At 28.5% G+C, this 144,179-nt stretch overlaps 9 protein-coding genes, 1 long non-coding RNA gene and 1 pseudogene across 23 annotated transcripts; 3 read left to right on the top strand and 8 right to left on the bottom strand.

Annotated features, from left to right (window-relative positions):
- Window positions 1–15,566: 15,566 nt before the first annotated feature.
- On the bottom strand, window positions 15,567–24,749 carry LOC111297082 (uncharacterized). Of its 8 annotated transcripts, none has more exons than XM_089741217.1 (7): window positions 24,290–24,749; window positions 19,615–20,323; window positions 17,947–18,316; window positions 16,557–16,913; window positions 16,356–16,433; window positions 16,011–16,227; window positions 15,567–15,920 (listed from the first exon to the last, which is right to left on the bottom strand). In XM_089741217.1, the coding sequence occupies exons 1-4, from the start codon at window positions 24,528–24,530 to the stop codon at window positions 16,863–16,865; spliced, it is 1,371 nt and encodes a 456-aa protein (XP_089597343.1). In that variant the 5' UTR covers window positions 24,531–24,749; the 3' UTR covers window positions 15,567–15,920; window positions 16,011–16,227; window positions 16,356–16,433; window positions 16,557–16,862. The 8 variants fall into 8 exon arrangements, with proteins under 8 accessions (XP_089597343.1, XP_022747416.2, XP_022747414.2 ...); XM_022891681.2 differs by having other exon boundaries at window positions 16,198–16,227; XM_022891679.2 differs by having other exon boundaries at window positions 16,011–16,433.
- A 14,496-nt stretch (window positions 24,750–39,245) lies between these two features.
- LOC111296506 (uncharacterized) lies at window positions 39,246–43,309 on the bottom strand (annotated as a pseudogene). Its single transcript, XR_016326108.1, has 5 exons — window positions 43,198–43,309; window positions 42,787–42,915; window positions 41,563–42,415; window positions 40,766–40,843; window positions 39,246–40,554 (listed from the first exon to the last, which is right to left on the bottom strand). The product of XR_016326108.1 is annotated as an uncharacterized LOC111296506 (transcript).
- Window positions 43,310–53,139: 9,830 nt separating this feature from the next.
- Window positions 53,140–58,926, bottom strand: LOC111296640 (uncharacterized). Of its 2 annotated transcripts, XM_022891037.2 has the most exons (7): window positions 58,372–58,926; window positions 57,117–57,479; window positions 56,848–56,991; window positions 54,371–56,224; window positions 53,781–54,121; window positions 53,641–53,687; window positions 53,140–53,539 (listed from the first exon to the last, which is right to left on the bottom strand). In XM_022891037.2, exons 1-6 carry the CDS (start codon window positions 58,847–58,849, stop codon window positions 53,667–53,669), a joined length of 3,201 nt encoding a protein of 1,066 aa, XP_022746772.2. In that variant the 5' UTR covers window positions 58,850–58,926; the 3' UTR covers window positions 53,140–53,539; window positions 53,641–53,666. The 2 variants fall into 2 exon arrangements, with proteins under 2 accessions (XP_022746772.2, XP_089597340.1); XM_089741214.1 differs by lacking the exon at window positions 53,641–53,687 and having other exon boundaries at window positions 53,329–53,539.
- Window positions 58,927–69,928: 11,002 nt separating this feature from the next.
- LOC149515885 (uncharacterized) lies at window positions 69,929–71,552 on the bottom strand. Its single transcript, XM_089741213.1, has 3 exons — window positions 71,331–71,552; window positions 71,002–71,115; window positions 69,929–70,908 (listed from the first exon to the last, which is right to left on the bottom strand). The coding sequence occupies exons 1-3, from the start codon at window positions 71,535–71,537 to the stop codon at window positions 70,066–70,068; spliced, it is 1,164 nt and encodes a 387-aa protein (XP_089597339.1). The 5' UTR covers window positions 71,538–71,552; the 3' UTR covers window positions 69,929–70,065.
- Window positions 71,553–75,233: 3,681 nt separating this feature from the next.
- Window positions 75,234–77,346, bottom strand: LOC111296269 (uncharacterized). The gene is made up of 5 exons (XM_022890476.2): window positions 77,097–77,346; window positions 76,895–76,998; window positions 76,636–76,807; window positions 76,307–76,420; window positions 75,234–76,213 (listed from the first exon to the last, which is right to left on the bottom strand). The coding sequence occupies exons 1-5, from the start codon at window positions 77,280–77,282 to the stop codon at window positions 75,371–75,373; spliced, it is 1,419 nt and encodes a 472-aa protein (XP_022746211.2). The 5' UTR covers window positions 77,283–77,346; the 3' UTR covers window positions 75,234–75,370.
- Window positions 77,347–81,647: 4,301 nt separating this feature from the next.
- LOC111296969 (Pentatricopeptide repeat (PPR) superfamily protein) lies at window positions 81,648–84,066 on the top strand. The gene has a single exon (XM_022891475.2). It carries the CDS (start codon window positions 81,818–81,820, stop codon window positions 83,888–83,890), a length of 2,073 nt encoding a protein of 690 aa, XP_022747210.2. The 5' UTR covers window positions 81,648–81,817; the 3' UTR covers window positions 83,891–84,066.
- Window positions 84,067–91,785: 7,719 nt separating this feature from the next.
- On the top strand, window positions 91,786–100,009 carry LOC111295944 (vesicle-associated membrane protein 727-like). 2 transcript variants are annotated; one of them, XM_022889815.2, is made up of 6 exons: window positions 91,786–91,934; window positions 92,399–92,595; window positions 92,679–92,877; window positions 93,010–93,130; window positions 99,473–99,535; window positions 99,634–100,009. In XM_022889815.2, the coding sequence occupies exons 2-6, from the start codon at window positions 92,406–92,408 to the stop codon at window positions 99,775–99,777; spliced, it is 717 nt and encodes a 238-aa protein (XP_022745550.1). In that variant the 5' UTR covers window positions 91,786–91,934; window positions 92,399–92,405; the 3' UTR covers window positions 99,778–100,009. The 2 variants fall into 2 exon arrangements, with proteins under 2 accessions (XP_022745550.1, XP_022745549.1); XM_022889814.2 differs by having other exon boundaries at window positions 91,858–91,989.
- A 1,683-nt stretch (window positions 100,010–101,692) lies between these two features.
- On the bottom strand, window positions 101,693–103,424 carry LOC111296875 (uncharacterized). Its single transcript, XR_002691013.2, has 3 exons — window positions 102,723–103,424; window positions 102,617–102,639; window positions 101,693–102,536 (listed from the first exon to the last, which is right to left on the bottom strand). It is a non-coding gene; the product is annotated as an uncharacterized LOC111296875 (long non-coding RNA).
- A 3,120-nt stretch (window positions 103,425–106,544) lies between these two features.
- LOC111296893 (cationic amino acid transporter 6, chloroplastic-like) lies at window positions 106,545–110,220 on the top strand. The gene is made up of 3 exons (XM_022891368.2): window positions 106,545–107,667; window positions 107,751–107,985; window positions 109,442–110,220. The coding sequence occupies exons 1-3, from the start codon at window positions 106,717–106,719 to the stop codon at window positions 110,008–110,010; spliced, it is 1,755 nt and encodes a 584-aa protein (XP_022747103.2). The 5' UTR covers window positions 106,545–106,716; the 3' UTR covers window positions 110,011–110,220.
- A 7,886-nt stretch (window positions 110,221–118,106) lies between these two features.
- LOC111296226 (F1F0-ATPase inhibitor protein) lies at window positions 118,107–120,430 on the bottom strand. The gene is made up of 3 exons (XM_022890405.2): window positions 120,159–120,430; window positions 119,562–119,645; window positions 118,107–118,353 (listed from the first exon to the last, which is right to left on the bottom strand). The coding sequence occupies exons 1-3, from the start codon at window positions 120,306–120,308 to the stop codon at window positions 118,327–118,329; spliced, it is 261 nt and encodes an 86-aa protein (XP_022746140.2). The 5' UTR covers window positions 120,309–120,430; the 3' UTR covers window positions 118,107–118,326.
- Window positions 120,431–122,867: 2,437 nt separating this feature from the next.
- On the bottom strand, window positions 122,868–129,962 carry LOC111296898 (Nuclear transport factor 2 (NTF2) family protein). 4 transcript variants are annotated; one of them, XR_002691015.2, is made up of 8 exons: window positions 129,223–129,918; window positions 129,002–129,113; window positions 127,527–127,610; window positions 125,702–125,741; window positions 124,997–125,065; window positions 124,776–124,885; window positions 123,423–123,615; window positions 122,868–123,278 (listed from the first exon to the last, which is right to left on the bottom strand). XR_002691015.2 is itself a non-coding variant. In XM_022891375.2 (8 exons), exons 1-7 carry the CDS (start codon window positions 129,353–129,355, stop codon window positions 123,480–123,482), a joined length of 684 nt encoding a protein of 227 aa, XP_022747110.2. In that variant the 5' UTR covers window positions 129,356–129,919; the 3' UTR covers window positions 122,868–123,278; window positions 123,442–123,479. The 4 variants fall into 4 exon arrangements, 3 of the variants coding, with proteins under 3 accessions (XP_022747110.2, XP_089597338.1, XP_022747113.2); XM_022891375.2 differs by having other exon boundaries at window positions 123,442–123,615; window positions 129,223–129,919; XM_089741212.1 differs by having other exon boundaries at window positions 123,235–123,615; window positions 129,223–129,615; window positions 129,819–129,962.
- Between the last annotated feature and the right edge of the window lie 14,217 nt (window positions 129,963–144,179).

Here is a 144,179-nt window from a genome sequence, read left to right as displayed (position 1 = left end):
AAGGATTTAGACAGAATAAATTTTTAGTGATCAAAATTATCAATTATTAATATTTATATAATTTAAATAATTAATATAATTTTTATAAATATAATAAGATATATAAGTTTAATTTTATAAATTAAAAATAATTTTTTTTATTTTGAAAAGATTGAATCATCTTATGTGATTAATCATCTTTGCATATTTTATATTTTTATTTAGATGTAAATTAAACATAATATAAAATTATTATTTTAGTCTATTCATTATTTTATGCAATAACATGGCCCGAAGGTTTTGATATTGGTTTAAATAAATGGTTTATTGAAAATTGGGGATGAAACAAGGTTTTAACTTAAATAAGTTACTTAAAAGTATTTTGAGTTTAAATTAATCAATTTATATAATTAATTTTAAAATGTGATATTTTAGTTAATTTGAATTTAAATTTTAGAATTTATAAATTTTTTTTATCATTTGTGACTTTTTTTATTAAAAAAAATCAATTGTTTAGAAATGACAAAGATCATCTTGAAAGCTCATTGACTGTCTTAGATTATGCTAAAACTTTAAGTCGTTATAAAGTACACGTAAAAATGATTTAAAAATAGGAAGATGCTTAAGAGATAAGTTGAGGTATTATACTCAGATAGTGATTGTGATATACATGCATTGTGGTTCATGCGATGGCTATCTGAATCCTATTTTTTTATTGAAAAATTCTAAATGCTCCTAAAAATTTATGCTGTACTAGAATTCCACTCGCGTTTAGTCTTGAGAATTTGTTAGTTTATGTTTCAAAATTGAAAAAATTTATGGCAAATTTAACAGAGAACTACACATTTTTTTTTTTTTATGAAAAACAAAAAATAAGAATATTTTTAAAATGCGAATCACATAAGCAAAGCAAGACAAATTTAAATGTATAAAAACAATGATTCAAATTGCAAATTCATTCGTTCAAATAACTAAAATTTTTAATAACCCAACCTCAATCAATCAATCAATCATGAATATTATAAAGGGACACATTTATAAAAAAAATTACAATATAATATCTTTTAAAAAAAAATTTAAAATAATGAAGTGACGCAAAAATAAAGATATAAATGAAGTAATATGATAAGGACAACATATTTTTTTAAATGCATTAAATAAAATATATAAATTATATTATAAAAACATTAAATAAAATATATAATTATTTGAATAAGAATTGCAATAATAAGTGGTATGGAAAGTATTACTTAGTAATTATTGTCGAAATTAAACCACCAATTGGGTATAAATTGTAAACCATCCATTACTCTACTCTACGGGAATTGAGAGAAAAGCAAAAGTTTTTCTTTTAAATTACTAAATATTTTATTATTAAATTATTTTAAGTGGACATGCCCAACTCATTTTGAGATTATTGTTCAAATTTTTTTAGTAAAAATTAAATGGGTTTACAGAATATCTATTTTCTCTCAACTTTTTTTTTAATTGTTTAAAATCTTACTATTTTTATTAAAATTTATTATTATATTTTATAATTATTAAAAAAGTATTATATTATATTATATTATATTATATTTTTATTTTTATTTTTATTAATGATTCATTTATCTAACAAATTAATAATATTGTATTTTATTTTTATGATCATTTGAAATTACTTTTCATTTTAAGAACTTTCTTATACTTTAGTAAATTTGATTATATGATTCTTCAACTTAAGAAACTATTTTGAAATTTATTATTTCAAAGTCCAAAATAATTTTCATCATTGTATTTTTTTCAAATGTTCATTTTATTATTAATTTTATGTTGTTTACTATTAAAGTAACACGTAAAACATATATATGTTAATAAAAGTTAAAAAAAAAAATCCATGGAGTGAAAGTGTTTGTAAAAATTGAATAAAATTAAACTATTTATATTTTGAAATGAGGTCGTTTACGCTTTACATAAATTGGATTGAGGTTATTTATTTAAAATGGGCCAAACCTTACCAACATTTTTTCTTGAGGGATTTGTTTTGATCTAATAAATAAAATCTTAACTCATTTATCTCTCAAAAACCAAATCTTAATCCATTTATCTCCCTTGAAACCAACAAAAATTAATCCCAACGTTGATACAGACATTCAATAGATAAACTATAAATGCATAGCCCATTTGATATATAGCCCACTGCTGATAACATTCAGTCCATATATTATACCTAAAACCTAACAAAAAAAAAATGGACAAATGTTATCTCTTTATCCCCTTAGGGATTCTTTTAATACAAAGTACAAGTAATTAGTGCTGAGAGCCAGTTTCACCTGATTTGTTATAATAATTTTCAATTTATTATAATAATTTTAATATTTTATTGAATTGATATTTGTTTGAATTATAATTTGTATAAATTTGATATAAAAATTTTACTTTTCTTATAACCATTTCTAGGAATGTAAAAAAGATAAATGCATATATTGGATGCTGGTAATTTGCAGTTAAATGTCAGAATAAGCATGGTCAATTCTACTTTCAAAGTGAGTAAAATTAAAAAAAAAAAATAAACATAGGTTATTCCAACAAAACCTAAAAAATAACAATGAAACACTGAAAGTGAAGGAGATACCTTAGTTCTGTTTTATAATGTGCTACATCAGATTGAATGGAAACATTAGGAATTGTGATCAACTGGCTCTCATCTACGCTATATATTGCATGACCACATATATGTCCAATTTGCCCCCGCTTTGTAACCAGAACCAAGTATGACTCCAAAAACTTGATGCAACCTAAAAAAGACAAGAAAAAAAATTACAAGATGTTAATAAAAGAAAACAATCTGTAAATACCTTGTATAGGAGTTTAAATTGTCACTAACCCACAATTCCGAAAACCTTTGCCACAAAGTTTAAGCCCCCAATAACTCGATTTCCTTCAGCAATCCAGTGAAACAAGTTTTTGATCTCTTACGGAGAATAAACCATTGGGTCTTCACTGATATTAAGATTAAATGGTTCATATCATGCCTCAATCGTACATTTGTAAATTGTATTTTTTTTTAAAAAATTTTACACATTAAAAGGATTTTGTAAAAACAAAAGTGGTTTTAAGTTCTACTAATTTTTTTTTTAGGTCATGAAAAAAAAAACTCCTTTTGTCGTGGCATGAGTAAATAAATGAAACTAGAGCCTAATTTTGAAATTATAGTAATAAAAAGTTCAAGGATAGCTCAACCATCCAAGGTTTCAAATCAATTTGTCCACTATTTGCATAATACTCGAGCTAGGATTACGAAAGAAGAATGGACTAATAAGATGGATGAGATCGAGAAAGCACAAGATGAAATAAAGGAACAGCTCAATATAATGATGAAAATGATGAGGAAAATGGATAAAGGAAAGGAAATAGTGAGAGAAAAGGCTACCTAAATGGGACACCAATGGCAAGATTATGATAATGACCCCCCATGTCTACCAAGTTTTGCCCCATGTCAAGCCCAGACTTCTTGAGTGGTATAGACACAATCTATGCCCTTAATTGGAGAATGTCCATTCACCTACATTGCCATGACGACAACATAAAGACCTATTCAATTTTTGAGGCATGTTGCTTTGGTCACAAGAATGAAGTCATCAGATGCAATTCATGTCCCATATTTGGATGATCGAAAGAAATAAGAAAAGCTTAAAACAAGTATGGTAGAAATAGGAGATGGCTTGAAGTGCCAGTACAAAATGAAACTTATAGAAGAAAGATTATAGGCCATCGAGGAGATGGATATTTATGGATCAATGGATGCAACTGAATTATCTTAATGCCTAATGTGGTCATTCCACCAAAATTCAAAGTTTTAAAATTACGATGAAAATAAATGCTTAGTGACACATGTCACTATTTACTATCGGAAGATGACTGCTCATGCTCATGATGATAAACTATTGATCCATGTCTTCTAAGATAGCCTTACGGGATCTGCCATAAAATGGTACATTCAACTAGATAGAAGTCGTGTTCGTTCGTGGAAAGAGCTGACTAAGGCTTTTATCACACAATACAAGCATATTATAGATTTGGTGTCAGATCATCTATCTTTGCAAAATATAGAGAAAAAAGCTACCAAGAGCTTTAAAGAATATGCTTAAAGATGGATAGATGCAGTTGCCTAAGTTCAAGTGCCCCTTATAGAGAAAAAAATCACTGTCTTGTTCATTAACACTATTATGATAAGATGATTGGGAATGCCATGAAAAATTTTATAGATATGGCAATTTTTGAGAAGATAATAAAGAATGTAATTAAGAGTGGAAAGCTCGATGCCTTAGAGGTGAAGAAAAATAAGGCATCTAAGAAAGAAAAAGATGTACAAAGTGTAATCCATAAGGGGCAACAAGGTGATGGTTTTATCTTATACCATCCTTACCCAGTTTATCACCCTTACTACCTTGTTAAAAACAATGTCTCACCAGATCCTTACTCAAGCCAATTAAGATTTTAACCAAGCTTTCACTTTCAAACACCTGGTTATGCACCTACACCCAACCAATCAATAAGCTAAATGCCTTTAAGAATAAAAAAAAAAGCAGTAAAATAACAAAAAAAAGAATCATGTCAACCTTATACCCATATATTACACCAAATTGCTACCCCAACGTATCCCAAATTAACTTTTAGAGCGTGTACGTCTAGAACCCCTTTAACCCTCTTACCCAAAATGGTACCACCCTAATGCATGATGTGATTACCACAATGGTAATCAGGGTCACTCGACAAATAATTTTTCTTCATTAAAATACAAGGTTAGAGATCTTATTAAAGCTGGACAAATAAAGTTTGGAACGAAAAAAGATTTTTGTGCCACTGAAAACTCTTTACCCTGATATATTGAAACAAAGATGAATTAAGGGTGTTAAGGCATCGATAGGAATGGTTTTTGATCCAATGGTCAGAGGATAGATTGGAGAATGGTCTTGTATGCTTTTATGGGGAAATAGGACACTTTATTTAGTTTTGCAAACAAGTTGATTGATTCAGGGGTCCTTTGTTTCCTTTTCAATTTTTTGCTTTTGTATTAGACATGCATATGAACTTTATGACTTATGTGGAAGCTTTGGATCTGAATAATTAAAACAATGTTTTGAATTTCTATTTCTTTTATGTCTCAAGGTTTTTTTTAAAATATTAAAAAAAAAAAACAAAATTCATTATTTTCATAATAAAAATCTCAAAAAAATTGAAGGCTATTATGCTTTTTCATGTCCCAAACCACTTTAAAAAAAAAATTTAATGTTCCAAGTTTGAATTTTGTGATACCTTTTGTCAGGGCAACAAAAATGATGGTTTTTTTAATCTAGATGTTGGCAACTTGATATGTGTCAAGACTATGCTTCAAATTGGCCAAACACAAGATCGTTTCGATGACCATAAACACACAAATGCATCATCATCTAAGGGCATATCGACAAAATGCATGATTTTTTATTGCCTTAAAATGACTTATTTCGTACCACTATCTAATTTGGTGATGATGTGTAAAATCAAGAATAAAAAAACCCTTTCAAACATGATTTTCGTTGTCATATGAACCTTATCTACTTTTCAAGATAGGGCAAAATTTGGTTGTTATATGAGTTGTAAAAATATGAAAAAAAAAAAAAAGAAAAAATATCAATGGTTACATTAGGCACGTTGAATATTAAAATGATTCCAAAAAAAAAAGAGAAAGAAAATTTACAAAAACAAAAGCTAGAAAAAAAACCATGAAATCCAATTTTTTTTTTAAAAAAGTGATAAAAAATAAACTCTAATTTTTTTCAACTCTTTAGCACAAGTGACCATACTTGAGATGACAAATGATAATTTTTTTTTATCCTTTCATAAGCAAAAAATTATCCATTTACTATCCTTTTGAGTTTAATGAATTCTTTCTATATAAACCTTGGCTGAGAATCACCCTTTATATTAGAGGGCAAACCAAAAAAATGATCTATTTAATGAGGTCATGTTCGATGACAAAAAAAAAAATGCCTTATGTTGTGGGGGCAAATGTAAGATAAATTAAGTTTTGAACACATTTGAGCAAAAGTTGAAATGTGCAAGAAAGAGCAAAAAATGAAAACAATGCAAAAAGTAAAAAGAAGATGAAAGAAATGGGAAAGAAGAAATGAGATGATGGAATGTTAAAATTGAAAGAATAAAAGGACAAATGCCCCAAAGAGATTCTTTCACATACTATGAAATGATCCTTGGTCTGATCACCTTTAAACACATGTTTTAGGCCTATTCATCTATTCTTTTAGAACCTTGAATCTTGGCCTACATTATGTGCCTCGAAAAGTTCATTTTGATCAAGTATAGATACTTAAACTAAAGAGTTTGTTCCTTACAAAATCCTCAAATCCAACTTTGCTTTTACCCTTTTTTTATTTATAAAAATTTCCCTTTCGAAAAAATACTTGAATGCATGATGAAATCATCCAAAAAGAAAAAAAAAAAGGAAAAATGAAAGAATGAAGTTTTAGAGTGAAAACCCAAAAAATGGATAGTCCTGAACAAAAATGAGATTGCAACATGAAAACTCATTGCAGCCAATGGTGGAGATTTATGCAAAGGCTACCAAAGAAAATTTTGGCCTTTTCCAAAATGATCTTCCAAGATTTTAAACCTACTACAACTAGTCTTGACATTTATTAAAATACAACATATTGATACTAAAAAGGGTGTCAAACTTTATTGTACCTCAAAAGAACCTTTTAAAAGAATTCATTGTTGAGCCTAGATAAACAAAATTCATTTCTTCCCATTGATTGGTGAAGCCTCTTTAATATCCAAGACCTTGATTTGATAACCGAGCCCATTCGAAACAATAGAGTTGCCATTCCGTCTAGAGATGTTTGCAATAATGATCACCATTTTTTTAAAAGACTCAAAAGTTGCATGTTTCATAAAGGTTAACTAAGGATTTTTTTTTTTTTAATTTTGTCATTAGGATACAAGTTTCAATTCATGGAATAAAATGTTTTTCATTAAAAGAAAATTCAATGTGGGGAAGGAAAATAAAATTTTGATTAAAAAAATTAATTTTGAGGAAAATAAATGGCACCATAGGAAGCACATTTCTTTTTTATACAAAGTTGTGTTTAATTGGTTAAGATTCACCAAGATCCATTAGATTTCTTTTCATGCATACATCAAATTCAAGTTGATCATATGCATGTTTGATCTAAAAATGGGAATAAAATGAAAAAAAAAAGTCAAAAAATCCAAGTTGTAAAAAAAGAAAGCAAAAATTAATGAAAATGAGCCGTAAATAGAGGATTTGGAATTGAATTAAAGTGATGGAAGAAAAAGAATTTGGAAAATTTAAGAAAAGAAGATTTTGAGCATTTACATATTTTGACTTGGCTTTTTTTGAAAGATTTAAGAAATGAAGATTTTGAGCATTTGCTTCTTTTGACTTTGCTTTTACATCATTAACATGTTCATCATTGGTAAAGAAGTACACATTTGCATATTTGTAAAAGGAATTTGCATTTTTGTAAGAGACATTTGTATCATAAAAAGGCATTCATTTTTGGATTATTTGTAAATATCATTGGCTTTGCATATAAGCATGTGCATTTGCATCATCATTTTAATAATAGACATTTGCATTGTAATGGCATTTGCCAATTTTGGAGACATTAAAGAAAAAAGAGAGTAAAAAAAAAAGATAAAAACATCCAAGAAAACAAGAAAAAAGATTAAGAACTTTTAAAAATTTCAATGAGATTTTAAGCCTAAGATAAGAGCTTTAAGCCCAATCTAGCTGGCATAAAAGTTGTAAACTAGGTGAAATCGGCATCATTCAAGAAAAATATTGTAATAAATTATTTTTAAATGTTTTGATGGTAATATTCAAGCTTCATTTTCAAATTTTAGTAGCAATACCTAAATTTTTTTTTGTTTTTTTTGGTGGCGATATTCGAAGTCATCTATATTTTCTTGATGGTTATATCCAAATTTTTTTCAGTGGTAATATCCGAAATCATTTGTATTTTCTTTGTGGCAATATCCGAGTTCTTTTTGGTGGTGATATCTGAAGTCATCTATATTTTCTTGGTGGTTATATCTGAATTTTTTTCAATAGTGATATCCGAAATCATTTGTATTTTCTCGATGACAATATCCGAGTTCTCTTCGATGGTGATATCCGAAGTCATTTGTATTTTTTTGATGGCGATATTCAAGTTTCTTTCAATGGTGATATTGAAGTCATTTGCATCCACTTAATAGTGATATTTGAGTTTTTTTTTTGTGGTGATATCCAAAGACATCTATATATCTTTACTTAGTGATGATATCTAAGTTCTTTTTTATAGTGATATTGAAAGTCATTTACATCTTTACTCGATGGTGATATCGACTATTCATGTTTGCATATCATTAAAGTTTTTTTAGTGGTGATATATAAGTAGTTATATTTGAATATCATTCGTATATTTACTTGATGGTGATATCCGAATTCCTTTTAGTGGTGATATTCAAAGGTCAAGAAATCTTAAAAATTGAATGTTTCTTTTTTTACAAACAAATTTTCAAAATTGATTTATAAGACCTTCGAGCATAATCTCTAAGTTATCGCAATCTATCTTGAAGTTGTGGAGCCTCTAGTGAGAGAAATTTTTATTTTAATTTATTTTCAAAAGTTATAGAGCCTTTAATGAGATTAGATTTTCAAGAAAAATTAAAAAAAAAATAAAAATTCCAAAATTCCAAAAAAAAAACAAATTTTCAAAAAAAAAAGTTTGAGGTCAATGGCCCAAACAAAATTATTACCTATATATTTGCCTTACTCCTAATTCTCATAAATGTGTAAAAAGAGATAGTTGTAGACAAAATTTTTTGTTTAAGTTAACAATTTTGTGTTCTAAATTATTTTGACTTTCGAGCTTATTTTTATATTTTTTATCATATTGATTTAATATTGATTAATTTTAAAAAATAATAATAAAAAAATAAGACAAAAACCTTCAGTTTTGTGCTATGCATGGTACCAATCTCCCTCTACCTTACCAAGCCACCCTACCCAACCCAACCACCATTGTAGCTGAAATTGAGTTACCAATAACCCTCCCATTTATCTTTTAGCTTTCCATCTATATTCACTAGGTTTTTCATGAAACCAATTTTTGAATAATGCCTATATATTAAACCAAACATCAAGTACTAAGGAGGCCATTTTTTTTTTTTTTGAATATTATGCACCAAAATAAAAATCCCACACAAACACCCATTCAACTAAATCCACCAACATCAGCATCTATCACTAGAAATCATTTGCACTAAACTACCCATTTTTTTCACAACCAATCGTAACCCACCACCATAAGAGCAACAAAATACCAATTCCCAAAACCCCACTGTAGGCCGAACCATAACCCCAAACACTAAGTCTTTAAATTGTCGGCCTTTAGTACCCAAAACCCATTCAATTGAAACCCATCCCACAACCACAAAAACCTTAAAAAAAATCCTAAAACCAACAAATCCAAAAACAACAAAATCCCAAAAAAAAAAAAATCATCATAGCATTTAGAACAAGGCCTCAGTGCCAGTATAAAAAAAACCAAAAATAAAAAAAAAAAGTCTGGTCGAAACTTTGAAGGCCGATCTTAGGACCTTGGGATAGTTTTTGATGAAAATGAGGCCAAAACGAGGATAAATGGGTTGAGAGGCATAGTTAGGTGTTTTCTGTGCCTTTTTTGGTTACTAGCAATGGTGGTCGACGACCATTGATGGTGGTAGGCGTGGTGGACTAATAACGAAAAACTAGGCTCTGTTTTTTCAAAGTTGAAAGGAAGTTTGGAATTTTTTTTATAAGAGTTTAAAATGAATTTGAAAAAAAAAACTTCATAATTTATAGTTAAAAACTAGATCAAACCCAAACCTAGTGAACTGATGTATGAACTGCCAATCCGACTGGTTTCACTTCTTTTCAGTAACCCTGTGATAGTCCAGTCAGACCATTAGTGAACTGATTTGACCTCTCGAACCAATTGTTGAGCTGTTGAAAAAATAAGATGAAGGCTCTCAAACCATCAGTCAAACTAGAAAAAATCGCTCAAGCAACGAACCGACCGATCGAATGGTTGAAACTAACATATTGACTAGCCTTGACAGGTCTTTTGGGGTTTTTTTATAATTTACTTATTTATTTTATTTTTTTAATATATTTTTTTAAGTTATCTATTTGCTCATGTATGCATTTTAATTTTTGAAAATAAAAAATAGTATATGTAAAAAAAGTGCTAAGAAATATATTTAAAAAAAATAACAAAAAATTTAAAATTAAAATTTTTTTATGATAAGATATTAAAGAATTTCAAGTAATAATTCTTTAAAAATCTTTAAGTAAGAATATTTTTTTAAAATATTATCAAAATACTGAAGTCCTTATAAATATATTCAATACAAAAAAAGTTTTGATTACCTATTTTTCTTAAATAAAAAATAGAAAAATTATAAGAAATAAAAAAAGCATTTTTTTGGAATAAAATTATAATAGTATATGAATATTACTTACATAAATTTACTTTTGAAAATTTTGAGAATAAGATTCTTAAAATGTCCGAATAGTAAGTTTTAAGAAAACCCTATATAAGAAAATTTCTTCAAATATTACCAGTTATTGGAATATTTTTTGAAACTTTTTAATAACTAGGTTTTAGTTTATTTTTACCAAGTTAAATGATAAAAAAAAAAGAGCCAAATTTGTGATAAATAAAATAAATCAAGAAAATTATTGATAAATACCAAATTTAGGACCATTTCTGTCAAAATTTAAAGGATAATATATAATTAATTGGTATCGTTTTAAATGGACGGTGTAAAAATGTCCGAATAGTAAGTTTTAAGAAAACCTTATATTAGAAATTTTCTTCAAATATTACTAGTTATTGGAATATTTTTTGAAACTTTTTTATAACTAGGTTTTAGTTTTTTTTTACCAAGTTAAATGATAAAAAAAAAGAGAGCCAAATTTGTGATGAATAAAATAAATCAAGGAAATTATTGGTAAATATCAAATTTATGACCATTTTTGTCAAAATTTAAAAGATAATATATAATTAATTGATATTGTTTTAAATGGGCGGTATAGGGTTACTAATCTATCCCCATACATAACCAATTCCTAAATTTAAATTGTTCTGTAGATTTTAAAATTATTTTTTAATAAATTTTAATTAATTTTAAGATTTTATTTTTAAAAAAAATTTAATAAGTGATCAATTACACTTAATCAAAAAAGATTAGTAGCGACTCTTTTTATTTTTAAATTCATCTAATAACTCCAAAACCGTTATGACATAGATGTTTTGTTGCAAGGAACAAAATGAGAAATCTTGGAGAACCTGTCAACAACAACAAGAATTGAATCCTTGTTCCCTTTTGTCCATGCCAACCCAAAACAAAATCCATGCTAGTATCTTCTTTTGGTGCAATTAGTATTGGTAGTTGACTGTAAAGTCCAGTATTTTACTTATGTGTCTTGGCTATGCGACATATTGCACAACAATTCACAAGCCTTGCTATATCATGATTCATTTTGGGCCAAAAGACATTTTCTTGAACAAGAGCAAAAAATTTATCTTAGCCAAAGTGTCCAGCAAGACCTCTGTGCTTCTTAATTATGGCTTCCTTAATGGAACATTGAGGAATGCATAATATGTAATTTTTAAAGAGAAAGCCATATTTGTCAAAAAAAAATGGTCATTTGCACTTTCAAAACTAGCCTCCCAAATATAACCAAAATATGACTAATCTTGGTAATGGCTATTGATCATATCAAAACCTAACACGTTTTATTTTATCGTGTTGAACAATGAATACCTTCTTCTCAATGCATCTGCCACTTCATTGAGCCTCCTAATTTTGTACTTAATAAAAAAAGAATAAGGCTGTACAACTTTAACCCACTTTGCACATCGACTATTAAGGTTATGTTGACTATTCAAGTACTTCATAACTTCATGATAAAAAAAAACAGAATAAACTCTTTGAGAAGTAAATAATGACTCATTGATCTAGAGCTCTAATGATGGCATAGAATTCACTGTCGTATGTAGAATATCGCCTTCACGCTTTATTTAGTTTCTCACAATAGGACATCCTTCTTTGCTAAGAGCTACAACAATTCCTACATTGAAGTATCACAATAAACTTCAAACATTTTATTAAAATATGAAAAAGAAAGAATTAGACCTTCTATCATATTTTCCTTTATGAGTTCAAAGTTTGTTATGCATAATCATACCATGTAAATGTTCCACCCTTCAAACATTCAGTGATAGGTGTAATGAAATTGCTAATGAATTGGCTGTGGAAAAAGATCAACCCGTGGAAGCTACGAATGTCATGAAATGACTTAGAAACATCTAGCTTAGAATTGATTCAACTTTACTAGGATCCATCTTGATGCCTTGGCAAAAACAATATACCCCAGAACACAACAATATTAGTGAAGTCATTAGGCGCATAAAAGTGCTAGGTGCATTAGTTATCTTAGTGGCATGAACAACGACTTATGGAGCCCATTTTTGGTTTTAAAGGTTGTTTTTCACTCATCTCTAGGCCTCATTCTGATTTGGTGATATCTGCGACTGAAGATCAATTTTGGAAAATACTATTGCACCATGCAATTGATCAAAAAGATCATTAAGTCTAGCAATGGGAAATCTATACTAGACGGTGATTTTATTGATGGCACAACTATCAACAAACATACACTAAGAACCATTCTTCTTTAGCACTAGTACGGCTAGAGCAACTCGAGAACTCATACTTTCCTTCACCAAACCTTTAGCAAGAAGTTCATATACTAGCCTCTGCAATTCTTCATGCTCATTTGGATTCATTCTATATGTTGCCTTTTGGGAAGAATGGACCCAAGAATGACTTTTATACAATGTTATATGTCCCTTATTGATGGAAGACCAAATGAAATATGATTGAGAACATCTTTAGATTCCTTCAAAAATGGTTGATCTGAGAGATTAACATAATCTAATTCACTTGTTGCACCTTTTGTCATCACAAGTGCATAAAACATTTTACCAGCGACTATTGCTATGTGCATTTGTATTTTGGACAACAATCTTCCACTTTAGTATGCTTGCTAGTAGATTCTGGTTTCAAATAAGCTAAAACAATTCTAACCTTACCTTTTACAAATGTGTATGTGTTTTATGGCCCCTTCTATTATATTGGCTCCTTAACAAGATGTAACAAACATCTATAAGTATAACATCACACCAAACAAAATCTTGATAGTGCTTTCCAATTGAAAATTTAATTAAACACTTTCTGTTAATTAATTTCTTTTTCTCAGCTAGTGAATCTTGTATATGGATGTTCATTGGGTTTTAATGGCAACTTCTATACCACTGTTTTTGCCACCATAATTTTGCAGTTTCATCAATAGTGACATCACACACCTTTTCATGAGATGTGTGCATCTAGTATGGAAGATATTTTCATGCCATCGACCATCTTCTTTTATAGCAACAATTTTAAGTCTCTTTCGAATGACGAGCTTGACCTTAATTTTGCATGTACCACAAAATTTTCATATTCTGGTTCAGCTTGCTCAATTATATCATCGAAGGTTTCTTCGTTTTTTTTTTTCTTTCATTAAGGTGATAATTTTAAAGTTAAAACATTCAAATGTAATACATCCAAAACCTTCACATTTTAAACATTTACTCGAATTTGAGTTAGAAGAATTAGATTGTTTAGAGTTGGATTCTATCTTAACCTTGTATGAAAACTTTGACAATGAAATCTTTACTGAAGTGTTTGAAAAAGAGTTAGAAGCACCATTATGATTAGTAGGATTTGGACAAATGACTAGTTTGAAACTATTCTTTCGACTCTTATTGTTGCCTCTCTATGTTCACAGCAAGCTTCCTCACATCATTAAAACTTTGATAAAGCTATAAACAAATTGTATTGCCAATTTCTTCCTTTAAACCACCCAAATAACGAGCTATTTTTAGCTCTTCAAGTTCTTTCGCATCACATATAAGCATAAGATGTTTAAACTTCATGGTATATTCTTCCATGCACAACTCCTTTTACTTGAGATTATGAAATTTGAGGAAGTTATTATACCTCTAATTTACGTAAGAATGCTCTTTTTAGCTCCCTCTTCATCTTTTCCCAAGTCTTGATTTTGCTTCTCCCATCATGACCTCGCTATCTTTTCAAGTTTTCCCACCAGAAGAAAGCATTTTTTTCTAACTTGACAGCTACATGTTTCACCTTGCATTTTTCTAAATATTCTTTGAATTCAAAAACTCTTTCAACTATATAAAGGCAATAAAGGAACTCATGTTTATGCATTTTTGCCTTCAAATTTTGGAATATCAAGTTTGACATCACAATGGTAGTCACGATTTCTATGATTTTGTTGATGATGGTTAGAATCATCCCTAGACTCTCCCCTTTCATTTTGATAAAAAAGGGTATACTCATCTCCTTCTGGATGCATCACTATCAACTTTTTATTAGTTGAATAATCGTAGATTACATAATGGTCGACATGTGTTGGAGTCGCTGAATCCTTCTTCTCATTTAATCCCTTCGCATATTAAAAGCTCCTCTCGCCTACTTATTCATCAAGTCTTCTTCCATGAACAACCGTGATAATAGAAGTGAAACCGATTATAATGCTTTGAACACAAAGTTTAACACATTCCAAAACTCTTATACCAAGTTGATACTAGATGAAAATTAAATGATTATATCCCCATAATTACACTCACAAAACATTAATAATTTCAACACCTTGAGAATATATGTTCACTAACCCAAAGACGTAAATGAAAAGCTCACCTTTAAGAGGAAAAAAAGGAGCTTAAAAAGCTCACCACTTCAATTAAACCTACACAAAAGATGCAAAACTTATATTAGAAAAAGAAAATAAAAGATTTATTAGCTTCAAATCACACTTTACTCATTATATTACAATATAAGGTTATTTGTAGATGATCTTAGAATAACTTTCAAAGAATTAAAAGGTTGAAAGACAAAATACATCAAGTTGTCAATTAAAGAAAATAAAACAAAATAATGATCAAAGCATAAGGACCGGAAGAAGAGTCCCATATGGTAGAAATTGAAGCTGAAAATAAGGCTCTTATTTGTCAAATGACTGAAAGAAAAAAACCCGTGATACAAATATCTGAAAATTGCCAGATATGGAGACAGAAAATCTTCCCAAATGACAAAAATGGAATTGAAATTCACTTATCAATTATTATGATTAAAATATTTAACAAATTTGGTGATTGTAATATTTATATTAATTACGGCAGTAATTTCAAATGTATTGGCTGAAATACTATCCAAAGAGCCACAATTGGTTACAACAGGTTGCTCCAAAATTTTATTAACTAATAATTAGACTTGGAATCTTATCTTGGGCTCGAGTAACCCTTAATTAATTTGAGCTTTTTATGTGAATAATTTCAATAGAGTATGATTGAGCGCTTACTCTTGCCTCGACACAAGTATTTACAAAACACCACCATAATTTAAACACATGAAAATGCATAAACTAATGAAATAAAAGGCAAAATGCAGTCAGGTGATTTCATTATCCAGTTGATAGTTTTCACTCCGAATACGCATCGAATACATGAATGTCAGCAACCTGACAAACCAAGAAAAACATGCACATGACCTGATCCTCTGTAAATTTCAATATGTTGAGGCTGCAGTAAAAAGACTGATGACCCATTTCACTTGCTGCTCCCAAATTATGCTCTGAAAGAGAGGCTATAGCATTCTGTAATATAACTGGTTTAAATATGCCAGTCATTGCTTCCGCGAAGTCACGAGCAGAAAAAACTACTCGTTTTCCTATTCCGCCCAGACAGCTCAGCACTCAGAATATTCAGAAAACAAGTGTATGCCTGTAAATCAAGATTACAAATACTCAGCTTGCTGAAATATTAATAAACGCTAGATACTCGAATGTACAGCTCATCCAGTTGGAAAACAACCGGGACTCTAGGTAAGGAGTCCTATCGATATAGGTATTGGTTTCCAATGCGAAATGGCTACATGCAGCTCAATCCGGCTCAAAGCCTTGAATCTTCCATTAGTCCTTTGGGATGCTTGATTCTTCCGACTTATGCCTTTGGAACCAACCCTTGGGAGAAAGAGATGAAACACAGAAACTGCTCTTACCTTCTGCTACGACCAAGCTTTCTCCTCTTTCTAGCAATCAAAAGGTTCAAAATAGGCCTCGATCAAATGCTTATATGGTACATAATCTGGTTTTGCTTTATTATTTCAGCAAAGAACTTTTCCAGTAAAGGCATATTATTTCTCGGTAAAAGCTTTACCATTAGGCGATGCTGCAAATTGAAAAGCCCCTACCAGAGAAAACGTGGTGTCCCAATTCCCATTGGCTCCTCATGTAGCTGTAAGATAATAGATGACATATTTATATGGATAATAATCTAAAAAGCTACAAAAGAACATAAATGCAATTTTGTAATATAATATTTGCTTTTGTAAAGGGGCATGATGGAGGTAAGCCATACCTTCATCATTGATGAGCAATTACACACCGATAATTCTGATCTGTTTTTCATCATCATCAACGGCAGTAAATATACGATAACCAAAAGAGCTCCTCCAACCTTGGACAAAGATACAAGAAGCTCCAAGATAAAACCGAGGGTGGTGGAATGGATCAATGCATGTATCCATCAATATAATGTAGAAATCCAGTTCACCCCGGTTCCCTATGCCTGCACTCCTGCCAGTTTAGATAACTCGTTGCTGCATTGACCCGCATATTTCACATCAATTTTTAGCTGGCAGGGTGCAGGCATGGCCCAAGCCCCTCACCGGGGCCGGGCTAATCCAAAACTAGTATCAGGCTGCTGTTGATGATACTGTATAAATTCAATGATTAAAAGACCAAAATCAGAAATGCAAACTAAAGAGACAAACTTTGTTTTTAATTTTTGCTCCTTTTTATTACCCCCCCCCCCCCCTCCCGCCCTTGTTTCTTCCAAGACATGATGCACAAACTCAGTCTACCTAAATAAAAATTAAGTCCTTCTAGTCTTCAGGGTCAACATGTAAATTCTGCTTTTAATCTGAAACAAGTTTTATTCATTTCTTTTTTCTCTTTTCTTTTGGTGTGCTTCTAGTCTTTCACTGCTTTTTCAATGGTGCTTGCTGTTTTTGCAGTTGATTATTTAAATGCAGAGATTTGCAGGCATCTTCAAGCCTGGGTAGCAAAAGAAACCTTGGGATACATCTAAGTACCTCATAATATCTGATACTCCCTCTGACACTGGTTTTGCTTGACAGGAAAGATGAAAAGGGGTAAAGATGAAAAACTTGTTAATTTAATGGTTAAGCTACAAAGTAGGAAAGTCGTTATGAATCTAAAGTATTAAATTAACAAGTTTTCCATCCCTTTCCCTTTCCATCCTTCCTACCAAGCAAAGCCACTATCTATAAATTTTATAGGAAAGCATCTGATTTATAACAGATTTTATTGTTTGCCCTCATAGATATGTCTTTTATCTTTGAGTGAACAATGGAAATGTACAATTAAGATCGAGAAAGAGAATGGAAATGAAGAGTGGAAGGGGGTAAGAAAGAGGGTATTTAGGAGAGAGAATGGTTAAAAAGCATAATTAACCATGATTATAAATTTATATAGACGGGTGTACCGTCGATCCTAAGCTTTAAAATTTTCAAGATTCAGCTTAAAACCTAGCAGATCTTTTCTTGTTTTCTTAACTTGCTGCAAGTGGTGATGAAAAAACTGAAATTTTGTTTAAAGATGGAATCCCACCCCTTAAAATGGTTAAGTGCTTACTAAAAAAAGGTGACTAAAAATGCATCAGAAGAAGGAACAAAAAAGAGGTGTATTTACCAACATAAGGAAGGAGAGTTGTTTAGTTGCCATACCTGTGAAAAAGGCTGGTGGACATGCTCATGAGGGTGGATGAAAGGCATTCCAGGATGCTGACAAGGATACTGAGATGAATGTAAATATATGGCAGAGGTGGAGCGTGCACCAACATGATTTGGATTAAAAGGTGGCATCATTGTTTCAGGATGACCATAACTGATTCCTGTAGCAGTTGAAGGTGCAACCCAGGGTCCAGGTATATGTTGTGGCAGAGGCAGAGGTTGGTGTTCAGTAGATATCTGAGGCCTATGAGTAGATCCAAGTTGTGGAAATTCAGTGTTGTAGTTAATTGTAGGGGTGTACATAGGCTGCATTGTGTATGGTCCACTATTGAACCCAAATCCAGGATCAGATCTTTGCATGTACCTGAAGGGAAAAAAAAACCATATAAACTAAAAATGGCTTTGCATACCTAAGTAGCATATATAACATGAAATAAAAAAAAATACAATTGCAACAGGTCAATCCAGCATCGATCTTAACAGCATGTGGTATTGAAAATATATTTGAAATTGTTAAGATTTTTATCAAATTTTCTCTCTTTTCCGCAATTTGCAATCAAATAAAATATTCCTACCATGTAAGACAGTGAAAAATAATGAACACAGACCTCTTTATTGTTAGTAGACTTATTAAGGTCCAAAATTATTAGCTAATAGCTCTATCATAATGATTAATTTTGTTCTGAAAAGTCGTAAAATACTGGCTGACATTGATGAGTCAGGTGTTAATAGGTTCCACCCTGTTAACTGAAACCTCTTCATTGCCTTGTTTACACTTCCCATCCAAGATTTTGAATATGTTATCCTAAAATTAGTATTGAGGCCTTGCAGTTGCAGGCATTCGTCTCTTCTCAATAAATTTCCTATTGAAGCAAATTAAGAAATTAAAAAGATATATAGATAGGTGGATTAGTGCATTTTCAATCACTGTCAAGCGCTATAAGAATCATACATCCATTAAATTTCTATTCAGGATAAGCTTAAATGTGGTAGTTAACCTCATAATTTACTGTTTTCCCTTGAACAAAACATATTTGAAAAGTTGAGTGATTTGATGGTGGAAGCCAGAACACGGGACTTAATTTAATATACTGCCAAAGACAATTTGATGGTGGAGGTAAATTTTTGTCCGTTCTTTATGCTAATGTGAAGTTTATCTTCTACCAATTATCTCTCAGTTTTCTAATTAATGGATATATAAGTTTTATTTAAATGGTAAATTACTCTTTCCCATTCATATACTAAAAAGGTATCAGCAAAGAAAAGGATGATAATGTAACAAAATAGGGTTGAAATGAAACAAATATGATAGTTGATGAAAAGATAAAGAAAATTAAGATATTTGAACCATACAGATCAATATCAACAACATAGATCATACAGAACAAAACAATATGAATGGTTATTTATATATGATATGGATGAGACTCATCATCCTGAAAACAATCAGACTCATCCACTCTTATTGAAACAGTAAAGAAATAAAAATTGTTCTAAAGCCTCGTTCTATGAGACTAAAACAGTTATTCCCTTCCAAGTTCCAAATTAACTATATAACTTTCAATATTAACTTCAAAGAATCTTGCAAAGTTCGAAACCCCAGAAATAAATCAGAAAATCTAATAAACTGAAGGAAACAAAAAATTAAAACAGAGGGCATACCTGTCATAATTCCTGTCATAATCAGGGTCCTTGCGGTCAGTCTCACGATCCCGAAAGATGGCCACCCTATTATTTGGTTTGCTCCTACCACTTGGCTCCTTTTCTGTCCTACTTCTAGCTGACCTATTACTACTCGTTGAGGATTCAATCAAACCCCTACCAGAATTTACATCAGAAACCACTGAAACAGGTTTCTCTTCCATCTTTGGCATCCCTGAGGAACCATAGTAGGAAGCATCCTGCAACCTCAGCTCACTTTCTGGTTTTCCACCAGAGCCACTGCTAGAACTATTAGAGTTAAATATCCTTGCTCGAGCTCGGTTATACTCCTCTTTTCTTTCTTCCACACTTTTGGAGTTGTTTGACTTCAAAGAATTTGAATTTGAATTGCTGGCAAGCTGAGACCTTTTCTGTGGCCTCTGTTTAATTGCCACCTTAACAACACCAGGGTCTTCTGATGGTAAATTTACAGGGATGTCTGCCAGGCGTACAGGAGGAAGCCTGCATTCAGAAGTCTTGCAGACAATGATTCTAAAACCAGAACCATCAGGTAAATTATTGTCTAATAAAACCATTGACTGCAATGAATAATGCTGCGCAACACGATGTGCAGCCAACCTTAAATATGATGTAGGCAGCTGTTGGAACTCCAATTGCTGCTGAGTAGGATCACGGATAAATTTTTCAACATCTTGCTCCATCCTCAGGACTGAACAAAAGAAATTAAGAATTTTCATTTTACGAGTAGAGAAGCTCAAATATTGAAAGATGCAGACTACTCATTCTTTGAAGATACAATAGTACCCAAATAAATAAGTGCCAGTATATATGCTAAAATAAAAAGAATAACAACCACACCAATAAAATAATATTACTGTTTTGTCATACATGAAAAAATTGCAAAATGATAATTATCACTTCACAAGTAAGTGAACATTAAAAACAAAAGGGCATACTTCTTAAAATGTTAGAATCACATAACAGAAACAAAACAGCTTCATTTGTATCAATAAGATATTCAGCAGATTAAAATGTTAGAATCACATAACAGAAACAAAACACCTTCATTTGTATCAATAAGATATTCAGCAGACTACTTGAGCAACTTACAGCTTATCAAGGAATGAAAAACCAAAAAACCTTATCAAGGAATGAATAACCAAGAAACTAGCTCTTACTGTGACTACAAGGTCCTTATTACTTTTATCTGATGTTAACTACCTAATGCAAGAAGCCAGTTGTTCTTTAAGACTCCTTTATCCCCCAGTAATATAAAAACTAGCTAGTTTTAAAGTGCTTGGAAGGCTTAAAATCTACATGTTTCCTTCTGCAGTTTCAATCTAATTGTTGTAAACAAAACTCTTTAATAATCTCAAGATAATTTCTTCAATCATCAAGCTGATTTCATTTGAAACTAAACATTGGAAAAAAATCAATTACTTAACAAAAAGTGAAAGAAATGACAAGAAAATATGATTGAACAATAGTTATATTAAATCCTTTTCTTTTGTTAATCTTTTTTTCAATAAAAATTTACCACTATATAAAGTGTTATACAAAAGACCTATATGCGTTATCACTTTGTTGATCGTGATACTCTAAACATATATAATAATGGATAAATAGACTCTTCTGCTAAATTAAAAAGAAGCCCTACAAGAAATTAACTTATTTTCCCATTAAAATTATGTTCAGCACATATTCTCTTCACAATGGCAGGAATCTAAACAAAGAAATTATTGGTATTTCTTATGAGTAACTGTTTACCAACTCATTCAATCCATGCCAGCTGTCCCACAGAGTAGAAGATGGTGCAACACAGATAGCAACCTTAAACAATTAACCATAAGCACTGAAAATGAAATTATACCTAGCTGATGGACCAATAGGTTTGATATGCTAGTTCAAATCAGATACAAAACTAAAGACCGAGCATTTATAGCAGACATCATGTATTTGAGAAACAAGTTAAATGTTGGAGAAGCAGACTCCTCAAAGTCACATAGCAAAAGTAATTATACTATCAAAACAGATACGTAAACAAAGCATCCATAGCATACATCATATGTTATATTGCACATGGAAAAAATAATCAATACTGCAAAATATTATGTATCATAAAGAAACCATCCATTAAACATCATCTTCATGACAATATTTAACTAAGGTGCAAGTATTGGAACATACAAAATATTGTACATGCACAAAAACTGTAATCTGAGGAAATTGAATACAAGACAAGAAGCATAAATCAAAATAGACCAAACAACTTTAGTCTAATAGCTGACCTTAAAACGACTCCACAAAAACAAAATATAACATAGAAGGGTACGTGGCCCAGCTACGTTCACTGCAGAAATGTCTGGCACCTCATGTGGCCAGCAAATTTGTAAGTACCATGAAATAAATTTATTGATCCCAGAGGGATGCTTTACGCAAAATAAAAATCACAATCCCATGAAAAGGTTAACTATGGAAACAACATTAGTGTAGAGACTAAATACTTGGTTTCTATAGATTTAAAATTGGGACAATGTGAGCACATTAATAGTGTTAAAGTCACTTGTTCTTCAAAGAAATCCTCTCTTTCCACTGAATTTGTTGCAACAGCTTTAAACTTTCAATAAGTTGAGCTTTGTGATACTAAAGGATCTAAACTTAGAAATTACTACTATTATTTTCTTCCAGATTTCTTTAGCTAAAAGGATTTTGCTCACAACACAATATACACAATTCCCACTACTGCAACACAAGCAAAATCCTCTTCTTACAGCTCAGACACTATAAATTTGAACCAAATAACTCTAGCAAACATATACGCAAAATCATCCTTTCACTGCAATCAAGAGTTTCCAGAAAACTATTTTCTTCAGTTACTATACTGATCTCAACCCCAATCAATCATATTCAAACTTACCATAGACTCTTTCTTGCAAATGATACCCTAATGTATCTCTCTTATTAGTCAACCAAAAAAGCAACACCTATCCTACCTAAAATGATGAATCTTGCAAAAAGTTTCAGCAAGAGAAGCCATTTGAAGGAAAATTTGCCAGCATCCTTGCTCATGAAAATACTCTTGAAACAAACAGCATCAGTTGGTTCAAAAGAAAAAGATATTATTGAAGGCTGCAGTAATAAGATATTTTTTGTAGGTTTTTATCTATCAACTTTACAATTTTTGCCCTTTCTGGCAGGTCCCCCAAGACAGGTTCGTAATGGAGTTAGGTCAATCGACCAGAATCTAGTCTTTCAATTTTATTTTATTTTTTTGTCTTTTCAAGTGTGGATATGTTCTAACTGGTCTTACGAACTGAAACAAAAAAACATAAGTTTTTAAACAAAAGCCATGTGTTTTTAAACAAAAATAATAATTTATAGCTGCTTCATTAGTGTAAGCAGTAAAACTCTTTGAGATTTATCACTATAAAACATACCTGGATCTTGCAACCATGACAATTTAATGATAAAATAAGTAATTTAGTAATGTCTCGACAATGCAATTATAGAAAAGTTTGAACTAGAACATATTATCACTATTTTTCCTAGAAAAGTGGAAAACGAACTCAGAAAGATTTTCGCTTATCTATACATAAGGTGTACTTCCCAATTACCTATAAAGCCTTCGTTTCAAGAATGATGTCCAACACTTACAGCCCTCAAATCTTAATTAAAACAAATTCTGGATCAAAAACTGTAGTTCATAATCTAGAAAAAAAGGGGAAGCAAATCCCACCCCTGCTGCACTTTACTGTTGTCATCTGAACTTCCTAGAAATCATTTTTTCTATCCAACCAATAATATAAAAAAAATCATGCGCCTTTGCTGTCTATCTGTCTATCTTCTAACAAAATTAATCCCTCCTTTTGAAAGTGTTTTAAACCACAATCACTCTAATAAACTTAGGCCTATTATTCCAGCTAATGCTATTTCAATACCCTTAAACCACATCCATTAGAAACCTTCCAAATTAATCTGACTGAATTTTTTGTATCATAATGGTGAACTAACTTTGCATCCCAACTTTCTTTTTTGATCATTCAATTTCAGATACGATCCACATTCAACCTGTTCCATCCATGTATAGTTTATTACCCCTCCCACATGCTTCATTAAATGCCCAACTTTTAAAAGAGAGTCAGTTCATTATGCCATCATACAATGCTGACACTCTTCTAAAAATCCCTTAACAGTAACTGATCAAATCTCTCACAATATCCTCACAAAGTTCACGAACTTCATTCTGGTCATTGCAACATAATGTGTTATGACAAGGTCACTGGCAATGTTCTCATATCAAATGCACCATTACAAAGTAAAACAGTCCACAATAAGTTCACATAATAAATAAAGCTGGATTAGCATGTTGCTATTTAGGATATTAATTATTAAATAACAGATAAGCACGCACCAAAAACATGATTAGTTCCAAGAAAATAAAACTTTTTTCTTTCCTATTTTTGCTTTTTCATCACCGTACAGTAGAATAAGGCCAACTGAAGCAACAAGTGGTTCAGATAGAGGCCGAGACCATGGCAAAAGTTAGGTCAAGAAGAAACCCTAAACAAGCAGCAGGATTATGATTAAACGCCGGCGTCTAAATATCTTGTACCAAACAACAATCCGTAAATCCAAGAACCCTAATGAATTATTAGAAACAGAGAGGGAGACATACTGGAAAGGCGCTCGCGGGGGTTTTGGATAGCCTCACGGAGAAACTGATCAACCTGGTTAATGACATCCTCCGCAACCACCTTCTCAGCGGAAGAAACAGAAGATGAAGAAGAAGTAGCATCAGGAAATTCTGGTTTGGGTTCCTTGTTTGAAGAGAGCATCAAGCGGCTCATGGTGGCGTCCAAATCGGCCACCTCCCAAGACTCCGGCGCCCCAAGATCCTCCACCACAGACCCTTCCATGGTGGAACGAATACCCGAATTTGCCTTTCGTGGGCTCTATATCGAATAAAAGGAAGAAGAAAACAGAAGCTAGGGTTTCTGGAGAGAAGAATGAGATAACCTAAAATCTGAAAATTTCATGAGAAATTATTTGGTTTTTTAATAGGGTTAGGGTTAGGAGATTTGGGATCAGAGAAAATACGCTCGAGAGAATGAGGGAGATGATCATCCATTATCAATACATTAATTTCCAACTACTTTTATATTTATATTTTTTATTTTTACTATTAAAAAAAAAAAGAAAAGGGAGATAAGGTTTGGGATTCGACGATTGATAGGTTGCCTCAAGCGTGTGAAATACTCTCTCTCGTGTATGCTTTTTATACAAGTGTACATTACAGTTGCAGATTCAATATATCAGTATAACACAAAAACATATAAAAATACATAAAAGTAATATATTTTAAAATTTTAATAAAAATTATAATATAGATTTAATAAAAATAAAAAATATATATTTTATGTTAAGCATGTCAACAATTAATTATAATATAATAATTTTTATATTTTATATGTATTTAATATAAAATAAGCATGATACAAATTATCAGAATATTATATATTTAAAATTTAGTTATAATTATTGATTTTTTTTTTTTAAAAAAAATATTTTATTTGTCTATATAACTACAAGCCGTATGTCTAATTTTTACTAAATTATTTATTTTATAGTTTATGCATATTTTAAATTTTAAATTTTTTAAATAAATATCTAATATCATTTTTAGAAAATAAAACAATGTTCATAATGATAAATTTTAGGTTTCAAAAACAATAAATTTAACTTATTTATACTTTATCAAAAAAGGAATGTTTCCTAAATAAATAAATAAATAAATAAGAGAAGATTTTGTTTATAATGAGATTGTTAAGAAGTTTAAATAGTAATTTTTAAGAATTCTCTAAATGCTAAGATTTTTTAATAACACTAGCATATTAAAATATTTATAAAAATGTACAATTTCAATATAAAAAACAAGTTCAGTTTTCTTCTACTCGTAAATAGGATTTTAAAATGAAAAAAAAAAAAACATAAAAAGTCAACAAGAAATATTTTTTAAAAAATAAAAATGAATAAATAAACAAATAAAAATTTGAATATTTACGCATCAATATTATATTTCGTTATTTGCATCTCATGTGTATTACTTTATTATGAAAAAATAAACATAAATTTTTAATGATGAAATTTTAAAAAAATTCAAAGCAATGATTTTAAAGAAATTTTTATGTAAGAAATTTTTTTTTAATATTATCAACATATTGAAATATTTTGAAAATTCTTCAATAATAAGATTCTAGTTTATTTTCCAAATAAAAATGACTATAATACCTTTTAAAAAAAAATTGTGAAAAAAATATGAATGAAATAAATTGTGACAATAAAAAGGAGTTGAAGAAATTATTTTTAAACATCAAAATTAAGATTTTTTTGTCTAGATTAAAGCATAACACATGAATAATTGATATCATTTCTAAAAAAGCACTGATTGGATGCTAATCTTTTTTCACATAAACCGTATTCATGAACACAAACTATTTTCAAGAACTAAAATTTTTTTTAATAAGTTTTAATTAATTTTAAGATTTTATTAAAAAGATAAATTTTATTAAGCGATCAATCGCACTTAATAAAAAAAGATTAGTAGCAACTCCTTCTATTTTATCTAGCGATCCCAAAACCGTTATGATGGCTTGATGACTCCACTAGAGACTAATTTTTTTAGAGTTAAGCCAAAACTTAATTATGTATAATCTTTAATCTTAATTTATATTTAGTTTTAATTTCCTTAATTTTATTTTGTTTAAAAATAAAAAATTTTAAAAATAACTTACATTTCATTTTAATTATGTCATTTATTCAATGTTATTTTTATATTTTATATATATTATTTTCAATAAATTATGCAACATTTAGGAAAGGGAATGTGGTTTTATATTCCTTTATACACACAATGACACATTTTATGTCATACATAAATTCTATATCAAGCTCTATCCCTTTTAGAAGAGGACAAAATACCTATACTCTCGTGAGGTAATATATTTAGATTGACAAGTGAAATACTCCCATTTAAATTAAACCATTTACATTCATAACCTGTAATTGATAAATATCGAGATGCCTTACTAATTTAACGTGGACAGTAATGAAAAATAATTTGAAATCTTTTAGATGCGTACGAATCCAAACCAAGCATATAGTATACTATAAGAAGACAACTTTAGTGGAGTTATGCCTATCCTTTTTTGGTGAAATCACTAAAAATTATGACACATTAGGGAATAATTTTTAGGGAATAAATTTTCGGATAATATTCTTTTTTTATATTGATAGTAAAATAATTATATTTAGATACTCGTTATAAAAAAAAAAGAAAAAAAATTTTGTTTCTTTTGTTTTGAGTGAAAATTTCTTATGTAGTATTCTTAAATTTAAGTTTTCTTATGATTTTTTAGAATTTTTGGTTTCAAAATTTTTGAAAAATGTTGCATTTCCAAAAAAAGAGATTTTTTCTAAGATATTTTGATTTCCAAAAAAAAAAAAAAAAAAAGTTATTTCATAATTCTTTTCTTTTTCTTTGAACAAATGTTGTTTTTCTTTCATTTCTTCAACATCATAATGATATAAAAAAATGATAAAAAAAACTATTATTTTAGCTATTTTTTTTTAAAAAGATAGTTTTTTGTTTTTCTAAAAAAATAGAGCTTTTTATTTTTCTAAAAGAAGCATATAAAAGAGAAAAAAATAGATATTTTTTCCAAATTATTTTTAAAAAAGGGAAAAAAGTAGTCATATTTTCGAATGAATGAACGTCAATTGCTTAAATAGTCAATGGAAATTTTGAGAAGAAATGATTTGTTGAAAGAAAAAATAAGGAGATTTTGAATTACTAAAATTTTTTAGACCATGTAGATATGAACATTAATTGTCTTGAGCATTTCTCTATCTCGTGTCGCTTTACATTTTTCATTCATTAATCATCATTGCATTCATGCATATCATACATCAATTGTGCATTTGTACATAGTATTTTTTAAAGGTTACTATATGAAAAGGATTCGTAAATCAAAAAGAAAATATTGTAAGTTCTAGCAAATACTTACTTTTTTGTTGTGAAAAATGAATAAATAACTCTTTTTGTCATGACAAAAGCAAATAAATGATAGAAGATCCTAACTTTGAAATTATGGCAATAAAAGGTTTAAGAATAGCTCGATCAATGAAGGTTTCAAACTAACTTGTCCACTAATTGTACAATGCTCAAGCAGGGTTATGGAAGAAGAATGAACTAGCAAGAAGGATAAGATAAAAAAAACACATAAAGAAATAAAAGAACAATTAACCATAATTATAGCAATGTTGAAAAAATGAACAAAGGAAAAAAAGTGGTAAGGTAAAAAGCTACCTAAGAGGAACATTTACAACAAAATGGTAATGGCCCCTCATATCAACTAGGTTTCATTACAAACCAGGCTTTGACCTTTTCAGGGAGTAAAACCATAACCTGTGCCTCTAATTGGAGGATATTCATTTACCTAACCCATTATGCCAATAATAAAGGGACCTACTCAATTAAAGGGCACACTACTTCTACCACAGGGATGAAATTGCCAAACCTAATTCATGCCTTCAATTTAGATGATCCAAGAAAGCAGGAAAAGCTAAGGACTAACATGTCAAAAGTGAAAGAAGACGTAAAATTTCAAAGCAAGATGGATCTTCTAAAAGAAAGGTTACAAGCCATTGAGGGGATGGATATTTATGGTTCTATGGATGCAATTGAACAATGCCTAATGCCTAATGTTGTCATTCTATCGAAGTTCAAAGTCTTAGAGTTTGAAAGATATGATGGTACTAAATGTCAAGTGACCCATGTCATCATGTATTATCGAAAGATGGCTTTTCATATCCATAATGATAAGTTATTGATTCATGTCCTTCAAAATAGCCTCATAGGATTCACTGCTAAATGGTATGTTCAACTAGATATAAGCCATATATGTACGTGGAATGAGCCAGCTAAAGCATTCATTGCATTACATAGACATATCGTAGATATGGCCCTAGATTATCTATCATTGCAAAATATGAAGAAAAAAACTATTGAGAACTTTAAAAAACATGCATAGAGATGGAAAAATATGACCATTCAGGTTGAACTACCTCTTAATGAGAAAGAGACCATCGTTTTATTTGTTAATTTTTTTTAGCACCATATTATAATAAGATGATTAGAATGCTATAAAGAATTTTATGGATATAATGATTTTTAAAGAAATAATATATAATGCAATCAAAAGCAAAAAATTCGATAGAAGAGATGTAAAAAAAGAAAAGACATACAAAAAAGAATGAAAGAGATGTGTAAGCTATGAATTATAGGGGGTAATAGGTTAGAGATTTTGACCCATATCATACTCATCCAATCTAGCATCCTTACTACCTTGCATAAACAATGTTTCAGTAAATCTTTACCCACATCAACTAATCCACAAACACCTATTCATGCACATTCACCCTTCACTCAGTTTAACAACCTTGTGACTAATTAGAATCGACCATGGAATAACTAAGATAAAACTCGTATTGATCCAATTTTTATGTCTTACACTAAGCTATTTCTTCAATTTGTTGAGAATCACCTTATCACACTTGTCCATCTAAATATGATAAAACCTCATACCTTAAATGTTACAATGCCAATGCCCAATGTGATTATTATTGTGAAAATATAGGTAATTCAATAAAAAGTTGTCTTGCTTGCAAGCATAAGGTGTAAAGTTTAATCAAGGCTAGTTTGTTGAATTTCGATAAAGAAGCGATGTCAAGTGTTTATGGAGAATCTTCTACCCCATCTTATTAGGGCATGATGATAAGAAAGGATAGAGTTGCTTATCTTTTTGGACTTCTTTGAAAATGATGTTATTTCTCAAATGTTTATGCTTGTAAGCATCAAAGGACTTTTTGGATTTTCATTTTGTCTTTATCATTTCAATAAAGTGGCAATGATGCATTTCCATTTCCTCTTTCATTCGAATTGTCATTTTATGCTTCTTTTTATCCATTATAAATTCTCAAGTAATGAATGTTCAAACAATGATGATAATAATTTAGGGCTTAATTTTGAAAGCTCATTCATATTGATAAACCTAATTAGATGAAATTGATGAAGCAAAAGGATTTATTGTTTATAAAAAAAGAGTTATTTTGGAAAGGTGTAATCATTCGTCAACATTTGTTTACAAGTTTGTCCTTTATCAATAAATATTCTTCAACAAGGGTATTTATGTCTAATATGAGAAATGATCATCTTTCTTTTACCTTTCATACATTAATAAAATTATTCGTTTGTCACTCCTTTTAAGCCTATTATGATTTCTTTAAAAAAAATCCAACTAAAGATCACCATTTACATTAGGGAGCATGATTTCTTTGAAAAAAATTCAACCAAAGATCACCCTTTATATTAGGGAGCAAATTTTGGAAAAAGACTTACTTACAAAAGAAAAAAAGTCACAAAAGATCTTAAAACAAAAAAATAATAATAAGCCTTTTATACTTGATTCCTTTTTAAAAAATAAAATTGTCAGAAATAAAAAAGAATGAAAAGGATAAAAAGTGCAAAAAAGAAAAATGAAAATAGAAATGCTTAATGGGGCAAAATGTCAAAATTTTTCACATTACAAAAAATGATCATTTGGTCCACAACCTTTTAAACATACATCTGGGCCTATCTTATCCATTTTTTTATTACCTTTCACGTTAGCCTACATTACATGCCTAAAAAGTCTATTTTGATTAAATGTGATTATTTAAATTAAAGAAACATATGCTTGAATAATAAGATTGTGATCTTTTCTAATGTTTGAGTTTGATTTGAAAAGTTGTGATAAGAAAGGAAAATAATGAGAAAAAAAAAAAGAAAGACTTAAATTAAAAACCCGAAGGTACTATTTAAGCAAAAAAAAAAAGATGTCTAAGTTGAAAACATGAAAAGACAACCTAAGCATATGAAGATAATGTCATTTGAAGATCTCATGAAACGAGGTCAAAGTTTTGAAATGATTAGGAATATTAATGGAATGAGTTTTGAGAAAGGATTCTGGATTAGTATTCAAAATTATCTAAATATTCATTATCTAGATGATGTTATCCCACTCAAACATTCATTTTAATGGTTTGTTTATTTGTTTGTTGTCAGATTAATTTGATTGTTTCAGCAATAAATATTCTCTCATTCTATCTATATTGTATTTCACCATTAATTTTACATAAAAGGAAATGTAAATGCATTGCCTTTGTCATAAAATTGAAATGATGTTAAATGATAATGTTCATAAAAGACCTATGCAAGGTTTTGGAAAGAGATTTGAGAATGGCAAGGGATAACAAAAAAAAGAGCAACGAAGCATGAAAAGATATTCAAGGCTTTTAAATAGAAAAGATTTATTTTGGAAAAATAGAAATATTATGATCAAATGATGAATATAAAGAAAAATCAATGTGGTTTGTAATATAGATTGATGGAACTTGTAAGTTAGCTCTAATTTTATAAAGATAAAATGGCATATTAGAGAGTCATAAAAACCCTTTTTACCACATTTAAGAGGGATGATATTGACTTTCATTAATACTTGCATTAATGACATTAATGGAAATTTTGATCTTTAGCTTAGGACTTTTCTTGAAATTAACATTTTGAAGTCAATAATCCTCAATTAAAAAAAAAAACTTTTTAAAAAAAGTATTGACATTTTAACCCCTCAAATTAAGAAAACTTTTCAAGATGAAAATTTTTATCTTAAAATGAAGAAAATTTTAAGGATAAGATTTTTAATTTTTGTTGAAAGATAAAAAGTTGGCATTCCAAGTAAGAAGAATTTTCAAAACATGTTAAACCATGGTTAAGGGAAGGTAATGATTGTAAACACTTAATTTTCTTTAGGTTGTCGAAATAGATTCCGAATTGCATTAACGATTTTAATACGTCCAATTCAAACTTATTTAGGCATTTTGAACATGTTCAAAATTTTTAAAAAATATGTACATTGTATTATTATTAATAAATTAAAAAATAAAAAAGCAAAGATAAAAGAAGTCAAAAACAATTTTCAACTCAATAAGAGACTAGCAATTGAAATCAAGTTACCAACCATCTACCAAATCCTTAAAAGTCTTTTTCAAATCTTAGATTTTTTTGGATTTGAACTTGGGATCGGTTCTATAAATGAGCCAATTCACATATGAAAATCGAGGGAGTTTTTGAAAAATTTTAGAGATAAAAGGGCGAATGGAACTGAAAGTAGGCTCGATCGAATCTTCCTTTCTGCCATAGCTAAATCCCTAAAGCATCTAAGCAAACCCCACTGCTAAGCCAAAAACCACCACCATCCACTAATTGGCCAATACGAAAAAGCAATAGTAAAGGTAAAACCGTTCAAATCCCCACTCACATCCCAAACCCCAATCAAACCCATCTCAATGAAATCACCTAAAAAAACCACTCATGAGCTACCCGTAAACCATGACCCATAAGCAACAAGAAACAAAAAAAAAAATCCCATGGAAAGAGGAACCATAGTGTTTAAAGCAAAGAAAAAAAAAGTCAAAAAATAAAAAATAATAAAAAAAAGATATGCTTGGTTGAATATTTGATGTTCAATCTAGACTTTTAAGAGGTATTTTTGAAAAAAACAAAGGTTGGAACAGTGTTCAGGGGTTGAGATTAGCCTAGGTTAAAGTTTTGATGCTAAACGGTACTAGCTGGTGATTGGATTCTAAGTTAGAATGGCTGTATGGAAAAAAGTGTATAAAGAGAGAATGGAAGAAAAAATGAAAAAAAAAACACCTTTTATAGCCTAAAAAAATTGGGAAGACCTGCGCTTGGATCTGACTTGACCTGGAGTTCGTATGTTCATGCCTGACTTTATTGATGTTGCCTCCTCTCTATTGATCTAATTGAGCCATGGCTGAACCAGTCAAACCACCCATGAACTGTTCTAAATCGCTTGAATTGCAGCTGAACCCTTTTTGAATCGGTCTTAACCAAATCAAAAAACTTGAACTACCTTGAACAACTCTAGATTGCTTTGAACCACCTTAAACCAATTGAATCGTACTGAACCAACTAGACTACCTTTGGACCTTTGATCAGCATTGATCATGAGCATTTTTTATATTTTTTTCATAATTTTTTATTTTTTTATTTTGTCACATAATTTTTTATATATTTTATTTTTTATATATATTTTTAATTTTTTTGTGTGAACTTTGATAAAAAAATAAAATAAAAGGTGAAAAATATTTAGGAAAAATAAAATATTTTTAGTGAAGATTTATTTAAAATAAGTAGAAAGAATAAACTAAAAAAAAATTGAAACGATAATTTTCTCTTAAAAACTTTTCAATAAAAGACAAAATAAAATTTTAATAAACAATAATAAATTTTAAAATATAAATAAAATGATGAAATAAAAATAAAGTCACAAGTGGTGATTTTTATTCATGATATCAAATTAAGGAATTTACTCAAAAATTTATCAAAGGTATTAGGAATATGTATGAGAATTTTTCTAATAAAATTTTCGTAAAATATTTTTTTAGTAAAAATGAAATCTTTTTTAACTATAAAAATTAAAATAAAATCATAAGTGATGATTTTATTGAAAATATATATGCAAGAAATTTTTTTAAAATATTCTAAAAATGTTAAAAATATTTTAGAATAATAATAATAATAATAATAATAATAATAATAATAATAATAATAATAATAATAATAAAGTGAAGTTTCTCAATGATGGAATTAACATAAAATTACAAGTAATGAATTTAATAATAGTTCCTAGGAAAGGTATTTTTTAAAATTTTGCCAAAAGTGCTGGTTAGATTTTAGAAACCTTTTCAATAAAATATAAAAAAATAATAAAAATATAAAATGATAAAAAATGCATAAAATATTTAATAATAAATTGTAAGGTAAGTAAAAATTTCTTATTATAAGGTCAAAAGTAAAGTCACCAATGGAGATTTTATTGAAACTCTTATGTGGGAAATTTTTCTGAGATTTTTCCCAACGTATTGGAAATATTTTGAGAACTAGACTAATAGAATTTTTACTTACATTCACAATAATATGAAAAATAAATAAATATTTCAAAACAAATTAAAATTCCCATCAATGATGAAATTAAGAGGAAAATCACAAGTGATAATTTTTCCAAGATTTTAGATAAGAAATTTCTTTAAAACATACCAAAAGTGTTGATAGGATTTTCAGAAATGCTATGACAAGAGAATTATAATTTGTTTTGTTTCTAAAATATTAAAATAAATTTAATGATATAGCCTTTTAAAGGAAAAAAATATATTTTTTTGAATGTTCTTGAGGTGAAAATTTTTTTAAAATTATATTAAAAATGTTAAGGATAACTGAAAAAGTTTTCAATATTTAATAATAAATAAAAAATGATAAAATAATAATTAAAGAATTATTTGAACAAGATCATTTTTAGAATCATATAAAATTAATTGGTACCATCTTCAGATGGATGTTGTATGAATGTTATAACATTTCTTACATGTAATCGTGCTTTCAAACCTAATTTCGATTTCGTAGGCCATACGATAAAATTGGTGGCCAATGGCACCTCAACAAAAAAATTTGATGGTGACTTTTAATTTTTTTGTCTAGTGATTGAATCTCTAAAGCGATACGTTATGACAACAATTTTTAAAGTCATTAAACCTTAGATTAAAGAAGCTATTTTCAAGATTAGATTTTGAAAGAATGACTTTTTATGTGAGATTTTGAGATAATGGCACCTTAATGAAAAGAAATTGGGAGCGACTTTTAATTTTTTTTGTTTAGTGATTGAATCTCTGAAGTAATACGTTATGAGAATGATTTTTAAAATTGTTAAGTCTTAAATTAAATAAGCTATTTGCAAGATTAGATTTTGAGAGAATGACCTTTTATTTGAGAAGTTTTAGATCTATCCATGAATTTTTTATGAATTTTTAAACTTTTGCAAAAGCCTCGATATGAATCTTGAAACCTTCAATATAAATCTCGAAAACCTTCGATTTAAATCTAAAAACCCTCGATGGGAATCTCAAAACCTCTTATGTGAATCTTTGATTTTTATTTGTAAATCTCTTCAACTGCGAATCTTTAATTTGTAAGATGTGAATCTCTTAAAATTTTCAAATAAAATTTTTACTTTTAAGATTTAAATCTCTTCAATGTAAATCTTTGGTTTTTAAAATACGAATCTCTTAAAACTTTTAAATGTGAATTTTTCCAAATGCAAATCATATGAATCTCTTCAAATATAAATTTTTAATTTTTAAGGTGTAAATCTTTAAAATTTTGTAAATGTGAATTTTTTATATTTAAGATACGAATCTCTTCAAATGTGAAATTTTGACGTTTAATTTGTAAATGCCTAAACTTTTTCAAATGAATTTTTTATTTTTAAGATATAAATGTTTTAAAGTTTTTGAATTTGAATCTTTGATTTCTTAGATGTGAATCTTTAAAGATTTTTTCGAATGCAAATTTTTTATTTTTAAATGTGAATCTCAATTCTTTTAGCTTTTGTATTTTTAGATGCAAATATCTAAATAGTTATTTTCTTCATATGAAAATTTTATAAAAAAATAAAAATAAAAAATAAAAAACAACAAAAATTGTAAAAAAAATCAACAAAAAAATAGAAAACATTGAGTTTGAATTGTTGATTCATACAAAATTATTATCTTTGTCTTTATCTATTTTTATTCTCAAAAATATGGAAAAAAAAGACAAATATAGATAATTTTGTTGGGACAAATTTTAAATATATCCAATTTAAATCCATTTGAACATTTTAATTCGGCTCATTTGCACTTTATTTTAAATTAATCCAATTCAAACCAAGTTGGGTCATAAAGGCTTGATAGCCCAAAGTCCGATGCTGTAGGCCATGTCCAATTTTAAGATCCAAAGTCATTTTGTTAACCATAAACTAAGCACCCAAATAAAAAATGGTAATTAATAAAATTAAAATGAAAAATCCACAAAAAAAGAAAGAAAATGCAAAAAAAATTGGGATAGTGTCATGCGCGGCACCTTTGACGAGGGCGGCGGGGCAACTTTTTTCATGCTACCTTCCTACTGTTTCCCTTTCCCCAGAAAAAAAGCTTCTTCGTGACCACCTTCTCAACTAATGGAGTTAATCTTTCCCTGCAAGTAATTAAGTCAAAACTAAAATGGGAAAGATAAAGAACTCCTAACAACCATAAATCTAACAAAATTTTTTTTTTTGAAACACAACACGACAGGATCCTGTAAAACCGTCCCTGGTAGCAGGAAATTCGATAGGCTTTTTGGTTGCCATTGATGCCTATAATCCATGAAATTTCTATCATGACGTGTTAATTCAAAAACTTAATTATTAAATATAAAAATTTAAAATTATAAAAATATAAAATGTAATCATCAATTTTTAAAAAAAAGTATAATTGATAAGTTTAGAATTTATTAAAAAATAATTTTAGTTTATGAAAATAATATTAAATTGGAAAGTAAGTTATGTGTAAAATAAGATTAATATCTCATAATACTCATAAAATTTAGTATTAATTAATCATGTATTATATATAATTTTAGATAAAAATGATTTTATTTAAGATTTAATAATAATTTTTATTTTTAGGAAAGAAAATTAATTTAAAAATCTTTATTTAAGAATATTATAAAAATATTTAGATTAAAGAAATATTTTATAATTTTCTAACATTTAAGTAAAATTTAAAAATAACTCTTTTGGTTGAAATTCATCACAAAATTTTTTTTTAAGTAAAAATAATATTTTTTACAAATAATAATTATCGGTGATTTTCGAATATTTAGATAGAGTATCAAAAATTATCTTTTTCAAAATATTATTTTAATTTTATTTTTTATTTGAAATTAATTTTTTGAAAAGTCCCTTTTTATGCAGAAAACAAAGAATGCTATGATTAATCATAAATTTAAACATAGAATTTTATCTGAAATAATCTAATATCATTAAATCTGATTTTATGAAATGATAAAATAAAGATCAAAATTGATAATTTAAAATGAATCTATTGTTAGGCTTGAAAAAACCCAATGAAACGCTCAACTGAAGGCCTGTATACAACTCGAAAAAGCCTAGTGAATAGCTCATCTTTAAGGCTTGTTTACAAACCAAAAAAATGCCCGATAGATGGCCCTTTAAAAAAAAAAAAGGCCAAAGCAAAGCTCAATGGATGACGCGTTTTAAAGTCCCATTTAGAAGTCTAAATAGGACCCATCATGGGACTTATTTTTAGGCCCAATTTAAAAAAAAAAATCCTGGTACAAGCATAAAAACTTGCAGAGGAGAAGACAAAAGTTGGTGGTTTTTTGGTACAGGTAGTGGAGGGGAGAGGTTACTGGTTTGGGGTTTAAGTACGCGGGGGTAGAAAAAAATGAAGAAAAAAAGGAAGAAAAAAATAAGAAGGAAAGAGGAAGGTCCGAGAGCTAAGAAAAAGGCGAAAAGAAAAGGCTTTAGGAGGGAGTAGCTGAAAGAGAGTGCTGAAGGAGAGTGCTGAAGGAGGGTGCCAAAGGAGGGCGCTGCTGGTTTTTTTTTTTTTATTGGGAAAAAAGAGAGGCCAAAAAGAAAACGCAAAAAAAAGAGGGGCTTGAAAAAGGGAGCTGATAGTCAAGAAGAGAGCTTGGAGAAGAAAGAAGATCTAAAATTATTAATAAGTATATACTTTGACAAATCTGCTCTTTTTTTCAATAAGAACACCAGTGCAGAACATAGGGCAGAGATTCAAGGCATTTTTGGTATTGATGCCACAACCAGCCTTGAAAAATATTTGGGTTTGCCGACTATGGTGGGGAAAGCCAGATTTAGTGCTTTTCGAGAAATCAAGAACAAAGTTAGAGCAAAGATTAATGCATGGGGTAATAAGTGCCTGTCTACTTACGGAGGCAAGGCTATCTTTGTCAACGCAGTGCTTTTCCCTGTTATGCGATGAACTGCTTTATGTTGCCAAAAGATGTGTGTAGAGGAATCAACAGCATAATTGGTGGGTTTTGGTGGAAACAAGGAGGTGGAACGAAGGGAATCTTTTGGTTAAAATGGGGCGACCTATGTCAATCTAGTAATGCTGGGTAAGTAGAGCTGGAGACTCCAAACCCAGTTGACAAAGATGGTAACACAGGTTCTGGAAGCCAAATATTTCCCTGAGTGTGACTACGTGCATGCAAAATTAGGTACTTCTCCATCTGTTACCTAGAGAAGTCTATGGGTCGCAAGAGAGTTGGTGGACAAGGGACTTAGGTGGCATGTGGGAAATGGGAAAAAAATCAGAATCTAGTAGGACAAATGGATCCCAACTTCCCCAAATTTCAAACCACGAGAGACTGAAGGAGAAGTAGACTTTGATAGTAGAGTGGCAAAACTCATAAACCTTGGGTTAAGAACCTGGAAACAAGATATCATCTCCAACATGTTCAGTGATGAGGACGCACAGGCCATAAGTGCATTACCTATTAATAGTGTAGGTTCCGGTGACACACATGTTTGGCACTATGACTACTCGGAACTATATGGTAAGGAGAAGTTACAAACTCTTATGTGCTAAGGAGGAAACTGAGACTTCGAACTCAGGCCCACGTGATAATGAAAAATGGTGGTTTGTAGTGAAAAATATGGGATGCAAAAGTGCCAAATAAAATTAAAGTGATGGCCTGGCGTAGTTTCAACGGAATTCTACCTACTAAGTTGAATCTCTCTAAGAGAGGATTGGACTTGGAAATTAAGCATGTTTTCGGTACGGGACAGGGGAAGAAACGATTTTTCATGCACTTAGAACCTGCCCAAAGGTAGCCAGAAATTTGGGAAGCAAAACAACTGGGGCAATATGAGGGAAAACAACTGGTCTGATGTGAAGGAATGGTTTAAACACAACTTCGAGGAGAAAACATAGGACCTATTACAGCTTTTCATGGTTACAGTTTGGGGTATATGGGGAGAGAGGAATAACGTACTGCATGGGAAGAAGGATAGACGTACACACGAGCTGGTGTTTTTTATTAAAAAATACGTTGAGGAGTGTAATGCAGCTCAGTTACGAACGAATAGAACCAGTGTTGTTCCTCGTAGCTGGACAACACCAAGCATAGGTTGGGTAAAAGTAAACTTCGATGGAGCCCATGACTGCTAGCAAAACAAAGGTGGGGCGGGAGCTGTGATAAAAGACTCCACGGGTGCGGTTCTGGGGGCTTTATCCACATGCATTTTATCTGTTATGGATCCTTTTCAAGTGAAGGAAGGGGGCAGTAACAAAACTGAAGCTTGTTTCAGAGATGGGGTATAGTCGTTTGATACTGGAGGGCGATAACCTGACTGTAATTAGGAAGCTGAAGGCCAGGCAGCCAGACCTCTCACCGATTGGCTTATTAATAAAGAAGGAAGTACTGCTGTGAATGTTCATAAAGATGAGAATAAGATGGCACACAACCTAGCAAGATATGGCCTCTACTTAACAGAAGAACGAACTTGGACGAACGATTATCCCAGTTTTATTGTACCCTACCTTCGGTCAGAGTGTAATGATTTCCTTGATCACTCGACTGTATTGAAATAGTTTAAACGAAGTAGACCGCTTTATTTAAAAAAAAAAAAAACTCTTATATTGCCGCAATAAATTGCAATCATTCAACAATAAATTACACAAAATATAGTTTGCATAAAATCTAGCAACTCTTGAAGGTCCAAGTCTCCACTCAATCTAATCTACAATTCACTAGGATTGCTGATGACCTTTTCCGCGAGTAAAAGGACCGCGACCTCTATGATATGGTTTTTTTCCACGACTTGATGATGCACCCATGCTAAAATTCTGGGATGTTTCAGGGTTGCCTTGAACACCTTTAGGTTGCAAATTACAGTTCCCATCTATTCTTGGTCCATTTGTCAAGATACCTTGCAATGCATTGAGTAACTGTTGGCCCTGCATGCCCGTTCCAAATGTGGTTTGGCTAATACCATTTTGACCTGCAATCCCCAGCCAAGGTGCACAGGTTGGTCTAGCAAATAAACTTGATTGGCCACCAGGTAAGATCGTATTAGGAAGTGTACTCAAACTAGGATCAAACTGCTGCTGCTGATATGGCATCATGGTGGGCATAGACATTGCTGGGGTTGGCAAAGGAATTGGCTGCTGTTGATAATTCTGTGAGAGCAATGGCAAACCTTCTGCAGAAAACTTGTTGGGAAAAATAGCATTTTGTTGCTGCTGGCCTGGCATCCCATTAGTCCAAGCTCCATTGGAATATGTAATAATACCAGAAGACTGTGGCATGACTGAAAATGGAGAAACAAAGCCAGATCCACCAATAAAATTTTGTTCTCCTACAGAAGATGAAAAATTTTGATTACCCAAAGATGCTGAAACTGTGGAGAAGTTATGTTGATTCTTATTAGGTGGAAGCTGACCCCCTAATGTTGATGTTTGCTGGGCTGAGTTCCTATCATTTTTCCACACCCTATTCCTACTTTTAACTTTCTTTTTATTGCTTTTCCAGTTCCCCACTTTCTGGTCATTCATGCCTCTCTTTGTCATCTTTTGCATCCTCTTGTACTCAGCCTCCTTTTCATCATCTGAAAACTCAGCATCATCTGACAACTCCTCATCATTCTCACCAGATGCATCATATCCTTTCTTATGAAGATTCTTGTCATTAAGAACATGACTAGCAAATTCTGGGACAAAAGAGATCGAAGTGCCTTCATGGATACCAGCAGGGACCTCACTCTCTGAATTGTATCGTACTATATAGTAGGGGTTTTTTACAGGTCCAAAGATTTCGTCCACAAATCCCAGTGGTGATCCGTCTATGGTTATCCAGAGAATAGAACCTTCATTCAGAGGGTTGTGCTGCTTTCTTCCTTCAACAACAACTTTGGTTCCAATCATCTGTAATAGTGTAAGGAACATTATTAGACTGACCTAGCTAGTATCATTTACATCTTTAAGTCAATATACAGCTGATAAAAAATCACCAATCTTTATCCAAAAAAAAAATACCAAGCTCCGAAAACATGGGTTTATAAGTGTAACAAAATTTGAGCAAAACTTTAAGGCTTGGCCTTTGTATTTTCTAATAGAGGCTCTGATTTGAGCTTACCGACAAAACGATTCCAACAGGTAGCATCTGGTGATGGGGTTGCAGTGTAACATCCAATGGTGGAACAGGGGGGAGAACCTGCCAAATTTAGCAACTTTTATTCAGAACTACTATTCAATAACAATAACTCCAGCATTATAACATGCCAATAGTTTAACTTCAGCGATGCCTATTTTAGTCATGCTGTTCAAAACTACAGAGAGCATACAAAAGAAGTCTAGATATAGACTTCCATGGTCAACAAGTGAGGATTAGAGTGTGATAGAGAAATGCCTGATCTCTATCAAGCAAGGATCAAAATGGAATAAAGTTCAATGGTTATACACAACTACTATTTTTCCAGTTTTGATGAATTAAGAATATACCGCCAGAGTTAACTAAACAAGGCCCCAAAGGTACACAACGCCAATGTAAGATTACCACATGAAAATCTTTCAGTCAAAACATGCCAAAAGATCTTTGAACAAGAAAAAGAGTTCAATCAGAAAAAATAAAAGGAAATGGTTTAAAAAGAAAATGAGACTACAAAATAATTACCTCTCATCATAGTCTACCCAACAAACAAATTGCAGATTGCAGCTAAGAAATATAAAACAGAACAAACAGTGGAGAAAATGCAGGCAACAAAACACATTCAGCAGAATTAAGAATAATTGAATTGAAAGTGGAGAATATCTGAGTTAACATGTTATTGAGATGCAACAAAACCTACAAATTTGCTTTCCTGAAACATTAGAAAATATAGTAGCACAAAAAGGACTTCTAAAAAAAAAATCATCAAAGGCACAGTTTGTTACCTCAAGTTCATTCTTAGACCTGATAGGACCTCTCACAGCACCAACATCCTCCTCATCATCATCTACCTCATCAAATTCAATACCATATGCACTGAGGATTTCCTCCGTTTCATCCTCCTCTTCATCATCACTAATTCCACCAACAATTATCTCTCCATCAATACCTCCTATCTCACCTTCTTCAAGTTCATCTGCACCATACACCTCCCTTTCGATCTCCAACTTAAGTTTTTCTTTATTCTCTTCCTCTTGCTCCTCCTCCTCCTCCTCCTCCTCCTCATCATCATCATCATCATCATCATCATCATCATCATCATCATCATTGCTACTACTAGAAGGTGACAATGAAGATGAACTTTCACTCTCAGACTCCTCTGAACTACTACTCCCGCTCTCTAATCCATCAACCAAACTAACCTTCCCAATCTCTTCCTCAATAGATGAACTCAGTTTGCCTTCAGGTTTTGATTCCTCTTCTTCCACCTTCACTATACTTCCTGACTCACCTCCAACCAGTGCAGACCCACAAACAATTGGCTTGAAACAATCAACATTTAGCTCAGAACTACCAACACTTGGGTCACCAAGATGGGTTTTCTCAAATTTATCTTCTTTACCAATCTCCATACTGTTCTCAATGCTCCCAAATTCACTCTTCTAAACCAATCCTATCTAAATTTGGGTTATCTTCAAACCACTCTTTTATAGAATCAAAATCAAGAAAGAAATCGAGAACGGTTAAATCGCTGGTTTTAGGGTCAATAAAGTTGATAGGGTCTTTTAAAATTTGGTTCACCATAATCCAATCTAAGCCACAAGAATCATGAGAGCAACATCACGATCATTAGAGTGCCTGAAATTTGGTACAAAATTCACTACTTTAGTTTAAAATGAAAAAGGAAATGACAGCAAGAACTGTAAAATGCAATGAGGCCAAGTCTCTAAGCAAGAATTTAAATCAATGCATCCAAAATCTCTACTTCCTTATTTTATTTAGCTGAAATGGCAGCACTGTCCTTCAACTTAGCATTATTTTTAATTTTTTCATGGAGTATCTTTGTTATTTTAGCTGCCATTGAGAAATTATTTATCCAATTCATGCAACAAACTAGCGCTACCATCTCTAGCATTAGTTGTTGCTTTAATCTTAGCAAGAGTTATTCAGTTTAACTAATCAGAGTCTTTGGGCATAATAAATCAAACAAATTAAGCTTTTCCTAAAACCTTAGCGAATCAAAGGCTTTTGCTGCTTCGATTTCTTCATCTACAGCTGAGCATCCAGGAGCATGTTCGTTCGTTGAAACTCCAATTGCAATTTCTTTACCTCCAAAAAAGAGAAATCAAATAAATTTCCTGCAAAAAATAGTATGTTATTTTCCATGAAAAATATAAGAGAATTATTTTTAACATAAAACTAAAAAAATTTTAACAGATCCTATACCCATGATTTTCTGTATTTGAATGGCGAATGGAGAGAGACAGAAGAATGAATAGAGGAAAAGGGAGAAAGAGGGGAGAGTTTCAAGTTTCCGCCGGCAACGACCAAACAGGAAAGAGAAAAGAGGGAGCAGATAGAAAAGTAAGAAAAGAATCAATAAACGAACGAAGAAAACGGAAAATAAGAGGGAAGGGAACCAGAACTGCCGGCAATAGCGTGACCGGGCTGGGAGACAGGGAGAACAAAGAGCAGATAATAGGCGGCCTTTTTTTTTTTTTTTTTAAGACAGAATAAATGAAAAACAGGGGTGGGGTTAGGGTTTAGTTTAGGATAGTCTATTTGACCAAAATTACATAGCTTCGACATTGAGGAAAATTTTAAATAAAAAATAAGAAGTGTTTGGCTGCATATGTTTGGTGTATATCGAGTGTAAACGAGTTTTGGACGTGTGAATATATTTGATTTTTGTTTTTTTATATTTATTTATTAAATTTAATAAATAATAATATTTTTATATTTATTTATTAAACAAATAGAATATAAATAGATATTTGTTTGTTTTGTTTATATTCAAGAATAATATTTTTATTATCTATTAGATACTAAATAATTAATTTTTATATTTTTTAATGTGTGTTTGATAAAAATTAGATTTTTTTAAAATAATTAAAAACATAAAAATCAATTATATTTATTTACCCACCTCATCACCTTACCAAATATTTTAATTTTATGGTTAGATTTATTTTTTTAAGAAAATCCTATTTTGTATGAACATTTTTGTCTCTTTCCTAAGTCAATTTTATGTTAAAAACATCATTTCATGCTTTTTTTTTTATTTTCTTATAATATTGCTCCATGAATTTCAAGAATAATGTTTGGTTTGATTTCTTTATAGTGAAATTCTTTTAAATTTGGCATTGATATTTTGAATATTTTATTAAATTAATATTTTATAAAAATATATTTGAAAATGATAAGAGTATTTTATAGTTTAAAAGATAAAATTATTTTTTTTTATTATAGAGAGTGATTTAGTAGACTGAATAAGTATTTTTTGTCATTTGAATCAAGTTGATGTAACAAGTCGATATGATTTTTTGAAGCTTATCTCGATTTAGCCAACATAAACAGCTCACCTGACATCATGTGAAAAATAGGATGTGTTACTCGAATATTAAGAGTCAATATGTCAAGTCAACTTGGGTTGTGCCACATTAACCAAAAATTTAACTTTGTAGGTCAAGTCATTTAGGTATAAATACCTTTTCTCACTCTAGGTAAAGTTAATCATCGATTTTTCTCATTCTCCCATTTTTCTTTTTTGTTTATTTGTTTTCTTTATTTTTTTTTCAATCATTGACTTGGGTATCAGAACACAAATATTAAAGACTATTCTAGTCTTTTACATCTAATTGATTTTTGACCTTATGATTTCAAGTTGTTACCTTTTAGTTTGGATGCAGCACAAATATTTTAATGTGCCAGGCAAGAGGATTTTTTGCTAAGTTCAAAATGACACAATTATAGAAAGTAATAGAAGAAGGGGATAATCTTCTGGCAGTTAAAATCTCAAACATTCAGTATAGTTAACCCAACCAAAACCCACACTGAGCTATTAGAGCAGTTAAAAGCTTTAAATCAACAAGTTCAAAATTTGAAGGAGCTCATCCAAAACTTGGCTTTGTCTTAACCGTAAAAAAAACTAACAACAACCCAAAGAAATCGCATAACCCAAAAAACAATAATCTACAAACATAACGAGGTTGAATTCTTGGTTCCTGAAAAATAGGAAACCCATAAAAGCTACCAACCAACAAACAGCCTCCAAAATCCATATATCCCAAAAGACCAAGCCAATTTTTCTTAAACTAGTAGTCACCAAGAAACTAGAAGATCTAATGAAAAAAATGAAAAGAGAAATGAAAAGTAAAACTTTCATGTTCACAGGAGAGTTTAAATTCCTAAAAACTTTTCCTTTCACTAAAAAGATTAACCAAGCCCTACCTCCACCTAATTCAAGATGCCAACCATTGAAGCTTGTGATGGTACATCTAACATTTTTTATCACCTAGAATTGTTTAAGATTAACATAATGATATAGGAAGTAGATGCTCAAAAGTGCAGCCCAAGCTTAGTATTCTAACCTTGAACCAAAGCTAATAAGCTCTTTCAAAAAGGCCAATCACGTATTTCTCAATCATTTGATCAGTAGGCAACACATTAAGAAAACCACTACAAGTTGAATGATTGTCAAGCAATAACTAAGAGAAAACTCTTCAAAAGCATGTAGTGCGTTTTAACATAGATGCTCTTTAAGTTAAAGATTTAAAGAAGACATTGGTTATGATTTCCCTAACAAAAGGGCTAGATCATAAAAAGTTTTACTTAAAATTTTTCACTTCGATAAAATCTTTTAAAATTCTCACCAAACTACTCCAAATAGCAGAAAATATATAAATGCTAAGTAAACGATGAAGATTTGAAATGATAAAGGTGAAGGAGGAAGTTCACCTTATCCCAATAGAAAAAAGGGTAGAAAGGTCGAGCATCCCCTAAGAATGAAGTAATTTTACATTGTTGGGTACTCTAATGCCAAGAACGTAAATAAAAAATATGATAATTATACTGTACTAAATACCTTTTGAGAAAAGATTATGATGTACATTAAAAAAGACCCTCAATTGAGGTAATCGAAGCATACGAAGCTAAACATTAAAAGAGTCAAAAACAAGATGTGTGCCTTCCATCGTGATCACATCTATACGACTGAAAAATACATTAATTTGATGAATGAGATTAAAAACCTAATAAAAAAAGGTTGGTTAAACAATATTGTTGAGAATAAAAAATATGGCTAGAATAAAAGAAACTTTTAAAGATGAGAAAAAAGAGAGCCACAAAGAAAAAACTACAAACAATTACCAAATTGGCTAAAAAAAAAGACTACAACAACTGCCAACTTGGCTATGGTAAAGGTAAAACCATTGACAGGCTCGACCAGAGAGATGAACAGAGAAATAAGATTGATAATTGACCTACTATCGAACTATAAGTGTGATAACTAGTGGGATCTTAGCTACAACCAAGAAAAAATTTGATCAAAGAACTGTAATGTCAATATAACCAACAACTAAAAAGCTAAAATACTAAAAAGATAAACAGATATTTTTTAGCTCAGAGGACCTGAAGGATATCCAATTCATATATGACGTTACAATCATGATTACCATGCTAGTGTACAACCATATAGTAAAAAAGATACTCTTTGACAACGAAAACTTAATTGTCGTCTTGTACTATTTCACTATGAAAAGGATGGGAAGGTTATCCCAAAAGGAGACATGTTCTTTAGAAAAGTTGAAGTCTTAAGAATAAATAATTAAGGTGAAAAACTGGCACTATATTTTGAGATCGGTTGCTTGCTTCATAAATAAAAGCATAACCATGTAATGCTCTCAACAATTTTATCAATATCCTATTTGGATAAAACATTAACTAAGAACAATTTAGAAATAATGCTTTGATGCAATTATGATTTCATAATTATAATCTCATTGTAATTTGATTGTGAAGCATATTTATTCCTATGACTTTATCTATAAAAAGTAAGTAATATTAAATATATGTTTATACAAACTCATAGATAAAGAATGCCTTAAATAATAATAGTAGTATTTAATATGATATGTATCTCATATACAATTCGATTGGTCATAAGGCATACATCAACACAAATGTTTTCTAACTTATTCTATTTACAAAAAATTGATTCGATGGTTATTCTTCTTAAATTATGTTGTTTCAATCAACAAGCGTATCATTTCATTAAGAACACACTTTGTTGAATGATGATAGTTGCCATTTGCAACTTTTAACTAGTGAAAGATTGTTCTTGAATCATTATAATTCAAAAAATAAAAACTAGAACTTTTTAGCATAAAACATGATTTTTCATGCTAGGATAGTAAACTTCTTTACCAAGATAGTCTACTTCTTTTTTTGTATTTCAACCTCCAAAATGCTTTGTAATATAGGGTAATCGACTACTTTTTTTTAGGCATTTGAATGCATTAATTTCTATAATAGAATGCAACTTAGCTCAAGGTAGTCGACTTTCTTATGTATTTTTGTAATAAAATGCTTTTAACACAGCATTCGACTACCTATGATAGAGTGTTCGAATTACACTTGATAAAAAGTCTTTTAAATAATTTCTTTCATGTTTTAAATTATCCCTATGCTAAATTTATGCTTTTAGAGTTAAATTTAAACATTATTAATTTTCATTTCTCAATTATCTTTCACTATTTTAAAAAAAATTTCAACGAATACTACTTGTTTTGCTTCAAGGTACGTATATGTTGTTGACGGGGAGTTTATGTCTCAAAATTTCAAACCTTTATTCATATGCATTAGGCTAATATAGCTTTATTAACCTATTTTTTTTGCAATATTTGGTTTAAAAATACATTTACTTACGATTGTTTTGAGCATACTCTTAAGGATTTCAACTATTGAACCAATATATCAAGTGAGTGCTTGAATTAGGCTAGTATCTCATCTCTATAATTAATAGAAGCACTTCAATTACCTGATGAAAAACTTCTAAGCTCATCAATTATTTAAGTAAAAACTAATTAGACGGTTTTGTTACCAAAATAGCAATGGATAACAGAAAAGGTAACGGTTTTAAGAAAAAATAATAAATCAAATCTTAGGGTAGTTAAGTATTAGATTTTAAACCTCGTGAGTCCCTCAAACTACATGATATCTCTATAATCAATCCAACGACATTGAACCAATATAGCTAGTGAGTGCTTGAATTAGGCTAGTATCTCATCTCTATAATTAGAAGAAGCACTTCAATTACCTGATGAAAAACTTCTAAGCTCATCAATTATTTAAGAAAGAACTAATCAGATGGTTTGTTACCAAAATAGCAATTAACAACAGTAAAGGTAACAATTTTAAGAAAAAATAATAAATCAAATCTCAAGGTAGTTAAGTGTTAAATTTTAAACCTCGTGAGTCCCTCAAACTACATGATGTTTTTGCTGTAATTTACTTAAAATAAAATCTTATTTTATTTAACTCTAACTTTAAAAACTTATTTTAAAATATTTTTCTTTTTCACGTTATTAGTAATATTTATATTTTTTTACAAATTTAATGATATTTATATGACATCAAATTTTTGTAGTCATAATTTCATTTATAATTAATTTAATATATGTCACTTCAAATTTTATAGTTAAAATTTCTTTCTAAAAATATTTATCAAAATGATACATTTATGGGTTTCTTAATCCAATTTTTATGTTTTTGTTAAGTTTTTTTTTTTTTTTGTTTTGTTTTTCTATTTTTATGTTTTTTGTTTTTTTGTGTCATAACTTTTTGGTAAAAAAATCTATCCATTAGACAAAAAAAATATAGAGTTACCACTAATCTTTTTTATCGATGTACGATTATCTACCTATACAAATCTATCATTTTTAAGATTATCCTAGATCTTAACTAAGGGTTTTTAAAAAGAATAAGTTTTGGTTTATATTAATAGAACTAAATTTGGATCTATATCAATAAAACTAGGTTCGAGAATTGATTACATATAAGAAATGTTTTAGCATCCCATAACGCTTAAAATTGGTATCAAACTAATCACATGTTATTTTGTCTAAGCCTTAATTCAAATAGTTATATTTCTTATTTTTATTAATTTTAATAGTTAAATATCGAAAAAAAGTCTTTAAGCTTTCACCAAAATTTTTTTTTCTCACCTTAAGAATAATCAAGATAAACTTGTTGTTCACTTGAAAAGGCTCTGTCTTCTGATTCATTAAGTATTTTATGAAAAATCAAATCTTAATTCCTTTTATTTATTTACAACATAAAATCATGCAAAATACTATCAACATATCATAGAAGAATCATAAATGTCATGTAGTAACATCATAATTAAAATAGGAAAAAAATAAAAAAAATCATGCAAATAAATAAATAATTCATGTCAAATATCATAAGAAATTATGCAAATAAATAAAATTTATGCAAAATATCATGCAAATAAATAAACTATAACTATAAAAATTCATGTCAAAGGTTTTTTTTCCTTTCATTATTTTCAATTCAATCACAATTGGTAAAATAAAAATAAAAACCAAAAATAAAATTAATACAAAATTAGAAAATAAAAATAAAACACAGCTAAAGTAATGAAGTATTTAGAAAAAAAATTCAACATAAAGGTTTTCATAAAAATAATAATAAATAAAATAATAAAAAGGTAAATATAAAAATGAACTTTTTTTGAATATTTTTGCAATAATCAATATTTAAAAAAATAAAAAATAAAAAAAAGAGAATTTTTATCCAATAATGAGATTTTAAGATAATCCAAGTGGTGATATATAAGAAATCTTTAGGTGAAATGAGTTTTTAAATACTATTGTATATTGGAGTATTTATAAAAAGTTTTCAATATAATAAAAAGATTCTTTTTCTTCTTAAAACAATGCAAAAATCAAAATCAAAATAAAAAAAACATTAATAAAAAAAAAGATAAATAAGATTTGCGTTTTAATATTTCATTATTCGCATTGCATGCATGTCTTTAATTTTTGAAAAATAAACACGAGTCTCTGAGTATGAGTGTAAACGAATAAAGCTTTCGACGAACTATTCATGAAAATATTCAATTTTTGCTCATTTATGTTCGTTTATTAAGCTTAACAAATGATCGTGAACAATATTTTTATTTTCATTTATTAAACAAATTGAATACAAATAGAGGTTTATTTGGTTCATTTATGTTCATGAACAAGTTCGTTCATTTGTTGTTCATTTGTTATTCTTTTGCTGTTCATTTATAATAATACTAATAAAATTACATTTTTATCCTTTATCTTAATCCTATTTTAAGGTTTGTTTATGTTTGTTTGGGTTCATTGATATTTGTTTAAGGTTTGTTTATTTGTTTAAATTTGTTTGGTTATGATTTGTTTATTGTTCATGAACATATCTGTTTGTATATGTTCGAGAACATGTTCATTTAAAGTTCATGTAATGTTCATGAATGAGCTCATTTAACTTAATTAAATGAATATGAATCGAATGTGAATAACATATTATTTAAATGAACAAATAAAGCAATTTTCTTAACAAACATGAATCAAACATGAACACCTCTAAAAATAAATAAACAAACCACAGACATACGTTCATTCATTCTTGTTTGGTTTGTTTATAGCCTTACCTCTGATGATAAGATTCTAAGGTATTCTAAGTAGTGATGCCTAAAAAATCTTTATGTGAAAAAAATTCTTTCAATATTACCAATGTAATGAAACATTTTGAGGATTTTTCAATATCAAGGTTCCAATTTATTTTTTTTCAAAAAAAATAAAATAGTAATTTTTGTATAAAAAAAGAATGTTTTGTGAAGAAAACAAAAATAAAAATAAACCAAAATTGTGATAAAAGAAGTCAAGAAAATTATTTTTAAATATCAAACTTAAGTCTTTTATGTCAAAAGTAAAGGATAATAAACAATTAATTGGTATCATTTTAAAAAAGTGTTGTGAGGGTGCTAATCTTTCCCTACAAGTAACTGATTCTCAAACCCAAACTGTTTTACAAACTCTAAAATTATTTTTTTAATAAATTTTTATTAATTTTAAGATTTTATTAAAATGATAAATTTTAATAGGTGACCAATCACATCTAACCAAAAAAGATTAGTAATGATTGATATTGTTTTTAAATTCATCTAGCAACTTCAAAATTATTATAACATACAAGGATAAGCCATACAATTTGAAAAAGTTGACATGAAAAAAATGTTTATATGGAAAAAAAATAAAATGCGACGAACTTTTTGCCATGTCATCATTTTTTTTTGTGTGAATAAAAAAATTTTGACATGTCAATAAAGACAACAATCATTTAAGCAAAAAGTCAAAATACCACATCATTAATTTAAACGAAAAGGGTTAAATATATATATATATATATATTTAACCTTTAAACTTTGTAATTTTTGTCACATTGGTACCTAAAATTTTTTTGTCACATTAATACTTGAACTTTCAAATCGTTATCATATCAGAACCTTTGACTAATGTTATTAGTCATTTTGTTGACATAGTATGAATATTCAATATGATGCTGATACGTGTTTAAAAAATCAAGTCAGCGCTACATCATTAATACCACGTGATGAGCAAATCATATTTAAAAGAAAAATTCAGAAAAAATTTAATAAAAAATTTTACAAATTCTAAAAAATTCTAAAAATTTTAAACACTTCTAAAAAGATTTTCAATTTTTTAAAAAATTATAAAAATTTCAAAAAATATTTAAAAAATTTTCAAAAAATATTGAAAATTTTATAAAAATAAATTCTAAATTTATTTTAAAAATTTAAAAATTTTCAAAAATATTTTTAAAAAGTTAAAAAATTTTAAAAACTATTAAAATTCTAAATAATTCTAAATTTTTTTAAAAAAAATTCTACAAAAAATTCAAATTATTTAAAATTATTTTAATTTAAAAAAATTTTAATTTAAAAATTATAAAAAATACAAAAAAATTTAACCTTTTAAGATATTTTTTAGCATGCAAAATTGTTTTAAAATTTCTTGAAAATTTTTTAAAATTCTAAACAATTCTAAAAAATTAAAAATATGAAATATTTTTATAAATTATAAAAATTATCATAATTTGGAAAATTTTAAAAATTCTAAAAATTTTTTTAAAAATAAAAAAATTCAAAAAAATTTAAAATTTGTAAAAATTAAATTTTCTTAAAGTTTAAAAAATAGAAAAACTTAACCAAACTGAAAATAAGAAAAAATTTAAAAACTCTTAAAAGTTTTTAAAAAATTAAGAAATTTCAAAATTTTGAAACATTCTTTAAAATTTAAAAAATCTAAAAAAAATTATTTTTTATTTTTTTTTTTAAATTTGGAAGTTATTTGAAAAATTTTAAGTTTCCTTAATTCTTTTCGAATTTTTTGAAAATTTTGAAAATTTTTTAAATTTTTAATAAGTTTTTTAAAATTTGTAAAAGTTTGTAGAATTTGTTTTATATTTTATTTTAAAAAAAATTTGAAAGTTTTTTGAATTTTTTAAAATTTTTTTTGAAATTATTTAGAATTTTTAAAAATGCTCATAGTTTTTTTTTGAAAATTTTTATAATTTTTTAGTTTATTTCAAATTTTATAATTTTCAAAAAAATTTTAAAAATTTATTTTAAAATTTTTCAAAATGTTTTAGAATTTTTTAGAATTCCTTTTTTTAAAAAAAAATTTTAAAAAATTTTTTTTGGACTTTTGAAATTTTTTTGAATGTTTTATAATTTCTAAAATTTGTTTAAGTTTTTTAAAAACCTTTTAAGAATTTTTTTAGAATTTTATTTGAAAGTTTCTTTTAAAATTGAGGTGGGCATAACGTAGCATGATGTGACAATGATGATGTAGCGTTGACTGAACTTTTAACACGTATCAACATATTATTAGATATTTATGCTACGTTAATAAAATTAACTAAGGATATTAATGAAAAATAGTAATGTGATAACAATTTAATAGTTTAGGTATAAATGTGACAAAAAAATTCTTTAGATACCAATGTTACCAAAATTACAAAGTTTAGAGGTCAAATATGTATTTAATTTAAACGAAAAAAATTTGAATCATTAACAATTTGACTAAATTTAACAATTAATTAATGTATAAAGATTTAATTTGAACATATTAAGATAAATAAATTAATTTTACTATTTTATTAAAATACAAAAATGTATTGTACTATTTAACCTATTATTACGAACAAAAATTTTCATCTTGGACGAAATACTTGTAACGACTTTAAACATTTTTTATGAAAATTTATTGAAAAAAATTTCGTTGATAATGTAATTTAGGGACAGAATAAAAGTTAATTTTCTTACAGTAGTAAGAATTTTTTAGAATTGTTGGGAAACTTTGAAATCTTTTTTGGGAAGATAGACTGGTTTAAATAGTTGACTTTCTCGGAGTTTGTTGACTTGCCATTGCACCGACACAAGTTTATTACTTATTCTCTCTCTCAATTAAGCTTCATGTAATTAGAATTAGAGCAGAAACCTCACTGCTTTTAACATGATCAAAAGAGTCAAGTCCATGTCGGATTCATATGTCATATTCATAACAACACTACCACACCATTAACAATTACAAGAAACTAAATTACATGAAACCTGCATTAGTCTAAGTTCTTACTTGGGAACAAATTTCAAACCAGAATTACATGAAACATTAAACTCACCAAACTTTCCTATACCACTATCTTCTCTCATCATTCCATCTAAAATTTGCTGGTTTATCAACATAAACAAGAAGAACAAGTAAAAAGACATATCTTGTACATAGTTGATAAAATTAGAACATCAGATACCATGGAACTATGGAAGAATTCAATTTGCTAAATGAAGAGAGGTGATGGAAATTCTAAACTTGGATGGACATCTTTGACGAATTCAACGGCTTTTTCCATAACCTGACATTGTGAAGCAAGAATAAAATTAATCCACCAAAATTAAAGAACTCTATTTTGTGCATATTCTATGGAAAATTTATAATTAAAAATTATTAAAGTACCTTGAAAAGGATACAAATTTTCTACTTCAACAATTCTTACCTTGAATCTGCAAGAAAATTATAAAGTTTTAAAGAAATCAATCTTTGAGGAAAGTTTTATAAACGATATATCAATAACAATAAACAAATTAATTACTTACCACGTTTAGATACTCTAATTTGATTCTCTTAAGTATAAAACCAACATCCTTCATATCTTTTCTTTCTTCAGGTAACTCAGCTGAACATTTTAAAGCTAACCTCATTATAGATGATATACAATTAGCTTTAGCCGTAAAATGTTCTTCCTCATTTCCCAACAAGCTAGAATCCGCAGCAGCAATTGTTCCATTAGATAGTGATTCTTCCACCCAATTCTTCATATTTATTTCTTCAACAAAAATTTCATTTGTGGGCTTCTTTCTTGTGAAAATTTCCATTAATAAGATACCATAGCTATATACATCACTTTTTGTAGAAATAATTCCTGCAGATCCATATTCTGCGCATTTTTAAAACATAATGGAATCATTAAACTGATGTCACATGACTTTTTTTTATAAAGGCAAAGTGGTATGTTGAGTAAGAAAAGAAGATAAAAAAACTTGCAGAGACAAAACTAAAACTTAGAGTATTAATTAGAAGCAAAATTAGAAACAAGATATCATAATGTCATTAATCATAAATAAGATGAACGCTGAGGCATACATACACCTAGCAATAAAATTGAATAGGGGAATGAAATTATCACCTGGTGCCATATATCCAATAGTGGCCAGTGTCACGGTTTGTTTCATGGAATTTGCCTCTCCCAACAGTTTGGCAATGCCAAAATCTCCCACATGTGCAACCATATCTCCATCTAGTAGGATATTACTTGGTTTTAGGTCACAATGGATTATAGGATTTGGATGTCCCAAATGGAGGTATTCTAATGCTGATGCAACATCTATCATTATGTTGATCCTTTGTAGTATATCCAAGAAATAATGGCCAGAATATAACCATTTTTCAAGGCTTCCGTTAGGCATGAATTCAAGCACTAATGCTTTGAAATCCATACAAGAGCAATAACTAATGATCTTGACAAGATTGCGATGAAGTATATTTTGCATAACTTCAAATTCAGCATTAAAACTCTTAAATCCTCCTTCTACCTGCAAGTTAAAAACTTTTATTGCAACAGCCGTCCCATCTGACAGTGTTCCTTTGTATACCGAGCCAAAGCTTCCAGAACCAAGCAAGTTGGCATCACTAAATCTATTAGTCGCTTCTATAAGTCTATTGTGCAAATTTGCTGTCAATATTTCCATAGTTGATAAATTTCCTTCAATTGACAGATTTGTGCTCCTTTTCCTGCACCTTTTTAAGACAAAGATGAAAGCAACTATCCATATTATGGAAGCAATTGTTACTATACCATATGTCATAACATGAACAATGTGGGTCTTGAATAGTCCATGGCTGGAATTTTTGCAAGGAGGGACTTGTAATTTAGGTGAGCCACAAAGTGCATAATTCTTCATAAATGATTTAGCTGTGAAGTTTCTAAAGCATCCTTGAGTGGGAATCTCTCCTTCTAATATGTTGAAAGCCACATTAAAGTACTTGAGATAGGTCAGTCTTTCCAAAGACTTAGGAATTATCCCAGAGAAATTGTTATCAGATAAATCTAAGGTTTCCAAACTTGTCAAGTCACCCAATGATGTAGGAATCGAACCTTGTAATCTATTACTAGACACGGACAAAGTTTGTAAATCATTTAGACCTCCAATTGTGGCTGGAATATCACTTGAAAATAGATTCCTTGACAAATTCAAATATGTTAGTACTCTCAGATTTCCAATATCCCTTGGAATTGAACCATTCAAATAATTTGATGACAAGTCTACCTTCAAAATATAATTAAGGCTCCAAAAGGTGAAGGGTATTGTCGAATACAACTTGTTGGATGACAAATTTAGAGTCCTTAAAGAAGTCAAAATACCCAAACATGTAGGTATTGATCCTTGAAGCATATTACCACTCAATGATAAATAGCTCAGTTTCTTCAAATGACAAATATTGTATGGAATGGAGCCTTGTAACTTATTATCATCAAGAAACAAACCTTGCACTTTTTGGAGCATTCCTATTGTAGCTGGAATAGACCCATTTAATTCATTTCGAAAAAGCTCCACAGCTATAATGTTGCTTAGGCTACCAATTTCCGTTGGAATGGCGCCTTTGATTTTGCAATCATGAGCACGCAAAGTTTCCAGTGATGCTGAGAGATTAGAGATAGAAGCTGGAAGGGTGACATTCAATGGATTCGATGCTATGTCCAAAACTCTTAGATTCTTACAATTTCCCAAGGAAGAAAGAAAGCTCGACATATGACTCGAAGTTTCTATGGTCAATTGGTTCATCGAAAAGCACAACACCTCAAGGAATTTTAGATTGCCAAAGGAAAGTGGAATATGGCCAGAGAAAGAGTTTTCATTCAAAGTTACAACTCTGAGTCTAGAAGCATTAGAGATGGAGTCGGGAATATTTCCACTCAGATTATTATTCCTTAGGTAAAGCCCTTCAAGATTTGAAACCAATCCCATGTTTGGTAATTTACCTGAAAAGAATGCATGTTTTAATTATAAATTAATATTTGATACACTATGTGATTGCATGATTTAGTGATCATATATAATATTTATACACTAATATTATATCAAATAAAAATTCATATAAAAAATAATTTTTTAAAATGCATATGAGATAGGTTCCAAGCCTAATACATAGGAAGGTGAACTACTAATATTTTCTTATTTTTAAATTAGTATTTAATTAAATTTTATGGTTTTATATTAGTTCAAAGTTAATTAAGTCTCTAACTCAACAATTCACATTATATGTATAAGTATAGATTCCATTTTTTTAATTTTTCATCTCTTATAAATAGCTTCACAATAAATTTTGTCCTTTTTTATAACATTCCCATTGAAATTGTAACTTTTTTATTTCTTTGTTTATGAAATTCATCTAAACAGTCAACGTTATTATAATTTTCACAAACAAAAATGCCCTTTTTTAATATATGCGATTATAAAAAATTAAATTTTGATCATTAAAATTAAGAATTTGATTAGCACTTTATCAATAGTGTATACGATGTTCATAGTCTATATAGTAATTATACCTATTTTATACTTCTAAATTAAAACAAATAAAAAAGATGTTTTACGAGGAGCTTACCGGATAGAAAATTGTTATTGAGAGAAATTTGTTTTAATGAAGAGATGTTGAAGATAGATGGTGGAATCGGTCCACTTAGGCTCATATTTTTTGCATAAAATACCTCCAGTTCGATAAGATTCCCAATCTCCCATGGGATTTCACCTGCAAAAATGATAATTGCAAAAACAAAATTTGAACTAAAAAGAGGGAACAAAAAAAAAATCAAATGAAATAATTATAAAAGTGGAGAAAGAAAGAAAAAATCGTAAGTAATATATATAGCTTACCTTTTAAAAAATTTCCACTCAAATACACATTTTTGAGCTTGGTTAAATTTCCGATGCTTCTAGGAATGAGCCCATTGAGTTGATTAAGAGACAATAACAGAGTTTGAAGATTTGTGCATTCTCCTATATTTGAAGGAATGTAGCCAGAAAATTTGTTGTTGGATATGTCAAACACTTGAAGTTGGTGAAGATGGTAACACATATCATCTGGAATATTACCAGATAAATTATTATTGGACAAATAAATTTCCTTCAAAGATGAAATTTTGAACATGGAAGCTGGGATTGGACCAACTAGGCTCATATTTTCTGCAGCAAATATCTCCAATGCATTAAGATTACCGATTTCTCGAGGGATTTCACCTATAAACACCATGAAAGCAAAGTTTTAATGCCTTTTGTATCATAATTTAAAAATAATAATAATGATAATAAACATTCAACATTTCACCTTTAAATTTTTTTTTTTTTTGGAATGGATGAAAGTAAAATATCTTTTAAAACTTTCTAGGTCCAAAAAATAAATTTTAAAGATGCGCACATGAAAATAAAATATTATACAAAAGTCATAGATGATTGATACATTTAACTAAGCCAATTATGTATACCAAATTTATCTTGAAAGTAAAAAGTTTTTTAGTAACAATAAGAATTAAAATAATATCACCTAATAGGAATTTTAGTCAATAATGAAAATATTAAGTAGAAAATAATACCAGCTGACAAGATTTAAATCCTAATTATTAGAACGAAGTATTTAACACAATATTAATTGACCACCCAATTGTTGGCAACATTAAAAATAAAGCAATTATTTCCAAAGTTCAGCTTAGAGGATGAAAAACAATATATAGAGAGAGAGGAATCAACTTACGCCTAAAATTAAAACGTTATATATTTTTTTAATTATTAATTTCAATAAATTCAAAAAATAAGAAAGATATATAAAAAAGAGAACCAAAAATTATTTAATTTCATCTCTTTGATCTATTAAAATAATAGCTAAAAAAAGTAGTGTAAAATTTTTTTGTACAAGTTGGTTCCTCTCTTATATATAGAGGAAAATATCAATTTATATCAGTGTAACCAAAAAGTTTTACACTTTTTTTAATCATTATAGATCAAAGGGTTAAGTGAAAAAGAGAAAAAAAATGGGTTAATCTTATCTCTTACATCCATCAAAATCAATGATTTAAAAAATGTAATTTTTTTTTTTGTAAAAGTTAATCCTTTCTATATATATGTAGCATCGTACCTTGGAAACTATTTCCACCCAGTTGTATTTCTTCAAGTGTAGTTAAACTTTCAAACCATGAAGGAATCTCCCCACTAAAAGCATTGCAACTCAAATCAATGAGTTTCAAGCGACGCAACTTGGCCAACTCATTGGGTAGATTGCCATGGAAATTGTTGCCAGTCAAGTTAAGTGAGACTAGGAACGACAGATTTCCTAGGTGTGGAACAAGACTTCCCCCAAGACCCAGGCCTGAAAGATGCAAGACAGTGACTCTTCCATGGCGGGCACTGCAAGAAATGCCAACCCAATGGCAGACTGTGCTAGAAGTGGTCCAATTACTAGCCAAAACATTGTGATGATCAACGATTTGGCCTTTGAATTCGAGAAGTGTGGACTGATCTGTGGTGAGATTAGTCACAGTCATACTCATAGCAAAGCCAACCATAAAACATTTTATCACAAAGATTGAAAGAAACTGGATGTTGATGTTGTCCATGAGTGAAAGCAAAGAGCAGGAGAAATGAAAAGAAACTTGAATCGATGGAATCAATGATTAAAAAAACCTTGATTGAGCATTGCTTAAATAATTATTGAGTTCAACTTTTACAGATTTCAGGGACCACTCAAGATTATTCAATAGACTACCAGTTTTCCACTTGTCTGATTAACAAATAATGTTAAAGGTATAGTCAGTCAAGCCTATAACACACTTTGTTCTGGCAAATAACGCGGTTGTTAAAGGTGAAGATGCAAAGTTTAACTTGATTCCCACCCTAGCATGCATCCTGCAGCTATGCAGTTTAAATTCATGGCTTTTGTAATCCCTTTTTCTACTTTTATTGGCGATAACCTTGGGTCGGGCAGGACGAAATTTTGTCCGCTCCAACTCAGACCTAACATTTTAAAAATCATATCTGATTCGGACTCAATGTAAATTATTTATTTTTTATATTCAATTTTGATCTGTGTATAATTCATATCTGATTTGAAATTAATTTAATGATTTTAATTTATAATTATATTCATAAAATATTATTTTTAATATAAATTATGTCTTTATTATATATAAATATAATATTTTTATTAAATTAATATTTTAAATTAAAATATTAAAAATAATTTTATTAATATATATACATTATTTATAAAATTAATTAACTAATATCAGGAGAATCGAGGTAAAATATCCTAAAACTTGCTACTGACCAAATCTCATTAAAAGAAAAATTGATTCACTTTCTAACTTAAAAAAATTTATCAAATTGAGATGAATCAAAATTTATTGAATATAAATTATTTTATCATTCATAATTTTTAAAAGTACAAATTTTTTTATTAAAAAAAAAGTTTAACGTGATTCGTGAAAAAGATTCGGAGATGCTTTTTCTTCTATAAAATAAAAAACGGATTAAAAAAATAAGTCAAGGAAGACTTATTAGTAATATTGAGTCAAGAATCACAAGTCTTCGATTTTTTTTTTTTTTTGACTTGTACCGACCACGTTATTGCTTTTAGCAAAGTTATTTGGCTTAACTTTGATCAGATTCCTTTTTTTTTTCTTCTATCGAATCCTTTCATATTACTTTTAAATGTACATGCTTCTGAATTACATGTTTGCACAATGTTTTGTGATCCTTAGCTCTCTTCTCATAATTCAAATATAAAATTTAAAATAAAAAAATTTGAATTATAACCATTAAGATTTAGTCTTCTAAATGAAACGTTTTACAATATTTGTTTGACCTATCAAGAATTGTTAAAACATAGGTAGAATTTTATCAATTACATTGCATTAGTCATAGCTATCAGAAATTGTATGAAATGATTATTTCATGTTGACATATATTTTTTTCATTCAAACCATATAATTACATTATAAAAAAAGTTCACAATTCACTACACATAACATGTGATAATTAAATGTGAATATTTATTTTAATAAATTTATTAATTATTTTATAATAAATCATTAACTTTTTTAAATAACATGATTATGTGAATATTATATATATATATATATATATATATTAACGTGGAGTAATGGTTTAATACAATGTTTCTTTTTATCTTTAGGGTTGCAGGTGTAGTTTAGTAATAAATCTTTAGTACCAAATGAATCCAATTTTAACTTTATAATTATCTCTCAAATTCATGCATATTTTTTTGTCAAAAATAATATTTATATAGAGAATAAAATAAATTAATTTAAAGGAGTTAAAAAGATAAAGAATAATTATTTTTCTTCTCTCCTAGGGTCCCCTGGATCTCGCTGGTGTCCCTTACATCATTATTTTTCTCCTGTGGGGTTCTGTCTTGCCGTTATCTTTTCGTCTCCTGCTTCTTCTTTTTTTTTTTTTTTTCACTTTTTCTTGTCTGACACTTTTGATAAGTGTTGCGTACGTCAATCCTTTTTAATTTACCATATATCAACGGCCGATGATTTGGAGGAGCTGTGGCCCAAACTAGCATTGATTGAAGAGGACCAGAATAAAGTAGTCATCCAAAAGGAATGGTAGGAAGCAACGTTGGTGAAGGGAAGAAATTGTCTTGTGGAACAAGCATTGACCAAGAAGGTCGTAAACGTTGAAGTTACGAACACGTTTTCTCTAAAATCTATAGACTCTTAAAAGGGAATTGTTGGAGTATGGTCTAAAGACTAATTAGATTTTTTAAAAATACTCATGCTATATTAGAGATTTTATATCTGAGAATTATGTTTAAACTTTCAATTATATTATTAATGTTTAATGATAAATTTCTTACATTAAACAAGTTTTACAAGTGACTTACAAATAATTATAATTATGAGATCATTATTACAGTAAAATTATATATTTTAAATATTTTAATTAATGCTTTGCTACGAAAGGATGTCTATAAAAGTTGTTGAGATTGATATGTATTTATACTTTTACTTATGAATGTAGGCATCGAATTTTGTTTATGTTTATTCGATAAAATCTTATTTTTAGTTCTTATTTATTAATATTAAAATTATTAAATAATTATAATGGTAAATAATCATAATAGTAACATTAATAATAATATTAATAAAATAAGAATAAAACAAAAAAATAAAAATAATAAAGACGTATTTACTGAAAGGTTGAGTTTTTAGCTTTATATATCTTGTTAAAAAGATGTCATTTTGGCATCAGTAAATCCAAAGGATCTGCGCGTTTCTGTTTGAACTGACCCGACCCGAGCACTAACCCTTTTTGACCCGAGTGCCAGTCGACCGCCTGGACCTGAGCCACTTCCAGTCGAGCCATACATTCGAGCCGTTTTTCTTCCTGGAGCCGAACCGATTCCAATTGCTGAGCCGAGCCACATTAATGTTTATTGATTTATTTATTAAATTAAAATTATTTGGTATTCCTTAATTTATTTTATTTTATTTTATTTTTTTCTTAAATGATTTTCTTAAAATAAAATTTTCAAAAAAATTTTTTGAGAAAAAGTTAAAAATATCAATTTTTCTTGAAAATATATTTTTAAGGGAAAGTTGAAAGTATCAATTTTTTTTAAAAATAAAAAAGGTTTAAAAAAATATATTTTTAAGGAAAAGTTGAAAGTATTAATTTTTCTTAAAAATAAAGTTTTTAAAATAAAAAATTTTCAAAAACATTTTGGGGAAAAAAGTTGAAAGTATCAATTTTTTAGGAAATAAAAAGTTTTAAAAAATATTTTTAGGAAAAAGCTAAAGGTATCAATTTTTCTTAAAAATAAAATTTTTAAAATAAAAATTTCCAATTGCTTTAAAGAAAAATTGAAAGTATCAATTTTTTTTTGTATAAAAGCAATAAAATTTTTTAAAATGAAAAGAAAAATATTTATATTAAAAGGTGAATCATTATTCTTTTTTATTATTTTATTTTATTTCTTTTATTCTTTCTTTTTTGTAATTTTTTTTAATGTTAAATAATCCAACGATGGAGTATCTGTAAGTGAAACAATAGTTTTTTTACATACTCTTGAGGTGAGAGGATTTTTCTTAATTTTTTGTCAAAAGTATTGGAGTCAATTAAGAATAATTTTCAATAATTAATTACTTGGTAAATTTTTTAGGTTTAATGGTAACACGAAATCAAGTTGATACCATCCTTCGATGGGCGTTGTGAATGTGCTATAACCTTCCTCACTCATAACCGAACTTCCAAATCCCGTTCTGATTGATAGACCCAAACTTATTCTTTTAGGAACCCTTAGTTAAGCTTAGATGTTTCATGAAAGGATAAATTCCTTAGGTGGTCAATCGCACCTAAACAAAAAAGATTAGTGACGATTCTTAAAGTCAATGTCTAGCGATAAATTCACAGATCTAGACGTTATGACAATAATAATAATAATATAACATGATTATAAAATTAATTACTAATAAAAGAAAAAAAGTTTTCCTACCTAGATGTTAAAGGGAATACAATCATACTTTAAATAATTTCGTCTAGATATTGAAGAATTATTGTAAAAAAATAAAAATTAAATAAATTAATATTAACTTTTCATAAAAAATTTTATTTTTTTTAAATCACAAAAATTGAACTTGTTCCAAAAGTCCTCATAGATGTTGAAATTTTTTAAATATGTTCACGTTTTTTTAAAATTAAAAAATCTAAACCTCGAAATTGAAACCCTAAATCCTTCAAACCCTAAAACTAAATCCTAAAATCTTTAAACCCTAAAATTGAAACCTTAAAACTAAAACCCTAAAATCGAAATCCAAAATCCAAAACCCCAAACCCTAAAATTCAAAACCTTAAAATTCAAATTTTTAAAAATCCTAAATTTAGCACACAATCCCGAATCATCACCCAAAAAAACCATGCAAGTCTTAAAACCCCAACCTAAACCTATACTCAAAACCATTTCAAAACTCTAAGGATATGTGTGAAAATCTCAAATAGAGTAATTTGTTCCCGAATGCCACCTAAATGATGGAGTATTTAGAAAATTTTATTCCATTAAGTTTTTCAAACGGGTCCTTAATTCGCTTTAACAATATGGTTAATAACTAATTAATAATAAAAGTATATTAAAAAAATGAGATTTTAAATATAAATAGTCATACCTAAATTCTGCCTAGATGTTGGAGAGTCAATATGGTCTCATTATACTTAAGAATTCATTTTTAAATTGCATTTCATCATCTTACGTAATATTGGCATCATGATATTATTGTTGGTGCTCATTTTGTATTTCTTTATCTTTAATTTTTGTTCGTTACCTGATAATGCCATTGTTTAATTTCTCATATAAAATGTTTTACAAAACAAAACAAAAATACATATTTTAAAATTGTGATATAATAGAATAAAACAAAAATAACAATCCAAAAAAAATAATTCTTGGTACTCTGCCTAAATGTTGGAGAGTCACCAACAATTATCTTCTACAAAAAGTGTTATTTTTATTTTAAGGAGTATTCTGTTAAATCTTAAGCAAAAAGAGTTATTTTAAATTCTGTCTAAATGTTGAAGAATTTTAAGATAATTCTTTAACTTAAAAATTTTCTCAATATTCATAAATAAAGAGTTTTAACAAAAATTTATTTTTAAATAAAGGGGATTATTATTAAATTTCAAATCAAAACCATTTCATCTAATACCGAGAATAGTGCATGATTAAATGGTATTAATTTATGAGTGTTGTGGGAATGCTAATCCTTTCCCATACGTAACCGATTCCTGAGCCCAACCTGATTTTTTGTATACCGAAAATTATTTTTTTGATAAACTTTAAACATGCTTTTATAGTTCTATTAAAAAGATAAATATTTAGGTGGCCAATCACACCCTAAAAAAAGATTTGTGACAACTCCTCTCATTTTTCTGAATTTTTAAAACTTTTTATGTCTGGCGATCCTAAAACTGTTAAGACAATGAAACAAGTAATTAATCTCGTAAGATTTTTTTGGTTGAAGAAAAAAAGTGGGAGTAGCACAAAGACTTATCAAGAGGTCACTTATTCTTGTATTACTCTCTCTCAAGTATGCTTAACTATAAAGTTCATATGGGATCCAATATATTAGTGCTAGTGTGATTACACCCACATAAGTTGAAGTTTATATAAACTTGGCAAATCACTTTAGTATTTATGGCAACATTCTCATTGGTTGTTGTATAACTGATTCTCTTACTTGAAATTACTAATAATCTTACATAAGGAATGTTATATTTAGATATTATCTTACTTATGATCACAACCATGGATGCCCTAATAAGACAATGTTAAATATAACATAAGACATATTAAGATGCATACTGTAATTAATAAAGGATTCATCATCACCTTAAAAGATCGAGAGAATATCTTATTAGTCTTGATAAGAATAAGTCAAACCTCGTTTATTTTTCTTTAATAATTAGGGATCATAAGTTATTACTATATTACAATAATGATCTATAAATATAAAATTGATTAATTGGAGAATTAATGATGAGGTCAAAAGGGTTTGATTGATCTAATTACAAATCTTATATTTGTTGCCAATATATTAAAGAACCTAATGAATCACACACATATAAATGTATTATAATATATATATCTATAAATCTATTATTTGACACAACTTTAAAAGCCATGACCAATATTTTTTATTTTGGTACAATTGACCATCTAACTGAACCTGCGTCATTTTAAAGCGAAATCTTAAGCTTAACTCAAATATCTTTAAAGGAATAGATTCTAATCTATGAAACCAAAATTAGATTCGATAGTATGATTACGTGTAGTGAAGGTTATGAGACTCCTACAACACCCATCCAAAGGATGTTACTAACTGATTTCATATTATCCAAAGTCTTAAAATATTTTTAAAATTTACCAAATAATTTATTGCTTTAAAATCAACAAAATCTTTCAATAGTTTGGTAAAATTTTTATTTTGAGATTTAAATCCTTCAATAGTTTAGTAAGATTAAAAAATTATAATTTAATATTTTTTTTAAAATATAATTAAACATTTTCATAGTTTGGTAAATTTTAATTTGAGATTTAAATGCTACAATAGTTTGGTAGGATTTTTAATTCAAAAGTTATTTATGAATTTGTTTAAAATATTATTAAATCTTTCAATTGTTTGATAAGATTCAATTTGAGATTTAAATCCTCCAATAATTTGATAAAATTGATTTTATTTAAAACTTAACCTTTCTAAAAAATAATTAAACATTCCAATAGTTTGGTAAGATTTTATTTAAGATTTAAATTTTTTACTAAGTTGATAGAATTAAAAAATATTTTTAATATAATATTTATATCTAAATAAAATTAATTTAAATACCTAAAACTAGAAAAAAAAATTACTAAAGGAATCTTGGCTCAACAAAGGCATAGCTTGGCATAGGACTTGTGAGATGCAGCTTGCTGTATCTTAACACTATGGGTAGGGTCCCTAATCAAGTTGATGCTTGAAGAAGTTAGGAATCATCATCAAAATCCGGAAATATCCTCAGAATCTTCGTCAAGAACTTCAAAGCTCGTTGGAAAATGTCATCGGAGTTTGGGAATCTCGTAAAAAAATCATCAGAAACTTAAAAAAGCTTAAATTTTGAACTTGCATTGTCTAAAACTTTTTTACCCTCAAATTCTTCTCCATGATTGTGGTATCATTTGGGTTAATTTAAATACGGATTTAATCCTAACATTAATAGGAGTTCAAATTTGAAAACAATTACATTAACTTTTTTTTTACTTAATTTCAATCTCAAAAATCCAAATAAAACACACCTTTAAGGATTTCAGTTCAACTCTTTTCTTTTTTAGAACAATCAAAATTAAATAAATAAATAAAATAAAATTTTAACTCTAACTAAAACCCAAACTAAATGAGGTGTGTATAAAATATAGCTTGTGAAAGATTAAATTATGAAAAATTAAGTTAAATTTAATTTAAAAAATTGAAAAATTCAATGACTAAATAAAATAAATTACAAGTCTAAGGGGAATAGTAAAAGACATTACTAGGAGGAGCACAGTGCTTGTTTCTCCTCTATTTAAAGAAGCCTTCGTCGTCCCTCTCATTATACAATTTCCTAGTCTCATGTGTTGAGAAAACACTAGAGAAAATTATACAGGTAGTCGCATGCCTTTGTTTTCGTGTACACCAAATATCAGCGGGATAAAGCTTCAATTCTAAATGATGCAATTAACTATTTTGATCTTACAGTAATATTTAATACTTCCTTTTGTCAATGTTTATTTCTACCTGTGCTAATCTGCTTCAGATGATGTCCATCGGAAGAGAAGCATAGTTCCAAGTTCCATACATGTCAGCAGTTGGTATTCAAAGTGGACAAGTAACACAATTTTTCTTGCTGCTTCGGTTAAAGTTTTTCCATGGAAATAGCAAAACGTTTTAAAAAAAAAAAAAAACTAAGTAATGAAGCCAGATTACAAAATTGGAATGAATTTATTGACCATTAAAATGATACTAGCATGAATTGTATTCCTTGGGAAGTTGGGATCAATTTATTGTAAATATGCACATTATTAATATTGGATTTATTTGAGACTTTATGTTTGGGATTTGGCTCTTTTACTTTTTCAATATTAAATGGAGAGTCATGTTAATGATTAGATTTAAAACCACATCAGAATTAATAAAATATCTATGGTTACTTTTTACAGTAAAAAATTCTTTTTTTTTGTTTTTTTTTTTTTACAATTTTGACAAGACATTGTTTAAATCATTAATTTTTTTTTATATTTATATTTGTATCTTTTATCTAACCATCAACATAACTTTTCATTTAACATTGAAAAAAAAGAGAGGAGCCAAAGTGTTTAGGATTTAAAATGGTTAATTTTTTATTGATAGGGCTTTAGATTGCATTTTTTTTTTTTCACATATTTTGGTTATTGGGAATGTTAGGATACTAAGGTGTTCGCATGTTTTTATCTTAATTTTCATATTGTCTTATATTAGTGTCTTTTCAATAACCTTTATGGCTATTTGACTTTCCTTTTTTTATTTTTATTTCCCTTAAACTGAATATTTTAGTTTCTTAAAAGAAAAAGAAAAAAATGTGTTAGATTATAAAAATAGATAAAAAAAAAAAAAAAAAAGAAGGCAGTAAAAGGGGCAACACTTAGATAAGATGATGAACCAATATAATTTACAATCTACATTATACTAAAAAGGTACCCGCATGTTGTCACATATAAACCTAATCATTCATGTATTCATGTTGTATAAAATAATAAGAATTCATGTATTTGTATTATATCAATATAAAAACATAAAACATACTTTTTATTTATATTAAATTTATATATAATTTTTGCTAAATTATTAACCTGTGTCATATTTTGAATTGTTTGATCTAGTTGTAAGTAATTTTTTTTTGTTTTATCTATTCATTGTTTTTATTGTAAAATTTATCAAATTAAAAAAATGAAAGAAAAGCAAAAACAAACAAGGATTAAATGTGTAAACCTTAATTGACCCACTTTTTCTCATAAAATTAATCTAAAAAAAAAAAACAAAAAGCGTAAAAAGTGGGAAAAGGGTAAACAAAAAAATTTTAGAAAAAACCTAAAAGAGTTAAAAAAACAAAAAAAGGAAAAACATGCAAATAGAAGATGCTATATTGTCATCTAATATTGAACTTAAAATAAAAAAAATTTAATTAAGATCAAAAGAATTACTTTATTAATATAATGCATATATATGTATATAACTAAATAAATAATAAAATATATATTTTTATATACACTTAAAAATAGGTAAGAACAAAGCACTGTAAACACTCTTATAACTCGATCTCACCTTTTTTTTTTCAAAAATTCATAATTAAATTTTGATCTTTAAAAATCACTTCTTTATCATATTAAAATCGATCAAAATCCATAAAATATGAATTGTTTTGACATTTTTATCAATCTATATCTCATATTACAAAATTTATCTAATTAAAAAAAAACATAAAAGAAACCAAAGGTAAAAAAACTTAAATTGAATACCATGTGGACATATCTATAGTTTTTTTTTTTTAATTTTTATTAAAAAGAAAAAAATAGAAAAGGAAACAATTGAGAAAAAAGTAAAAATAAAAAAATAAAAAAAGAAAGCTCATTAGGATATTATGTGAACACCCAAATTGAGTGTGGATTTATTGAATGAATAGTTTCCCCGTTGCAATGAATCAATTCCTTCAATTATAAAATTTATTTAATAAAAAAAATTAAAAGGGAAAAACAAATTGGGGTCTCACGTTGACACCTATATTATTTTTATTACAAAATTTATATAAAACAAAAAAAATATAAAAAATCTATAAAAAATTAAAATAAAAAAATAAAAAAATGAAAAAGAAAGATAAGATGATACGTTAAGACTTCAAATAAGTGTAAAAAAATTAAAATGAATTAAATTTATATAATAGATGGACTAATATTAAAGAAAATTTAATATTATTTTTTAAAAATATTGAATATATAAAAAAAAATAGATAGCAAAAATAATAAAAGGCAAAAGCGAAAAAAGAAGAAAATGACTTAACATGTGTCATAATTTTAATATCAAGTGGGACTAAAAAATAAAATTTAAAAAAATATTAAATATATAAAAAGAAAAGAAAAAATAGAAAAAGGGAAAAAAAGTGACATACCATTAGTATCAAGTTGGTTTAAAAAAAAATTTAAAGAAAGTTTTTATTAAATATTTTTTCAAAAAAATAAAAAGTTAAAAATTAAAAAGGAAAAGCAAAAAAAATTTATATAAGTAGGTTCTACACATGAAAAATAAAATCTGTAAAAATATTTTTTATAATTTAAAAATATTATTAAGTATTTTCTAAAAAAAGAAAAAGATGAAAAGGGTAAAAAAAAGAAAAAAAAAAAGAAAGTTGATATAAGTGGTTCCGCACATAAAATTAAAATCTTTGAAAATATATTTTTAAAAATTTTAGAAAATATTTATTAAAGTTTTTTAGAAAAAGAAAAACAATAAAAAAAATAAAAAAGCAAAAGCAATAAAGAAATTTTGGTGTAAATAGATTCCACACATAAAAATATTTTTTATAATTTTTTAAAATTTCAAGAAAATCTTTATTAAATATTTTTTAAAAAGAGAAAATTTTAAAAAGGTAAAAAAATTGATATAAGTGAATTCCACACATGAAAAAAATCTTTAAAAATATATTTTTTTAATATTTAAAAAATATTATTTAATATTTTTAAAAAAGGAAAAAGGTAAAACCAGTAAAAAAAAAAGGCAAAACAAGAAAGTTTAATATAAGTGGATCCACACAAAAAAATAAAACCTTTAAAATATATTTTTTATAATTATAAAATGTTTATTAATTTTTTTTAAAAAGAAAAAGTTAAAAAGGATAAAAAAGAAAAAAAAAAGTTTAATATAAGTGAATCTCACACATGAAAAATAATATCTTTTAAAAGAAAAAACAAAAAAGAAATAAGAAAATGACATGTGGCGTCATAGGCATTAAGAACTGTATACAATACATTTGCAAAATTTATTATTTAGATGAATTTTTTTTTTTACTTTTTAATTATGAATGTAAAAGAAATTATAGTCATTTTAAAAAAGAAAAAGCACAACAATAACAACTAATTATCCAAATTCTTTGATATTTATTTACAGTATGAAATAATAATTTAATTAAAATTTAATACCATAAAAAATTTATTTGGGAAAAAAATAAAGAGATTAGCATGAAGAAGCAAAATTTCACAACTAATTAAAAAAAATCAAATCCTATGCTGTCTTCTAGTCCTCATTGACACCCACTTTTTGTTTAGATGTGAATGCTGTGCATGTAGTTGCTGTTCAAAATTTAGGCTCTGAGTGTTTGAAAGCTTTGACGATTGATAGGCAAACTTGCTTTCGTCCTCATTGATTACTTCATTCTGTCCAATGTATTGGTCTTCGGTTGTAGTTAAGCTCAAACCAATATCAGAGCTCAAGTGATCATGGGGCTTTGGCCATTGTGTCTCCTCCTTTTCCTTCTTCCTACCAGTATTAACTATGTCAATGGCTAATTCATCACCCAAAGCTTGATTCTGTCTCAATATATCCAAAGACAGTTTCTTCTCAGCTGAAATGGATACATCAGAATCTGAACTACAAGTAGAAAATGTCCTTGCCATGCCTTCATCTTCTGATTCTGAGGTAAAGTTGTCAATGGGATGGATCTTTTCAAATCCCAAGGCATTCTTTGAGTAATCAATTCCCTCTGAAGCTGCATGTCCTGGCTTTGAAAAATCAGGTATTGCATCAGAATCATCAAATTCTCCTTTTTTATGGCTCGAACCAATTTCGTCATCTGGATCAAAGTCTTGGGATTCAGCTCTTGAGAGTTTAACCGCTGCTCTTGCAGCTGCTGCTGCATAAGCTGCTGATTCAAAAGCCTCTAGAGCAGCTGCAGCTACATCTCTGTACTTTTTCCTTGCTTTTATTGACTCAGACAAATTTTCATCTAGGTTTGTTGCTATTGGCAAATCATTGGCTGTATCTTTGTGCTCAGGATCATCCAGTTTTGCAGATTTATCAGCAACGTGTTCATCCTGCTTCTCATTGACATCCAGTTTCTCCTACAACCATCAAATATTGTCATTTCAGAATCAAATTTTAAACCTTTTGTTTGTTGGTGATTGTTGTTTTTCATTCGATTGCAAGTTTCTCACCTCTACAACCACTGCCTCCAAATGCAAGGTGATACCCCTCTTGTTGACAATCTCCTTAAGCACTTTCAATTTGTTTTCCAAGCTTGGTCGTTGTGTCGAAAGCTTCTGTATTATCTGTCAAACAGCCAGAGGCAGTTAACTGTAAGGATAACTGTACGTTCTAATAAAGTCGTTTTCTTAACAAAGGGTCGGCCACATTCTCAGATATAAGAAGGGTTTACAGATGTTGGGATTTGAATCCCAAACCTGTTAGACTCAACCAAATGAGCTAAGCTTCAGGGTTCCTAAAAAGGTCTTTTAATTTCAAGCATTGACTGAACTATCCTTACATTAGGATGCACACTGCAATTGTTGCGCAATTCAACAGCACGAGCAACAAATTCTTTCCCAAAAGTCGATGATACGACCCCACGAATGTGAAGAAGCTCTGGGAATTCTCCACATCTTGATGATGCAAACATCAAGCTTGATGTTGCCTCCTTCAGTTCATCAGGACATTCCCTATTGTAGAAAGAGGCAAATTTAAAAATGTCCATTGTTTGAAAATATATCCATTAAATCTATAACCAATAGTTTAATCAATCTTACTTGGTCTTTTGAATGAGCGTGACTCTCTCTATCAACAGATGACAATAGCTTTTCATTATGGTGAATGCATCCACGATATTTTGTCCTTTGATCATATGCTCTACCTGTCCAAAAATGCCCCACCAGATTCAACTTTAATTTCCCAAGAAATTAAGAGAACAATCCAACCAAATTAAGGGAAAGAAAGAGGTGAAAAAATTACCCGAAGAAGGGCTCGTTCATGGTGACCAAGGTTGAGGAGTTCAATCACATATTTTGGTTATTGGGAATGTTAGGATACTAAGGTGTTCGCATGTTTTTATCTTAATTTTCATACTGCCTTAGATTGGTGTCTTTTCAATAACCTTTATAGCTATTTGACTTTCCTTTTTTATTTTTATTTCCCTTAAACTGAATATTTTAGTTTCTTTAATATTTAATATCAATTCCTATGTTTTAGAGATGCATTGCTTATATGTTTTATTCATGTTTTCATAGAAAATTTTAACCGCTGCCTACTTTACTCCACACATCCAAAATACCTCTTAGCATGTTTGAATTTAGTGTTAATTTATATTTTGATTAATATTATTGAGTTCTAAAATATATTTATCTAAACCAAGATATCTCTTGGTACATGCATTTTGTTAGTGATGTCCGCTAATCAAGCATTGAATATTAAGTCACTCTAAACCACGTCATACATTTTTTTTTTTTTGTGAAACACTCTAACCACTATAGAGCGATATAAAAGTTCCATATTTCTAGGTACAAACATTCTTTTCTTTTCTTTTTTCGAATGAAAGAGGGGAAAAAAAAAGAGAAAGAAGGTAATTGAATTGTTGTCACATGATCTCCAAAGTTTATGAAATTTATAATACAGCTAAAAATAATAATTAAAAAAAAAAACAAAAAAGAAAGAAAGAAAGGAAAAGCCGGATGCACACGTGCACCCAACTTTCTTCTAAACTTCTTCGCCTCCTTTCTTTTGTCACTTTTCCCCATTAATCTTAATTCCATATCATCGTCTCTTTTTTTTTTATCTTTTTGTTTCATGTGCAAAAGTAAAAAACAAAGAAAAAAAGTGTTAGATTATAAAAATAGATAAAAAAGAAGGCAGTAAAAGTGGCAAAACTTAGATAAGATGAGGAACCAACATAATTTACAATTTATATTGTTCTAAAAAGATATTCATGTGTTGTCATGCATAAATATAATAATTCGTATATTTATATTATGTAAATTAATAAAAATTCATATATTTATATTATGTCAATATAAATATACAAAATATATTTTTTGTTTATATTAAGCTCATATTTTTTACTAAATTATAAACTTGTGCTGTATTTTGAATTGTTTGATCTAATTGTAAGTAAAATTTTTTTTGTTTTATCTATTCATTGTTTTTATTGCAAAATTTAACAAATTCAAAAATAAAAGAAAAGCTAAAACAAACGAGGATTAAATGTGTAAACCTTAATTGACACGCTTTTCTCATAAAATTAATCTAAAAAAATAACAAAAAGTGTAAAAAGTGGGAAAGGAGTAAACAAAAAAATTTTGGAAAAAACCTATAAGAGTTTAAAGAAAAAAGGGGGGGGGGATGCAAATAAAAGATGCTTTATTGGCATCTAATATCGAACTTAAAATTAAAAAAAAAAAAAACTTAAATTAAGGTTAAAAGAATTACTTTATTAATATAATGCATATATACGTATATAACTAAATAAATAATAAAATATATATTTTTATATACACTTAAAAATAAGTCAAGACAAAGAACTGTAAACACTCTTATAACTCAATTGCATCTTTTTTTTTTCAAAAATTCATAATTAAATCTTGATCTTTAAAAATCACTTCTTTATCATATTAAGATCGATCAAAATCCATAAAATATGAACTGTTTTGACATTTTTATTAATCGGTATCTCACATTGCAAAATTTATTTAATTAAAAAACACATAAAAGAAACCAAAGGTAAAAAAACTTAAATTGAATACCATGTGGACATATTCATATATATATATATATATTTATAAAATTATCTTTATTAAAGAGAAAAAAATAAAAAAGGAAACGATTGAGAAAAAAGTAAAAATCAAAAAATGAGAAAAGAAAATGAAAAGAAAAAAAAAGTTCATTGAGATATTACGTTGACACCTCAATTGAGTGTGGATTTATTGGATAAATAGTTCCACCGTTGCAATGAATCAACTCTTTTTATTATAAAATTTATTTAATAAAAAATTAAAAAAGAAAAACAAATTGGGGTGTCACATGAACATCTATATTGTTTTTATTACAAAATTTATATAAAACAAAAACTAAAAAATCTATAAAAAGTTAAAAGAAAAAATAAAAAAAAGAAAAATAAGATGGTACGCTAACACTTCTAATAAGTGTAAAAAAAATTAAAATGAATTAAATTTATATAATAGATGGACTACGATTAAAGAAATTTTAATATTATTTTTTTAAAATATTGAATATATATATAAAAAAAAAAAGAAAAATAGATAGCAAAAAATAATAAAAAGAAAAAGCGAAAAAAAAAAAAGAAAAGAAAATGACTTAACATGCATCATAATTTTAATATCAAGAGGGACTAAAAAATAAAATTTTAAAAAATTATGAAATATATAAAAAGAAAAAATATAGAAAAAAAAAAGGTGACATACCATTAGTATCAAGTTGGTTTAAAAAATAAAATTTGAAGAAAATTTTTATTAAATATTTTTTCAAAAAAATAAAAAGTTGAAAATTAAAAACGAAAAGCAAAAAAAAAAGTGATATAAATAGGTTCTACACATGAAAAATAAAATCTGTAAAAATATTTTTTTATAATTTAAAAACATTATTAAATATTTTCTAAAAAAAGAAAAAGTTCAAAAAAAAGAAAAAAAAAAGAAAATTGATATAAGTGGTTCCGCAAGTAAAATAAAATCTTTAAAAATATATTTTTTAAAATTTTAGAAAATATTTATTAATTTTTAAAAAAGGAAAACATTAAAAAAAATAAAAAAGCAAAAGCAATAAAGAAATTTTGGTATAAATAGGTTCCACACATAAAAATATTTTTTATAATTTTTTAGAATTTCAAGAAAATTTTTATTAAATATTTTTTAAAAAGAGAAAATTTTAGAAAGGTAAAAAAATTGATATAAGTGAATTCTACACATGAAAAAAATCTTTAAAAAAATATATTTTTTAATATTTTAAAAATATTATTTAATATTTTTTAAAAAAAGAAAAAGGTAAAACCAGTAAAAAAAAAAGGCAAAACAAGAAAGTTTAATATAAGTGGATCCACACAAAAAAAAAATCTTTAAAATATATTTTTTATAATTATAAAATGTTTATTAATTTTTTAAAAAAGAAAAAGTTAAAAAGGATAAAAAAGACAAAAAAAAAAGTTTAATATAAGTGAATCTCACACATGAAAAATAAAATCTTTTAAAAATATTTGTTAAATCTTTTAAAAGAAAAAACAAAAAAGAAATAAGAAAATGACGTGTGGCGTCATAGGCATTAAGAACTGTATACAATACATTTGCAAAATTTATTATTTAGATGAATTTTTTTTTTACTTTTTAATTATGAATGTAAAAGAAATTATATAGTCATTTTAAAAAAGAAAAAGCACAACAATAACAACTAATTATCCAAATTCTTTGATATTTATTTCCAGTATGAAATAATAATTTAATTAAAATTTAATATCATAAAAAATTTATTTGGGAAAAAAATAAAGAGATTAGCATGGAGAAGCAAAATTTCACAACTAATTAAAAAAAATCAAATCCTATGCTGTCTTCTAGTCCTCATTGACACCCACTTTTTGTTTAGATGTGAATGCTGTGCATGTAATTGCTGTTCAAAATTTAGGCTCTGAGTGTTTGAAAGCTTTGACGATTGATAGGCAAACTTGCTTTCGTCCTCATTGATTACTTCATTCTGTCCAATGTATTGGTCTTCGGTTGTAGTTAAGCTCAAACCAATATCAGAGCTCAAGTGATCATGGGGCTTTGGCCATTGTGTCTCCTCCTTTTCCTTCTTCCTACCAGTATTAACTATGTCAATGGCTAATTCATCACCCAAAGCTTGATTCTGTCTCAATATATCCAAAGACAGTTTCTTCTCAGCTGAAATGGATACATCAGAATCTGAACTACAAGTAGAAAATGTCCTTGCCATGCCTTCACCTTCTGATTCTGAGGTAAAGTTGTCAATGGGATGGATCTTTTCAAATCCCAAGGCATTCCTTGAGTAATCAATTCCCTCTGAAGCTGCATGTCCTGGCTTTGAAAAATCAGGTATTGCATCAGAATCATCAAATTCTCCTTTTTTATGGCTCGAACCAATTTCGTCATCTGGATCAAAGTCTTGGGATTCAGCTCTTGATAGTTCAACCGCTGCTCTTGCAGCTGCTGCTGCATAAGCTGCTGATTCAAAAGCCTCTAGAGCAGCTGCAGCTACATCTCTGTACTTTTTCCTTGCTTTTATTGACTCAGACAAATTTTCATCTAGGTTTGTTGCTATTGGCAAATCATTGGCTGTATCTTTGTGCTCAGGATCATCCAGTTTTGCAGATTTATCAGCAACGTGTTCATCCTGCTTCTCATTGACATCCAGTTTCTCCTACAACCATCAAATATTGTCATTTCAGAATCAAGTTTTAAACCTTTTGTCTGTTGGTGATTGTTGTTTTTCATTCGATTGCAAGTTTCTCACCTCTACAACCACTGCCTCCAAATGCAAGGTGATATCCCTCTCGAAGGCAATCTCCTTGAGCATTTTCAATTTGTTTTCCAAGCTTGGTCGTTGTGTCGAAAGCTTCTGTATTATCTGTCAAACAGCCAGAGGCAGTTAACTGTAAGGATAACTGTACGTTCTAATAAAGTCGTTTTTTTAACAAAGGGTCGGCCACAGTCCCAGATATAAGAAGGGTTTACAGATGTTGGGATTTGAATCCCAAACCTGTTAGACTCAACCAAATGAGCTAAGCTTCAGGGTTCCTAAAAAGGTCTTTTAATTTCAAGCATTGACTGAACTATCCTTACATTAGGATGCACACTGCAATTGTTGCGCAATTCAACAGCACGAGCAACAAATTCTTTCCCAAAAGTCGATGATACGACCCCACGAATGTGAAGAAGCTCTGGGAATTCTCCACATCTTGATGATGCAAACATCAAGCTTGATGTTGCCTCCTTCAGTTCATCAGGACATTCCCTATTGTAGAAAGAGGCAAATTTAAAAATGTCCATTGTTTGAAAATATATCCATTAAATCTATAACCAATAGTTTAATCAATCTTACTTGTTCTTTTGAATGAGCGTGACTCTCTCTATCAACAGATGACAGTAGCTTTCCATTATGGTGAATGCATCCACCATATTTTGTCCTTTGATCACATGCTCTACCTGTCCAAAAATGCCCCACCAGATTCAACTTTAATTTCCCAAGAAATTAAGAGAACAATCCAACCAAATTAAGGGAAAGAAAGAGGTGAAAAAATTACCCGAAGAAGGGCTCGTTCATGGTGACCAAGGTTGAGGAGTTCAATCACATCAGACCTGGCATGGGAATACCGGACTTGATGCTGGTTCTTCAGGATACTAATCCTAGAGATGGCAAGTTTGGCGAGAGTTTTAAACTTGGAGGTGTTGAAGTTTCTTCCAAGCAAAGCATCTAATTTCCTACCCATGTTTATGCCTTTCCCTGCCTTCTGTTTCTTCTAAATATTCCTGAAGAACCCTCACAACAAAAAATTTTGGCAGCAGAACATTAGCTTATAAATGAGAGCTTGGTGGATTTCTATGATGTTTTGCAATAACAGTAAGTCAAGCACGTGTCACCCGTAGGATTGTTTAGTCCACAATTTTATATGCGATGACATCGTAGGAAAAAAAATAGTAAAAATTATATAAATATATTTTATACTTTGTATTTGATATAGCAACTTAAATTAAAATATAATAATTTTTTATTTTATACGTTTTAAATATGACATAAACAAATATGAATACAGAAATGAAAATATCTACGGTTGTTAAAATACTATGTGGTACAGGAATTGTGCCTCAGCACACAAATCTCATTGGAATTTCTTAGTTTTGAATGAGACAAAAGAGTTTGGTCAAATTGTGGGGGCTTCTTTTTCTTCTTTTCTCTAGAAATATTCCGGAAGATTTGACGAGTTCTTCCCCCCGTAGGTATGTGTAAAATACAACTCCAGGGCCTGGAAGGCGCCAACCACGCGGAACATTCAGCCATGTCCACATTTTCATTCCAATTGACTTTTTTTTTTCTTCTGATAATAACTTCTAATTTCTAACACCCATTTTGGCAAAATGGTTTCTGGTAGAAAAAATAAAATTTCCTTTTAATTTTGTTGGATTAGGTAGAGAAATTATATTCATCAAAGAGCCACCAAAATTTTCTTTCCAAATTTGTTCATTACGAGAGATAAATTAAATCTAATAATTTTAAATTTAAAATAATGATATTATATAAAAATGACATAAAAAAAAGTTATGAAAGTAATTTAAAATTTTAATAAAAATTATATATAAATTTGATAAAAATAAAAAAATTATTTTTGATATGTCGATATAAATTTGATTCGATAATTATTATATTATTTTATATATTTGATATAAAATAAATAAATAAATTATTAAATCTAATATAAATTGATTTCAAATTCTAATAGTGTCTCATTCATGACTGGCTATAAGTCTCTTAACTTTGCAATTTAATATTTACAACGGTTTGGATATTACATTTGATTTTCCAAGAGGCAGCCATCACAATCCTAAATAACATTTTTGCTCAATCAATTCAGACCAATGAACAGACAAAAATTTGCCGACAAGAAAAAAATTACCTAAAGTCATGCTTTCTTCCATTTTTAATAGTTTGGCATGCATATTAAAGGCATGACTTCTATTAGTCATTTTTTAATAATTATAAAGGAAATGTAAATGAAAAGGAATTTATTGAATATTTTATTGTAAACTGACTTGTTTGCTTTTTTTTTTTCTAAAATTTACCCACATGATAATGAAGACAAATCTCACCTGGTAGGAGGCGATTTCACATTTCCAAGCAACCTCAACAGTAGTCTCCAAGAATGTTTCAAAGTTTGTTTTAAAGATAAATAATAAAAAAAATTCTTAAATTTTATCATTTTATATATATTAATCTATATTTTTATTATACCTAAATAAATTTTTTGAATTTTACGTTGCACCTAGATAAATTTTTAAAATTTAATTTTGTATCTAAATAAATCTTTAATTTTTAATTTATACTGAAATAAACTCTTAACATAAACTAATTTTTTATTTAAAATAAAGACTTTTTTATACAAATCAAAGAATAATGATTTATTGAGATAAACTAAAAGTACAATGACTTATTTAATAAAAGTAAAATAATTCAACAAATTTTTAAATGTTTTAACCTTGTTTTTAATATGAATTAATTTCATGAATGATCTCTGAACTATAATAAAATATTTAATATTATACTTAAAATTTAAAAATTTTTAATATGATAACTAAATTATGTATCTGTTAATTAATATGATACTTAAAAAGTTGCTTGTCCATCATGCATCATTATTTTAAATTACTCACATTATAAGTGAGTACCACATTTATTAATAAATTCATGATTAAAATATCACATTAATTTTTTTAAAAATTAAATATCACATTAAATATTTTATTATAATTTAGGTATCATAACTTCAATCCTTTTTAATATTCATACTAAAACATTTGTATAATAAATTAAAGGTTAAATTATGCAATTAATTTCTATACTTATATAAAATTTAAACTTTAGTCCTTATACAATAATTTACAAAAATTTGATCTTCATACTAGTTTAATTTAACAATGTTAGTCCAATTGATAACAATATTACTTAATTTTCGTTAAATAGTTGACGAGGCCATTGACCATGCTAACATGGCAATTAGGATTGATGAAATCAATTATTAAATTATACAATGATCTTTATATTCATACGAAATTTGAAATTTAGTCTTTATACTTGCATAAAAATTGAAATTTAATTAATACACTCATACGAAATTTAAAATTTAATTCCTCTAATATCAAAAATATTTTAAATTTTTTTTAGTTTTTTCAAAATTTTAAATTTTAAAAATATTTTAGTTCCTCTATTTTAGTTCCTCTAATATATTAGTTTTTATTATATATAATTACTTATTACTAATATCATATTAATAATATTATTATCATTTATATTAGTCAATTATAATATTAATAATTTAAATGAATATATCAAAGTTAATTTTATTTTAATTAGTATAAATATATCATAATGAGAATTTTCAATTTTTTTGATCTTCACAAAAAAAAAAACTTATTTAAATAATTAAGTTTGAATCTAACTTAATAGTCTTTAGTAAGACTAACTATTTTAATTATTTTAAAAAATTATTTTCAACAAATATTTGATATTTTTAGTTATAAATTATATAAATTATAGTTATATTATTTTTAATATTTTTTACTTATTTTAATATATTTTTACTGTATTAATTTTATGTTAATAGTTTTGTTAAAAACACTATTAAGTTAGATTCCAACTTAATTATTTAAATAATTTTTTTTGTGAAGACCAAAAAAATTGAAAGTTCTCGGTTTGATATATTTATACTAATTAAAATAATATTAACTTTGATATATTAATTTAAATTATTAGTATTATAATTAATTAATATAAATAATAATAATATTATTAATATGATATTATTAATAATTAATTATATGTAACAAAAACTAATATATTTAAGGAACTAAAATATTTTTAAAATTTAAATTCTGAAAAAATAAAAAAATTCAAAATATTTCAAAATATTTTTTATATTAAAATGATTAAATTTTAAATTTTGTGTGAATACAGAAACTAAATTACAAATTTATGCGAGTATAAGAATTAAATTTTAAATTTCTTATGAGTATAAGGATCATTTATATAATTTAACAACTAATTTTATTAATCCTAATTGTCATGTGAATAACTCAATTCCATGTTAGCATAATCAACGACTAAGTTAGTATGGTCAAAGGCTAGGAAAGCCACAGTTGTTCTTATAGCTTCTAAGACATAGGGATAGTTACGGTTGATGGTAGATTTGATAATTTAAAATATAATATAATATAAATATAATATAAAAATAATATGATTTTAATTTTAATAATAATTATATATGAATTTATTAAAATAAAAAACATATTTTATTTTTTAGGTCAACATGAATTAAGAAATATAATTTTCATATAAAATACAATATGAATATATAAATTTTAATGTTATACATGGTATAAATACATCAATCATAAAGTCTAATAGATGGTTTGCTCCATGTACAAATATACCAATCATAAATTCTAATACATGGTCCGCTCTATCATAAAAAGTCTTCCTTGCCAAATCCATGGTAAGGAGATTAGTCTAAAGCCTTTGGTCAATTGGATTGTTGGATTAAACTTTCATATGCACCATTTGTTCATATTAAAAAGATTAATTATATTTTTAAGACAATCTAAAGTTAGAATGACAAAATAATTCATCAAACTAATTTAACATGATTTAATATTAAATATAATGTCAAATATAGGTCATATTAACATGATTTTTGGCTCGACTATATTATGAGTCATGTTATATTTGGTCTAACTAGTAATGAGTTGATTTAAATTAAATTACATTGAGTTTTGATTAAAATCAAAATTGTCATATACTAAGAATTAATATTGAATTTTTTTATTGTAATTTAATTTCATTAAATGGTTTGTTTATACTTTTAATTTTAATGATTTGTGAATAAAAAAATTAAATTGATGGAAATTAACTATTTATCTAAAAAAATATTTTAATACCATTATTTTAGTTTAAAAAATAATATAAATTGAAAATTTAGTAAAAAATTAAATAAAATTAAAATATAATAACAAATTTTAATAGTATTAAACTAAAGTACAATAACAAATTTGATCTCAATCATAATGTCATTTTTTTACACTTTTTAATTTAGTTTTTTTTCCCTTTAATTATAGATAGTTTAAGTAAAGTTGAAAATAAAATCTTAGGTATTATCCCCTCATAATATATGACTCAAGTTCCTATCTTAGATTTACATTGGGCAGGAATGAATCAGTGTGACAGGGAATAGCCATAGCCGTAGCCATAGCCATAGCCATGGCTATGTTAACGAATCTGAACCCAGCAACTTCATCGTTTTCAAAAGTCATTGAAATCAAGAAATGCATCCTTGAAGGAATTACCTCCACCAAACACCTCAAGCATGTTCACGCTGCGCTTTTCCGCTGTGGCCTTCACCAACACAACTATCTTCTCAACCTCATCTTGAAAGCGTCCTTTTATTTTGGTCAAACCAACTACTCTTGCCTTCTCTTCAATCAAACCAAACAACCCAACGTTTTTCTCTGGAACACAATGATTCAGGGTCTTGTTTCCAATGATTCATTTGTCGGTGCTACCCAGTGTTATGCTTCAATGTGTGGTCAAGGCTTCTTGCCCAACAATTTCACTTTTCCTTTTGTTCTCAAGGCTTGTGCCAGGCTTTTAGATTTCCAGTTGGGTATTAGAATCCATGCCCAGGTTGTCAAGCTGGGTTTTGATCGCGATGTCTTTGTTAAGACCAGTTTGCTCTGTTTGTACGCGAAATGCGGATATTTGGATAATGCACTTAATGTGTTTGATGATATTTCAGAGAAAAATGTTATTTCTTGGACAGCCATGATTAGTGGATACATTGATGTTGGGCGGTATAGGGAAGCTGTTGATATGTTTAGCAAGTTGATAGATATGGGTTTGAGGCCTGATAGTTTCAGCATTGTTAGGGTTCTTTCAGCTTGTGCTCACTTGGGGGATTTGAATAGCGGAGAGTGGATTGAGAGATGCATAACACAGTTTGGATTGAGCAGAAATGTGTTTGTTGCAACATCTTTAGTTGATATGTATGCTAAGTGTGGAAACATGGAGAAAGCGCGTTGTGCATTTGATGGGATGCCTGAGAAGGATATAGTAACTTGGAGCACTATGATTCAAGGCTATGCATCTAATGGACTCCCAAAAGAAGCACTAGACCTCTTCTTCCAAATGCAGAAAGAGAAGTTGGCACCCGATTGTTATTCTATGGTGGGAGTTCTTTCTGCTTGTGCCAGATTAGGAGCTCTAGAATTAGGGGATTGGGCTAGCAAGTTAATGGACAGAGATGAGTTTTTGTCTAACCCTGTATTAGGTACAGCATTGATTGACATGTTTGCAAAATGTGGGAGCATAGTTCAAGCTTGGGAAATCTTTAACAGTATGAAGGAGAAAGATCTAGTAGTTTGGAATGCTGCAATATCTGGGCTTGCGATGAATGGACATGTTAAACCTGCATTTGGTCTTTTCGGCCAAATGGAAAAATCAGGTATTCTACCTAATGAGAACACTTTCATGGGCTTGCTTTGTGGCTGTACTCATGTTGGTCTGGTTGATGATGGTCGCCAGTATTTCCATGGCATGAATCGTGTCTTTTCTTTGACTCCTACTATTGAGCATTATGGATGCATGGTGGATCTTCTAGCCCGTGCAGGTTTACTAGATGAAGCTCATCAGTTGATCATCAATATGCCGATGGAGGCCAATTCTATTGTTTGGGGAGGCTTGTTGGGTGGATGTAAATTGCACAAGGATACTCAGTTAGCAGAATATGTACTAAAGAAACTCATTGAATTAGAACCATGGAATTCAGGAAATTATGTTCTCTTATCCAACATATATTCAGCAAGTCATAAATGGGATGATGCTGCAAAAATTAGGTCAATCATGAATCAGAGAGGAGTACAAAAGGTACCTGGATACAGTTGGATTGAAGTAAATGGGGTTGTTCATGAATTCCTTGTGGGTGACAAGTCTCACCCCATGTCAGAAATTATTTATAAAAAACTTGGTGAATTGGCCAAGGAACTTAAAGCAGCTGGTTATATTCCAACGACAGATTATGTGTTTTTTGACATAGAAGAGGAAGAAAAAGAGCATTTTCTTGGTTGTCACAGTGAGAAGCTGGCTATTGCATTTGGTTTAATTAGTACCGCTCCATCAGATGTTATTCGAGTTGTTAAAAACCTTCGTGTATGTGGTGATTGTCATGAGGCCATAAAACTTATTTCAAGGGTTACAGGAAGAGTGATAATTGTTAGGGATAATAACAGATTTCATCATTTTATTAGTGGTTCATGCTCTTGTGGAGATTATTGGTGAAATTAAATATATAGTATATTAATATGTAACAAGTAAGTTACAAAAAAACTTAGACTTTATCAGTTTTGTTACGCTCTTTATCTTATAGTACATCAAAATTGTATATCATTTACATGGTACATTAGCGAGATAGAAACTTCAATGAGCATTGAATTTACCTTTCTATTAAAAGTTAACTATTTTGTTGTTGTCTTAACTTTTCCAATTGCGTGGCAGGCATAGAGCTAATTTTGTTTATACTAGTTTTGAAGCTTGAAACTTGTTAGTGTATGCATGTGTGTGAGTTGGAATATTATGAGAATATTTCATGGGAAACAACTTAATGTGTAATTTGTAATAGATTCTCTTTCCTTAATATTGTCTATATAATGAAAGGCTAATCCAAGAGATTAGTAAGTGGTTCTCTAAAGCTTTAATTCTAATATGGTGTCAAAGCTAATAGTATAACCGTAGTTGCTGTCGTTTCCCTTTTTCTCTTTTTCCTCAAACCCCTTTGTAATGGCCTCTACGTCACCTAGACATCATTATTATAGATTTTGATCTTACAGTCTTAAAACTGCGTACTTAAAACTTTTCTTCCTCTTTAACAGTCTCTCATTAGTTGAAAAGGGGTTGTCTTTTTATTCTCAAAAGCGGCAAGAAGAAAGGGTTGCAACCTATTCGTGAATGATAAATAAAGAGATACAAGTTCTTCTCGGTGTATAACATGGATGCAGAAATAGGAACAGATTTCCTGGTTGTTGATTAAGGGTTGTGTTACTCGATTGAAGGATTATCAGTTGTGTTTTGAAGGAAGAAGGTTTTGTGGCCATGGCAAAAGAAGAGGCAACTGCATCGAAGGTGATAACTCAAGAGTTTATTACGAGCTCACAATTGTCGGATGAGAAATTTGATGGCTCCAACTACTTGTCATGGAGCAAGACTATGTTGGTGACCTTGCATGACCTTAGAAAGGCTCGATTTTTTACAAATGAGCTGCTAGCAAAAAGAAGCTCGAATTATACAACTTGGGAGTAGAAGGACAATCGAGTATTTGGACAATTATTCAACTTGATTGAATGATAAGTCAAGGTGATGTTCAATCAATACTTTACAACTAAGGAGCTTTAGGAGGCTATAAAAATTATTTATGCAAATTCTAAGAATTGATAGAGGATCTCAAATGTTATTAGGGCATGGGCTAGAATGGAACAGTTTGATAGGAGCTTGAGGGAATATTTTGCTATGTTCAAGGAGATATATAATGAATTTAATGAACTCATGTCCTTGTCTATCGATCTGAAAACAAACTAAGAGCAAAAAGATGATATAGCAGCAGGATTGAGAAAGGAGTATGCCAATGCTAATACTCAGATGTTAGCAAGCAAAAATTTAATTTCTTTACTGGATGCTTATAAGTGCTTGAGCAGGGTCACTTAGCATGATCCTCCACAAAAAAGATAGGATAATATTTTGTGGCCCTACAACATGAAATGCAAGCACCACGTGGAGGACATGGTGGATAAAGTAAAGGATATGGAAGTGGTAGAAGAGAACCATGGTCTTATTATCATTATGGACAACATGGTCATTTACAGAATGTTAATTCGTAGCTTCGGGGCAATTTAACCTAATAGTAGCATATGTGATCGATGCTGTGCTTCAGCCCAAACAGCAAGAGGAGAAAGAAGTTTAATCATCTCAGGAAAAGTATGATAGGTTTATTTAGATGTTTCAGAATTAGATTTTGATCTACTCTCTGGCAGTAACTTTTATGCAAGGTAAGTCTACTACATGCTTGACTACCCTCTCTAGGACTTGGGTGATTGATTCAAGAGTTTCGGATCACATAACAGCTATTACAGATAATTTTATTTATATACTCCTATGACAGGAAACGTTCTATTTTGGTTATTGATGGAAACTCTATAGATATTGTGGGAAGTGGCAAGGCTTGACTTATATCCACATTACCTTTACATTTTATGCTATATATCCTTTCTTATCCTTTTAACTTACTTTTAGTTAGTCAGATTATAAGGAATTTAAATTTTAGTATTTTCTTTTTTCCTACTTATTATGTTTTTAGGATCTATTAATGAAGTAGACTATTTGGTATAGGAAGGATTGAATTAGGTCTTTATCTACTTGATGACATACAAAAGATACAATTTGGGTTACTGACATACTTAGGAAAATGTCATCAGCTTATAAGTCTCATTGTTGTTTTGGTCATCCATCCATGTCAACTTCATGAGCTATGTGTCCTCATTTATCATATTTTAGTCTTGATTATGAATCGTGCAAGTTTGCTAAACTGCACAGAGTTTTCTATCGATCTCGATTTAATAAAAAAGAAAAGTTTCTTTTTACTATAATTTATTATGATATATGAGGGCTTTATCCTATTATTTCAAAATCTAGTTATAGATACTTTGTGACATTTGTTGATGATTATTCACAACTTTGCTGCTTATATTTGTTGTGGAGCTACTCCAAATTATTCTTTATCTTCATCACCTTTCATGCAGAAATAAAGAATCAATTCAGTAAATTTATCAAAATTTTAGGGAATGATAATGAGGGAGAGTATTTTTCTATAGAGCTTGTTCAATTCTTAAAAACAAAAGATGTTGTTCATCAGTCCTCGTATACAGATACCACAGTAACATGGGTTGTTGAAAGAAATAATCACCATTTATTGGAAGTGGCTAGAGCTCTTTTGTTTTAAATGAAGGTATCTAAAGTGTTCTAGAGTGAAGCTATCTTCACAGCATGTTATCTTATAAATTGTTTGCAATCATCGATTTTTGAAGGAAAATTTTCTCTTCAAGTATTGTGTTTTGATCATCCCTTATTTCCAATCTCTCTCAAGGTGTTTGGGTGCACATGTTTTGTTCGTGACACTCGTCCAAGTCGTACTAAATTAGACCCACATTTTCTTAAGTGTATATTCTTAGGTTATTCACATGTCTAGAAAGGGTATCGATGCTACTTTCTAGACTTTGATCACTTTATTATTTTGACAAATGTCGCGTTTCATGAGTTGGTTCTTTTTTTTTCGGTGCTATAGTCTTATCCATCACCTATCATATCAAAAGAAAAAGATTTTTTAATTTATCAAATACATAGTACACCGATCAATGCATCTCTTTCTGAGGCATGTCCAGATACTCAATTTGGTCGTACGTACAATAGAGGGACCTGTGTAGATATGCCTATAAAAACTTCATCTATTAAGATAGTCTCTCTGTCAATGGATCCACCTCGAGACATTATGGCTAAAATAGTACCGATTGCTTTACGAAAACGTACACGAACTTGCAAAAATTTTCTTTTATACACACTTTCATACAAAGGACTTTTTGCTCAATTTCAGACTTGTATTGCCACAATTAATGCTATTAGTGTACCATGTACTTTTCATGATGTTTTTACAGATTCAGGATAGTGTAAGGCTATGGAGGATGAAATGATGGCCCTATAGGCTAACCATAGATAGGACTCGATTTCCCTGTCAAAAAGGAAGCAAGTTATTAGGTACAAGTGGGTTTACACCACAAAATTGAATCCTAATGGTTCGTTGGCTAGATTGAAGGTAAGACTAGTAGTAAGGGGATATGCGTAGACATATGGAATAGATTATTTGCTACCTTTTTACCAGTGGCAAAGATGATATCTATTTGCCTATTTATCAGTTTTGCTACTACACATAAATGGGCATTACATTAGTTGAAAGTGAAAAATGTTTTCCTACATAATAACTTGACTAAAGAGGTCTATATAGAGCAACCACCAGGGTTTACTGCTCAAGGAGAGTTTAAGAAGGTGTGAGGTTTGCATAGGTCTCTGTATGGTCTGAAGTAATCTCTATGCGTGTGGTTCAATAAATTTAGTGTAGTTCATGTTCAGTATAGCATGTGATAAAGTAAAAATGATCATTCAATATTTTATATAGGACAGAGTTCTGACCTTATATTGTTGGGAATGTATGTAGATGATATCATCATCACTGACAGTGATAGTGCAAAGATTGATAAACTTAAAATGAATCTTAAGTCTTAATTTGAGACCAAAATTTTTGGTCAATTGAAATTTTTTTTGGGTATTGAAGTGGCAATGTGTAAAAAAGGAATCTTTATATCTCAAAAGAAATATATGCTAAATATTTTGAAAGATGTAGGCTTATTTCATGCCAAGCCAAGTGACACACCGATGGATCTAGGTATCCAACTTTCTCTAAAATATGGCACTTTACTTGATGATCTTACACCTTATAGGAGACTAATAGGAAAACTGAATTACCTGACATTGATGAGACCTCATATATCTTTTTCAGTGAGTACAGTAAGTCAATTCATGGCAGCTTCTTGAGATACTCACTGGAAAACAGCAATGCATATCCTTCAGTATTTGTTAAAAAATCCTAGAAAGGGAATACTTTACAAATCTACTAGTGATATAAGGGTATTCAAGTCTATACATATGCAAATTAGGTAGGCTCTCTTATAGTTAAGTAGTCTACATCTGGTTATGTTATCTTTTTTGGGAGTAATCTAATCTCTTAGAAGAGCAACAAGCAACAAGTATTTGCTAGGTATAGCGCAAAAGTAGAGTATAGAGTCATGACTTTGGCTACAATAAAAGTATTATAGATGGTTCAATTTTTAGATAAAATTGGGCTTTCAATTTGGACCCTACAGAGTTATGGTGTAATAATCAGTCGGCGATTCATATTGCTTCGACTCCAATATGTCATGAAAGAACCAAGCATATAATAGTTAATTGTCATTTCATTAGGAAAAAGTTATAGAGTGGAACAATATTATTGAAACATATGCGCACAGAGGAACAATTAGTTGATATTCTTACAAAATCACTTCCAAGAGTTTGAGTATATAATAGTTAATTGTCATTTCATTAGGAAAAAGTTACAGAGTGAAACAATATTATTGAAACATGTGCACACAGAGAAACAATTAGCTAATATTCTTGCGAAATCGCTTCCAAGAGTTCGAGTTGACTATATATGTAACAAGTTAAGCATAACTGATACATATACTCTAGCTTGAGGGGGAGTGTTAGGGTATGCGTGTGTGAGTTGGAATATTGTGGGAATATTCCATCAGAAACAGTTTAGGAGAGATTTATTGGAAGCATTAATGTGTAATTTGTAATTGACTCTCTTTTCTTAGTGTAATTGATTCTCTTTTCTTAGTATTGCCTATATAATGAAAGGCTGATCCAAGGGATTAGCAAGTTGTTCTCTAAAGCTTTAATTCTAACAAAACTGATTAGCCTTCTTGTGTTTATGTCCCTCTTTAGTGGAAGAATGGTTTATGAGCAGCATCCTTTACAAGTTTAGACTGAAGGTTTCCCTTCTTTCTAAGATTGTGAAGGGCAGTAGCATAGGATCTTATTGGTTTTAGAAGCTTCAGTGCAAACGCTTGCATTTTCAGTAGAAGCATGAGCAGAATGGAGGTTTCTCTTCTTTCTAAGATTGTGGAGAGCAGTAGCAGAGGTTCTTAATGGTTTTAGAAGCTTCAGTGCAAAAGCTTGCAAGCTTATGTATTGGAGCATTTTGGAATGGCAAACCCTTGGTTGATTTATATATGGTAAGTGATTGGCCAAACTCTATACTGCGTGCTTCTGTTTATGATGTAATGGCGTCTGCCTCTACTGCATTATTTGGTCCCATCATTGGACAATGGGTGGATGGGAAGATATATATATATATATATATATATATATATATATATATATATATAGAGAGAGAGAGAGAGAGAGAGAGAGGCTTGCGTCAGATTTTTTTCTTAATATTAAGATTTCTAATTTTAGATAAATCGTTTGAATAAACTTCTTGTTGAGCAATTAATAAAAAGATTCCTTTGAGCAAAAACGTAAAAATATAAAGGCATGCATAAATTGCCCAAAATTTTCAGAAGTTAATTTTTGCTGAATTTGTATGAGTACTATTTTAATATTAGTAACATAACCTTGATTACTTCATGGCTACCTATGGTGCAGCATGACAAACAGCCCCTTAATTTTTATGTGAAGAAATTTCTCATTAAAACGTTTGTACCCATAAACATTGTTGTCAGTAAGTGCAAAAGTAGCCCATATAGTTAATTGACAAAACAAATAGAAATCCCATTTTAAAGATGTGAAATTACATGTTACTCTGAAGAACTTGTTTCGTTGAGCAAGTTAGATTGGCTGATAAGCACAAAATTACAAACAACTAACAAAGAGATCAGTTCCTCAATTCTATTGGCAGGTTGTCTAACTTCAGTTGGCAGCTTAGAAGCCCAGTATAATTTCTGGAAGTGCTGTGATGGCCTTTCGGGTCTTTTCTAGCCCGAAGTTAACAAATCTGACTGCAGTAATCTTGCTGATGATCCTAACAATCACATACGGAAGCTGTTGGTGCTATTTCCGCATTTGCTGGGATCTTCCTAATCGAAAGAGCATGTTGATTGCAAAAACTGCTTTCTTGATGACTGGCTAGTAGGGGGAACAGGAATGCATTATTACTCTTTAAAAGGGGCTGGAAGTTGGTTCCACCAATCATTCATCTTAAATTGCTTCTCCAAGTTATATATTTGATTATATTTACGAATTTGGTCTGAAGTATCCTCAGTTTCCCCTGGTAATGGTTTGGTCTGCTGGTAAATCTGAAGGAAGAGAATAATTAAAATCTCCGCATTATATGACAAGCACTCCATGTTCTATTCTTTTGTTTTCCCCAACTAAGACTTGATGTTGTTTGCTTATTGCTTTCCAGGACTGGCAGTGGTAACAATGCAAAGCAACCAGATTTACTGACAGATGAATCAAACAAAGTTCAAAATTCAAAAGCTTTTCAATCATAAAAAATTTAAATATTAAAATTTTATTAATTAATACAAAAAATAAAACAAGTTTAATGTGAAAAAATTTTATTCTTGTAAAATAATTTTTTTAAATTAATCTATTTTTTAAAATCAGTATTATCAAAATTGTATTAAATTCAAAATGAATAAGTTCACTTTAAAAATAACAATTAAAATTTTATTTAAGCTCAAATAAATAATATTTAAAGATAATTTTGATTTAAAAAATAAGAAAACAAAAAAAATATTTGTTTAAATTTTGAAAATCATATTATTTGTTTATTACCAAAATAATAAAACTTAAAGAACTTATATTAAATAATTTTTTTTTAAATTTTTGATCAAGTTTGTTTAATTTAACATTTTATCATTTTAAAATAAAAATAAATTTAAGACTAATAATTTTTAAAATATTTATTGAATATATAAAAAAAATGAAAAAAGTTTAGAAAAATATGCAGCATACTCTTGCTATCTAATCAGCTTCGTAAGAAGAAACTTAAAATATTAGAAAAATATTTACAAAAAATTACAAAAAAGGAAAAAAAAAAAAAAGAATGGCACAAGAGAGGTCTCAATTTTTAAAAATTTAAATGAAAAAAATTATTAAATTTAAAATTAAAAAAAATAAATAAAAAGATTTTAAAAAATGTTGAAAAAACAAAATAAAAAAAAATATTACGTGACATCGAATTAACTTTCATACAAAACAAAATTTATATAATGGATGAATTTAAAAATTAAAAAAATTATAAAAACAAGAAAAAAATTGGTATTATATAGATCTTACCTAAAAATATTGAAATCTTAAAAATTTTATAAATAAAATTTTTGAAAAATTAAAACAATAAAAAATTTACAAAAAATAAAAAACCAAAAAAAGGGAGAACTATGTCGTGTCACTTGGCATGCAAAGAGGGACGGGGATTGTCTTTAAATTAATAAAATTTGAAGCTTAGATTTTAAAACAAAAAATCTACGCCCATACATATAGATTTGTAATTTAAGTAAAATAAAAAAATTAACTTTTTTTTTTACGAAAAAAATTTAATGTTGTAAAAACCAATGAGTTTTGCACGTGTCAAAAATCAAACTACCATTTCCGTGATATTAAAAGAAGAGCTTCGTACAGGTCGCTCAGCACGTCACGCCAACTCTTGGTAACTGAGAATACATCACGACTTGTTCAGGTTTTCTCCTCCTCTGTGTTTGCTTTATCATTATCTTCGTTGTTTGATATTCTTGGTAAATTTCCATCTCATACTCTTTTCTAAAATATCAAAATCTTTGATTGGATCGACCAATTATTTCTGATTAGAGTCCTTAACTTGTTTGGGTACAATTTAGGGGAAAAATAGAGAGATTTGCAGTAAAATGAAAAAACCCAAATCTAGAAAGTCAATACTGCTTTGATTCTTCATGTTTCCCTTTGAGATTCTATTAGGAGTTTAATTGATCATTAGGGTTTAGTTCTTGGAGTCTTCGTAAGATAAGATCTGCTGAAGAATTTTGTATCTGGGAATTTCAGTGGATTCATTCAGTTTCAGTTGCATTTATCTTTTTTTAAAGTCATCTTCAGTTGAATTTTTGTATTATAAATGCTTTGCTAAGTTTTTCAACTTCTTTTGTGGATCTTGATAATCTGAATATCCAGCTGAGCAATGAGTCAAAAAGGCTTGATTTATAGTTTTGTCGCAAAAGGAAATGTTGTTTTAGCAGAGCACACATCATATTCTGGAAACTTTAGTACCATTGCTGTTCAATGCTTACAGAAGCTGCCTTCAAATAGCAGCAAGTTCACATTTTCATGTGATGGTCACACATTTAACTTCCTCATTGACAATGGATTCGGTACTATTTCTCATTATTTCTTAATGTTGGTCAAATTTCTGATATCAATATATGTGGTTGATGATGTTTGTTTCCATTTGCAGTGTTCCTAGTTGTTGCAGATGAATCAGTTGGCAGGAGTGTGCCTTTTGTTTTTCTCGAACGAGTGCAAGATGATTTTAAACAGCGATATGGTGCAAGGATAAGAAATGAGGGTCTCCATCCGTTAGCTGAGGGTGACGATGATGATGACTTATTTGAAGACCGGTTTAGCATTGCATATAATCTTGACAGAGAATTTGGGTACGTATATACTTGGTAAGGTTAAATTGTTATCCAATTATCCTATGATGTTTTACACACATGAAAGTGGAAACTTTTAGTATCCTATGGTAAAATGAATACTTAACTGTAATTCCTTGCTATGTATACCAGACCAATGCTTAAGGATCACATGCAATATTGTATGAACCATCCAGAAGAAATTAGTAAGCTCTCGAAATTAAAAGCTCAAATAACTGAGGTCAAGGGGATTATGATGGATAACATTGAGAAGGTATGTATTTCTTTCCTAGAAGTGTGGTATAAGTATGGAAAAAATGGATGTGTGATTTTAAAAGTAGAGATTAAGTATTTTGTAACAATCTTCTTTTTTCTAATGGCTAGTGTACAGATTTCTATGGTTGTCATTACACTGGTTATAATTCATCAACTTGTAAATATTTTGTTATTCTGGATATGTTTTGTTCTTTTCTTTTCTTTTTTTTTCAAGAAGAAGGGTTAAGGGGGGCTTTAAAAAACTATATTAGGATGCTAACTATCAAGTTTAGGAGAAAGAAAATATTCAGAACTGAATGTTGTTTTCTCAGCATTCATGTTAGCTGTTGTCTTGTTATGAGTGTTCAAATTTTTATTATCTGTTCTTTGGAGATTTATGTCTCAAATGTTGATATATAGTCATATATATGTCATTTTCAATGTCAAAAAAGTGGAACCAAAGCATTGCTTGCCACTTTCCAGCCAAAAGTGGGCTCTTCAACTGGGAGTTTGTTTTTGCAAGAAATCTTCAGCTTTTTGTGGTTTCTAACTAATTCTCAGTACAGAGACTTTTAATTCTTTGAAATTGATAGCTATTATTATCGGGCTTTGGAAATGCACCCTAGTTTATCTTGCTAGAATCATCTTGTCAATACCTATTTTATTTCTTTTTTAGTCTTTGAAGTGGTGATAGTTATATTTTTGGGTAGATAATTAACAATGAAGCTCCATATTTCATGTGAATTATCATGGAAATTTAAAGTGTGCTAACTGTAGGGAGAAAATTGAAAGAAGAAATCCCTCCGATCCCCAGAGAAGAAATATGTGTTGAAAATTAAGGGTCTTATGTTGGAAGGCTTGGAGGAAAAGGGTAACATTGCTGGTGGAACAACTCCTAGATTGAAGTTTATTTAAGTTTAGAGATAAAATAAAGTAGTACTTCTTAATCTTTACTTTACTTAGCGTGTTTCATTATATTTATTTGTGATTTGAAAAGATGACAAAAACAAGGACTTCAAGCATGCTTTTGAAGCAATTCAGTTTTCAATTTATTTTGTATTTACAAATGAAGTCTCCATTGTTTATATCTGTTGTTTCTAAACCATATTGTTGTGAAATAGGGAATAGATAAAACCTAGGTTTTATGTTCCGTAGCCACATTTGGTAAGTGTAACATGTTGAGTGTTTATAATTTTTCATAGTGGTGTCCAGATTCATTTTTTCTCAACATGAGATCTTTGACTTCCTCGATGGTTGAATTTATGTTGGGACTCTTTATCTTTCTTAGGCTGTTATGTACCCCTTTACTTTCTTTGGTTAATTACAGCTTTGGAACATGAGGGTGGGGGCACTACTTTAAGACCGCATAGTTGATTATGTGTTTTAAGAAAGGTTTGCCTATCTTTTGATGTTTGAATATCTGCATGCAAAGCACAATAGTATACACACTTATGCAACAGGAATTCAAGGTTTTTAAGTTGCCTGGTTGTGTAATGTACTCTTATTTTATATAATTATATTTCTAGAATGTTACATAATTTCAAGATTACTTTTACTTGTGATCTAGGGAAACAGGTAAAAAACCTGTTTGTTATGTTTATTCCATTAGCTTTCACTAGTGATTAATAATGGATAAATTTGAAGTCCAGTAGGTGTTTTATCCTGTATTCTTTGTCATTCTATGCATTTAGCTTATAACTGGTTTTTGATTAAGTGAGTGTTTGGCCCAGCTCATAGAAGAGCTTATCTACTGCAAAAGCAGAAGCCAAGTGTTTGGCTCTCAAAATTTTAAGAATTTTAGCTTATGTGGGAAGCAGATTTGATCGTTTAGACGAAGCTATAAATCGAAACTTCTCCGAGAAGTGCTAAATGAAAATTTTTTACATTCTCACTTTATTCTTCAATAATTACAAAATTATAAGTAGAATTATATTATTTCACATTATTTCTTTTTATTTTGTTCATTTTCCTTTGAATTCATTTTTTTATTATAAATGACAAATTTTTTTTATTTTATTTTTTTATCAAAAATATGTGATTTAATTTATTAATAAAATTGATTTTTTTATTAAAAATATTAAAAATACTATCAAATGGTTTTTTTTTTTTGACGTTCTACAGAAAAGGTTTAGCAAATGCTATTTTAGTTTTTCTGTACAGCATTTTTAGAACAGCTCTACCCAGCAGCACTTCTTATAAAACCTCCAGTCGCGCCAAACAGGCTCTAACAGTCAATTTAGGGCACCATACCTAGACCTTTAGTATTGGTATTGGTGTGGAATGCATGTATGTTTCAGTGCTGAAAATTTGGGTGTCTTTTTCTCAAGAGAAGATTTAAATAGAAAATGCTGGCTATTTGTTTGGAATACAGATCAAATAGAAAAATTGCTATTTCAATCACTTCTATGAGAGTCCACGAGTCAAACATGAAACACACCTAGATGCCACCAGGAAAAAGGGAGAGGAAAAATGTGAGATAAAGAGAGCCGAGAAACAAGGAAGAAGAAGAGGGAAAATATAAGGAAACAATGACCAAAAAGGTGAGGTCATTAAAAAGCTACAGAAAAGGGAGGTAAAGGTTAAAAGGTTAAGAAAGAATATGGGGGCTCTAGACATTGCAGTAAGACCCACCCTGTGGCTTTCTCTAACCAAAATTTTGGGGTTTTTCTTTTAACTAACTTTTTGTGTTTCCTTTCCTGCATCCTACCATGCCATATATTTTAGTGCATAGAACATTATTAACTTCTCATATGCTCTTATAAAAATAAAAAGAATAATAGGTCTGAGCTATATTGCTTTTGGGTCAACATACGCCCAATTGGTCTCTAATGGTGACACTAATGTTTAAAGCTTGGGACCCTAAACTTGGAGGTATCATGTTTGAATCTTGGGGATGGGGGCATTGGAATGTGTAGGGCTATGGGCTACCTTCTTATGTGTTGAGGTTGGATTGAATGTATAAAAACAGTTCTTGGAATTCCTTGGGGATTCAAGGATCTTTGTGATTCTATGTACAATGCAGTATGGATTTTGGAGCTATTGTGAATGGATTCTAGTTCATGAAATTGGGCTTTAGTCTGGAGTGCAAAATGGTTTCAGGATCTCTTTCTTGGCATGATGCAAGGTAAGTTTGTGATAGTGCTTTATAAGAGGCTTGATGTTTCAGTTTTCTCTGGTATTACAATTGATAAAATCCTTAGCTATGGATCTGTGAAGGCTGCTTATGGAGAATTTGCATTCAAACTCTTCTTTTGAGTAGGGATTCATGATTAGGAGTTAAAAGAGGACCCAGCCCTTTCTTGCTTCCATTTTTCTTCTTTTCAGTGTGTCGAATGGTGAATTGGATTTACTGGGTCATAGGGTATCTAGGTTGTATGGATATGTATTGGAACTTCTGAACGGGCTCTTTTTGTTGCTTCTAATGTTCAGAGTTTATTCATTGTGATTTCTGTATGATTTCTCGTGGTTTACAATATCTACTTTTAGTTTTTAGAGGCTTTGAAAACATAATCTTCACAGGTACTTGAGTGAATGAATGAAAAGGGTGGCTAAATTTGCCTTTCAAATTTCAATACCTCAAAAATTGCCAAATTGAAGTGTACTTAAAAAAGATAAATTTTCTCTAATTGGTTTTATGTCAAAGGTTGGAAACTTGGAAGATCTTATATAGATTTTGAAAACTTAAAAGATCTTAATATTTATAATAGGTGTAGCCTAGTTCCTCTTGAAATAAGAATAGGAGCTATTGCTTCAAGTTTTTGGCCAAATAAGTGGCAACTTGTGGGTATAAGCTTTAGTTTATATGGTAAATCTAGTGGTATTGGTTAAGTTTTATGTGTAGCTGGTTAGATTGTGACGAGTCTTTTAGTGGGGTCTAGTTGATGATCAAATTTTCTCGGTGTGTAGATGTTCATAGCCATCAAAATTCACTGCCTCCGTTAAGTGATGATTATGTATTTAATAAGGACAGAATATTTCAAGCTAGTTGTTGTGTATTCATGGTATTTTGATCATGCAATGGATCTCTCTTGGCTGCAGTGTGATACTTATTTGTCTCCTATCCTTCTTTTGCAGATTAAAGTAATTAACCTCTTCCGGTTCAAAATTCTCTATCTGGTGTTCACTTTTGGCTAGCATGCTGCTACGGTTAGAAAAAGTTTGAGTTGGAAAAATTGTTTTTAAAAAGTGTAGTAAGAAAAATGTGGTTAAAAATTTTAAATGTTTAGTATTGCTATGAAAAAGCATTATGGAGTACCATGGATAATTGAAATGTCTAAAAAAATTGCATAAAATAATAAAATATTAAAAATATAGGGTAATATAGTGATTTTCTATCCCAAAAGCACTTTTTCACTGCCAAAGCACCGAACAAGTAGCTGTTTTATTTGGATTGCAAAGTTAGGCTTTTTAACTAAAAAGCCATATTGTTCTTGTTTAGCATTGAGGTTGGGTTAAAAGCAGTTTTGAATGCGAAAACTACTTTTAACTGCAATGCTAAACTAGTTTTTTGTAAAATTGTGGCTTAAGTTTGTTACAGAAGCTTCTAGTCTCAAAATATTAGAAAGGGTCCATGAAGGATAAGAGGATGATGGCCCAGCTTATGAAAAGCTATTCTACTGAAAAAGCAAAAGCAACGTGCTTGGCTCTTCAAATTTTATAATTTTAGGCTAGCTTATGTTGGATGCTCATTTGGGCTTTTAGACAAAGCTACAAATAAAAGCTTCTCTAAAAAGTACTAATACCATGTAGTAACAAATATTTAATGAGATTTGTTTACATTCTCATTTTATTCTTCAATAATTCATAAATTTATGAGGAAAATTATTATACATTCATCCTTTTTATTTTTTAAGATTAAGCTTTTTTCATTTGATTTGAATAGTAGACAAATTTTATTGAATTTTCTATTAATAAAAGATTTTCTTTATTTTCTTTATTTCTTTCACTTTAATACTAATGATTTTGTTTGTTAAAGGTTGAATCATTTATTTTGTTTATTTACTAAAAAAAAATCAAATACTACCATTAAATAGTTTTCTGCATTTTAGAGCACCTTTGCTTTTAAGTTTGTCCAAAGTTATTTCTCTTTACATTAAGTTTTTAGCAACTCTACTCAAATAGCACTTTTTATTGAAGCTCCAGTTAGGCCTTTTGTTATGCTCTTGTAAGCAAGTTTTGTGTACTTAGTGTCTTGGTGAATTTATCAAGTATTTTTTGATCCAAAGTTTAGCTTGACTGTCAATTTAATAAGTCTAGGCATGATAAACCCCTTGGTAAATGCAGCCTATGTTAGAAACCTTGTGGTAAGGACTTAGAAGTTTTTCCAGCTCCGTTGTGCATTTAGTTTAGTGTGCTACCCAGCCAAATGTCTTCTTTTGCTTTTCCATGCTTTGGATTTTTTTTGGCTACTAGTAGAAATTCCTATGCATGGACAATGGCAGATCCAGGATTTTTCTTGGAAGTGTTCACTTTTAATATATAAAAACACTCTAAACAAAAATTTGAAATAATATATTTGTATATCATTATAATTGTTCATGATGAGTTATCAAATCTTGACAAAAAACGTAATTGCATCATTGTTAATATTATCAAATACATCATTTTCAATATATGTAATTAAACAATCATTCAACAAAAAATAAAAAATTTTAGTGTCACGGAGAAAAATGGACCTTCAAATTTTTTTATTTTCTTTGACACCCTACCTTATAACTTGCATTCTCCTCTGTGCATGGATGAGGTTTGATGGGTATATTTAACAAGTCCTAAAATTTTCATTCCAAAAGCTTCTATTTAAAAGTTCAGGACCCATGTCTTAATTGAATATTTTCCTGTGGCAAAGCAGTTAGTGTTAGGGTTCACTAATTTCCCTGAAATTAATGCATGGAAAATGTGGTTGCTACTGCTAAAGATATGGGATATTGATTTTGGTTCATGGTTTAGGAAACAACAAGGCAACAGATGGATTGCATGTACTTGAGAATAGATTAGATTGCTTGCTCTATAGCTCTCTCTCTCTAGCTTATGGTTAATCTTCTCTTGAGCCTCTCTTAAGTAACGTAACCATTTATGAGGCTGGAGGACTCTAGAATGTTCTTTTATTTTTTATTATTTATTTTTTGGAACTGATTTGGTAACTTTTGACCACGAAGTCTATTTCCCAGGACAATCATCGAGGGCCTGATTTATGAAATTTTATTATATGAATTTTTTTGAAGGCGATGTTAATTAGGTGGTAATATTGTTTGCTCCGAAGTAAAACTGTTTGATAGTGTTTGTTATTTTGAAAAGGAAAACTAGTAATGGATTCTGTAGTTGATTGTGAACAGGTTCAATGATAAATTCTGTTTTTGTTCAGGTTTTGGATCGTGGGGAGAAGATTGAACTTCTTGTGGACAAGACAGAAAACTTACAGTTCCAGGTTGGTGCTGTTTTCTGATTGATTGAACATATCTGCAAAGGGTTCAACTGTAAGTTCATAACGCATATGCTTTGTGCGGATGCTTGTTTTTTATATAGGCTGATAGCTTTCAGAGGCAAGGCCGGCAACTGCGACGGAAGATGTGGCTGCAGAATCTCCAAGTGAAACTGATGGTATGTGGAGCTATTCTTGTGTTGATCATTATATTGTGGCTTCTTGCGTGTGGAGGTTTCAAATGTTGATGTCACAAGCCAAATTTGGAACTTTTTAGCAGCATTGCTTGTCTTTTTTATTTTATTTTTATTTTTTATTTAGATGTACAAAATAGTTATGCTCAAGTACATGGATAATTGGCTGTTGCTGTTGGTATGTAGCACTACCTAACTGTTAAACAATGTAATCGAACAACTGTAATAGGCTAAAATAATTGAAAAGCTTTTGAAATGATGAAATTTTATCATTTTTCCTATATAAGATTTTGTACTTTTATTGGACTCTAAACAAAGTTTGTTTGGGTACTTAAATAAATTATTTGGTATGAATAAAGGTTTATTTGGATATAAATAGAGATTAAATGATTTATTTGAGTACAATAAAAGAATAGAAAATTATCTTAAAAAATAAACAAATTCAAGTGTTCATTTAGTATTTTTGCCTATGTATTACCTGCTGTTTACGGTAATAATAGAGCCTGTTTTTTTAGAATAAAATTTATTACTGGTTTTCTTGCATTGATCTTGGTTTTACTCTATGCACTAATTACACAACATATTTTGGGATAAAAGGTAAGTTTGTCATTTAATGTGGGAGGGTGTTGGATTCTGTCATTATATTTTGGTTTTATTGAAGTTCGTCGTATTTTCAATTTTGATGATTTTTTGACGAAGTCATTCGAAATGATTGCAAAATATTTTTGTTAATTTATTTAAAAAAGCTTAAGCTTTCAATAAAACAAAAAAAAATATGACGTTGATATTTTATATGTAGTAAAAATGTACGCATGGCATGTTATGTTGGAAAAAGTTATTATTTGTTTTTTTATAATATTTTTTTTATTAAAATAAGTATTCTTAAATATTAAATTTATTTTTAAAATATTAATTATAATTTATCAAATATATTAGAATTAAAATAAAAACAAAAAATGGTTAATCCAAGCAAAAATGTAAGTGGTATTACTGGAAGCTGAAGTATAATTTCAAAATTGTTTTTAATTATCATGGCAATCAGTCGTATTGAATCAATTTTGATTGTCATCTTATAAACTGTCAGAGAATGTAGAGGTCTTGTTTCTTATATCCTTTTTCATGGCTTCCGTGCGGCTTTCTACGTTCTTGTTGGCTAAGTGTTTCGCGGTGACCTGCTTAGCTTTAGGTAGTTTGGGTTTTTGAGTTAGTCGGCTTTCAGGGTTTTATTTTCATCTGGGATTAGTCGGCAGCTTCGGAGTTTGGGGTTTTCTTGGGTTGTGGTTACTGGTTCATTCAAAGTTCATGGAAGTGTAATGTTTTGGACGAGTTCTTCGAGGGTTTGCAGTTGTAGGGTTAGAGCTTCAAACTGTTCGAATGTAAGTGCAGTTTGCGTAGGTCGTTCCCGATTGAGTTGGCTGAGTAACGTGGTATCAGCTTCAGCCATAGTGGGTTGATCTCCTTCTGCAACTCTCATTCTTGGAAGCATTATGAGCTCAGCTGAGAAATTTGGTCGAAATTTGGTCCCTATTTGATGCATAAAAAATGCTGGTGTCTAGCTTCACTTAAGGTTTATTTGAATGAACGGTAAAATTAATTTTGATGAAATTAGAAATAATAATAAAAATAAAATTAATTATTATAATATAAAATTAAGTATTATAATGATGAGATTAAAATTAATGATAAAATATGTGTTTAAATATAAATGCAGCGATAACGTGAAATTTAATGAAAAAAAAAAACAATTAAAGAAATTAAATAAAAACTTGTATAAAATTTTTTTTAATATATTTGTTATTTTTATGAATTAATTTTTTTAATAAATAATAAATTTATTAAAAATTAATAATAATATTTTACAATTAAAATTTTTTTAGCTTTTTATTTTATTCATCAATTTATTAATTATATAAATGATTATTAAATAATTATAATGATATTATTTAAAAATATTTAAATAAAAAACTAAAATAACCAATAAAACAAATAAACAACAAAAAAGACAAATAAAGCATACAAGTGACAGGGACATTTTCGTCCCTGCACTATAGTTTTAAGTGTTAAAAAAAGAAAAAAAAAAAAAAAAAAAAAGGAAGCCTGGGTAATAAAGGAAAAAAAGCTGCGGTGAAAGTGAAATATTTTAACTGAACCCTGAAGGTCTAGTTAGTTTTTAAGCTTCCAGTGCAATTAAAAAATATGAAACGCACTGGGTTTTGCTTTCTAAACACTTCATCAGTCCAGTGGGATGCTTTAATTAGGTTTCACTAGAGCTTCGGTTGAATCCAAATGAAGCCTCAACAAGTAAAAATCTAAAATTAAAAAAAAAAAATCAAAGATTGATTAAAAAGTAAAAACCGGAGTTGTTTCTAGTATTTATATTTCGATGCCTAAGTTATTACACGAAAGAGAGGAAAAAAATCTGGAGTGAATATTGAGAATGGATTACCCATACTTGGGGGAGAGAAGGTACTTATAACTGAAGTAAAAGGTTTTCAAATCCTGATGGCCCAAGCTCTTAGAATCAGGTTTTGTGCTGATGGGGTTGACCCGACATGACGTGATAGAAAACTCCTAACAAGAGAGGACCAAGTCAGCATGTTGCATACAATGAGGTGAGATGTGATGCTAGCCGAATTAAATATAGAGTCTGAGAGATAAGATCGACTTATCATATCAGCTTGAATGATCAAAATAATTCCAAACCATCGCTGAATCAATCGTAATAAAAGAAAATTATGTCATTATGATTGTAAAATGCTCCTTAATACCTTAGAATGACGTGACTGAAAATTTTTTGTGCAATAGAATTATACCTGAAAGGAAAATATCAGTACAAACAAAAAAAAAATGTTATGTTAAATGAACTGTCAGCAATGGAGGCCAGAAAGCTGACCAGAATCACCCAAAGTTGGAAGCCTGGGAAAACAGTGGGAAAAATTAAGAAAGCCTGAATATTACACTCATCCAAATCTAAAATCAAATTAAAATCTAATACTTACTGGTGCTTGACCAAATTGAACTAAACTCCAGGCAACTTTGAAAAACCAGGCCATATTGTCGTATTAAGTTCATCCATTGTTGCCGTTTGATCTTCATGTTTAGGTTATTCACTTTATAATTCGAGCACGTGATCCGCGAAAAATCTCCTTCAATTGTCTTCTTTCCAATAAAGTCCAATTGATTTCTAGAATTTTTTTTGTTGAATATCCGATTGATTATCTCTCTAAAATTAGGAAAATATTTGGTTTGAAATTTTTTCTTTTTCTCTTCATTTAAAGCAAATTTTGGTTTTTAAGGTTCTTTAAAAATCCCTTCAATTATAAAGGGTGATCTTGTCTTTTTATATCAATACTGACATCGTTTTCCATTTACTTTAATCAATCTCAAAATTAAAAATAAAAAAAAATTATTAAAAAATAAATGCGAAAAAATCGAATACCACAAAAATTATACATGGAGCTTATCTTAAATTCTTTTAATAGACCGCATCTCTTTAAAACCCCCCTATTAATGTCTGAGGCCAAAGGAGGTGACTAGTTGAACTCGTGTGACTAGGAAGGAAAATCAGGTGCCATATTGTTTTCTATCGTTTTCCTAGAGATATATAATATCTACCCATATTTATACTTTAATTTACGTGGGAAACTAAAGATTGAAATCTAAAACAGATCATGATTCTAGCTTTGGGTGGGATAACCATAAATGAGTGTATATCCATAATACCATTTTCTAAGTTTTGCTTGTTTATTGGGGAATAAACGTGAGCAATGCTTTGATTCCACGGTATCTAATATTTCTCTTTCAATTTTTGGTCATTTCTTTTAAAATAGTTCAATCCCACCCTTACATATTTGCCATGCCCTCGTATCACTTACTATTATTATGATATAATTAATCAATTAGAATTTAATATTCTATATCATATCACTTACTATTTTTGTAATAAAATTAATTAATTAGAATTCAGTATTTTGTATGACTTAAAAAAAAAATTATGTAAAATTCATACTATTAAGTGATAAATCTTTACATAATTTTTTTTTATAATTGTTTAAGTATAAAATTATAATAAAAAAAATTGTAGATAAAATACTTCCTCTCGTATTATATTATTTGTCATGTATAAATGGAGATGATAAAAGAGTTTTGAAGTAAACCAACTCTAAATTTCTCTATCATCAAAGTAAATTTCAAAGTAAATATTTAATTGTCTACCTAAAATACCACTAACATCTTAGTATTTTTCAATTTTACTCCTAAATACTTAATTTTTTTCCTAAAATGTCCTTACCGATTAATTTTTTTACAAATTTATCCTTAATAAGTAAATTAACTTACAAATTACTAATATAATCATATATATATATATATACACACACACATATATATATATACACACGCATATATATATATATATATTTTCTCTTGATAACGCAAAAGACAATACCTAAATTTATAATATTATACATTATTCAAATTTCAAAATATTCCAAATTAAATCTTTCCCAAATTATCTAATATTGATTTTTTTATTGTATTTTTACCCGTCTAAAATCAAGAATGCATTGTAAAAGATAAAACTAACCATATAAAATCAACATTAAGTTGTAATAAAAATTGAAAACATGAAAAATTCAATTTATTGGACAAAATAATATTACATTGTCTATATATCTCTTTTTAAATTTAAAATCACAAATATGATTTTTACCTTTATAAATGTTCTTATAATCCTTTATTGTATGTTTAGTTCGTGGAATAAAATAGAGGAGAAATGAATTTCGTATTATGTGGGAATAAAAAATAGGAGGAATGGAATAGAAATCGTGTTATGAAGTTTGGTTCATTAAAATAGAATAAAAGAGAATTTAGAATTAATGTGTTTGATATGCTCAAAGAATAGAGATGGAAAATGTTTGAAAGAGCATTTTACTCTTATAATTTATTTCAAAAATTATTAATTAATAAAAATGAATAAATAATAAATTATAATTGAATATATAAAATAAAATATTAATTGATGATAATTTAATAATATTAAATATTAATTAATTTGATAATATTAAAAATGAATAATATTTAACATTAATTGATATTATAATTATTTATTTTATTTTAATTAATATTCATATTAAATAATATTAATTTTATAGCCAAATAGAATGGAAAACCTAAGTATATGTTGCCAAGCTAAGGTTGAAATATGTAAAGACCGATGCAATGACTCTTGCTCGAGTAGCTGGATATACTTTATTGTGAGATAATCACAAAAAAAAAAAAAAAGAAATGATGGAATGGTTAGAGGAAAGGAGTATTACAATTTATTCTTTCCTTGATGTGTTTTGTATTTATTAAATTCTCAAAACTTAGAAGAAAAAAAAAAGGAATGGTAAAAGGAAAAGGTATTACAATTACCTTTTAGTCTTCTTTTCCCTTTTTCAATCAGATTGACCCTGATCCTACCTGAGCCAGCCTGTGATGCCTCCTTTTCCCCTTCTACCTCTTTTTCCTCGTCCTTTGTAATCCTACAACCATTTTTTGAAATTTTTTTTTAAAATATCAGATTTTAATTTTTTTTTTAATTTTTCTTATTTGATGATAATATAATGTGTCAATGACTGAACATTTAAGAAATATATCATGATTTGATTAGATATTTATGTCATGTTAATTATTAATTTATAATATTAATTCAAAATATCTAAGTAATTGATGAAATAAAAATTAAAATATTTAAATGTGAATTTTATTTTTTTAAATATTAAAGAACGATGAACTTACAAGTAAAAGAGGTTTAAATCATTAAACAAGCCTCAAATGCATTAGTGACATTCGATATGATTCTTATTATAATAAGTTTCTCTTAATCATCTTGTTTTCATTTATTACTAATGTATTTGATAATGTGATTGAAAATGATTTAAATTTTCAATAAAAAATTGAAGGTAAAAAGCTATTGCAATTGATTTAATCATTTGATTTTATTTTCAATTTACACTAAGTGAATAGTATGCAAAGAATTATAAATGAATTATAAAAAATTTAGTAGAGAATGATCAAAATATTATTAATATTATGGAATTAATTAAAATATTTAAATGACGATTACAAAATGAGAAATGATAAATAACATACTTTACTGGTTGAAATTTCTTCGTTTTTTAAAAAATATGATACACTTGTGGATCATAATATTCATAATGTCTTTGTAGCTTCTAGAAAATAAGACGTAAAATTACCAAAATTTTCAAATTTGAATCATTATTAAATCAACTTATTCTGTATGATGATGGACAGACAAATTTAAGAGCTTAAAGAATAATTTTACCGAAATTCACACTAAATTGATTCTTTGTGGACACTGACATGCCTTCGTTAAAGTGACTCATTTTTCAATGAGATGCACAGTAAAGTCACTTCGTTACTAATTTACTCATTTTCATTGCTCATTTTTCTGTCTTATCAATTATCAAAAATATTATTTTATTTTCATTTATTTTTTGTGCTTTTTACGAAGCACATTAGAAAAAAAATATTAAATATATTTTTATATTTTTCTACTCTTCTAATTTTTCATTTCTGTTTTTTTATCAACTACTCTGTCCATACAAAACTTTAAAACGTAAAATAAAAGGGAGAGTTTAAATGATTAAAAAAGGTTAATTTGTTTGATTACTATAAAAAATCCTGATTAAAAAAAAAAAAAAAGAAGGTGGAGTGATTGACACGCGCCTTGAGATTATGTGGGGCATGCAAACACCTGACACTGGGGTCAAAAGTAGACTTCTTGTAATGTAACCGCCACTGGGTCAGTGCGCTGTGAGCGCATCTTCTCTCTGAAATCCTCTCTGTCTATCCAATTGCGAGAATACCCCAAAATGTTCTTAGTTATCACTTTTTCTTCCGTCTATATAAATCGTCAATGAAGCCAATCCAAACGCCATAACTCGCCATTCCATTCCCCAAACCCTGGGACCCATCTTTCAAATTCTAATGGACACCTACTCTTGCTCTTTCTCTAGCTTCCAATCTTACCTCCGGGCCCTGGCCCAGACCCCAGCTCGCTTGGCTCGCCGTGCACCCTCTGTTTCTTCCTCATGTGAAGAATTGAGCCGGGTGAGGGCCCGTTCCGGCTTCGACATGCAGAGGAGCCTTCGTTGGTTTGATTTGGTTGGGCTGGGAATTGGAGGCATGGTCGGAGCGGGTGTGTTCGTGACCACCGGCAGAGCCAGCCGGCACTACGCTGGCCCTGCCATCGTAATATCTTACGTCATCGCCGGTATTTGCGCCATCCTCTCCGCCTTCTGCTACACGGAGTTCGCCGTCCACATGCCCGTGGCTGGCGGTGCCTTCAGCTACCTTAGAATTACCTTTGGGGAGCTTGCCGCATTTTTTACTGGAGCCAATCTGATAATGGAATACGTAATGTCAAATGCAGCGGTTGCGAGAGGCTTCACCTCTTATTTGGGTGCTGCAATGGGTATATCCACAGCAAAATGGAGATTCACAGTTGCAGGACTCCCAAAAGGGTTCAACGAAATCGACCTGGTGGCTGTGGCCGTCGTATTAATCCTCACTCTCATCATCTGTTACAGCACAAGAGAAAGTTCAGTGCTGAACATGATACTCACCGCATTACATATTCTTTTTATAGCCTTTGTAATATCGATGGGTTTCTGGAAAGGGGATTGGAACAATTTCACGCGTCCAGGGAACCCCCACAATCCATCCGGCTTCTTTCCCTACGGACCTTCTGGTGTCTTCAATGGCGCTGCCATGGTTTATTTGAGTTACATCGGCTACGACGCCGTATCAACCATGGCGGAGGAAGTCCGCAATCCAGTCAAGGATATTCCCATCGGGGTGTCAGGCTCCGTGATCGTCGTTACCATTCTGTACTGCCTCATGGCCGCTTCGATGTCCAAGCTCCTTCCTTACGACATGGTCTTTTTCTTTTTTTTGGTTCTATTATTGATAAATATTGTTTTTTTATCTTTAATTAATTGGGTGTGGTGATGAGCACGCAGATCGATGTGGAGGCGCCTTTTTCGGCGGCGTTCAGTGGGAGATCGGATGGTTGGGAGTGGGTATCGAGGGTGATTGGTGTGGGGGCCAGCTTAGGGATACTGACGTCGCTGTTGGTGGCAATGCTGGGACAGGCTCGTTACATGTGCGTCATCGGACGGTCCAACGTGGTCCCTGCCTGGTTCGCCAGGGTCCACTCTAAAACATCTACGCCTGTCAACGCCTCTGCCTTTCTTGGTATGGGGTTCTTTTCTTTAATTTTTATTATTTTATTAAATGGATAATTTGTCCTGATGAGGGTTCATTGGGCTCTGTGTGTTTCTTTTTTGTGCATGCGCACTTCCATTTCCATTGATTTTTGAGTTTGGCTTTGGCCGTTACACATGGACCCACTTGAACCGATTCAGTTCGGGCTGATGTGTTTCTTAGCTGAAGGACTTTTTATTATTATTATTTTGGCCAAGTTTCGAAACCAAATGCTTCACCTCTTCCTCTATTATTCTTGGATTTTTTTTTGTAAACTTTTATCTTTGTGAAGCAACATTATAATATATTAAAATTTTATATATAAATTTTTTATTATTTATTTATGAAAAATTATATGATATCGGCAAAGGTAGAAAATTGACTCATAGTTTTTAAGGAATTTTTAAAAATAAAAATACATAATTCTGGTATTAAAATTAAAATCCTTTATTTATAGCAAATAGTAGAAATTAGTGGTAATTTCGTATCAGAGGGATATAATTAGCTTTGCAACAATAGAAGAATTCACTGTATTTGTGAATAATGGTAAAAATTTGATTGGTTGGAAGGATCTGTATCTGATGTGGTGATTGTGCCAAAAATTTTCTTATAAGTAAAAAAATAGGGTTATCCTCCGTTTTCTCTCTCCACTGTCCTCCGCATATTTGTATGTTTATTGCTTAAGTCAAATAATGACGTCCACCACGCCATATTTGGACACATAGAGAATTGAATGAGATCATATCTGTAATATTTAATCGGAAACCCTTCTTGCAATATCTACTTAGACCTTCACATTCCCTTGATGTCTTCAACATTTTCCGTCTATCATTTGGAATTCAATGGTAAATTTCATTTAACTAAGAATCTAGGCAAGCTTTTGTATAGGATAGGTGTCATAATCAAAGAAAAGAATCATGAATTTTATATCGGTTATGTATTAGAATTTGACTTAAGATATAAGTGATTACATTGCTTTTAACTTGTGAGGTATTTTTTTTAAAATAAATCTGTGAGGATCAATGAATTAAAAAGGACAATACATTGCAAGTTGGTGTGATTCATGACACCAGGTCATGTGATTGATAATTTAAGCACTGTATTTCACTGAACCTCTTTCATATCTTTTATAAAGCAATTTAAGATTTATGCGTGTGGAGAATCCTGGATTGGTTCATCCATCATCTTTAATTGTAGAAGATAAAAAGTGACCTTTGTTCACAAGTTCACCAATGAAACTTCCCTTACGAAGATAAGGTTATGACATGGATGTATATGGTTCATATGCAGTTCAACTACCAAAGTCATCTTTCGAATTTCATACTTGACACTATACTCGATAGGATCTTTTGACTTTTCATTATGTCAATTCTGCGTTGCTTTCGATTATCTTTGTGGTGTGTTTTGTAGTTGCTAATTAAATTCCCAACTTCCTTTTCATTACCAGGCATTTTCACAGCTGCAATTACCCTTTTCACTGATCTAAACATCCTTCTGGACCTCGTATCCATTGGCACACTCTTTGTTTTTTACATGGTAGCAAATGCAGTAATATACAGGAGATACGTTGTGGTGGGAACAACAAAGCCGATGCCTACATTATCCTTCCTATGCTTATTGTCCCTCACATCTATTATATTCACTCTATTGTGGCATTTTGCACCCCCAGGCAAGCCCAAGGCCATTGTACTCGGCGCTTGTGTTGTAATTGCAATATCCATATTACAAATTTTTCATTGCTTGGTACACCAAGTTTGGAAACCTGAATTTTGGGGTGTCCCTTTCATGCCTTGGCTACCATCTATATCAATCTTCATGAATATATTTTTGCTGGGGTCTCTGGATGGAAAATCGTATGTGCGTTTTGGGTTCTTTTCGGGTCTAGCAGTGCTTGTATACGTCTTATACAGCGTTCATGCTAGTTTTGATGCTGAAGTAGATGGCTCTTTCGGTCAAAAGAATGGTGAAATCCTTAAAGAATCAGCAGAAAGTGAAGAACCTAGTCACAAAGTGTAAAAGCTTTCTTTTAGCTTTCTTTTTTCCTCACTTTCTTTATTCCCTCTAAGAACTTTTTTGTGTGGTAGATGGTTACTTAACAAAATGAGATGAAAGAAAGAAAAAGCAATAGAATAGAATAGACTGCAATTTTGCAGAAATGGCAACTTGTATAGCTGGTCTCTTGAACTAGGCTAATTTGATTCTGATCCTTTGTACATTGTCATGTGATCCATCACCTGCTGCTTCTCTTTGAATTGGAAATTTCCCATTAACGAAAAAGCAACTAAACAAGCAATGATGCCTAAGTTTTCCACTTTTGTTAATTATTTTGAAATGCCTCGGCATTTACTTAGAGATTGTTATTCCAATCCAACAAATTATTGATATATTTATTGATGGGGAAGACTTCAATCATTTGAAAGACGTTTTGGTAATTTATTACCCCAGCTATTTAATTCAATTGATAAAAACAATTAAATTAAATTGATGTAATTAGATCCAGAGAATGCATTTTAAGATTGTTCATAAAGTGAATTATATTTAAATAAAACATTTAATTTTAATTTTAATTTTAATAATATTATATATAATAAAATTATAATAATTTGTTTACCGGGTTTAAAATTAAACTTAGTTGTGAATAAAGGATATATGACTTTGCTTAACTATAGTAATATTTCTTGGGGCATGAGAAATTTGGTAATCTGTTATTAATAAGAATTAATTCTATTGATGAAGTCAATCTGAATTGGATTTTTGTAAATAAAATTTTAAGAGTAAAATTATGAATGCAATTAAATCGATGCGAGGCCCTTACTCATATTATAAAAATAAAAATAAAAAAATGGGAATCATTGAGAATGTATTGAAGATATAATGAGTAATTGAATAAAAGATAGATGTTCCTGCTTAACCATAAGTAGTATTTCTTGTGGAAGATTTTGACCAACGAACATTTTCCAAAATCAAAGTAATAATGTGACTTCAATTTTAGTATCATTACCATGGTGGATGTGGACTACACTTGTGACATATATTCTTCTTTTTCTACAGGTCAGAATGTTAGGTTAAGGATAAACTTAAGGTTCACATCTCACCAAGCCACTCTCATCAAAAGAAATAAAATCTCAACAGGATTTCCCATGCTTTATTTCTATAGTAAGGAACTAATCAACATGACCCCATTAGTTTGAGTGATGTCTTTTCTACTTTTTTTTTTCTCCTCCTCAATCCAGACTTTTTTTTTTCTATTTTTCAAAAGAAAATTTAAATACAATTTTATTTTTTCTCATCATATTTATTAAAATCATTTTAAATAAATTATTTAATTACTTTTTTTATACTAATACTTTTAAAATTTTGAATTTGTAAATTTGATCATTTTTAAAAAATTTTAAATTTGTAAATTCGAAAACTCTTAAAAGCTTATGAAATTGCATATCCAAAAATTTTTAAAAGTTTTAAGATTTGCATATTGAGGAACTTAAAAATTTTTGTAAAATTTTTTCTCTCAACTATATTTTTTCAAATTTAAATATAATTTTTTTAACTTATCAAATATAAATATAATTTACTGAAAATACATGTCTAGAAACTTTAAAATTAAGATAAAAAAAGTAAATAAATAATTTCATTTAAAAAATTCTTTAAAAAAAGTGGGTGTAAAAAGAAAAATAGAGATGCATTTAGAATCAATTTTTTTCAAAAATTAATGAAACATTTGTTCATTGGCACATTCATTATTGTACTTTCAAAATTTTTTTAAAAATTATTTGATAGATAGTAAAATTTTTAATTTTATAAGCAAAATTAAAAAACTATACATATTATTTTTTAATTATTTTTTATTATATTTTAAAAGGTATATGTTATCTTACTAATTTTACTTGCAAAGTTTAAAAATTTTATGATTTGTATATTTAATAATTTTTTATTTTTTAATGTGACATTTTTATTTATAAAATTTATACTGTGATACTTATACTATCATTCTGTATATCAATTTAATAGTCAGGATTAACATTGTTAAAAGATTTAATTAACTAATCCATCATGTAATCATCAATAATACATGATATTTTATGCCACATCATCATCAGATCTCATTAAATTGCATAAATAGCAAACATGTGCAGCACACGTGGCATTAATATGGCATCCACGTGGATGCCATGTGGATATTAAAAATTTTTATACACAAAAATTCAAAATTTTCACTTCATTTCTCCTTCTCTCTCTTTTTAACCAGAGTCTCTATAAAAATTTTACCAGCATCCACCACAGCGCTCAGGCTCAGCTCAAATTTCAATACAGACTATCGTCGTTCCCTGCTATTGGCCATTGTCGACCGACATCGATTTTCCATCAAATTTCAGTCACATGCTTGGCTTAACCTTCCTTGCACCTCTATCCACATGTTTTTTTTTTTTTTCTTTAAAATCGTTTTAAAAAGTTTAAATTTAGCTTCTAAACTCAAGATTTCCACCTCTAAATCCCCAATTCCGCTATTCTAAATCACTTGAAAATGGAATATATCTCTTCCCTCACCAAACTTTTTCTCCTCGCAAGCTTAATAACCCAGAAAACCGCCTCGGCCTCTTCCATAGTCACAAAAAACCTTCAAACCCTCTCTTTTCTTGATAGGTTCGAATAAAATAATTTTTATACCTCTCTAACCATAGAAAGTCTAATGGGAACTGATTAGATAATTGGAAAGTAGAATATGAAAAAGCAAAGAAAATTTCAGAATCTTGAAAAGTTGAGAAACACCAGTAAGACCATGCCTTATCTCTCTCTATAGAAAATTTCAGAATCTTGGAAAATTGACATATGATAATGGGCCACACTGTGGGTTTCATGTTTGCATTTCTATCATAATAACAAAATCCTCTCTCTCACGAATCATTTTTGTTCCTTTTGAAATTTGTCTTGTGGAGTTACTTGGACGTCTAATACGTATTAGAAGTTACGTCTCTTATCCATTCGCACTCTCAGGGAGGTTTTGAGAAATAGTCAAAATGCCATGGAGAAGCGAAAGCACGTAAAGGTATATATTCCTTACATTTTGAGCTTGAAATTATTTGGGGAAAATTAATTTGCAAATTTCAACATGGCTTAGGAATCTCGACGTGAATTGTTCAATATGTGATTGACTTTAAAATATGGTGAAAATTAAAGTTAAAGTGCATTTATAGTTTCAATTCTTTAATTATTTTATGTTAGTTTTAAATTTTTTAAATTGTGTTAATATGATCCTCCACATAAAAATAACAAAAAATTATTACTATTTAAAATCATATGGAAAAGTATTTATTAGAAATGAAATAAAATTTATAAAATGTTTTAGAAGAAAAAGAAAGTATAATTTTTTTGTGATTTTAAAAATCAAACTTAAAATCAAAGGTAAAATGATATTTTAGTTTCTTTCAAAATAATTAAAAAATTTTATATTTTTAAATAAATATAGTTTAGTATGATAGTAAAAAGTAATAGTTTTGGATCCATTATCTTGATTTTATTTCCTTGTTTAACTTGTTTTTTAAAATTTTATTTTTCCAATATTTACAAATTTTAATAAAAATATAAAATTAAATTCTATTAAAAATAAAGCTAGAAATTATTTTTAAGAAAAAAAAGGAAAGAAATAAAATATACCAAAATAATTTAAATATGTTTATTAGTAAAACTAAAAGTTAAAAAAAAAAACAAAAGTATCATTTTCCCTTGATTTTAAAAATTCCATTTAAAATCAGAAGCAAAAATGGTACCTTATTTTCTCTCATAATAATTATAAAAATTTTATATATTTTTTCAATATTTACAAATTTTAATAAAAATACAAATTAAATCCTATAAAAAATAAAGTTAGAAATTATTTTTTAAAAAAGAAAGAAATAAAACATACCAAAATAATTTAAATATATTTATTAGTAAAAAATAAAATTTTTAAAAGAAATGAAAGTGTCTTTTTCCCTTAATTTTAAAAATTCAATTTAAAATCAGCAGCAAAAATCGTACCTTATTTTCTCTCGTAATAATTATACAAAATTTTCTTTAATAAATATATTTGAATATAATAGTAAAAGGTAATAATTTTGATCCATTATCCTGATTTTATTATCTTTCTTTAACTTATTTTATTAAATTTTATTTTTATAATATTTATAAATTTTAATAAAAATATAAAATTAAATTCTATTAAAAAAAAGCTAGATATTACTTTTAAGAAAAAAGGAAAGAAATAAAACATACCAAAATAATTTAAATATATTTATTAGTAAAAAATAAAAATTTTAAAAGAAACAAAAGTATCATTTTCCCTTTATTTTAAAAATTCAATTTAAAATTGGAAGCAAAAAGGGTACCTCATTTTCTCTAATAATAATTATAAAAAAAAATTCTAATAAATATATTTTAGTATGATAGTAAAAAGAAAAATTTTGGGTCCATTATCTCGATTTTATTTCTTTTCTTTTACTTATTTTATTAAATTTTATTTTTCTAATATTTATAAATTTTAATAAAAATATAAAATTAAATTTTATTAAAAATAAAGCTAGAAATTAGTTTTAAGATAAAAGGAAAGAAATAAAACATACCAAAACAATTCAGATATATTTATTAGTAAAAAATAAAATTTTTAAAAAAGATGAAAGTATCATTTTTTTAATTTTAAAAATTCAATTAAAAATCAGAAGCAAAAATGATACCATATTTTCTCTCATAATAATTATAAAAATTTTATTTTTTAATAAAAATATTTTGTTATGATAAAAAAGAGTAATAATTTTAGATCTATTACTCCATCTTGTTTCTTTTTTATTTTATTTTATTAAATTTTATCTCACTAATTTTAACAAATTTTGATAAAATATATAAAATTAAATCAAATTAAAAAAAAGTTAGCAATTATTTTTAACAAAAAACAAAAAGAAATGAAGCATTTTCAAACAATTCAGACTCTCGGGTGGTTGACATTTATTTTTTAAAAAAATATAAAAAAAAACTTGTATATAATAAATGATTTAATTAATAAAGTTTATATTCTATCCATAATTTTAAATTTAAATAGTAAGATAGATATACAAAAAATCTCAAAACAAGCTAGAGAAAGAAAAAAGAGAGAGAGAGAGAGAGAGAGATTCAGGCACAAAAATTTTTTTTTCTTTTTTTTTTCTCCTTCTTTTTTTTTCATTAGCTCTACTTGCTCATGGTTTATGAAACAAATGACATCACATATGTATAGAACCTATGACTTAGTCTTCAATAATTTTTATTTACTAAGAACTCTAATTCAGTAAGTATATTTATCTTTAAATAAATTTAATTACCCAATAATTAGCTAATCAATTGAATTTTATTAAAATTTATATTGATTTTTATTTAAAATTTAGGTCAATATCCAACAATCTTCACCTTCACACAAATTTATCATACTACATTGTAGGATTTTTTTCAATGGACATTGTGTCAACTTTGTCTTCCTACCACAAATTTAAACCATAGAATCAACATACTCCAATTATCTTAAAATTCACAAATTTCATGAATTTTCTTTTTAACTTATCTGAAACAACCTGCTAATTATGGTGCAACTCCCATGTTTGATTTTCATGAGAGTTCTTCAACCATGGACATCATTCCACCAGACATCTTGCATCAACACCAAACCAATGCTAGCATGCAGACTTGTAGGTTTGCTAATTGTAATACATTTTTTATCATGGAAACTATCAACATGTCACAAAGATATCCATATCCTTTCCATAAGAGATTGTCTTTAAAAGTTACACTATCAACTACCTTTAGAGCTATTAGTCGAATTAGCTTCTGACAATTTTATTTTACAGCGTGTAGATTGTCAACACATCCTAATAATTTTTTTAACATGCCTAAAGTGTCCATACATCCAGTAAGTTTTGTTTAAAGTGATTGATTTGCCTTTCACTTACGTTATCCAAATCAATTCTTCAATCTCAACATCAAACTTCACCACTAACATTCTGTGCGTTGAACTTGATAAATGATTACTTCAAAGCTCCAAATGCATTAAAAGAATCACAAGCTTTGATATCACTTGTTAAGAATTTAACAGCAACAGTGTCGAATTCTATTTCACCGTATCTATTTTTATAGAAAATATCAAATAGAAATAAAGCACATAAAGAACAATACAACACAAGAATTTTGCATGAAAAAACTCCAAAACTGAAGAAAAACCGTAAGTCACCAAAGACAAAATTCATTATGTGAAAATTTGTTAAATTCACATAGAATTTCACCACTCACTCAAGATTTCCATATATTTTCCACCATCCTAAAATAAATATATAACAAACGCCATAACAATGATCCCCATGTGTTTTCCACTATTTTAAGATAGATACACAGACAAACCCCAAAACAAGCTTGAAAAAGAAAAATCAAGAGATTATAAGAATAAAAACTTCTTTCCTTTTTTCTTCTTTCAACCTCCCTTTTTTTTTTTTCTTATTAGCTTCACTTGCTTATGATTCATGAAACAAATGACATCACCCATCTATAGAGCCTATTGCGTAATCACAAAAAATTCTTATTTACTAAGAACTTTAACCCATTATGCACATTATCCCTAAATAAACTTAATCGCCTAAGTAATTATCTAATCAATAGAATTTTATCGAAATCTAATTAATTCTCAATTAAAATTTGGGGTCAATATCTAACAGGTAGCTTGTCTTATTGTGTTACCACAAGCTGGTGCACCTCTAACAAACACCAAAAGCATGCCTATTTACACCTCAGCTAATCCCTCTCCTCTCTTTCATTTTCTTGACCATCAAGGACGCAAAACACATGAAGACATAAGCTAAATGCCAGCTGATTAGAAGGTGGAAAAATCTGCTTCAAAAGAACTAATCAGGACATCATTTTGATCCAAGTTGGACCTAAGTTGCAAGGGGATTGGATGGAAATTGAAACATGACGTGTGCTTAGTATTGAAGGGTCAAATGAGTAGAGGACTAGAAGGTTTAGGGGATTTTAAGGAGATTTTTCAGATTGCGTTTTAGAGAGAAAAACCGTTGGTAGCAAGCTAGACATAGTTGCTGTCAGCCTCGGTTTTGGGCTTCCATTTTCCTTTTTGTGTAATTTCATGGGAGATAATGATGGTGAGAGTAAGCCTTAAGGTTGAGATATCACCTTAGGTGGCTTACTCCACTTGAATCTTGCATTTAAACTTTAATTTTCTGGTTGTAGACATTCATGACAGCAAGCTAGACATAGTTGCAACTGCCATGTTTCGGTTTTCCCTTTATTTTCTTTGGTTTTAATGTTAGTTTTTGTAAGATTGGCATAGTAGGAAGAATCCTTGAAGTTGAGACATCTTCTTAGGCTTACTTTAATTTTCTTGCTATTTATTTTTCATGCTCTTTAATTTAATTTTTATGCTTCTTAATTTTCATGCCATTTAAATTTGATCTATTTCCTTGTGTTATTTAAGTTTCCATGTTGAGATCTTCTTAGACTTATGCATTTTAAGTTTCATCTTTAAATTCATGTTGATAGTTTAGATTTCAATTAAATCATGCAAAAGACTTTTAGAATTTTTTAATTTAAGACTAGTTTAATATTGTTGTTGCGATTAAAAAAAGTTTGGATTAAAAAAAAATGCATTTAAAAAGTTTGGTGAGAAAAGAATAGTTAAAAGTTTTAAGTATTTGGTATTACTATGAAAATGTGATGTGAGTAATTAAAATGTCTAAAAGATATTCTTAAAATAAAAAGAAATAGAAATATAAGGATAATAAAAAAAAAATTATCTCAAACAAATTTTTTTATTGTAAAAGTATTTTTTGAGGAGTTCTTTTATTTGAGTTAAAAAATCGAAATTTTAAATTGAAAAGTTAAAGGATCAGTGCTCCCACCTTAAAACGAAAGGAATGAGGAGATTGTATTTTCTCCCAACTACAACGACATTTATTTCAGTGAAAATTGTCAGTCATCATATGCTTCGGATTACTGCTCATGAATTTTCAAAATTAGATCATGAGCGTTTCTAGAGGTACTAGCAATCTAACTAATACTGAAAGTTTTGAGTTTATTCAATTGAGATTTTGAACAATTACTAAGAATCATTATTCTCAAACATCACAATATTATTTCAAGTGTAGAAAAAAAGCATCTCAACGGATTAACAACCACATACAATAAGATTATAAGCTACTATCTTGGAGATTAGACATTAAGAAAGAAGCAAATCTCATCAAAAGTCTAAGGTGTCACAACATTTATTTGCATTACTTGTCATTATTAAGTTCAAAGGAAACAAGTCATAATGTACAATTGATGTTCCAATCAACCCTTGGAGGCCTCATCATTGGTCTACAAAAAGAAATAAAAAGAAACATGTTGAAACTTGAAACTGCAAAAACAAAACAGACAAGAAACAATGGAACAAAAAGAGAGTTATATGGCTCGATACAAATTGGTGCAAGGTTATGTTCATCTAATCATCGTAAAACTCACGTGATTGAGTTGATTAATTAAGGATATTGTTAACACACCAAATCTTTTTCTATCTTTTGTGATAATATGGTTGTGCTTCGTATAGCCGAACAGCGGAAGGATGTATAAGGGTTAGTGAAAAATTGAAAAGAAAATGAATTTTAACTGTACTTGGTAGAGTAGAAAATAGGAAGAAAAGAAAGTCACTTTATTTAAGAGACATAATTTGGTCATTTGATGTTCTTCCATAGACTATAACTTCAACAAAAACAAGCAATGTAGTGTCACTATCATGTTACCACATATCGTTTTCAAATTAGAAGCAACATAACTATTTTCAAAATTTCATCCAGCCACTTATTTATTTATTTTATTTAGGTCCCAAACTTTATTTGTTTGGATTTGAACCATCTTAGATGAGGATATCAAATGTGTGTATTCTCATGTAGTGGTTTGCTTATCTTAACTTGACTACAATTATGAGTATGAACGAATAGAATGATTTACAAATGATTTGTACATATGCTCGATTTTTATCCATTTATATTTGTTTATTAAACTGAATAAGCGATCACAAATAACATTTTGAGGTTCGTTAATTAAACGAATACAAACATAGCAAAGTTTGTCATTTTTGGTTTGTTTATTAGGCAGAACTCTAAATGAAAAGAACGCTTAACGAACAGTTAGTGAACATGTTTGGTTTCTGTTTGTTTACATTCATTAATTAAGCTTAACAATCAATCAAGAATAATATTGTGGGATTCGTTAATTAAACAAACAGATGACAAATATAGCAAAATTTGTTCATGTTTGGTTCATTTAGACTCCTAATTATGACTGTAACCTTAAGCCTAGTTGAACTTAATTCTTGGGTGAGATAATCAACATCGGACTTATATAAAATGAGTTATATGCTATAACCTTCAAAATAATGGAAAATTTTCTGCTCGTCCTTATATCAATTTCTTCATGATTTAATCTCTAGCCACTCATCTTTAGAAACTACTGATTAATTTCATAGCCAAATTAAACAAACAATTAAGATAAAAAGCATGTAAACAAGAAAACTTAAGAAATCATACCTTCTCAGCACCCTCTTTCTCCTTCTCTGCCTTTTCCTTCTCAGCCTTCTTCTTCATCTTGTCCAACCTCTCCCTCTCCATTTTCTTGATGCAAAGAGTCAAAATCAACAAACAGTACTCATAGAACACAAACTGGAAACTAGCATAAGAATAAACAAACTCATCATACAGACTAAGTTAGTCTCTAAAATGAAGGGGAAAAGGAAGTTATAACCAAACAAAGGAACCTATACAGTATGCTGTCTTAGGGCGTGTTTGGAATGAAACTCAAATGGAGTTATTGCATTTAACTAATATTAGAAAAAAATTATTCAGAAATAATGAAGTATTGTGTTTAAAATCAATAGTTTAAATGATTCAAAACATAGCAAAACATAGATTCAAATGACTTGCACAAAATCCCATAAAATAGCACTAAAGATTTCAGTTTTCATTTTCTCAGAATCTAATCCCTAATCTAATCCCTAAGCAAGGTTAACGGTGGAAGAGAATCAACGACCCGATTCAACTTTAAAATCAAATGTTTCATAAATTTCCACTAGCTTTATCAATCTCGAGAAGCAAACAGAGCTGTTCATAAGTTAAATTAATTAAAACCTGGATGTAGACGTTCTCCTTAGCGCGTTCCTCCTCGCTCAGGACCCGACCCTTACCATCGCTAAAGTACCGAACTGCACCACGACTTGACTCCATTGATCGATAACGCGAGGCAGTACTGAATCGACTCAGTGCTGATCTCATTACCATTTTCAAACGTTTTTCTATTTAGAAAATTTGATTCCTTTCTTGTTTATTGGAAAGAAAGATATCGGGTTTTATTTAAGAAAGAAGCAGAGAGCATTGTAGAAACAAAGTCGATCCAAACACAGGCTTGGATGTCGGGTCGGTAGCAATAAATTTTTTTGTCGGTTTTCACAAAAAAAAAAATCGACTAAAAAAACATTTTTCAAGACCAAGAAAAAATACTACAAAATTTTTTTACTACAGAATACTTAAACAACATCTTTAACCTATGATGTCTACATAAATTAACATTATATGTTTTTCAATAACACTAAATTTTAAAAATATAATTTTATCTCTTTCGTAATAAATAAATTTATATAATTATATCTGATATTTAAATTATCTGATAACCAATCTCTCTCCATCAATATAATTTTTAAATTAATTTACGTATCACATTAAAAAATTAGATCAATAGTATTTATAGTCTCTAAACTTTGACTTAAATTCTATTTTAGTCTCTAAGCTTTAAAATGTTCTAATCCAATCCCTAATTGTCAAAAATTTTCTTATTTTAATTCTTTCGTCTATGCAACCATCTAATTGATAACAAATGCTAATTGATATCACGTGATAACATTAACTACCATTTCATATAACAAATGAAAGATTAAAATAGAATTATTTCAAAGTTTAAGGATTAAATATGAAATTATCTCAAATTTTTATATATTTCATACATATCTTATAAAAATATTAACTTTAAAATTATATTTTCATATTTTTTGTTATAATATAACTTATTAGATAGATTTTTGTTTTAAATAAAAAATAGATATTCAAAACTTAAAATTAAGTTAAAATTTTCAAATTCCTTTTCTTCAAAATTTAATACATTTTTAAAAAAATTATTAAAAATATTATTTTGCTCATTAGTCATGATAAAACATATGATTTTCTATCCAAAAAATTTATTTTTTAAAATATAAAATATCTTTTATTTTTTTCTTTTTAAATTTATTTTATAAAATACGTTTTATAAGAAAAAAATTTAATTATATTTTTTATTTTATATGAATAAAAAGTTTTTATATTTTTGAATATATTAATAAATATATTTTTTGAAAATGATTTGAAAATTCTTACATAATATTTTAATATGATTTAAAGTTTTTATTTAATTTCTTAAAATGATATAAAAAATTTTTACTTAATTTTTTAAAATGATGTGATTTTAACAAAATTATTTTGAAATTTTCAACTTAATTTTAATTTTTTTAAAATCTATTTTCTATTAAAATATTATTTTATTGATAAATAATATCATTATAAAAATTAAAAAAATTTTAAATTCTAATATTTTATAAAATGTATTTGAAATAAATCAAAATTTTCTTGAATTATTTTTATCTTTTCCTTTATTTATTTTTTATAAAATATATTTGAAAAAGGAAATAAAAGATATTTAATATTTTAAAAAATATACTTTATGGATTGAAAATAATAGTTTTATTATGAATTATGAGTAAAACAATATTTTTAATAGAAAATAATTTTTTTGTTTTTAAAATGATATTGAATTTTAAAAAAAGAATTTGAATTTTTAACTTAAGTTTAATTTTTTAAAAAACTATTTTCTATTAGAAACAAAAAATGTATAACTAATAAATTATATTATAACAAAATATAAATGTTAATTTTAAATTTAATTTTTATAAAATATATATGAAATTTATAAAATTTTTTAGATAGTTTCATTTGTGGCTCCTAAACTTTGAAAGAATTTTATTTTAATTCTTAATATGTCATGTATATGCTAGCTAACATCATTACGTGATATTAATAGACATTTTCTTGTTAATTTAAATAGTTTTATAGATGGAAGGATAAAAATATGATAACTTTAGACAATTAGAGATCCGATTAAAATTTTTTAAAATTTAAAAATTAAAATAAAATTTAAGTCAAAGTTTAGGAATTAAAGATGCTATTAACTGTAAAAATTATAATTAGAAGAACTATATAGTTTTCCAAAATTTTTGATAATATTATGCTATATTCTTGAAAATGAATTTTTGCAAACATAAAATATCATGCTTGATTGGGTTGAGATTTCATTATCTTGTGGAACTTATCTCCCCATTATTGTTTCTCATCTCTCCATCTATTTTTAAACGGTTTTGTAGAATTTAATTAAGGTTTAAAAAATATGATTTTAGTTTTAAAAATTTGGGGTTCAATGTATAAAATAGAAGAATGAAAGAAGAATAAGAACAAGATAAAAAAAAGGAAAGGAGAGAAAGATTGATATATGAGGCGCATGAGGGTATTTTTGTAATTTATTAAAAATAAAATTAATATTTACTACGTGCGCATTTTTTAAAGAAAATTTAAAATTTATGAAATGTAAAGAGAAGCTTTTATGGTATATTTAGAAGTGCTCATAAGTTAAATCCCATTTTCAAATCGTGCATTTCAATCCAACCGAGAGAACAGAAAATGCTTTCTCTAGCAAATCTGTTCAATCAATGAATAATTTTACAGTCATTTTCTTAGAGCTTGAACATTGTAGCCACTTGGTTTATGTAATCAATCTCAAGAATGACATTGAATAATTTAAATCTTAATACTGACAAATCATTCCCCTAGACTGCAGACTCTTTTGTAATAAATAAAAACATTGTATAAGCATCAATCAGAAGATGGGAAGAAATAAGAAACCCTCTCAGTGCTTGGTAAGAATTTCACTGCTTGTGCCTGGATCAATTTCCAATGCTTAAGACACGCAAGAATTACAACATTATTGACACAAATAAATCAACTCCAATAAGAGTAGATAGGAAGTCCTCTAATGACAGTCCTAATGCTTCTGGTTTTCTTCATCACTAGGAACACTGAATAAACTCACATTTCTTATTTTGATCATTCGAAAATTCAGCATGAAATCTAAAGAAAGTTCTGTAGGAAGCATTATTAGTATATGTTCCCCATCTGCAAAGTACAAGTGAACTTCAAAATACAGAGAAAATGCTTATATCATTAAAAATCTTGGACTAGCACATGCTCCAAATAGACAAGTTTTAACAATATGAAGTTCCATCTGTACGTAACTAAGAATATGATGCAGAGACGTACATGGATGTTCTTGACTTACAGCGTTCAACACATTTCTTCCTATTCTTGCAAGTGATATTATCCGGTTGGATCCTTCCCAAACCCCATCAAAGCATGAGTTGCTAGCATTGAACCCCTGCGAGTCAGCTCCATCATTCGGCCAACGAATGGAAGCTTAACTGTTTCTCTATTTCGAAGAGGCTTCTTGTCCCACCTATAAACCATGTGCATAAATTTTTTCATGATCAACGAACTAGATCAGTTTATTTATTTTGAAAGTTGGAAAAGATTTTATTGATGTAAATCAGTTACAAAGTTTCTTCAAAAGGAAGAGCGACCAAAATAATAAATTGAGACCCACTCCCCATATTCCATACCAATGCCCTTACGTTAACGCCCTGCATTAAACCAGCTTTCAGGGCACATCACATCCCAACAAAGCAATGATATCCCAAAAAACATTTTGACAAAAATGTCAAATGCACAAAGCCACCATACATAGACAAAACCAAAGAGTAATCCAATACCAACACAAAAAAAAATCATAGTAAAATACCCTGCAAAGGCAACTAAACAATCTCATAGCCAAAACAACAACAAAAAAAAAAGGCCAACTCTCAAAATTAACGACTCCTATCAATGCATAAATCATAATTTTGATAACAACTGATGAAAAGACTATGTGAATTAATTGTTACAGCTATGCAACGAAAACTTCATCCATCCCTTCCAGTTTGATATCTGTCATAAAAAATAATACGCATGACAGATGATACTCATTGAAGCATTCGTACTACTAGTTAAATTTGTTGACAGTAATTAAAACCCGAACTTAAGAACCAAGCCACCATATGTTATCAAAAGAGTTTCTTAGGCACTCTTCCAGAAAATATTAGAGCCAGCAAGATAGGACTGAAAGTTTACACAATGCAGGAAGACTAGCTTAGGATAGAATCACATCAAACATAGTTCAGCTTCAGCACCTCATGAATCAATGTTCTCCTGAAATATCAGAGTTTCCATACTAGTTTACGCATTTATAGAAAAAAGCACTCATCTGAAATTTGTCAGAGTGCTATCAGCAGCCTAGGGCAGCTTCATTTCATCAGTTAGAAAGAGTACTCACTTATCTGAAAACTAAACCACACAGATCTCTTCCCCTCCCCCCCCCCCCCTCCTTTTTGGCTTTAAGAGGGAAATTGCAAGTATACCCCCCTAACAATGTATTTCCCCAAAATCATGCAATCCAGATTCCATTTTCTAAACAATTTTTCTTTGTAGAAAAACAAAATGCATCCCAAATTTCAAATTCCAAAATAAGATATTGGCTTAACTGAAAGAAATACCACAAGAATTTGAGAGTATGGTGCATACCAATCTTCGTGACGAACAACTTTTCCATCCTCAACAGACAGCCTGATCAGTGATATCATATCTATGTTTCTTCCCAAGAACTTGTATTGTTGCTTGTTGTCAATTAATATCTGGATTCAACGTGCAAAGCTTCAAACCTCTAGCTATATCAACAATCAAATTGAAACCGAAGGAAATGAAAATGGGAAAACTTCAAAGAATATTGCATATAAATTTCAGACCTCTTGCTTTCCAGATGAAATTACTTTTTCCGTGACACTATATTCAACAATTCTTGATTCACTAAAAATCTGATAGGATGAAACAAAATTTTGTTATCACAAGTATTAAACAAAGCTGTTTAAAAGAAGATAATTGACTTTTTCTTTATAACAACAATATGATAAATATTGATCAGTTAGTACATGCATTTAGAATTGGATTGATAGAAGAAATAAAATATAGAAAAAAAAGTAATATATGTTGTCTTCATTAGGGTAATCGACAGTTTTCACAAACCCTTGCGGCCCTGTCTATCACATTAAATAGTAGCTTTAAATAATCTGATTAAACATTTTTGTAATTAAATATCGTGAACATGAAATAATCTGATAGCAATCACTTATTTATATATGTTTTGTCCGCATGCTAAGCTTTAAACCAAGTTAAAACTATTCACTGTCAAACAAAAGAAAATTAGCAATGGTGGGCGAGGAAACAAATTAAATAAGCTAAAATAAAATGCTTTCATTCCAAGGATTTATTGGTGCAGGTAGTCAAATAGCCTCATCTATAAGAACTTATAGCTTGAATGCCACAAGCAAGTTTTAAAGGGAAAGTCACAAATACTTGGCACACAATTGAAAGGCCTCTAAGAGATAATTGTTTGCTTATCTTTCAGATAAAGAAAGATCAAGAAATGATAGGTGATAGAGGAGGGATGAAACCTTAGAAAGTGAATAAAATGCTGATTTGATCTGCTTCACTCTGTAGAAACAAATATAATATTTATTTAAGGCAGAATGAAATGATATTAGTGTTACAATCTGAAAAGGTCAAATGATGTAACAAAGAGGAAGCTTATAATCGAGCAGTCAAATTGCAAATTACAAGGCATATAATTCTTTATCATAATTTTGTGAACAAAAAATCAAAGTCTGCTAGCATTTATGGCCCACCAAATAGGAATAGTGGATCTAGGTATTAATTTGTCGAATTAATATATAGTATTAGTATTATTTAAAAGTTAACAAGATACACCAATATTAAATTTGCCATCCACAATCACTGCGTGCTTAATATAACATTAAAATTCACAAAAGATTATAAGAATACCATACTGGCATGATTAAAAGAACAAAGATTTTGTGTTTTTCTTTTAATTCCTAATCTACCCTGTAACCTCAACTGCTATCTACTCAACTCACTTGAGGAAGACGTTAGCGCCTAAGTCTTCTTGAATCCGCAACCTCTAGGAGTCTATCAAGTATGCAAGCCTACTTAGCTAATGCTTAGTTACTAAATTAGGGTACTTCAAATTAAATGCCACCTTGCCTTCAACTTATAAGCAACTTAATTTATAAAAATATAATACTATTCTTTTTTTTTTTTTTCTTTTGCAATGTTCAATCCTAAGCCAGCTAAAAAACATATATTTTGAAGCAAATCGAAAATGAAAATTGTATGCAGATTTTTTTTTGTTAATTATGATTCTTGTATCTTTGAATATATATATATATATATATATATATATATAAAAGAAAAAACCCAAAAATTATTGTTTAGAAAACAAAACTTCAGTCACACTTTTAAAAAGAATTTAGAAGAACAAAATGTTACTTAAGCCCAAAGAAGTACTGAAGGAATTAAGATTTGGTAAGAACTGCCCTAATAATATTTATTACAAATCCAGCTTACATTGGTTGTGTTGAAATCATGGTTGTAATTGCTATTACTATACTCAACTCAACTCATTGTAATGCAAGGGGAGAACTACTATTCTGCAACTCACAAAAATAGCAACAAATGCCAGAACTAATCTTTACTCATGCAACTTATTAAACAACTATTCAACAAATAATAATAAAGCGATTACAAGAGACTCAACGAATAGGTTTTAGCCTATAATAATACTAAAGTCATTCTAGACAAAAACCTAATATAGGATTTTAGCAATGCCCATCCCTTGATCCTGGCATTCCCATTAACAATTACACTTTACCTAGACAGGCAGTATGCTTCACTTTGGTACCAATGCCTAACGTTACCAGATGCATTGGCGGTATCTATTGGTGGAAAGAAAAGAGAAACTAAAAGGAAAAAGAAAAAGAAAAAACAAGAAGTGAAGAAAGAACAATAAAAGAAACTAAAATCCAACTCAGTAGCCACATGGAAAACTTTGGCAACATGGCAGTCATTAATCACATTAACGGCTGTTAATAAATTCTTTAATTAGTTTTCATTAGTTCATCAAATTTGGTAAGCTGATATCCTGAATTAATTGAAATAAAACATAGAATCCATGATATGATAAAGGTTGAATTCTTCTTTTTCTTCCCTTTCTTTTTAGGAAAGAAAATAATGGTTGAAGTAACACAAAAATTATGATTGCTTAGAATGGATGAAAACAACCAAGAATGGGTGAAAACAACAAAGTATAATGCAATCCTTAAACTATGTTTAAGACTCATCAAAGGCAACCATCTAGAAGAATGGTCATCAATAAAGTCATAATTCACTTCCAAACGAAAATTTTCAAGTTTTAGTACAAACCCACAGGCACACATTAGAGGGTCTTCAAAAGAAGCATCCACATGATATATTTCAAAGTCGCCTGATGTGGCACGAGATCCATATCTGAACCAATCCATAACAAAGTTTTCATGAGCTCTATGATGTGGTTAAATAATATTTGACAGGAAAAATCTTGCGAATCAAATGGAAACCAAAAAACAATAACAATACTGCATCTAATGAGAATCTACAATTTCTTGTGAAGTCCATTTCATGTAAACTACTATAAATGTATTTCTTGAACATTAAAAACATGCAAGAATATTCATACAAATTGTTTAAATTTCAATGTAAGGCATATGAGTTGGCTTAAAAGCCAACTGGCTTCCAGTAGTGCAGCAGTAATAACCAGATGCTTTAACTCTATGTCCAACAGAATTTTAAAGCTGGATGGTTTTCAATCTGCATAAGCCACTAAACATTGTATAAGGTGCTTTCGCAGAGCAGGAATGAACCAATAACTAGGAACAGAATCTAAAATAAATTAGAACAGGGTCCTATACTCCAACTCAACATGTTCAAGCCATTCACCTATAAATAGCTACGTAAATGTAATATTTCGAAAGACAATTGATAAAAGAAAATTATAACATATCATTCGGGATAAACAAGCATTCTAAGAATTCGATTTGTAATTCTTTGAATCAAATCAATAGGACAACTCAAGCCCAAAGCCCATAGAAACATATCCACAGTCGACTGATTCATTGAAACCATATCTTCAATGCCATGATTAGCTTCAATGATCAGGTCCTATAGTTGTTAAAAGAAAACATTTACAACATGTGCACCCCAGACAACAATGAAGAAGACAGAATTGGAAGTGAAAGACAAGAACATGATTTGCAAGAAAACTTATTGATTCTTTATGCAGTTGGCAACTTATTATAGGGAATCCTACTGTCCTCAATGGCCGGTAGCTAGGCCCCCCCCAAATTTTAGAAGCCCTTTACTTAATTATTTGTTCATATTAAATAAAAAAATATGAACTGAGCTCTCAAATTAAAATTATTATATGTTGATTTATTTATTTATTTTTGTATGTATCTTAATTTATGAGTTAAAATTCTATTACTATTTGGCTGTTTTTTTAACTTTCTCAACAAAACTTTAAGTTTATCAAATATTATAAATGTGTATTGCTTTTATTTTTACCGCCAATTACTACTCTTTTAAAATCAAATATCAAGATCCCGCTAACTGACCTCCACTTGACTGACAGTGAAGAAACATGACTTGAAGATAAATATTAATGCTGTCCGATGAATAATGTTTTCTTCAAATTTAACTTACTATAAAACAATTAAATGAACAGAATTTAGAAAAGACGTTATACAAAAAACAAAGATCAGACAAACTCAATCCTCAAACTATCTTTGTTTTCCAAGTTCTATGTAAAACAAAAAGGTTCAATATATCATCAAGCTGAAGAGAGTAGAGAGAAGAAAACTGACAAGTTAAGAAGGTGAGGCATTATATCATCCGCAAGACGCTTCATTTCCGTTGGATTAGATTCACATGCTTCTTTGCCCATACACTCTGCTTCTTTCATGAAATCCCTTTTGCCTTGGTCACCGAAAAGCCACAACGCGTATAGAAATTAAGAACAAACAATCGAAACGAAAAAGTAAGAAAAAAAGTTCGACGACAGATGAACAACAAGAGAAAGAGAAACCTTCTGGGTAATTCACTTTCTCCATGGAAAATTCTGAGATTTTCTTCACAGCCAAACGGTAAGTAGAGAGTGGTGGGTAAGGAAGTTTTGACAAGTAATGAGGAAGAAGAACAAAGGTCATGGCATCTAACATGTCCACGTGGGCTTGTCCATTACCAGATTTTATACGGAAGTAGAAGGGGGCTTTAGCTGAGTTCTTTAAAGGTGACGTCAGCAATTAGATCCATTTAAATGCGTTTGCAAAGCAATCTAAAAATGTTGACAGTTAGATCTTGTTCCACTATCTTCCACCGTTGGATCCATTACAACATGGAGTAACCGACAACTTCCCGGGGACGGCACAGTCCAACGGGTTTTCGATGGAAAATAAAGCGGTGCTCGTTAGAAATTTAACTAAAACAAAAAATATATATATATTATATATTTGTCAACACAAAATTATAATAAATAATTTTTTTATAAAATACAATATAAATATATAAATTATTAATATTTTATCCAAAATAAGTAAATAAGTTATCAAATCGACTCAGATATTTCTAGTCCTAAAGCCTCTCTCCTTAAATCTAAAAAATTCAAGAACAAACGCAACTTACAAACCCAAATTTCAACAATGCTTGCTATCAACCGTCACTCATAGAAAGCGGAATCCTTCCAAAATCCTTTTTATTTCTTCAACTCAAACCCTTCTTCATATTTATCTGTTTTGATTTTCTTAAAAACATCTTTAAATTTGTAGATTTACAACCCAAAATCGAACTTAACAATCGTTGCCTAAAACCCTATTTCGACGTCCTCGTGTCATAAGCCCAGCAACAGCCCAATATTTATTAATGGGCCTTAACAGAGTTTGGCCCATTAATCATATTTTTCTATTGTCATTCAATTTATGAGATTACTAACCTTGATTTATTTTCGTAATTCAGTTAATGCATTACATCTCATTTAGTTTAAAATCATTACTTCATCAGTTTTATATTCAAAAAGACATAACAAGTGTAAGCTTTAAACTTTGTTACATTTATAATTTAGAACAAATTTAATAAACAAGTGAAAAAAAAAAAACTATAACTCAAACTCGTTTAATAATTTTCACCGATTATCATAATTTTGTTATAATTTCATCAAATAATTAATTTTTTATCATTTTATATATGTCTTAAATAAACAAAATACCCATTTAATATAATATATGTGAAATAATTATCATAGTAATCATTTATTTATCTACTAAATAATTAATAAATTTTATTTTTAAAGCCATATGCTTGAAAAATCTCACATATGCACTTAAAACAATTATAATTATCAATAGCAAATATTTATTTTTTCCTTAAAAAATAGGTAAAGAAAGAATAAGAAAATTAAAAAAAAAACAGTTTGGGTTAGCCAATTAAATAATAAAACTTGATAGCTTAATAAATGTTTAAATCAAATTTTAATTGTAAGCTTTAGAAATAAAAATAAATATTTTATAACTATCTATTATCTAATCTCACAAGATTATAAATAATAGACCGAGAAGATTGAATTATTTTATATTAAAAAATAATAAATTCTCTTTGTAATTTAATCTTTTTTAGTATGTAGTGTGCATCAAATATAAAATAAGATAATAATCAATTTCTCCTATTATATTTAAATAATTTGCACAAACATAAACAAAATCTATTACATAAGTCAAATCTTGTAACAATTGACATTTATCTAAATTTTTGATTAAATTACCAAATAATTTCCTCAATTTTTCTTATATTTCCTACAATTTTTTATTTTTGGTTGAAATTTTAATGGGGCATTCCAATTTAGAAAGGAAGACCGCTTCAATAATTTTGTTTTATTATATTGAATGGTGTATAGTTTCGACTTTTGTTTGAGAAAAATTATTAAAACTCTAGCATTGGATAAAATATATAAAAAAAAAATGCATTAGCTGGTTCAAACTTGGTGAAGTATAAAATAAAAAAATGCATATATGTTAAGTTGAAAATAAGTTTATTAATATATATTTATTAAATTGAGCACCATTGGCTGGTTCAATGAAGTGGGTTTTGTTCTGAGTGTTGGTCAGCCAATACTTCCACAAATGTTGATGATACATGGCCTTTGCATTATTGATAGTTTTGGTGTTGCTCTCATTAAGTGCTAGTGTGTGAATCTTGTCACTGAACCAAGACCTTTGGTATGTTGTTATATTGTTTCGTTTTCAGTTTATTATTATGTTTTGTTCATATTTGCAATTAGGGTTATTAAAATATAAATATCATTTTTGTAATTCATTAGCTTCCCTCGTAATTAAAGAGTGAGAAGAACACGTGTTAGCCTTCAATTGATAGCTTTCCTAGTAACAAATAATGCTGGGTCCATGAGTGAAAGGAACACGAATTCTTGCTAAACCCAGATGCCAATATCATTTTTTTTTTTTATTGCCATTCAATTGATAAATAGCGATAAATTTTATTAGATGATACATTTCACTTTATTTAGTTTAAAATTATTACTTAAACGGTTTTATTTTTAAAAGAGACATATCAAGCGTAAGCTTTAAATTTTGTTACATTTGCAATGTAAAACAAATTTGATAAACAAGTGAACAAAAGAAGTATAACTCAAACTCGTTTAATAATTTTTTTATTACCATAATTTTATTATAATGTCATCAAATAATTAATTTATTATCATATTATATGTGTCTTAAATAAACAAAATACCCATGAAATAATTATTAATGTAACAATTCATTTATTTAATAAATAATTCATAAAATTTATTTTTGAAATAATATATTTGAAAATCTCTCACTTGCACTTAAAACCAATCACAATTATAAATAGCATATTTTTTTCCTTTCAAATATAAGTTAAAAAAAGTTAATTTGGGTTAACCTATTATTTAGCTTATTAAATGTTTAAATCAAATTTTAAATGTAAATTTTAGAAATAAAATAAGTAATTTACAAGTACGTGTTATCTAATTTCGTAAGTTATTCCATTAATATATGAAGATTTAATTCTCTCAAAGTCCAATCATTTTTATATGTAAAGTATGCATTAAATATAATATAAGATGATAATCATCATCTCTTATCCTAACAAGTATGTGTTATCTAATTTCATAAGTTATTCCATTAATATATGAAGATTTAATTCTCTCAAAGTCCAATAATTTTTATGTGTAAAGTATGCATTAAATATAATATAAGATGATAATTGTAGACACCCTACTTTATCCAGGCCTAAATTCATTGGGCTCAACATGGGGTTGGGATTAAGCCCGTTCGACTTAGCTTAGACCTGGTCCAAATAGGTAAACACATTTGCATTTTATTTTTATTTTTGTTTATTTATCAATATTATTATTATTTATTTATTAATATATATTATTTATTTTTATTTTATCATTTATCTGTTAATATTTTTTATTTATCTATTAATATATATTTTTATTATTTATATATTATTATTATTATTTTCTTTTTTATCTTTTTCTTGATTGATTTTCGGCTAGGATTAGGATTAAAAAAAATTGGATTTGACCGTGAAATTAAAGGCTGACAGAATTGATATTGGATTCAAAGACTTGAATCCAAATCTCAGATGGAGTTGGGATTGATCAGAAACTCTTTTGATCAATCCCTATAAATAAGTTCATAAGACACAAACACATGGGGGGGAAGGAAACAAAAAGGTGAAATAGAAGCAAAAAGTGTTTAGAGGAAGTATAGGATTTTTAGAAGATTTTTTTCGAATTTTTAGATTTTTTTTTTTGGAAAATTTCTGAAAATTTTTCAGAATCAACGAAATTTTTCGACAAACTTTGAATTTTTCGATAAGTTTTTCGATCAGATTTGAAGATTCCGATAGCTTTTTTCAGATTTTGATAAAAATTCAACAGGAATCTGGGATTGTTTAGAGAGAAGGAGGAGAAAAGAGGGAAAGGAGAGAGAGAAGAAAAGAGTCAATTTGCGAAAAATGAAAGTGGGAGTTTTTTATATCATGCTAAAACGATGTCGTTTTTGCGTTAGTAAACCTAGAGGATCTGTTCATTTTGCTAAGATCCGACCCGACTCGTAGCGCACCCGAACCAGCAACCCGCTTCTCTGCCTGGGTTTCAGCCGAGCCGAGACTCCAACCCATGCGTTTGAGCCGTGATTTCTGTCTTGAGCAGAGCCATTTTCGAATTTTTTTTTATATTTTCTTACTTATTTTATTTAAGTATTTTATTTATTTGCTTTTTTTGTTTTTTAATTATTAAATTAAAAATAAAGTAAAAATAAAAATTTTGAGAATGAATATTAATTATCTAATGATGGAATTTATAAAAATTTCAAATGATAAATTTTTATAAAATTCCTAAGTGAGAAATTCTATCTAAATTTGTTCAAAATGGTGAAATAATATAGATAAAATTTCAATAACAATAATTAATATTTATTTTCAAACAAAAAAAATTAAAAACATAAAAAGCATAAAAATATAAAATTTTTGAAATTAAATACAAATTACCCACGGATGAGATTCTTAAAAATTTCAAATGGTAAATTTTTAAAAAATCTTTAGGTGAAAAATTTTCTCTAAATTTGATCTAAATGATTGAATGATTTAGATGAAATTTCAATACAAGTAATTGTATTATTTTCTAAATAAAAATTTGGATTGAAAATATTTGATAATTATCTAAAGATGAGATTCTTAGAAATTTCAAATGGTAAATTTTTAATGAATCTCTAAGTAAAAAATTTTCTCTAAATTTAATCCAAATGGTAGAATAATTTAGATAAAATTTCAATAAAAATAATTGTCATATTATTTTCTTTCTAAGAAAAAAAAATGAATTTCTAAATAGGCCCAAATGGTGAAAAGTTTAAAAATTCAAAAGTGAAAATATTTCTAATTTGATCATAATGGGGGAATAATTAGATTTATTTTTAACGAAAATTGATAATAATAAATAATAATAATAAATAAATCTTTTTCCGACGACAGAGTCTCTTCAAGAAATAAAATGAGATTCTTAAATACTCTTGAGGTGAAGAAGTATTTTTCAAGAGTTTATCAGATTGATGGAGAATCTTAAAAATTATTTCCAATATTTAACATAAAATTTGAAACCATTAAACTTCAAACTTTAGGATAAATTTGAAATAATATGGTACAATCCCTTGGATGAGCATGTGGGGGTGTTATAACCTTCTCCGTATGTAACCAAACTCCTGAGCCTTGTTCTGATTAGTAGACCCGAACATATTCTTTTAGGGACCCTTAGTCAAGCTTAGGAGTTCTTTAAAAAGATAGATTCCCTAGGTGACCAATCACACCTAATAAAATATTAGTGGCGACTCCATTCATTTGTTAAATCTAGCTATAGATTTTCGGATCTATATGTTATGACAATAATCATCATCTCTTATCCTATCTATAGTCACATGCACTAAATGTTAATATTACGTCTTGGAACAATGGTTATTTATATAAATTTTTGATCAAATTGCTAAATAACTTAACCAATCTCTCTTGCATTTCCTATAATTTATTATTTTTAGTTTAAATGTTAACAACGCAATTAAATTTGGGATGGAAAATGCTTCAATAATTATATTTTATTATATTTGAATGGAATATAATCTTTATTTCCATTTCAAAAAACCCTTAAAGCTCTAACATTATATAAGATATATAAAATAAAAAAAATCCATATATGTTTAATTGAAGATTATCTTGCTCTTATATATTCATTAAATTTACCATTAAATTTGATTATAAAGTGATCATTTTCTATAATTTTTTATACTAGAAAATTATCAACTAAACAATCACTAAACTAAAGCTAATTTTAGTATATTTGACTGAATATTTTAAGTATAGATTTTTTTTTTAAATATTAAGCTTCTTAAAAAACATTAATAGAAGGAGTTTAAAAAATAAATTGAGAAAGAAGATAATTTTAATAATTTTGTTTTATTCTTTTTGTAAAACAAATCTATGTTCAGTTTAAGAAAAATTCTTAAACCTCTAAACTCTAAACATTCAATAAGTAGGAAAATGCCGATAAATACAACCTATATCGTTGGTGAATCTTGTCACTGAACCAATATCGTTGGTATGTTGTCTGGTTGTTTCATTTTTCATTTTAAAATGCAAATGTCATTTTGTAATTCATTAGTTTCCCTACAATTAGAGAGTGAAAAGAACACATTTTAATCTTCCATTGATAGCTTTTCGAGTGATAAAGACTTCTGGATGCATGAATGGAAACAACACAATTCTAGCCAAACCCAGACTCCATTGTCATATTTCTATTGACATTCAATAGAGAGCACTAACCTTTATTCTTTTCTACATTTCATATGATACATTACACATACTCATTTAGTTTAATATCACTATTTTAACAATTTTATCTTGAAAACAAAGGCATAACAAGTATAAGGTTTAAACTTTGTTACATTTATAGCCAAGAACAAATTTAATAAATAAGTGAACTAAAGAACTAAACTTGTCTCATTTAATAGTTTTTTACCTATTAGCATAATTCTTTTATAGTAGTCTTACCAAGTAATTAATTTACTATCATATTATATATGTAATAAATAAATAAAATACCCATGAAATATAATATATATGAAATAATTATCAATGTAGTAACTTGTTTACTTAAAAAATAATAATGGAGTTTATTTTTGAAGTTATATTTCTTAATAATCCCCCTCTTATAGTTAAAACCAATCATGTTACTCACATTTATTTTAAGTGCTTTTTAAATAACTTCTAAAAGGAAACTTTTCCTATTTATTGCTCATTTACCCAAAATGAACATAAGCTCAGATGTTAATATTATATTATTTATGCCGAATTAAAAAGTTGAATCTATATAGTTAGTTACAACTAAATCTTTTCCATCAAACACTAAAGAATAGTGCGCTTAGTTCAACTCAAATATTTCAATGTATTTAGTTGCTATCCAATGTTAAGTGTTTGTTTATCTGCTCACAACACTAACTGCATCACAAATATCTAATTGAATACATAGCATAACAAAAATGAGATTTTCCATTGTGAATGCATAAGGAAAATTTCTCATGTTCTCTTTTTTCTCATGAGATTTAGTAGACATTCTCTTATAGATATGAATTTCATATGTAAGGGTAAAAAGTTTTTTCTCAAATTATGCATGCTAAACTTGTTTAATAGCTTGTCAATATAATTCCATTGGGACAATTTTAACAATTTTTTTTTTGGGTCTCTAAACAATTTGATCTCAATTACATGTGACGCTTCACTAAAGTCCTTCATAGTGAAATGACTAGATAACCGAAGTTTTGTTAGTGATATTTACCTGCATCATTCCCAATAAGTAGTATTTCGTCAACATAAATTAAAAAAAAATGTGACAATGCTCTCATGAACTTTTTTGTACACATAAGATTAATCAAAATTTAGTGAGACATCAAACAATATGTTCAAACTTTGGGATACTTCTTTTAAACCATAAATTAATTTTGTCAATTTTCATTTTTTTTTTGTTTATTGACCTTTAGATATAAAACTTTTAAACTAGTCCAAATAAATTTGCCTATGCTTTACCTTTATACTGTATGTATGATTTATGTGAGTTTACTTGCATTTGGTTCTAGTTTCAATTTATTAAGATAAAACCAACGTGATTTGAATTTTGTACTCAGCAAGAATTAAGTCAATTCCCATGAAAATAATACTTCCTCTTCATTTTATTAGTTGATGTGCATTTGTGACTAGGTATTAGGCACATCAATATGACTGCTAGTTGAACCTCCACACTAATTGTAGTTAAAGTTTTTTCTTTTAGGCTAAACTTTACTCCACCTTAATACTAAGAATTACTTCAAAAAATGCTGTCTTCCACTAAGGTTAAAATTTCTTTGGCACTAATCTTAATTTTGTAACTTCCTATGATGTTGGGAGTTTTGTTGCATTGAACCTCTTTTGGTTCCTTAATTTTAGCCATGCTTTTTTTTTTTAGCAAATATTCTTAAGCACAAAACATGCAATCATCTAATAAATTTCATGTTAGATTTTCTCTAACAAAGGTTGATTGTCATAGAGTTTTGGACAAAATTGAACTTTCTGAGTCTTCTTTATTAGATTTAGTCCATTCGAATATGGACTTCCTTCTTTCACACAAATTCTTACTAACAAAAAAAAAATGTTGGGCACACCAATTGAGCTTTGAAAAGACCCATTTACTTTAATTGATTAATTAATTTTTAATTAACTATTATTAACCCAATTATTATTCAAGCTTATTTGATGCACTAACAATATATAAACTCTATATATTGTCAATGAATCATAGGTTGCCATAATATTAATAACCAAATTCTAAAAATTAAAAAGTGTTAAAATGCAAATAATAAAAATTAATTTTAATTTATTTTTAAAAACTTTTCAACTTTTATGTTTACTTATTGATGATGCAACAACATATACATGTTGATTCATTATAATACTTTTAGAAAATAATGAAATTTACAATCCTCAATTTTCTATGTATGTTTTTTTAAACCAAAATGTAACGCTAGTCTAAAAAACCCTAATCATTCTAAAAGCTAAAATCACCATAAAAGCATTTACTTCCTTCTAACTATACAGTATAGCTATATTCTCATATTTGTAGCAAATAACATTATACTATCATAGCAATTTGATCAATTTTATAATTAATTATCACATTTTTTAATCCATAATTTGAAAACCATTCTTTAAATTCATATAAAATAAAACTCACTTCATATAATTAAATTCTAGGGTTGGCAACAGTCAGGTCAGGGTGGGTTTTTGCTTGCCCCGAACTCGACCCTATTTTATAACCATAAAACTCGAATTTGCATTCGATCCAAATTTGACATTGTATAAATCGTACTTGACCCGACTCAAAATTAATAAAATATTATTTTTTAAAAATATAAAATATTATTTTTTAAAATATAAATATATAAATATATATATAAATAAAAAATAAAAAATTAATTTTTTATATAATATCAGGTCGAGTCAGGTCAAGTTTACTTAAAACCCGAACCCAATTTGACCCCGATTTTTTTTTAATAATACCCAACTCGATCTGAAACCCAATTAAAAAAAAAATCGACCTTATGGGATCCGGTCGAAACCCGTCAATTCCAGGTTGAGCTGCCAACCCTATTAAATTTCATCAATTAGACAGTATTATATTTCATAATGAAGAAAGTTATAAAATTTGATAAACAAAAAAAGACAAATCATTCAACCAAAAGCAAATTTGAAATCAACTTGGACTTGAATTACCAAAAATGTGATATTTTAAATTTTAACATAATTTTTTCTCAATTAAATCTCAAGTTGGTCAAGATCTAAAATAAGATTTTCAATTTGATTGAAATTTTTAATGATTAAAAAATATATATATAATAAAAATTATTTTAAAAAATAATTTAAATTAACTTTAAAAAACCAACAGATCATTCAAAATCTTCCAATGTGCTAAAAGTTGATAATAAAAAACTGATAAGAATAAACCCAACAAAAAACTTCTACAACCTTAAAATTTTGGAAAATTAAATATCTAAATATGAAAAACCTTAAATGATATAAATGTAAGCATAATTTTTAATTCTCAAGGTTTATATATGATTATCAGAATACTAAATTTAATCATATTCATATTTGTTTAGATAGTTATAGTTGATAGACAAAAGTCTGAAGAAATTAGGTCTTTTGCTTTGATATTACCTTACTGATGGCTCTCAATGGATAGATACCATTAATTAAAATTGAAGAGGAAACCTTAACCATTTCTATAAAAAATTTAGAACCCTCCCCATTAAAGGCTTATCATGTCAAAAGCTTACACAATCGTCAAACCACCCTGACGTAATAAAATATGCAAAGCCCACACATAAGCAATCACTTTAAATTATTTGTGCTCTCATGCTTGTTGCATATTTAGATTAAATTTATCAACATGTTTTATTAAATTATAAAATCACCAATTAATAATAACTAACATTATAGAAAAATCTAACATTTTCCCATTTGGATAATATTAAATGGCTTTTTTATTTTAAGAAAATATCATTTAGAGAACAAAACTTCAAGCTGATTAACTTTACTTTGATGTGGTCTCAATTTTAAAACAATTTAGCCATTAAGACAATATCTTGGTGCCCATGTCTAATAAAACCATCTAATACCAAATTATGACAGCCATTATGTCTTTTATTGATATAAGATCAATTCATGGTTACAAGTACCAGTGATTTTATCGATAATAGATCTTAGTGTGGCTATTTTTAAGAAAATAACATCAAAATGTGATCTCAATGTATTATTTTCATTGCCAATCCTCTTGTCGATTTCTTTGAACTTGCTGAGAAATCTTCATGGCATCCTGATGTGCTTGTTTGTTTCATCCTTATCTTCAAAGTTACTTGATGGTATTACTTATGAGACATACCCAAATAACATTAAAGTCATATTTAATACAGACATCAAGTCTTAAGATTTTATAATATAAAATGTTAATATAAGATCTGCACATGCAAGTAGATATATACATAAACAACAATGTCTTTATGTTGAATATATGTATATAAAAGCATTATGTCCATTTAATTTTATGTTAACTTATGGACTTATTCATCTTAAGCTATAGCTCATAGGTAAATAATCACATATGATGCATTTAATAAAGTAAAGGAAGCTACAACAACAATACTTTCAAAATCCCAATTGACAATGCATATATTCCCATAATCAACCAAAAACATTAACAAGTTTTAATTTTCATACCGGTAGATATTTTTATTATGAATTTAATAATACCATATTCCTCACATAGAAAAATATGTCATCATGTAATCAAATCACAATAACTCCTAATGATTCAATGAATCATAAACATATTCCAATCATATTTTGAATAATAAATAAGGACTATAACAATAAATAATCATAACAAAATATTATATTGTCTGCCCTCATGTCAAATATGATAATTACTACTGTTCTTAAACTTCTATGATGTCATTTTACTAAATCATTTACAAAATTACTAACATGATTTTATATTCATATGTTCATACAATTCAATATTATTAATGTCTGAACATTAAATCATTTTTAACAAATTTAAAATTTATTGAATTACCAATCTTTTATGTCTAAATGTGTCCAAACCAATAGCTTGTGATCTCTTATTGACCTTAACATATATAATATCTCTAAAGCAATAATTTTAAGGCATTTATAAGTTCTAACTACTTTAAAAACATATGCAGAAAACTCTCACTAATTTTCACTTTCTTTAAAAAATAGTTTGACTTAATAAAGTATAACAAAGTTAAAGTCTTTACACTATTTTTTTGGTAACTTTCAAGATTAAACTCAATATATTGTTAACAATAAATCTTAAAAAAAAGTTTATTTCAAAAAATACATAGTATAAATCAAGATAAAATTTAAGGAAGATTATCAAAAAAGAAAATGAATTAATACAAACAAAACAAATAGATTATTTATTTGCATAAAATCTATTCTTCAAAATTTTCACACGTATGATAAGTGTAAAACAATGTTCTTTCCCTTATACGTGAGTTCCTTACAATAAAATATTCAATTTCCTTTAACATACATTGTCAACAAATAACAATAATATGCCTTTTAAAAATTGATAATTACTAGGTTTGATTCTATTAATTAAAATAATCAAACCAATATTTAATTGAAAATCAAATAATTAAAATAAATATTTGACAAAATAAAATTATATTTTAACAACTTTTAATTTTACATAAAATAAATTAAGATATCATAATAGATCTAAAAATGTCTTGTGTGAAAGCTAATTATCTTGGTTATCATAAGACACTATATAACAAATGTACATCACAAGATATGATAAATTAAAATGACAACAATTTATGCATTTACTATAATATACAAAACATTTAAGAACTTATCAGTAATGGCAAACATTAATTTATGATGACAATTATCCAAATATAATGAAATTAAGAACAAAAGCTAATCAATGATTTAAGTAGATAAAACTTTAATCAAGTTAATATTTTTAGTAGTCTTATCAATAATAATCAGGATTACTTATAATAATTTTATCTTGGACAAGCTCAATATTTCAAAAAACATAATACATCTTATGTGTTCTAACTAAAAATAATTATAAATACAAAAACTTTCGATAATTTATCTCTTTCAACAATAAATTTCCTAGGTTTATATATCATTTCACTTCACAAAAAATGGTTCACAATTATTTTTAAATTAAAAACACATAATCACCGCCTTTGGGCAGGTAACCACATGTGGTATTTAACAGCAAAACTCTCCTACCATTTCAATCGACTAGTATAAAATCTAAATGCTTTTATGAATCATTATAGCCAACATTTATTATTTCATATGCTCATAAAAAATTAGTTCAAAAAATATATATGCAATTTATTAGGTTTTAAACTTAATGCATAAGATTCTAGATCATAATTATATGATATAGAAAATTAAAATATTATAAGAATGCTAAACATATTTATGTCACATAACACATGCTTTCAAAATAATCAAACTTAATTTCAAATGTCACATTTTTGCATAAGCATAATCCTTTATAAAACTAATTATTAAACAATGATATATTGAAACACAACAATATAACAAATTTATTGATCATGCATATGACAATTATTTTATATGGATTTATATGATTAGACAATATTTAAAATATTCATAAAATTATCTCAAATGAAAAACTTTTATCATCGCAAAATACAATATTTTAAACAATTAAACAATAATCAATGAAAATGTTCAAAACCTAATGATTGTCCAAGATACACATGACTTAATTAAGTTTTAAATTATATTTTTATCATTTTCAATTAGAGCTACTTAATCTTTTGAATATTTATTTATCACCAAAAATCAATTTTAATATTTAAAACGAAATAATGCAATATTCAACATATGAACAATAATCCATATATATAGCATCAATCCACGATATGTTATTTATAATTAAATTGAAAAGTCTAAGTAAATTATCATAAACTCCTCTTTAGGTAGAAAATATGACATATTACTAGGTACTTTTCACATGAAGCTTATATGAAAATATCTTAGTTTTCAAAAAATCTATCTTTTTTGGGCAAACAAACCTTTTAGATTAGTGTACCCTCAACCATGATACTTCATATCTAATTCAAATTATCAAACACAATAACCCCTTTTAGGCAGACGATTGTATAAGATAATTTCAAAATACTCATATTCCTTCGCATGAGAAAATCTTACAAGTTTTAATAAGTAAGCCACTTTGGCAGCCAAACACCCATATTAAACAATTGTATTTATCATTTTAAAAAATTTAGATTGCTTATAATTTTATTTTTGCATACTTAACCAAGCGTATGCATTTTAATCATTCCCATCAAGATATTTAACCATATGTATCTCTTGGGTCATTAAAAAGTTGACCTATCCATGTGAGACACTAATATGCATCTCTTGATGAATCATTATATGATCTCTCTTTATGAAATACTTAAACTGAATATGTTTTACTGAAAAAATTTATTGCATTCAAAACTAAATGTCTTGAAATCATGAATAAATCAATATTTAATAATGCATAATTTATTCTTATGTATCATCTATCACAATAGAAATTTCACAAATAAAGATGTAAATGAACAGAGTTTTCGATGAACTATTCATGAAAATGTTTAGTTTTTATTTGTTTATTTTTGTTTATTAAGTTTAACAAATACTCTTGAATAACTTTTTTACATTCGTTTGTTAAACGTATCAAACACAAATAGATAAATCTATTTGGTTTGTTTATGTTCACAAACAAACTTGTTTAAAATTTATTTGAAACTTGTTCATTTATGGTTTGTTTATATTTATTTATTATTCGTTTATTCTTAATTTTATAATTGTATATTTGTTTAAATTTATTTTGTTATGATTTTTTTTGTTGTTCATAAATATATTCGTTTATATATATTTGTGAGCATTTATTCATTTAATATTCACAAATAGTACATTTAACTCAAACATGCTTAACACAAATCAAACGCAAACATCATATCATTTAAACAAACCAAGCTTGAATGTAATGGATAATTTTTTTACCAAACACAAACAACTCTAAAAATAAATGAATAAATCACAAACACGATCATTCGTTCATATTTGATTTGTTTACATCTCTATTCACAAATTAATGATGATGTATAACTCTAAAATAGTCATAAAAATAAATCAAGACAACACTTTTAAACTCTAATTATTTCAAATAAATAATTATTCAATATTATCTAATCAAATGAAACTACTAGATAAAGTTATCAATTTTGTACTAGCTATACCAAAATCTTTTAGAGTTTAAATCAGCTTTACCTTTCAAAATAATACATGTTGCATTGAGATGAATGTCTAAAAATTAGCAAAATAAATTTTACTTTACTTATACCATTTATGCACATAAGTTTAGGCCAAAAGTACATGTATCTTAAACACCATATAAGAAGAGTATGTACCGTTAATAAGCTCTTATTATGCCAAAATATTTTATTATAAAATAAAATAAAGAATTCATGTGCATAAAATATAATAATTATTTAAACATTAAAAAATATTATATAACAAATATATTATGTCTTTTAAAAATTCCAAGAAAATAATAAATAAATGCAACATAAAATTTTGAAACTAACAAATAGCATAAAAACAAATGCAAAAAAAATCTAAACAAGTCAATTATTGGTTATGACACTATTCACTAACTAGGTCATGTTCTAATTCAATACTATTTATCAAATCAATATTGTTCATTAACTCGACACTATTTATCACCCCTATTCTTCAGTTAAGTCAACTCGATTCGTCAAGAGAATTATTTGATGCAATTTGAGTTTTACTTTA

Source organism: Durio zibethinus, chromosome 12 (assembly GCF_047325235.1).
Source record: "Durio zibethinus cultivar Kanyao isolate XHJ-2024 chromosome 12, ASM4732523v1, whole genome shotgun sequence".
In the NCBI taxonomy this organism is placed as follows: Eukaryota; Viridiplantae; Streptophyta; class Magnoliopsida; order Malvales; family Malvaceae; genus Durio; species Durio zibethinus.
Note: the sequence above shows the minus strand (reverse complement) of the source record. Positions and strands in the feature narration are given on the sequence as shown.

Bases quoted from the DNA above. Each gene is read 5' to 3' on its own strand.
- LOC111297082 (XM_022891677.2), bottom strand. From the start codon at position 24,530: ATGGAAGGGTCTGTGGTGGAGGATCTTGGGGCGCCGGAGTCTTGGGAG. The intron at 18,317-19,614 runs GTATGCCCTCTG...TTTTCCCTTCAG, and splicing joins TATGACAGGAATTATGACAG to GTACATGCAAAGATCTGATC. The intron at 15,921-17,946 runs GTATGGCAACTA...CTTGATTTACAG, and splicing joins TCCACCAGCCTTTTTCACAG to GCATACACTTGTTTTCTGAA.
- LOC111296640 (XM_089741214.1), bottom strand. From the start codon at position 58,849: ATGGACAACATCAACATCCAGTTTCTTTCAATCTTTGTGATAAAATGT. The intron at 56,992-57,116 runs GTAAGCTATATA...TCATTTTTGCAG, and splicing joins GAGTGGAAATTTTTTAAAAG to GTGAAATCCCATGGGAGATT. The intron at 54,122-54,370 runs GTGATAATTTCA...AAAAATGCGCAG, and splicing joins TATTGGATATATGGCACCAG to AATATGGATCTGCAGGAATT.
- LOC149515885 (XM_089741213.1), bottom strand. From the start codon at position 71,537: ATGGACATTTTTAAATTTGCCTCTTTCTACAATAGGGAATGTCCTGAT. The intron at 71,116-71,330 runs GTAAGGATAGTT...GCTGTTTGACAG, and splicing joins ATTGCAGTGTGCATCCTAAT to ATAATACAGAAGCTTTCGAC. The intron at 70,909-71,001 runs GTGAGAAACTTG...TGATGGTTGTAG, and splicing joins TGGAGGCAGTGGTTGTAGAG to GAGAAACTGGATGTCAATGA.
- LOC111296269 (XM_022890476.2), bottom strand. From the start codon at position 77,282: ATGGGTAGGAAATTAGATGCTTTGCTTGGAAGAAACTTCAACACCTCC. The intron at 76,421-76,635 runs GTAAGGATAGTT...GCTGTTTGACAG, and splicing joins ATTGCAGTGTGCATCCTAAT to ATAATACAGAAGCTTTCGAC. The intron at 76,214-76,306 runs GTGAGAAACTTG...TGATGGTTGTAG, and splicing joins TGGAGGCAGTGGTTGTAGAG to GAGAAACTGGATGTCAATGA.
- LOC111296969 (XM_022891475.2), top strand. From the start codon at position 81,818: ATGGCTATGTTAACGAATCTGAACCCAGCAACTTCATCGTTTTCAAAA.
- LOC111295944 (XM_022889815.2), top strand. From the start codon at position 92,406: ATGAGTCAAAAAGGCTTGATTTATAGTTTTGTCGCAAAAGGAAATGTT. The intron at 92,596-92,678 runs GTACTATTTCTC...TTCCATTTGCAG, and splicing joins CCTCATTGACAATGGATTCG to TGTTCCTAGTTGTTGCAGAT. The intron at 99,536-99,633 runs GTTGGTGCTGTT...TTTTTTATATAG, and splicing joins CAGAAAACTTACAGTTCCAG to GCTGATAGCTTTCAGAGGCA.
- LOC111296893 (XM_022891368.2), top strand. From the start codon at position 106,717: ATGGACACCTACTCTTGCTCTTTCTCTAGCTTCCAATCTTACCTCCGG. The intron at 107,668-107,750 runs GTCTTTTTCTTT...ATGAGCACGCAG, and splicing joins AGCTCCTTCCTTACGACATG to ATCGATGTGGAGGCGCCTTT. The intron at 107,986-109,441 runs GTATGGGGTTCT...TTTCATTACCAG, and splicing joins CAACGCCTCTGCCTTTCTTG to GCATTTTCACAGCTGCAATT.
- LOC111296226 (XM_022890405.2), bottom strand. From the start codon at position 120,308: ATGGTAATGAGATCAGCACTGAGTCGATTCAGTACTGCCTCGCGTTAT. The intron at 119,646-120,158 runs GTTTTAATTAAT...CTTTGCATCAAG, and splicing joins AGGAGAACGTCTACATCCAG to AAAATGGAGAGGGAGAGGTT. The intron at 118,354-119,561 runs GTATGATTTCTT...TTCTTTTTGTAG, and splicing joins AGAAAGAGGGTGCTGAGAAG to ACCAATGATGAGGCCTCCAA.
- LOC111296898 (XM_089741212.1), bottom strand. From the start codon at position 129,355: ATGTTAGATGCCATGACCTTTGTTCTTCTTCCTCATTACTTGTCAAAA. The intron at 129,114-129,222 runs GTTTCTCTTTCT...TCGGTGACCAAG, and splicing joins GAAAGTGAATTACCCAGAAG to GCAAAAGGGATTTCATGAAA. The intron at 124,886-124,996 runs GTCTGAAATTTA...CGTTGAATCCAG, and splicing joins TTTCATCTGGAAAGCAAGAG to ATATTAATTGACAACAAGCA.